The following is a 133,929-nucleotide window of genomic DNA, read 5'->3' on the forward strand; positions in this document are numbered from 1 at the left end:
ACCCTCTGTCCACCTGGCCAGCTCTTGTGTGTATTTCAGAATGGGATCTGACTTCACCTCCCCCTGAGGCCATCCCTGACATACCCAGGCTGACCTGGATGGCATCTTCTCTGCCTCACTGCCTCTGTGCTCACCTCAACCAGACAACATGTCTGTCTACTTCACCAGACTGTGAGCTCCCTGAAAGCAAGGTCTTTGCATCCCCAACATTCACCATAGAGCCTGGCCTGTGGCTGGCTCTGAATGTTTATAGAATGAATGGATTGCGGGGAGGGGGCCAATGTGAGCAGGAGAAACTGCCAAGAGCTTGGAGGGAATCAAGAAGAAAGAATATTGTAGAACAGTGAGATGGGAGTTTGAAGTTAAAGATTAAAGAATACACTTTGGGCACACTTCAGGACCATCTTGTCCTGACCGGCCAGGAAACAGGCCTGGAACGTGTATACCCTTCTCCCTTCTGTGCTTGCCTCCTCTCCTGTTCAGTGTGCTTGGTCCAGCTTAGAATATCTGATTCTTCTTGGCACTGGTGCCCTAATTTCTTTGAAGGGGGCTGGATGGCTCAAGGATGAGTGGAACTCACCAAATTCTAAACTCTACAAAGGGGAAACCAGTCTTAGAAATGTAACTTAGACAAGAAAGAGTATCTCCCCCACTTGAGGTCCAAGTCTCCTGCCTGTTAACAGAGGAGGGAGTCTCCTCTCCCCGCAACCTCAAGGGAAGAGGAAGTCCTCCAAGCCCTGCAGTTCATCTGAGCAGTCCATCTTAGGGGCTACCTTGGCTCCGGAGACTGAGCTGTCATGTCAGAGTTTGAGCTGAGAGGCCCCACAGACCTGCCTGTCCAGAAAAATACCCACCACTCTCACTGCCTTTTGGAGTCTGCCAGGGAAGCCTAAATCCCTACCAATGGCATTAGTCTCTGAGGTGATTCAATTGAGCCAAGAAGAACCCAGTAAATAATGGCTTTAGACAACTATTCAAGGATCCCTCAATTCAGGACAAGTTTCCACCTGGTTTCAAAGCTTACCAGAATTAGGCTCCAACCTCCCTATTCCAGCTGCTCCTCTACAGAGCCCCTGAAGGCCTCTTGTACTTCCCAAACACAGACATGCCTTTCCCACTTTGGGCCACTTGCTGTTTAACTTTGGCATAGTCACTTAGCTTCTCTGGGGCTGTTTCTTCATCTATGAGAATAAAGAAATCAGCACCTCATATAGAGCTCACCCAACCTTAGGGCTATAAACCCCATCTATACCCAGTACTTTAAATGCAGGATTCTAGCTCTTTCTCCTGAGCTGCAGACTTATACCTCCAACTGCCTGCTTGAGGTTTCCTCTTGGATGTTTCAAAGAAGCCCCAAAACAAACTCCTGTGTTCTTCCTCTAGGGTTTCTCACCGAAGTAAATAGCATCGTCATCCAGCCAAGTTCACTCAAGCTAAAAACCTAGGTTCTTTGATTCCTTTCACTCACCTCCACACATCCAGCCCACCACCAAGTCCTGCAGACACTATTTCCAAAACATACTTCAAACTGGTCCACTTCTCTCCATCCTCGCCATGCTCACACGAATCCATGGCTCCATCACGTCTGCCTCCCTCCAGTTTATTTCCACAGAGCAGCCAAATGTTTTAAAAACAAATTAAGTAGGGGAAGTTGTGCAAGTTAGGGAGAGGGTATATGAGAAATCTCTGTACCTTCTGTTCAATTTTATTGTGAACCTAAAACTGCTTTAAAAAACAAAATTTATTTTAAAAAATAAATAAATCAGGACACATGACTCCCTCCTTTATTTATTTATTTATTTATTTATTTATTTATTTATTTATTTTCTTCACTGCTCCTTAAAAAAATGATAATAATAAAAACCCTTTAAAGACTTCCCTTCATTGTTGGAATAAAATCCGGATTCCAAGGCTTTGGTTGATCTGGCCCTGCCTAATTCACCTCCCCCTGTACACTAAACTTTTTCCTCTAATAGGCTCAAGTCTTTTCTGCCTGAGGGCCTTTACACTAGCTGTTTCACGAGCATAGAACTGTCTTCTCTCATCCCTTCATTTGACTGTCTTCTTCTCATCCTTCAGGTCACAGCTTAAGCCGGAAGTGTCTTTCTGACAGCCGAATTCTAGAATAACCCCCTACATCCTCCTCTTCTCTGACATCAATCTGTGCATTTCCTTCATGGCTTTTATTGTATCTGTAACTAGCACGTATATCTGTTTACTTACTTCAACGTCTCCTTTACTAGAATGTGAGTCATGTGAGGGCAGGAATCTTGTATGTTTTATTCACCACTATATCCCCAGCACCTGTTACAGCACCTGGCACACAGTAGGTACTCAATATGTTTGTTGAAGAAATAAATGAACATGCATATTTTATTGCAAACTACTTGAAATAGTTTTAGAAGACAGTGTTGCTAACAGGCACGGTGCTTATCACTATTGTTACTGCTGTATTTGTCTTCATTACTACGTGGTCAGAAAATGGTACTCAATAAATGTCAGTAAAACTAATTCAAATAGGGACTCCATAGACTTTGAGAACAGATGATTTAGTATCATTAAAGTTGAAATGTAAAGAGATAGTTGTGTCTCTGCCTAACAGAACTTTCTTTGATAACAGAAATGTTCCATATCTGTGCTAAAACAGTATCCATTAGCCACATGTGGCCACTGAGCTCTTGAAATGTGGCTAGTGAGACTGAAGAACTGGATTTTTAATTTTAATTAAATTTCAAGGGCCCGCTTGGTGGCTCAGGCAGTTAGAGCTCCATGCTCCTAACTCTGAAGACTGCCGGTTCGATTCCCACATGGGCCAGTGGGCTCTCAACCACAAGGTTGCTGGTTTGATTCCTCGACTCCCGCAAAGGATGGTGGGCTTCGCCTCCTGAAACTAAGATTGAACACGGTACCTTGAGCTGAGCTGCCGCTGAGCTTCCGGATGGCTCAGTTGGTTGGAGCACGTCCTCTAAACCACAAGGTTGCCGGTTGGACTCCCGCAAGGGATGGTGGGCTGTGCCCCCTGCAACTAGCAACGGCAACTGGACCTGGAGCTGAGCTACGCCCTCCACAACTAAGACTGAAAGGACAACAACTTGACTGGGGTGGGGGGAAAAACTTTTCAATAGCCATATGTAGCTAATGGCTACTGTATTAGACAAATCAGACCAGTGTCAGGAAGACCAATCAGGAGGGAGTGCTTGGGGCCTGGATGGGTAGGGACTCAGTAGCAATGGGAAGATAGAAGATAGAAGACTGGATCTTGGGTCTTTAGAGCTGATCTAAGAGTTTTGCAGTTTAGGTATGAGTCTTCAATGGGAAGTCCCTTAAAAGTTTTAAGCAGAGGACAGCTGGTTAGCTCAATTGGTTACCACGCAAGCTCTTAACAAAGATTGCCAGTTCGATTACCACATGGGATGGTGGGCTGCGCCCCCTGCAACTAGATTGAAAACTGTCAACTGAACTTGGAGCTGAGCTGCGCCCTCCACAACTAGATTGAAAGAACGATTTGACTTGCTGCTGATGGATCCTAGAAAAACACACTGTTCCACAATATTCCCCAATTAAAAAAAAGTTTTAAGCAAAATAGAGTATTCCATTAATCATTCAAAAATATGCTTAATTGTTTTATTTTTTAAACTCTTACCCCATTCCTATTCCTTCCCTTCTATAGGCAGTTGTGCTATTATATATCTTTTTGTTTTTCTGTATTCTGAGATGTGATTTGTTGTCTGTGGGAATGATCACTGTACATGACATTCTATTTCTCTAAGCACTCTTTGTCTCTAAGCCCTGTGCTATTGAGATTCATGCATGTTGCTGTAAGTATATCTAACCAGTTGCTTCTAATAGCTGCATAATACTCCATGGGGTACACTCACTACACCTTACCCATGACACTCCCAGCAATGGATGCTGAAGTTGCCTCTAACTTCTCCTTTTCATATTTTCATGCATGTCTCCTTATATACCTGTAAAAAAATCTCTCTGGGTCACGTGCCCAGAAAATGAATTGCTGGGTCATAGGGAATGTGTATATTTAACGTGCCTAAATATTGCTGGAAAAATGCATTTTATAAAGGTCTTTCTGGCTACCTCATTCAGTCAAATATTTACTGGTCACTTGCTAGATGGCAGGTACAATTGTAGGTACTGAGAATAGAGCAGTGAACAAGACAGACAAGATCCCACGCTTACAAATTATAAACAATATCAGGTACTAATAAATACTATAGTGAAAATAAAGTGGTGGTAGGACAAAATGACTGGGAGGCTATTTGCTTATGAGGTACTTGGTGAAAAGGATTGGGGTGGGGGCAACCAAATAGGCAGGAGGCTATTGCAGTGATGTAAGTGAGAGATGCTAATGGTGTGAACCAGGTAGGGGCAGTGGGGTCCATATCTCTACATCCAGATATGGTGGAGCCCTTTACCAAGACAGAGGACCCTGGAGATTTCCAGCTTGCAGTTGGCCATCATGGGTCTGGAGTTCAGGTGGTCTAGGCTGGAGGCAGAGACTGGGGAGTCATCTGTGTTTGGGTTATTTATTGGTTTTCTAGAGCTACCGTAACAAAGTACCATAAACCCGGTGCTTAAAACAACAGAAATTTATTCTCACAATTCTGTAGAAGGCTGAAACCAAAATGTTGGCAGAGCTATCCTCTCTCTGAAGCCTTGAAGAGGATCCTTCCTTGCCTCTTCCAGTTTCTGGCAGCCTCAGGTGTTCCTTGGCTTGCAGCTGTAGCACTTCAGTCTGTGCACTCTCGTCACATGGCATTCTCCCTATGTGTCTGTCTTTACATGGCAGTGTCCTCTTTTAAGGATACCAGTCATATTGGATTAGGGCCCATCCTAATGACCTAACCTTAACTTGATTACATCTGCAAAGATCCTATTTCCAAATAAGGTCACATTCACTGGTAGGTACCAGAGGTTAGGACTTCAACATATATTCTTAGGGGACACAATTCCATCCATAATAGGTCGTATCTGAAGCAGTGGGAGTGGATGAGCTCTCCATAGGAGAGGTTATAGAGTCAGAAGAACAGAAGAACTGGAGATTCTGACCTTTAGGGAGGGGTAAGTAAAAGACTGAGGAGCCATGAAGAAGTCTGAGAAGGAAATGGTCATCCGCTGCATCCACCACATAGACAGAGAAATAAGGGCAAAAAAGTGTCCATTGAACTAAGCAATATGACAGATGTCAGTGTCTTTCCTGAACGCCAGGCCAAGGGAAGGAGCAGCGCCTGGGTAATGCAGACAGTCTTTCAAGAAATTTAGTTTAGAAGGAAAAGCCTGACATATGGAAAAAACTGAAGGGAATGTGAGGTCAAGAGATGGTTGAGGAAGAAGGAAAAGTGTAGCCCCAGCACAGGGGAAGGAGGTTAGTGACTTAGAACTTAAGCTCTGGAGTTAGGCTAATCTACATTTGAATCCCAGTTTAGCGTGTTCCACAGAGGTATGAGTTTAAGCTGGTTGCTTCACTTCTATGACACCTCAGTTTCCTTATCTGAAAAAGGGGGATAATTATCACAGTATCTACTTCCCTGTGTTGTTGTAAGGACTAAATGACTAAGGCATCTAAAGTGCTTAGCATAGTGTGTGACACATAGAAAGTGTTCAATAAATATTACCTCTTACTGCTATTAGGTTAAAAAAACAAGTCAAGGAGGAGGTTTCAAGAAGGAGGTGGTATATAATATTAGGTATGGTAGATAGGACAAGGAGGTAGAGGGTAGAGAAAAGGTCAAGGATTTCAGTCAAGGATTTCCAGGCCAGCAGAGCCTGGAAAGAGGAGAGAACAGAGATACCATCAGCTGATGAGATGATGGGGGCTGTAGGTATGGAATACTCTTTCTGTAGTAGTTGAGAAATAAGAGAGCAGGTAGTAGAAGAGAGAAGAAGTAAACTAATTTGGGCTGCAACAAGAAAGTTGGAGAGAAAAGTTGCTGGGAGTATTTGGTCCTAGAGGACAGAGGACCTTTTAAATCTTTCAAATAGTATCTGTTTGATACTACAAATCTCTACCTTTACTGTGCTAAGCCTGGGCATCCAGAAGAAACTGTTTTACAAATGAGGAATGGGCACTAAAAAATGATCCTTTGTGGGTATGTGGTGACATAACTCCGCAAGGAGTGGGTGGAAGGGAGGGAAAAGAGGAGCTGAGACATGGCTTGTTAAGTTTCAGAAGCCTGAGGAGCAACTGGCTAGAGGGTGCCTGGCTCAGAGTCTGATGGGAAGGACTCAGGGCTGCAGACACAGGTTAAAGAGCCATTAGTAGCAGGTGGTCACCAAAAGCAAGAGAAGGGATAAAATGACCTACTGATAGCAGGTGGCAGGAGAAGATAGTCCAGGCAAGATTGAGGTTGGTGGGGGCGGGAGAGGGAACAAGTTACAAAAGGAGAGGTATGAGGACATGGGGGAAGGTTGGGCAGTGAAAGCTGCTACAGGAACACTTGTCTGGATGGAGCTGAAAGAGAACCAAAAACCATTCACTGAATATTTCAATTAAGAAGCGACTGCAAACCATAGCTGAAGCCATCTCAGTGGAGTGGTGGGGTGGAAACTGGATTTGGGTTGGTGGGGTGTGAAAGAGAGATGAGGAAGTAGAGACAATAAAGATTGCTTTCAGTAAGTTTGCTGTTAAATTGATAGAGATGGTTTGATAGGACAATAGTTAAAGAGGCAGTTTTTGTTTGTTTGTTTTTTAAACAGTGAACAAGACAGGCGAGACAACATCAGGTGAGCAGCAGCAAGTGGAAAGAGTCACAGAAAAAAGGAGGAAGAGTTTTCACTAGAATGCAGGGAGCCCTTGTTACCTATAGCACATACAAATATTAAAATAACCAAAAAATTACATGCATAAACCCTTCAACTGAACAGGAAAATTAACTGCATCTCTCTGTGGCATCTCCGAATTCTTATCCATGGGGATAGAGTTATGTAACTTGTATGTACACGTAAGTGTTGTTTCGTGCTTTGGAGTTGACTTGAGTACTTTTCCCTGCAGCATACTCACCCCTGGTCTCCTGACCAATTTTTAATCTACAAACAGGGCTCACTCTTTCCATGAGCTTAGCTTCCTCTCACCTCACCTGCTAACATTATAGTTAACCAGTCCACACCTGTACCGTCCCTCTGTACCATCCATGCGATTCTTTTTTTGCCAGGGTCACACTGTAAGCTATCTTGCTTGCCTTTCCCCAGCCTTGGTCTCCTGTTTCTGGCATCCCTTGAGCTCAGGACTGGGCACAGGCAAATCAGTCCTTAGCAGTCTAAGGGAGGGTGATCAATACCTGTGTCCCTCATCGCCTCGCTTAGTGATTTAGTTGTTTTCTCATCTCTTCTCTTTTTCTGTCCATTGTGCCTGATGCCCTGGGAAACAGAATCCTCAACTCCGAAACCGTCAGAGGGGTGGGCTGAGAGGGCTAGCCGATTGAAGGATGGCCAGGAGACGGGTGTCTGCGGCCCCCGGGAATCGCCGGGAGAGGGCGCGCGGGCACAGGGATTGGCCTCGGCTGCAGCTGTGGCTGGAGAGCGGAGGCGGGGACTGGCTGAGGACACCAGGACTGGGGAAGCGCACTGGGGGCGGAGCGGCGCGTTGGGGCACGTGCGCTGCCCCGGGTACTCTGTCCTGGCTAAAAATATACGCTGTCCAGCGTCGGCCGAGTCCTCCCGGGGTCGTGGAGGCGGCACTCGTGAGGAGCGACTTGTTGAGCTGCATTTTTCTGGGAGAGAGTTTGCGGCTCTCCGACCGGACCTCCCAGACTCCCGAGAAACCCGAGGCAAGCTTCGCACCGGCCTCAGTCTTTCTCCTCTGTGGAATGCCGGCCATTTATTATTCAAGAAATATGGAGAACCTATATTGTGCCTGGCACTGTTCCAGGCGTCAGGCATAACCACAAGGTTCTTATTGCTGTGGAGTTTACCGTCTAGCGTTGGGGAGGGGAAGCGGGGAGAGAATAAAGAAGCAAATGAACAGGATACTCTCATAGTTTCAAAAATGCCATGAGAAAAATAAAAAATGATGTGATAGGAGTGATACGGAAGCTGGTATTTGAAGAAGTCACCCTGAGAGACACGGAGGACACATTCAGGAAGAGGAAACCACCTGTGCAAAGGCCTTGAGTCCGAAAAGCCTGGCTACTTGGAGAAAATAAAGAAGGCGGAGGGAGCGGCCAGGGAGCTGGAGAGGAAGACCACAGCGCCCAGCACGATGGACCCTGAAACTAATCTAAGGTGGTAGACATCAAAACTGCGATAGTTTGCCAGGAGCCTAGGATTGCTTGCAAGGGGCTCGAGGGAACTTACGAGGAAAGAATACCTTGATTAGGGTATTGACTACCTGGATGAATGAGTCTAATCAAAACTCAGCGAAGAGTTGTGCATTTTGTTATATGTAAATTTTACCTTAAAAACAAAAGTGACAATTCCCAGCTTGTTAAAGCAACCATGAGCTGGGAAAGTCGTTATGCTGCACCTTCCAGCTTGCTCGGTGGGCGGATACCGCAGCCAGGGTTGTGCGGGCATCCTTTGGAGAGGGGGTGGGGGCGGGCTGGGAGAAAGCGTCCACACCCGCTAGCGTGCGGGCCAGGCGGTCTCGAGGGTGGCGGTGAGCGGTGCCGCTCACAGCCAGAACGGAGGCTGCGGGGTCCGGCCCCCCTTGGACTCCGGGTCGTTAGGGGCAACCTTGGAGCTGTGCCTCCCCCGCCCCGCCCTTCGCGCAGAGGCCAGGTGGCGGTTGGGGCGCCACCAACCTGTTTGATTTCCCGCGGCCGGTGGAAAGGGGCGGAGGGGGGAGGGGAAAAAGGCCGTCGGCCAATGGGTAGGGCTGTGGGCTGTCACGTGACAACATCGGGCGGGGCCCAGGTGTACTTACAGGGCTGCGGGAGGGGGCCCAGGCCGCCGCGTGAAATTCGAGAGGCGGGGTCGGCGTGCGGGCCAGGGAGCTGCCCCGCTAGGATTGGCCTGTGGCCAGGAGGCGGGGCCTGCGCGCGCCGCAGCTGCGGGCTGCGATTGGCCTCGGTTCAGCGCCCGCTGCCGGCGTGCGGGCGAGGCTTGGGGCGCGAGGACCGAGCCAGGCGGCGGGTTCTCGAGCCGGGGGGAGGGGCCGGGGCGGTGGCGGCGGAGGAGGTGGCGGCGGGGGCCGGTACTGGACCCGGCGGGATGAGCGAGGCGGAGGCGGCAGCGGTGGCTACAGCGACCCCCGCAGCGACGGTGCCAGCCACGGCGGCAGGGGTGGTAGCGGTGGTGGTACCGGTGCCGGCGGGGGAGCCACAGAAAGCAGGCGGCGGGGCGGGCGGCGGCGGGGTTGGAGCCGCCTTGGGCTCCGCTGCTGGGACTCCCTCGGCGCCGGGCCCCCGCAACTCTGGCAACCCGGCGACGGCGGCCTCAGGGACCCCCGCACTCCCAGCCCGGAGTCAGGCGGAGAAGCCGGTGCTGGGTGAGGGGGTACTCGTGCCAGGGCGGTTCTAAGGGGTCGGCGGGCTGGGGGAGGGGTATCATGGAGCCCGGCGGGGTCCGGAAAGTCAAAGGTGGGTCTGGCCCTGAGGCTTAAAGGACTAACTCGGCTTGGGGCAGTGGACCAAAGTAGGTTCCCCTGGTGGGAAATTCTTCCTGGGCGAGAGGGCGTGGTCGGCAGGTTCAACTAGCCCCTCGAGGTGGAGGATAAACCTCAGGGTCTGGCCACGCCCCCGGGGCAGGAGACTTGGCCTAGTTAACTTGGGTTAGTACTAGGTAAATCTCCAAGCCCTGGAAGCAGACGAGGGACCCTTACATTAAGAGGGCTGGAAAAGCCCTCAGGAGGGGCTTTGTGGACCAGGTGAGTATAGGGTTCTAGGTGAAGGGCGTGGATTTGTAGGCTATGAGGAACATACCTTAGAGTTGGAAAGGTTTTAAAAGCCTGAACTTCACTGTCTGGTCACTTCCACTTGAAGTTAAGTTTACTAGGTAATAGGGAGGTAGGTTAGATATTGGAGTGTCTCAAAACTGAGTCCAACTCCATCTCTTCCTCCCCTATCTTACCCGACTGCATCTCTGCCTGACAGCAATCCAAGTCCTGGGCACTGTCAAATGGTTCAACGTCCGGAATGGTTACGGATTCATCAACAGGTATATGAGAAACCCAGGGAGGGGGCGGAAGGGGTGTCTTCCAAACTGACCTGTGGGACTGGACACCTTCCCAACCTCATCTCTACTCCTGCCAAGGCACATGGTTGCAATGTCCAGCTGATGCTGATTGAAAGTCTTGAATCACAGCACATACGTGGGCAAGATGAAGCCTCCTCATCTTCAAGGGCAATGGAGGGTTAACGATCTAGGAAGTTGGCAAACCTGGCTTTGACCCTCCCAGCTCCTGTCTCACCTTCTGGTTTAGTTCACCTCACTTTGGGGGCAGAATGTACCTGCTCTCTACGCCCCAGGGCTTCAGACCTCACTCATTTCCTGTTTCAGAGAGCACATAGCTGCTCTCATAGCACTCTCATAGCTCATCTTAGAGAGCTGTTGGCTCATTTGAACCCTCCACCTGATGGGACTGAGGCCGGTGGGGATTGGGGAAGGGGCCAGCCCAGCCAGAGGCTGCTTGCTCCCTTTCTTCTCTGTGGCAGCCCCACCCACTCCTAGCATTGGGAGGGGCCCTAGTGGCCCATTCGGAGCAGAGCCAGGTCTCCCCCTGTGGGCCCTTTCCCAGCCTGGGCACCCTGCCCAGCCCAGCCCTCCTGGGAGGCCCTCATTCCCTCTTAGCAGGCTGACCTTTGTGCAGATCCAAGTGCTTTAAAGTCAGAACATTTGTTCTAGGGAAGGGCCCCTCTCTTAATTCTGAAAACTGAGGACTCCTGGTAGGTTCTGAAGGAAAACCTCCCCTCCCCCAAACTGGGATCTAGGATAAACTTGGGCAGTAGGCAGGTAGTGATAGAGAGTGATCGAGTATTTTCTATCACCCTTGGTCACTTGATGTGTTGAAAGGGGGCCTGACCCTGCGATTCACCTCCAGGCTGAGGCTGAGAATAAAGTTTGGGTACAAGTTCTTGAAGCCCAGGTTTTACACCAAGGTTTTAGGTATATTTCATACCAGCTTCTGGGGACCCTGTCTACCCCCAAGCAGCCATGGAAGGACTGGAGAAGATGTGCCTACCAATTTTAAGAATGGGCAGCTAGGGAAACCGCAGGGGAGATGAGCTTCTCACCAGTCACTCCCTAATGACCCATCCTGTTCTGCAGGAATGACACCAAGGAGGATGTCTTTGTTCACCAGGTAAGAGCTAGGTTGGCTTTCTGAGGGGAGAACCCTGCCCTCTCTTCGAAGACTTTTGCCATAATCCTTAGCAGCACAGATCATGCTTCTTCAGCTTTTCCCTCACAACAGCATGGCCACCCGGAAATCGTTTCCCTCCCCATCTGCATCGGGTGCCTGAATTAACTGCCATTGGCCCCAGGTGTTGGGTTGTCTCTAAGAAATACATGTGCTGCCCTCTGGACGTGGCATGCTCACTACCTACTGGGACCTGTTAACACCACAGGAATGAATCACAGGCAATGTTCACAGGCTAGAGATACTTGGGTGCAGTGGTTCTCAAAGTGTGGTCCCTGCACCAGCAGCAGCAGCAGCAGCAGCAGCAGCAGCAGCATCACCTGACATCCAATTTGAAGGCCCCCACCCCAGACCTACTGAATCAATCAGACTTGGGGGAGGGGCCAACAATCTTTTAACAAGCTCTCCAGGTGATTCTGATGCACACCACAGTTTGAGAACCACTGGTTTGGTGGAAAGCGCTCAGTGGGATTGAGGTAAGCACAGTACATTTTACCCACTTTGCAACTTAAGACTGTCTCTGCTTTTTGTTTTGCTTCTGAATTCATGTTTCTTCCCTTTCTGAAATCCCTGCGGGGTACAGGGAGGGGGGAGTGTGTCCTTGGGACAGTGAAATGCATTGTCGTTCTGGAGGCCCCTAGTGTATGGCTTTTCCCCTACTAAACTCTGACTACCTTCTCTTTGCCTCACCCTCCAGCCCCAGCCCACAAGCCCACAAAATGGTGAAAAGAATGAAATTGGGTGGTGGGCCCAGCAGGGATGAGAGAGACTCGGCTTGTTCATCTCACCTTTCTCATGGCCTTTCCCCTAACCAGACAGCTATTAAAAGAAACAACCCCAGGAAGTTTCTGCGCAGCGTTGGAGATGGGGAGACTGTGGAGTTTGATGTCGTGGAAGGAGAGAAGGTTTGGGGGCCCACGGTGGGATATAGAGTTGACCAGGCGGGTAGGATGGTGGCCTGAAGGTCATCCCAGGCTTTGGCCCTTCTGACGCCAGCTTTTCTGGCCCTTTAGGCAAGACTCTATTTTCACCCAGGCTTTGTCATCTGTAACATTCTGGCTGCTCTAAGGAAGGTCCTAAAGACTGTATTCCTGTCATCACTCAATAGTACCTGAACTACAAGTACCTTGTAGTTCACCAAGCACTTCTATGTCTCTTCTCCCCATGGCGCCCTCTCCCCAGGCTCTCTTTGAATCAGCTTTCTGTGTAGTAAGATGGACAATTGCTGCCAGACCTTTCTCTATCCATACTTTCTCCTCCAGTGTTGAACTCGGGGGGTTCAATAGTAGCTATTTCAAGAGGACAGGTTGCAGAGGTGGCCCCTCCCAGAAGGGTCCAAACATACCATTGCCCCCCTGGGGGAGAGTGGAAAGGAGTAGAAGTTAGAGGAGCTGAAGGAAAGCTGGAGAGGGGATTGAGCTGGAAGAAGGGGGAGACTAATGATTTGAGCCATTTTGGGCATATTGTACGTTGGTTGTTGGAGCAAGTTCTCCCTACCTCCTTTCCAGGGTGCAGAAGCTGCTAATGTAACTGGGCCCGGGGGTGTGCCAGTAAAGGGCAGCCGCTATGCCCCCAATCGACGTAGGTTCCGCCGATTCATCCCCCGCCCTCGCCCAGCTGCCCCACCACCCATGGTGGCAGAGGTTCCATCAGGTGGGACAGAACCAGGCAGTGAAGGGGAGCGAGCTGAAGACCCTGGGCAGAGGCCCAGACGACGGCGCCCACCACCCTTCTTTTATCGCCGTCGCTTTGTGCGAGGCCCAAGGCCCCCCAACCAGCAACAGCCTATAGAGGTGAGGGGAACTGGAAATGTGGAACCAACTACCCAACTGGGAGTTGGTGAGGAGAGCAGTCCCCAGAGGAAGTGGAACCGAGGGTTGGGAAGAGCTGTGGACATCTGGGTCTGGGGCAGCTGCTGTTTCCCCAGCTCACCAGGGCCTCTGTATGTTCCCAGGGCACTGACGGGGTGGAACCTAAAGAGACAGCCCCATTGGAGGGGGACCAACAGCAGGGAGATGAGCGGGTGCCCCCACCCAGATTCCGGCCTAGGTACCGAAGGTAAGACTCCCTTTCCAGGGCCTTATCTTCCCCTTTACCATCCAGTATTGGGTAGGGGGGATGAGAAGGGGAAGAGCTAAGCTCTTAGACAAGCCTGAAGCTAGTGGTGAGGGGGGCTGGGTAGCTGAGAGATTACTGCATAGGTGCCTTGGGGAAGCAGGTACCCCTGTGGCTGGAAGCCTGGCTCCTGGGGATGGGGAAGCTGACCGGTCCACCTCTGCTAGGGGCGTCCTGGGAGGGAGGGAAGAAGGGAGGGAAAGAGGGACGGAGGGAGGGAAGTGGTCTACACTGGACTACCTTCAGGGTCCCCACTGCTCTCCCCAGGCCTTTCCGCCCCAGGCCACCCCAGCAGCCTACCACAGAAGGTGGGGATGGCGAGACCAAGCCCAGCCAAGGTCCTACTGATGGTTCCCGGCCTGAGCCCCAGCGCCCACGAAACCGCCCCTACTTCCAGCGGCGAAGGCAGCAGCCCCCTGGACCCAGGCAGCCCACAGCCCAGGAAGTAAGGACCTTGGACTGTCTGTCTACCATGAGGCCAACGTCCCCCTCTCCCTTCTTCCCCCTCTCCTTTCTATCTTTTCCCCTTCCTTTCCCTCTCTAACTGTTTCCCCTTCTCCTGGCCCTGCCCCCTTCCCACCCCCTTTCATGCAGCCTGACACCAAAGAACCAGTATACTGCTGGGTCCACCTCTGGCAGGTACCCCCACCCGTAGGAAACCCCAGCAGAGGCAATCAAGCCTGTGTCACTCCATGCAGACTCCCCTCTTAGCTCTGCTTGGAGCCACAGCACTAGCTGTGAATGTAAATTGAGGGAGGAATAGGAAGGGGCTATGGAAGTGGGAAGAGAAAAGGTGGGAGAAGGGTGAAGTTGGGGGGCCCTAAAGAACCAGGAGGGTATCAACTGATCACCCCTGTTCTCTCTAGACCTCAGCCCCCATCAATAGTGGGGACCCCACCACCACCATACTGGAGTGATTCCAACTCAAAGGACACCCAGAGTTACCATCTGGTGAGTGGCTGCTCCTGGGGTGGGTCGGGGGTGGGATGGGGGGATCCAAGAGGGTGGGGAACTGGGTCCTGATAAGTCGATAGTCATGACTTGTCTATTTCTTTTCTCTCTCAGGTAATCTGCCAGTTTTTCCAACTGACCTATACCCTACCCAGTACCCCCCACCCCCTTTTCCCGTAATTCATGACATCAGAACACCGGCTTTTCTCCCTTTTCCTTGAGACTCAGGAGGGCTAAAGCAACAGCCTTTTGCTTTTTTTTTTTTCTCTCTCCCCTACCAAGGGTTGAAGGAAGAGATCCATCCTTTTTGTTCAGAGGCACCAACTCCCTCCCCTAAATCAAGCTGAGAAGGAACTAGCCAGCTGTTATCTCCTCCTGGTTGTTTTTCTTTCCCATCCCAGTTTATTTTTTGTTTCCCCTCTACCTCCGACCTCTGAAGCCATTTTATGAACTGTCATGTGCCACCTGAGCCTCCAGTAAAAACAAAAACAGACTTTCCTGTTGTCTTGGTCTCTGCCTCTTTTCTGTTCTGAGAATTGTGGGTAACTTGCTGGTGAAGGTGGGGAGGAGGAGGATGTGGGGTAGTGGGCAGGGCCTGGTCTTGAATCCTTGCTCCCGTGTTTCTAGCTGTGCAGCTCTGAACAAGTGCTTTCATCCCTGTGAGAATCATTTTTCCCATCTGTAAAATGGGGATATTTCCCTTGCAGAATGAATGTTTTGTAAAGTGCCAAGAGCAGTCTGGCACTTGCAGCTACTTATTAGCATTTACTATTAAAAGCAATGACTAAAAATATAAGTGAGGGCATGAGTGACAGCATCCAGAGGATTCTTCAGCCTCAAGCTGAAGCAGGATAGAGGGAGGTAGAGGGGGGAGGGGAAGTTATGGTGCCTGTCTGAGCCTGTCCTTGAATGCCTCCACGACAGGACGCTTGTCTCATACGGTGACTTTATATATGTATCTATATATTTACATTTAGTACAACAGATTTTCGGTTTCTTCTCCCTAACCCTTCTTTTTTAAACATATACAAAAATATCTGAAGGCTCCTCCCAGCCCAGTGTTTACAGGCAGCCTTTCAAATCCCTCTTTCCCTTAGTTGGTCAAAAGCCTGCGGGTACAACACCCTTCCAGGATGGGAGAGCATGAAAGAGCTGGGGCCCCCGCTTGGCAGCCTTGGGAAGCAGTTGGGGTAGGGCCTGGAGCCCTAAGTCTAGAGGCGGGAGCTTGCTGTCCCTTCCTCTCATCACATATGGGCACATGTTCCCTCTTGCCTGGAAGGTTGAATGAGAAGACTGAGCCTCCTGTGAGAGAGGTGAGGTTAGACCTTGGGAGGGTGCGTCCTTTGCCATGGAGGGGTGAAAACAGAACCCTCTTCACCCACATTCTATGAGGCAAGAATTCAGAGGAAGTGCCAGAGAGTGAGAGGAGTCCAAAGTGGCAGGAAACTTCTCCAGTCCTGCTCTGTTCCTGTTCTGTACTTCTGTTAACCCCCACTAAAGTCAGTCCTAGAGTCCTTCCTCCCTCTAATACCCCGTCTCTCCAGAGAGTGAAAAGTATTCTGGAGCTTAGGCGGGGTGGGGGTGGGGATGGGGATGGTGTGGGCTATGGAGGAAGGAGGAAGGGGATGAGAGGGGAGACTGGCCCACCCTGGTGGCCACAGCATAACCACAACACATAAATAATCCAAGAGAGTCACATGAGAGGAATGAGGGGCTGCTCAGACCACCTCTCCCTCTAGCTTCCCAATTCCACCAGGCTGCAGGGGCTTTCTCTACCCTGGAAGTGATGGGGAAGAGAGGGTTAAAGTGCTGCAGAGGAAAGGAGGGGTCTCTGGGGACATAGAACTGGCTCTCCCACCCTTGCCTGGCCCCTCAGTCATTCTCATCTGGCCCTAAGTACTCAAGTTCGGTGCTGGACTTCACCTCCTGCTCTAAAAGAGAGGGTGTCCGGTGGAAGGCGGCTGAGATCTGGTCAAAGGTCCGGCCTCGGGTTTCAGGCACTTTTAAGAAGGTGAAGATGAAGAAGCCAAGCAGGAGGACCGCAAATAGAAGGAAGACGTAGGGACCCATAGCATCCTGGGACAGGCAGAGAAAGAGGTGTTGATAGAGGTAAGGGGAGAGGAGGGGTGATTTCAGGCAAGCCAGGAGCTAAACTCCCTCATAAGGAGCTGGGATACTGCAGAAAGCAGGTGGCTCCTTTGCAGGGCAATGGAAATTACCAGGAATGAAAATTTAGTGAAAAAAGGATTCTCTGAACCCCAACTCTCCTCTAGTTTTTCGCCCTCTTACCATCCTGAGTTACTGCACTCAGAGTGGATTCCCAACTGTTTGCAATATTAATATGAAGTTTATAATTAATTTTTATTCCTAGTCTAAATAAGTTATACCACTAGTTTGTTTTGAAGACACCTGTGTTGCTATGCAATCTAGTTCAGCTCCCTTCTTTCCTTTGATTCTAGTGGAGCAGGTAGTCTTCAGGGCTCATGTGGTCCAACAAAGTGATCCCCAGCCCAGTAGTTTGTGGACTGGGGGAGTACCTGACTGGAAAGCCAGTGGGCTAGCTGTGAGTTGTTCCCTTCTGGCCTATGGTATGGGAGATTGGGACAGGGGCAGGCCACCTACCGCAACATACTGGAAACCCATGCCAATGAGGAAGTTGCATGTCCAGTTGGAGAAACCAGCCACAGCCATGGCTGCTGGGCGGGGACCCTGGCTGAAGAGCTCGGCCACGATGAACCAGGGGATGGGGCCAGGGCCAATCTCAAAGAATGCCACAAAGCCGAAGATGGCCACGATGGAGACATAGCTCATGGCTGGAACCCGCTCCTGGGGGCCAAGCAGGGAGGGTGGGAATTCAGGTCAGATCTTTCTGAATTTTCCTTTGCCTTTAACCCAGAGAACTGAAATCTACCCTTTCCAGTAGCTCATGGCAGGGAGGGCGGGGTCTGCCACCCTAGGTTAGAACAGGCCCTTGAACATTTCTGAGCACTGACATTCAGCTGGCTGCCCTATGCTGATTCAAGGCAGAAGGAATGTTACGGACTTTCAGCTATTAAAATGGTCAATTCCCCCTTGGTTCTAAAGCTGGGTCTTTAGGAATGTTTGTTCCTGGGGCTGGAGAGTGCCTCTCCTTCCTGGTTGCCAGAGTTGTGCTCCAGTTTCTTTCCAGAGTGGGAGGAAGTACAGCCTGGGTCCCTCGGGAGCACAGACCATGGTCCTGGCACATGAGCTGGTCCCAGGATCAAAGGCACGTATGCCGAGGCATGGTCCTGGCTGGCCACAGAGCCTCTTGGAGTAGTCCCCATGGGTTGGGCTTGTTGGTCCCCTTCCCATTTCCCAGGCCTCACCAGCAGAAGCAGAGCCACAGTCATCAAGATGGCGCAGCCACACATTCCCGCCAGGCCCAGCAGATGGAGTGTCCGGCGCCCAGCCCGTTCCACCAAGAACACCTATGGGGAGAGTCAGGGCTTGGTGGGGCGGAGGGGCTTCGGGAACAGGATTTGGGACGGGTTGGGTAGGTGGAGACAACCAAGGGAGGTGAAGCCAATGGTGGAGGCCATTCCAGAGACCAGCAGTTACCGAGACCAAGGTGAAAACTGTGTTGACTACACCGGCTCCTATGGTGGCATAGGCTGGCTGCCCTACCCCTGCCGTCTCGAAGATGCTGGTTGAATAATAGAAAACCTAGAAGTGGGGGAGAAGAAAAGGGGATGACAGGGCTGTTCCTTCCTCCCTGCAGCCACACCAAACTGGACTGACTCTGAGTTTTAAGGGATGGGGCTTGTCCCCTTCTCCCCTCCTCTTGGGCTATTCCCTAACCCTGTCCTTCCCGGAGGCTGCTGCATACGTACAGCGTTGATGCCTGAGAGCTGCTGACTCAGCTGTAGCACAACTGCAATGATTAGGGGCTGCCGGTGGGTACGGCTGCCCAAGAGCTGCAGCAGGGACAGCGGCCGCTCGCGCTCCAGCTTCCGCTTCTCCTCCTTCAGCTCAGCCAGTGCTCCAGACACATCAGCCCAGCCTGTCAGGCGCTTCAGACCTGGAGGTAAAAAGGGTCAGGCCTGAGAGGGCAAGGAGAAGGTCTGGGAGGGGAACAGGCACTAGCAAAATGGGGTGGAAGCTTACTTTTTTTGGCCGGCCCCTCCAGGTTCCGGATGATGTAGAGGTAGCGGGGGCTTTCTGGGCAGAAGGGCAGCAGGACGAGCTGCAGGAGGGCAGGCAGCACTGTGATGCTCAGGAGTAGTGGCCATAGGGTGGCAGTGCCCAGCATGGACTCCAAGCCCAGCACCTGTGGGAGAAGGAAAGTAGGCTCTTCAGCCTGTTCTCCGGAGCCCCACCCCAATCCCCTGCCTATCCTCCCATGAGGCCACGCCCAGTCACCTGGGCGATCAGAATGCCAATGACGATGGCCAGTTGGTTGAGCGTCCCCAAGGCACCCCGCAAGTGAGTGGGGGCGATCTCCCCCACGTACATGGGCACAAGCCCTGATGTCAGCCCTGGGCAGAGGGAAGAAGACAGGGCTGAGGCAGCTGCCCCCTCCCCCCCTGCCCTGCAAACCCAGGAATGGTGAAGGAGAGCCGGGCACTGGGCAGGGCCATGTGCCTGTGGGTACCTGAGTAGGCGCCAATGAGGAACCGTCCAAGAATGAGCATCTCATAGGAGGCAGCAGCATTGGCCAGGCCCATGAGGGCACCTCCTAGCACTGCCAAGGTGTTGTTGATCAGCATTGCCCTCTTCCTGGCAGGCAGATAGTGGAGCTATGAGAGTTAGGGTGCCTGTGCTATAGCTCCCTTCCTGTTCCCAGCCCTTGCCCTCCAGCCCCATACCTTCCCAGCCACTGAGAGATGACACCGACGAGAAAGGAGGAGATCATGCCGCCCACAGAAAAGATGGCCACCGAGAGAGACCAGAGGGTGGTGAGGGTGCCTGGGGGGATGGAGCTTGGTCCATCAGGCCCCTGCCTCCCCAGCCATGTCTCATTGTAGCTCTGTTCAATCACCTGGGGGGACAGCAGAGGAGTAAGTCACTGCAGACCCTTCCCTCTCTGCTCACCTCTGCTGTACCCTGCCCTCCCTGTTTGGGCAGCCCCACTGTGCCAGCTGCAGGCCCCTCACCTTCTGAGGGGCATTGATGACCCCAATGTTGTAGCCAAACTGCAGAGAGCCAAGCACAGCAGAGAATACAGCAAGGACCAGGATCCCAGTGACTTGTTGCTGAGGGGGTTCCCCTTCCTGGGAAGGCCGAACAGAGAGGAGGCATGTCACATAGTATCGTGGTTTCTTTCCTTCCTCCAGGGGCCAGGGCCAGGGCCCAGCCAGAACTTATGATACTAGGTTCCATCCAACATGTTGGGTGAGGGAAAGTGGGTAGTATTAGGACCTGCCAAAAGATCTCAGTGTAAACAGGAGCAGGAAGAACCCCACAGCAACCAGGGCATGGTGGAGAAACTGGATGTTTGAGTTCAGCCAGCAGAGAAATGTTTGAGGACCTAGGTCTCACAATTCCTCTGTGACCTTGGGACAGGCTTGGCCTTAAAAGACCCAAATTCAGATTTGTGTGACCTTGGGCAAGTCACTTCCCCACTCTGAACCTAGGTTTCCTTTAGGCTACTTAGGGAAAATAGAGGGGATGTTGCCTGCTTTGCCTACCTGTCAGCGAAAGCATGACAGTCAAATGTTAACGGTATCTCTGCTAGTGCTGGTTTTATACAAAACTGACAAGTGCCTTATCATTATCAGCTGCTGTCTTCTTCCCTCCCCTCTGGGGGTTTTCTCAACTGGCTTCTGGAGGCCCCCAACAGGTTCAAGAAGAGCAATTCCAAAAAGGACATCGCGGTCATTCCTCCCGGCCTATGGCCCTTGCGGTGGCCTTCTCAGTCTCCGCCCTGGCCTTCCCTCCCCCTCTAAGCCCCGATGAAGGGCGGGGGGCCGTGCCCGGCTTTTGCTGGGGAGAGCGGTGCCCAAGGGATGGGGGCGGGAAGGTGGTGTGAGGGGCGGTGGCGGGCGCTAGCCAGCAGCACAGACAGTCTCCAAGCGGAAATCTGAGCTGGGGGTGGGGGTGGGGGGGATGCCACTCCTCTGCCCCTCCACCAACCATGGGGCCAAGGGAAAGTTCATCGTCCTGAAGAACGGCCAGGAGTGGGGGTGGGGGCCAACAGAGAGCCTCTGGTCCTCGAAAAAGTTCCCGCGAGTCGGGACAGACGGACTGCTCCTGGAGGCCAAGACCCGCCCATCCTTTCTCAAGCTGGATGGAGGACAGGGTGTCCCTGATCCCGACGCAACTTGCGCTGTACTAGAGAAGGGGGCGAACCCTGGTCTCTCAAAATCCAACTGTGGCCCGTGCTCCTGAACGGTCCCCCAGACCTACTCAGCCATTTGTAGAGACTGGAATCCGACAGTCACGGGTTGTCCAGCGGAGTGTAAATAGCCAGGCCCCCACTTCCACCCCCTGCGCCTGCGCAGGGACTGCCCCCTAGCTGACCCCAACTGCGACCCCAGCCCGAGAAAAGTGGGACCCGTGACCCCGTTCCGCCACCGCATGCTGAACCCTACTTCTGAGCCGATTTGTTGGAAGCCCGACGGCATCTCGTCTCAGGAGCTGGAGGCACAGGAGCTGCAGAAGAGGGAGGACACTGGGGGGTCTGCTGTCCGGCTTGGCGAGCAGAGGGCGCGGGCGCGACAGGGATCCCGGTGTGAAGTGCGGAGGGAGGGTTTAGCGGACCCACAGCAACAAGTCAAGGAGTCGGAGAGCGGCAGGGCTTCGGGAGATGTGGCAGAGCCGGGCTGGGGGGAAAAGACCCGAGGAGCCCCCGCATCCCTCACGGGCCACGCCCTTCACAACACCCATTGGCCAGGAGCCCGCACACCCCAGCAGACCACGCCCACTTTCTAAGCCTGAGGTTTAGAATTTGGCCCCAGTTAGTTATTGGGTGGACCAGCGAGGCCACGCCCCTCGTGTTCCCGCCAGCCTCCCGCTGGGAAGTTTTGAGAAAATTTTCTTGGAGTATGGAAGGCCTCGTCCCCTCCGTGTGAAGACTCTGCCCACCAGCCAAAGTTTGGGGCTGAAGAGGCGACTTAAAAATCCTGCGCTGCAGGTCGGGAAAGCGAGGTCCGAGAGGAGGGTATACTCGCCAGGGAGAGAACTCTCGCGGCCTGAGACTCCATACGAGCCGGCGCGCTGGGTGCGTGAGGAGCAATGGCCTAAAGTAACCCACGGCGGTTATTTTTAGCTCCCACGTTGGGAGACGCCAAATGTCAGGTCCCAGGTGTCCCGGCCTGTCCCGGGTGGGGGAGGGCCGGGAGATGGATCCTTAAAGGGTCCGTGACACATTTCCCATGAGGGGGTGGCCGTGGGGGACAGGAAATTCCGTTCCTAGCGGGTCGGGTGTCACGGCTTGTTGGCCCTCTTTCCATGCATCCTTCCTTCCTCTGGGTACAACCTATCTGGGCCTTTCCCTATCCCAGTTCCCCACGTTGGTTCTTGGAGGCGGCCCGAGGGACAGTGGTCACACCAACCACGCCACCAGCCCTGAGGTCCTAAGCCGCCACGCATGTACTGGCCTCATGGACGGTTTGGACACGCTTTCTGGAGACCGCTCAGGGTTTGAATCCCCAGCTAAATCCAGCATGTCCAGAGAGAAGCGGAACGCTTCGAGCACGTGCGACTCAGAACTCAGGGCTCAGAAGCGCGGGGCTCTAGTGCCACCTGGAGGGAGAGCGAGGACCCGCTTGCGGATGGGACCAAGATAGTCTCTGGCCCACTGGCCCAGCCATTCTACCTCTCTTGAGGCTTCCATTACATCCAACCCCTGACTCTTTCTGGAGCTTCAGATCAGAGTGTTGGGCTCCCGCCTGGATGGAGCAGCTCACAAGATCAGAATGTCCAAACCTGCTCCTCCTAACTTTGTCATCCAGTGAATGGTCTCCCTCTGTCACTCCTATCAGAATCCTGGAAGTCGTGCTTGATTCTTCCTCTCCTGCAGCCCCCTTTATCCAGTTAGTTACCAACGTTGGTGTTTTTACCTCCTAAACTCCCATTCATCTGATTTTCTTCACCTGTCCTGCTGCCATTTTGGTCCAGACCACCATAATCCTGACTGGTCTTCCTGCTTCTCCTCTTCCCTTATACAGAGGGAAGAGTACAATACAAAAAACTCAACCTCATCACTCCTGCCCCAGAAGTCACTGGCTCTTTGTTGCCCCCACTGTCAATTTCAAACCCTTTTCAAATGAACAAAAACTCCTGCCTTTCATCTCCTGCCTCTTCCTCATTTTCTAATTTCTCCATTCAAGTTTTAGTCAATACCTAACTACTCTTGTGCCCAGAACATGCAGTGCTATTTCATCCCTTGGTGTCTTTGTCATACTAATTCCTCAGTCTGGAATACCAGAGGATTCCTGTTCATCCTTCAAAAAGGCTGAACCCCTCTGTGAAAACTTCCTTAGCTTTCCTTTAGAAATCCATGTGTCCCCAATGTCATATATTGTCATCATGTCTTCTCTGTACTTTAACCTTGAGGGTAGAAGTTCACCTTGTTTTCCTCTGTATCTCCAGCCAGCCTAGGGGCAGGCACTCAGTCAATGTTTGTTGAATGAATGAAATGAGGGTCTTCTCCTGATAGCCGAAAACACAGATTGGGGAGCAATCACAAAGGAGAGAACCAGTTGATAAGTGGCTCCACGTATCTGACTGACAGGTTGATGAAGAACTAAGGTCTGAACATTGAGGAGAACCAATCATTTATGAGCAGAAAGGAACAGAAGCAATTGATGGAAGCAGAGAGAAAATGATCAGGAAAGTAAAAGGAGAACCAGGGATGCTGGAGTACCACAAAGGGAGGAGGGCAGGGAGAGGGGGAAAGCAGAGAAAGGTGCTGAGGAGAAAAAAGGAATTAGGAGGGAGGCACAGGTTGGGGACAGATGAAAAGTCAGTGTAGGTGAAGTGCAGGGCTGGGGTCCAGCACACTCAGATCTGTCCTGCCATTCAGGGCAAGGCACATTCTTGCTCTTATTCAGATGCTTTGTTTCTGATGCTTCTCAAGGACCCTTCTGGGAGTTTAAACCCCAGGGAAAGCAGGATCAAGGAAAGCAAGTCAGCTAGATATTAGGAGATAGAGTAGTTTAAAGAGTGTGGAGAAGTGATGGAGAAGTAGAAGAGGAGACAAAAGAAAAATAAGGAGAGACAAAAGAAAAATTGGGAGGGAGAAAGATGTTGATTGATAGAGGATTGAAAAGGAAGAATGAGAAACATGACACAGTGGAAACTGCATTGGAACATGTGTGTGTGTGTGTGTGTGTGTGTGTGTGTGTGTGTGTTGATTTTGCATAGTCATCTTTGGCCCTTGTGATCTCAGAACAAATTATAGCCCTTCCTAAACTCTGTCCTATATCATGGGGAGCTAAACCCTACAGGCTTTTGTTTTCCAAGCTCCTGTGTTCATTGCCTTCTGGCTGGATTCAGCCCATGGTAGGTAAGAGATTGGAGGGCAGGAGAAAGCCAGGATATCCCCTCACATCCACCTACCACCCACCCCTGCCCCCAGCTCCTACTCTTCAGGCTCTCTTTGCTTCCAGATTCTGCAGGGAAACCTTGACTCCTGAGCTCCAGCAATGTTATCTTTTCCCTCTCACTGTATTTTGTCTATATATTAGGGTCTCAGGTGTGAAGGATGAATTAATGACACAGTTGTTGATGTCTTCATTAATCTATGTCTTATTTGTATCTTTAAAACTGTTCTCTCTTATTTCCATACCCATTTCTCATTTGTCCTCTCCTCCCTCAAAAGGCAACCATTCCAATGTCTTTAATGCTCATTTTCTGTTTGTGATCTTGCAAAATATGAATTGTTTGTGTACAAACATTTTAAATTGACGTAAATGCATCTTGTTATGTCTTTCATTCTGATCGTACTTATTTTCAGTAAGCACTGTTTTAAAAATTCATTCACGTTCTGTGATTATCAGATTTATTGTTGCACAGTACTCCACAGTATTAGTCACACCACATTGTACTTGCTCAGAATCCCACTGATGAGTACCCATGTCACCTCCAGCTCCCTACCACAGCAAATAATGTGGCAATGAACATTTTCGTACAAGGTTCATTATGCACTCCTGTGAAAACTTCTTTGAGAGATATATCTCTGCCTCTGCCTGTGCCTATGTCTTTATTTATATCTATCTCCACAAGTGGAATTGCTGAGTCATAGGGTATACTTATACCTAATATGACTAAATACTACGAGCCTGCTGTTAAGGACTGTCCCAGTCTCCACTTCCTTTAGCAGTGTGGAAGGGTTCTGCTACCACCATACCTTCTTCAGTCATCATCCACCCGGAGGCAGCGCAGTGAAGAGTATGGACCCTGGGCCCAAGCTGCCTGAGTTTGAGCCCCAGCTTTGTGACACTAACTTTGTGCCCTTGGGAAAGTTACCTAAGCTCTTTCTGATTTATTTGCCTCATCTGTAAAATGAGAAGGGAGATAATAATAGTATCTACATCTTAGGGTTTTAATGACAGTCTATAATGCAATACTCATATGTGCTTAGAATAGGTTGAACTTAATAAAGTTTTTTGTTTTTTTTTCCCTGCTAGGAACAGTGCAACCAGTAGAGTTTGAAATAGCTTTATTTTTATAAAGTAGGCACTGAAGAATAAGGTTTTTTGTTTCAATTTTTAAAAACAGCTTTATTGAGGCATAATTGCCAAACAATAAACTGCACAATTCAAAGTGTACAATTTCAGTTTTGACATATGTATACACCTGTGAAACCCTACCAGTAATCAAGATAATGAATATATCCATCATTCCCCAAAGTTTCCTTGTACCTCTCTGTAATACCTCCCTTCAGCCCTTTCCCCATCCCCTAGGTAACCACTGATCTGCTTTCTCTTACAGACTAGTTTGCATTTTCTAGAATTTTATGTAAACGGAATCGTACAGAATGTACTCTTTTTGTCTGGCTTCTTTCACTTAACATAATTATTTTGAGATCATCTATGTTGCGTGTATCTAGAGTTCATTCCTTTTTTATTATTGAATACTATTGATTTGATTATCAAAAGTAATCAGTCTGCTTATCCATTCACCTGTTGGTGGACAGTTGGGTTATTTCCAACATTAGGCTGTTACAAATAAAGCTTCTAGGAATATTCAGGTGCAAGTCTTTGTATGGCTCTATGCTTTCATTTCTCTTGGAAAATACCTAGGAGTAGAATGCCTGGATTGTATGTAGGTGTATGTGTCACTTTTCGTGAAACTGCCAAACTGTTTTCCAAAGTGATTGTACCACTTTACATTCCCATCGGCCGCGAATGAGAGTTCTAATTCCTCCACACCCTCACCAACATTTAAGATGGTCAATTTTTTTTAATTTTTAAAACAATTTTAAATTAAGTTTATTGGGGTAACATTGGTTAATAACATTATATAAATTTCAGGTGTACAACTTTATGATGCGACATCTGTATACTCCATTGTATGCTTACCACCTGCAGTGTAGTCTCCTTCCATCACCATATATCTGACCCCCTTTACCCTGAGCCCTCTCCCCACCCCTCTTTCCCTCGGGTAACCACCATTCTGTTATTTGTACCTGTGAGTTTGTTTGTTTGTTTTATTTGTTGCTTTTTGTTTTCTGTCCCACGTATGAGTGAAATCATGTGGTTCTTGTCCTTTTCCATCTGACTTATTTCACTGAGCATGATATTCTCAGGATCCATCCATGTTGTCACTATGGCAATATTTCAAGATGGTCAGTCTTTTAAAATCCAGAGTGGATAATGAGATTTTAATTAAATATATAAGAATTGGTTTGGATTTCTAATATTTGTCAGTTCGATGTGTGAAAGGTGATATCTTACTGCAGTTTTGTCTGATTCCTCATGGTTTGGAGCATCCCTTTAAATACTTGTTAGCACTTTGGCTTTATTATTATTATTTTTTTAACTTTTATGTATTTAACTGTGGGTTTCCAAGACCCATTAGCTACAAGTCAACTCGTTGTTTCAATCTAGTTGTGGAGGACGAAGCTCACAGTGGCCCATGTGGGGATCGACCAGGCAACCTTGTTGTCAGGAGGACCGGCGCTCTAACCAACTGAGCTAATTGGTTGCCCCCAGGCTTTATTCTTTTGTAAATTCCCTCCTTATAGTCTGCCTGTTTTCTCTTGGAGTATTCTTCTTGTTGACTGGCAACATTTAAAAACTTATATCAATTCTTTGTCAGATTTGGACATCGCAAATATTTTCTCTCATTCTATCATCTCCCTATTAAATTTTCCTTGGTGAGCTCTATTGAATAGAAATCTTTAATTTTGGTGTAATCAAAATGAAAATTTTTTTCTTTTATGGGTTGTGATTTTGAAACTCTGTGTATGTTCTTTTGTATCTTTTGTAAAAATATATTGTTTTATAGTTTCTTCTAATAACTTTATAGTTTTACTCTTCACATTTAGGTCTTTTTAATCCATCTGGAAGTGCTTGCTTCGGCATCACATATACTAATCCATCTGGAGTACATCCTTGTTTTGGGTGTTAAGGATCCATTGTTTTCTCTTATGGAGCCACATTTACCACATATCAAATTCCGATATATACAAATATCTGTCTCTGAGCTCATATTCTGTTCCATTGGTGTATCTGTGTGTTCTTGTACTAATACTGCTCTGTTATTACAACTACAACTAATACTACAAGTTGCTGTTTTTCATGACGCTTCGTAACAAGTTTAAACTTCTGGAAGAGCAAGACCCCTCTTGTTACTCTTCCTTTTCAATGTCAACTTACCATTTGTGTTCTTTTACTGCCCCATACAAATTTGGAGGTAAACTTATCAAGATCTTTTAAAAATGCATTTTTATTGATAATATTTAAAATTATAAAATTTTCTGGGCACAACTGATGTCCTTCTAATGTTAAGTCATCCCATTTAAGAGCATGGCCTATTTATTTAGTCAGGTCATCTTCTATATCCTTTATTAGAATTAAAAATTTTTTCCATTGAGGTATTATGAATACTTAGTTAATTCCTAGATGCTTGTCACTGATGAATATTGAATGATGTTTTTTATTACATTTTCTAGTTATTACTGGCATAGTCATATACGAGTGAACTTTTTTCTTTCTTTTCTTTTTTTTGTGGGTTGATCTTGTATACAGCAACCTTGCTGAACATCCTTGCAGGTTCTAACAGTGTCTTTGTTGATTCTGTTCGCTTTTCCAAATAGATGATTATATCATCGGCAAATCAGTTTACGCGTACGTTATCCCTTCAATCTTTGCACTACTTATTTCTTGTACTTTCTTGTAGTATTGATCATGACCTCCAGGACTTTGCCAAGCAAAAGGGGTAACAGTGAACATCTTTGTACTTTCCCCCATCATAAAAGAGATGAGTCTAAAATTTTTTCATTAAACATAAGAATTTCCTTTCTAATCTTTGTTTGCTAGAAGTTCTTATCATAAGTCAGTGTTTAACCTTATCGAATGCTTTTTAAAATTACTGATTGAGGTAACCATATAATTTTTTTCTTTAGTCTATTAATGTGGTAAATTACATTGATGAATTTTCTAATATCGGAACACTTGCATCCCTGGGATAAACTCCTTGTTTGTGATGTAGTACTCTTTAAATACACTTTTACTTTTGGTTAAGTAATACTCTACTAAGAATTTTTGTATGTATACATATTTATAGATGAAATTGTCCTCTAATATTTTTCTCGTACTATCTTTAACTGTTTTCAGAGGTAAGATTACCCTAGCTTCATAAAATGAGCTGGTCGCTTTCCCACTCCTTCTCCAGATCTGTATCTCAAATATGCACTCCAGGCTGAACCATAGGTGATCATCTGGCCTTCCTGTCTTCCTAAGCAGGCAAAATATTATCACTCGTATTTTACAGATGAGACAAGTGAGGCCCAAGAATAAATTTCTATATGAGGTGGAATTAGAACTTGGGATATTTTATTTGCTTTGAGGCTGTAACTTTTTGGTCTGACCAGTAAAATAATAACCAGTGATCAGTATAATAATAGTTTTTGAGTAATATTGCACAATTAAAATAATATTGCAAGTTTCCAAAGTTCATTTATTTGTTTATCACACTTTCCCATAGAAACAAACAAGTTGGTTGGGTTCCCATACCAAGTTGATTACATCATTATATTGCCTGTCATCTCCATGCTATGGTGTATATCCCCTAATCTGACCCAATCTTCCACCCAGACTTGATCTTTCAAATTCTTCCCCTATGACCTTTGGACTCAATGTCTGTCATCATCCTTAAAGGCACAGACTCTTCTCTGAATGTTTTCTTCCTAGAATTTAACTGAAACCTGGCTGTCTTGGAGAACACACTTCCCTGGCAGCCCTCATAACAGAGGATTACTGCAAGTCTCATTTTCTTTTCTTTTTTAAAAAAATCCCAGTTCTTTCTTTTTTCTTTTTAACTTTTATTTATTTAAGTGTGTTTTTCCAGGACCCATCAGCTCCAAATCATGTAGTTGTTTCAATCTAGTTGAGGAGGGCGCAGCTCACAGTGGCCCATGTGGGGATCGAACCGCAACCTTGGTGTTATTAGCACTACACTCTAACCAACTGAGCTAACTGGCCACCCCCAGCTCTCATTTCTTATACCTCAGAGTCTGGAGCTGGGAGTATTGCTCCCCAATTGTATTGCTGCTTCTAGATCATTATTTTCCTTCATACTTCAAAATTCTCTGCTCCTTTGCAATTCACGTCTAGAAGTGTATCACTCACCACCTCTAATTGTTACCAGGGTCTTCCAGCCTATTCATTCACTGGTAACATCCAGCCCACATTCACTGATAACATTAGCACCTGGCTCATCCTCTTCTTCTTTACACCTATGTGCCTGTCATCATGGTTGTCAACTTCAAAATCCATCAGGGTACTCCATCTAATTGTAGCCTCAGCCCTCAATCTCATCTCCAGTGATGTTTCTCTACAGCCCATCTCTAGGCTTTGTCATCTCCAAAAACAGTTGCTTCCAATGTATTGAACTCAAGCCTCCCACGTCTGATGATCACCTCCTAATCTTCTAGCTCATTCACTCATGTATTCCTTTCATTTCATGGAGACCTCTAAACCATTGACCTTATCAGTTTTTCACTATCCACCAACATTTTTTTATGTTTACTCTCCTTATCCAATTTATATCCATGATTTGACACATATAACACTCTTAAGCAGATACCTTAAGTCCCTTCTCTTTCTTTTTAGTAACCAACTCTGGTTAATTCCAACCATCCATCTGCTTGCTTCTTGCACTCAACTGTTTTTTGTTTTTTTTTGATTGTCACACTGGGGTTCAGGGGAAGGTTCTAGGGAGTGTTCTACTGGTAGCCAATCAGTAAAAGTCAAGGATGCTAAATATCCTATAATGCACAGGACCATCACCCATATGAAAGAATTATCTGGCCCCAAATTCAATAGTGTGAGGTTAAGAGATCCTGCTTTAAATTAATACTACAAGTTTCAAAGGAACAATTGACACAGGGTCTTAGCACTTGCTGTTTCCTCTGGCTATAACATTGTTCTTTCACTATTTAATAGTCGCTTCCTAGAAAGGTCTCCCTGACTTCACTCTAAAATGGGCCCAACCTCATCACATTACCCTGTTTTATTGCATTCAAAACATGCACCATTTCATTTATGTCTTTATTATCTGCTTCCTCTTTCTAGAATCTGTTACATGAGTCCAGTGTCTTTATCTGTCTTGTTTACAGCTGTATCCCCAGTGACAAACTACTACATTATATAGGTACTCAGAAAATATTTGTTGAACAAGTAAATGAAAACATTGTTAATTTGCAAATTCATTCATTCATTCATCAAATATTTATTTGTGATTAAAACCCAGACACATTTCTGCCCTCTTGGAACTTATAGGGCAGTGGGAGACCGATATTGAATAAATAACCACACAAAGTAAACAGTTTCAAACTACGATAAGGGCTTTGAAAGTAAAGTAGCGGTGAGAGCATTCAGCAGGTGATCTGACTCAGTCAGTCTGGGGTGGGGTAGTCAGGCCAGGCTTTCTAAGAGAAGTGATAGTTGAGCTGATAGCTGAAGGATGAGTCAGCTGGGTAGAGGAAGGTGGGCAGAGGGTAAATGGAGAGCATCCAGGCATAGAAAACAGAGTGTGCAAAGACACTTTGGTGGGAAGTAATGTAGTTCGTTTCAGAAACAGAGAACGCCGGTGTGGCTGAAGTACAGAGTATAGTAACCCATGGTATGGCATTTGCCAAATCTAGTGGAGCAAGAGAAGGAAAAGAGTGCCATTGGAAAATATTAAGGATTTTCATAGGAAATGACAAGATCTGTTTGTTTAAAAAAAAGTCCGTTATCAGAAACTGAATATTAGAAGGACAAGCAGGGAAGCTGGGGGATTGGTTTGGAGGTAGTTGCAGTGTCTAGGCAAGAGGTGTTGTTGGCTTGGCCTGAGGCGGTGGCAGTGAGCTTGGAGAAAAATTAGATATACTTAAGTAATGAGAAACATGGAATTTTAGAGCTGGAAAATACCTTTAAAAAGCACCATTAATCAAAAAGTAGAAAAATAAAAATGAATAAAAGACATTAAAGTCTGCATTTTATAGAAAAGCAGACTAATTAGCTTGGTATGAGGGGCTCTTTAATATGTTTATTAACTAAAAGAGGGAAAGATCTACAAAGAAATATTTGAGAGGGAGGAACGAAGATGGGAAATGCAAGAGATGAGGTAAAAGAAACAGAGAGGAATGAAATGAGAGAGACAAAGTAATAAAGGTGTGCCAGTCCGAGAGTTGTGAGGTGAGAGAGGAGTTAGACTGGGAGACATCTGGGCAGGGAGATGCAAAGAAAGACTAACTGGTGGTGCTGGACTCCAGGAGGGCTGCGGATAGGGTACAAAGGTTGACTAAAAGAAAGGGGAGTGAAATAGGAAGTGGAAAAGGCAGGAAGGGGGCCATGATAAAAGATGAGGGAGGAATGAGTGAATGGGGATGTTGGGAAGAGATATCCAGAGGAAAGATGGGGCAATAGTTTGGGAAGAACGAGAGAAGAAACCTAAGGGTGAGCTGGGAGCTGAATCTGAGGGCTGAATCAAAGGTCACATTAGAACCACATATTGGTTCTAATGTGGCAGAACGGGAGAGGATGGAAGAGCTCACACAAATAGGCAGGTCGTGGCTCAGAATGAAAGAAAGAAATGCTAGCATGGATGGGGGGGAGCGGAGAAGAGGGGAAGGTGAAGGACAAATTTGGAAAGGCTCCAGGGAGGGAGTGAGGCGTGTGGCCAAGACTCAGACGGAGGTGTTACCCTTCTCCCCACTCTCAGCTGGCGTCTGGTCATGGTGGTTTTTCCCTTGTTACAATGACCCTTGATGCGGGAGGGGTTAGTGACCACCGGGAAGTGGGGTGCAAAGAGTCCAGGCATTGTCATGTCTGGGATTAGAATGCGGGGCCAAGAAGATGGGGCCCATGCATGGAAGCCGGGTGTCTGTTGGAGAGCAGGGTAGAAGAGCGAAGGACAGCGGCCAGGGGCGGGGGCATGCTGGAGAGGTGCCTCTGGGAGTTCTGAGGGCTTGGAGCCAGGGCCCCTGAAGGTGGGATCCACTAGGATCCGAGACTGAAGGAAAAGGAGAAGAAAGAGCAGAAGGTGGGGGAAAAGTAGGGCGGAACAAAGAGCGCCTGGAGTAGAAGCCTAGGGTCCCTTCGGGGAGGAAAGGCAGAGCAAAGACTGGCCGGGGTCGTCCTCTACACTCTGGCTCCGCAGCGTCGCTGGCGCATCTGTTGGGGAGTGGGGAAGGGGCATCCTGGTGCCCGAGCGAAGTCCGGTTCAGAGGAGCCGACTTTGAGCGTGGGACTTCCAAGAAGCTTCCGCCTCCTCCCCACCTGCGGTCAAAGCCGGGCAAGTGAAGGGGCGTGACCCTGGTGCTCAGGTTTCTTCCTCATTACCTGGGCAAGGAGGGGTGGGGGCCGGGACTTCCGGCCTAGGTAAGTGTCCCTTCGGTGACGTCAGGTCACTCTCGGCAGCCCCTCCGGTCCCGCCCCCCCCCCGCGCTCCGGGTGCCCGCGGGGACGCGCCCCCGACGCCCTACATATACTCAGGTGCGCCGCACCTGTCCGCTCGCACCTGCCGGCTCACGGCTGAGGTTTCTGGCACAACCTCTCCCTCGCACCGCCTCTCTCACACAGCAGCCTCCGGCCGACAGCCCCGGGTACTTTGGAGACTTCCAGCACCCAGGACCGCGCCTGTACGGCCCCTCCACCTTTTGTTTGGGTAGGGTCGCGGAGAGCACCAGTAGGAAACACCTGGCCTTCGCAGATCGCCTTTGTTGACCAGCAGTTCTCCGGTCGTAACCTGTTCCCTCTACTGAGACCTTTGCACCGCCAGAGGGGCGATTTGTGTTTACTTCGGGTGATCAGATATTTGCAGTCACTGGATCAAAATTTTTTTGACTTTTCGGGCGACTTATAACTCCAACTTGTCTTTTGTGGGGTTGCCCTTCAAGGTTTGTTTGTTTTACTGCAGAGGCGCCCGCCCGGCGCCCCCGGTCTTTTCTGAGGGCGGAAATGGCCAATTCGGGCCTGCAACTGCTGGGCTTTTCCATGGCCCTGATGGGCTGGGTGGGCCTGGTGGCGTGCACAGCCATCCCGCAGTGGCAGATGAGCTCGTACGCGGGCGACAACATCATCACGGCCCAGGCCATGTACAAGGGTCTGTGGATGGACTGCGTCACGCAGAGCACCGGCATGATGAGCTGCAAGATGTACGACTCGGTGCTCGCCCTGCCGGGTAAGACCGCGGGACCGACGGGGCGGACGCGCCCAGGGCCGAGGTCAAGGGGTGGGGTGTCGGTCAGGCCCCGCTGACCGACGCCCTTGGTTGCCTGGGAGTCGCTGGAGAGAGGAGGGAGCGGAAGCCGTGGGGATGGGGCCGTGGTGCCGGCCAGAGCGGACTGGGGTTCCGGCGGCTGCACGTGGGCCCGCCACCCCCCCACCCCCCCGGTCGGGTGCCCCTCTTCCGCCCCAACTTCTCTCGTAGAGGCCAGGTCCTGGGCCGGGGTCCTCCCTCCCTCACCGCCCTGGGCAGGCAACGGCCTCCGCCGCTCCCGCCCTTTTCTCTCCGACAAAGGGTGGCGCAGGGCCGAGGCCGCAGGGTCGGGCCGAGGGCGGAAGAGCCGTACGCTCCGTCAGACTTGGGCCGCCGCCTGCGGCCTCTAATCTTATCGGCCGATTAGCCGAAGCCACAAAACCAATGGCCTCGATAGTGGGGTCAGAACTAGGACGCGGGCCGTCATCTTTGGTCCGCGCGAGGTCTCCGGAGAGGCCGTTGCCTCCGGTCCTATTAGCTGTCCCCTTTCACCCTTCCCCCTACTCGGGGCAGTTTCATCGAAACCTGGGCGCCCCGGGCGGGTACTAGAGAAGAGAGGGCGGGGCGGAGCTGGAAGGCCGCGGCGTCGGGAGGGTACGGGATCCACTCTACTTCCGCCCGGGACTTGGACACCGAGAGGCCCCCAGGCTGGCGACGGGGTCCAGCGGCCATTGGTTAGTGGGCACTGTGGGCGGTTCGAAGGCTCGAACGGTCCGAGAGCCGCCTGCACTCCTAGCGATGACGGCGTCCTTGCCCCTTCCCTGCAGCGGCCATTCAGGCCACTCGAGCTCTAATGGTGGTATCCCTGGTGCTCGGCTTCCTGGCCATGTTCGTGGCCACGATAGGCATGAAGTGTACACGCTGTGGAGGAGACGACAAAGTGAAGAAGGCCCGTATAGCCATGACTGGAGGCATCATTTTCATCGTGGCAGGTAAGTCACAGGTCCAAGATGGGCTCAAGGGCTCTCCTGTCTCCCATCCTGGAGGAATGATGGTGGGCAAGGTGCTGGTTTGGGGGCTCATAATATCTGAATCCTCATTCTCTCTCCAGGTCTGGCTGCCTTGATAGCTTGCTCCTGGTATGGCCACAAGATCGTCACAGACTTTTATAACCCTTTGGTCCCCATGAACATTAAGTGAGTATGGGAGCCCTGCCTCCTAAGGGGTCCTGGGGCTGGGAGAGGCAGGCCAGGGTTTCTGACCCCAATCCCCTCTCTCCACAGGTATGAGTTTGGTCCTGCCATTTTCATTGGCTGGGCAGGGTCTGCTCTGGCCCTCCTGGGAGGTGCACTACTCTCTTGCTCCTGTCCTGGGAACGACAGTAAAGCTGGGTACCGTGCACCCCGCTCCTACCCTAAGCCCAACTCTGCCAAGGAGTATGTGTGAGCTGAGATCCCCTTGCCCCTGCCTGGTAGCCCATGGGTGTGCCCCAACACCTGAAGGGCCCTGGGGCAGAGCCCAGCCTGTGGGCAGGGTGCGGAGCAGAAGCCTTTGGTCACTCCAGTCCTGCACACCATGTACAGTTCCCTGGGGGGTTGGGTGAGGGAGACAAAAAGGGGTGGGTGTGCTTTTTGTACAGTAATAAAAAGTATGTTTTGGAAAAAAGGCTTTTTTTTCTCCTTCAGGGCCTCTCCTTTCTCCCTACCCAGATCCTACAAGAAGCCTGGAGCCTAAAGTATGCCTATTTCAGCTATCCCTGTTCCACCATTTCATTGTCATTCAGGTCCCAACACTTTGACTATTGACTCTAAAAGACTCAGGTGTTTGGTTTCCTCCAGTCCCTTCCACTCCCAATTCTTGCTTAAATGGCTACCAGAGTTTCTTTTTTAATAATAATAAAAAAAGACTTTATTAGGCTTGGAGGAGGGGTTTCCTAGTCTCTCATCTTCCCCTCTGCCCCCACCCCACTTTCTGTCATGAATGGATCTACTCCCTGACTCATGGGTCATAGGGCAGGGCTTCCATAGACACACGGAACAAAGGTGGGGGAGGCACAGGGTAAGACTAGAGGGAATAATGGAAGGATGGTTATGGGCCCAAGGCCTACACACTCCCCCTCCAATTACAGGCTGGTCAAATCTCATGGCCAGTCAAATATCTAGGTCATCATCTGGGTCCTCTTGGTCCGGGTCATCATAGGCATCTGGCTCATAGAAGATGTGGCTGGTTGCCTGGCCTGAACCAGGGCACAGTAGAGCCTGCTGTCTGAGGAGAGAGAGGGGAGAATTGGTGCTGGTGAGGGTGGGTAACGGGTCCTATCTGGATATGTTCTACCTGGTGACTGACTCCTCTTTGTCCTCCATGTTTTCTTGGTCTAAGTCCCTTTCTCTGAACTCCTTTAGTTAGTACTGAAGCACTATGTGGCACTGAAATAGATACTCTTATACTGCTCTCCTAATAATACTCTAAGTTCTTAGTAGCTTGAGGGCAAGGATCCTGCCATAGTCTTGCTTCATCCACCCACACACTAGGCACAGAACAGGCTTCTACTAAGCCCTTATTAACCTGCCTTTGCCCTCCCCATCTAGCTTCCTGTTCTAGCACCATTGCCTGGAGACAGGGCCACTTCCCCAGGGTCTGGGCTGCCTCAGCCGAGGCCCAGATTGCTCTGGAACAACCCTGGAGCTGGGACCCATGGAGAGAAAAAAGACAAAAGCCTTTTGCCATTGTTGTGGTATGGGTGGGTAGAGAACCACTCCCCAGACTTGGCTCTAGAGATGGACTTCAGCCCCTATAAAGTCTAAGAGGTTAATCAATAACCTGCTGTCACCCCACCTCTCAGGCCCAGATGCTGGGCTCTATTCAGGAACCTGAGCATACAGGCCCCAACCTTACTTTTCAGAGCTGAACTGGAAGGGCAGGGTCAGGCTATCTTTGGCTTCTTTCTCTTTCTTGGACAGGTGAAGGTTAAAGGTCAAATGAGTCGTGGGATCAACCTGTAAGTACAAAGGATGCTGCCACTCTCCCCCATCCCTGACCCCACCCCTAACCTCTGCAGTTTTTATTCTTTTTGCCAGACCCCCAACTCTACTCCCTTGTTCCAGCTCTGGCACTCTTAGATACCAGGGGTGTGTCAGGATGTGGGTGGGGCTGGGACTCTAGGGGGGGCCCCCCTTGGAGATCCACGCTGAAGTCAGGCAAGATGGAGAACCACTGAATCTGGGGAAAAGAAAGAAGAGCATTTGAAAGATTTCCATCTTACCAAACAAACCAGAGACAACTAAAGGCCTAACACCCCCCAACCCCCAATCAGCTATATAACTTAATTGGCTGCTTTCAGGTCTTGATCTCCACCTTTAAACCTCTCCATATGAGCTTGTTCCTTATCCCCCCTAGTAACCACTCCCAGTCTTTTCTTCTTTTCGATTTCCTGGAAGGCACTGTCTTTCAATGGTTAAGCTGACAGGATCCAAATTTCCCAGGTTGCAAAATGGGGATAATAAAACAAATTTATCTCACAGGGTAGCTGTGAAGATTAAATGAGGGAAATAATGAAATGATGAAAGCACAGAGAAGTGTTCTATCACATCAGCTTTTTATTGTTCTTCCCTTCTGACCCGAACCCCTAGTCCTCCTGTGCTGCTTCTGACCTTATGTGTTGGGCGCTGTCGCGGCCTCCGATAGAGGATGTGAGCCGAGGTCTGGCTTGCTGTACCACTCAGAGTCACCTCAGTCTGAGCAAGGCTGCTCAATGCTCCCATGGGGCCTGGGCCGTGAAGCTCTTCATGGAGCAGGCCTAGCACACACACCCGCGCTACTGGGGAGGTGTCACCTGGACAGGGACAAGAAAGGGCACAAAGGGCAGCAGGAAGCATTCAGGGTGGAAACCTGGGATCGAATAGGAGGAAAAAAGGAAAGAGAGGCCCACATTTCCATCACAGCTCTACCACAATCCTGAGTGACTGGCCACTTTCACGGCCCTGCTTTGAGCCTCTTTCAGCCTCACCTTGAATGTGCTTTCTTATTCCAATGTAAATCTGATCAAGGCAGCACTCTGACTACAATCCTCAGGAGCGCCTGATGGCCTTCAGGATGGAATTAACTTGCATCATCTGGTCCCTGCTTGATCTCGTACATATTGAAGTACTTGCAGTTTTTGGACCTTGCCTAGATCCTAGTTAGTGCCTTTGATTCCCTCCCTTTTTGGGAGCATTTACAGAGAGTGTCAGGCATTGCACCAAACACTTCAATCCTTACAAAGGTCAGCATTTTTGGGTTGAACCATATGAGATTGCTCATATTTGACATTTGAGCATATGTGAACTACAAAAATGGCAATTCCACACTTTTACAAAGGAAACTGAAGCACTGTACCTTAACCACAAAACTGAGATCAAGTACCTTAACACAAAGTTGGGTATCTGACTCTAAAGCCCATGCCAGTACCCACAGTATACTTCTGGGCTAGTCCCAGTGCTGCTGGCCTGGCCCAATTTGCCTGGCTGACTCTTTGTCAAGACAGTTCATTCCTTTAAGGTATTCTGGGCATGTTTATCATCATGGCCCGTATCAGAATATCTTGTAACTGCTTGTTTACTTGTCTGTATCCTTTGTGGGGCTTTGAGCTCCTGTAAGATAAGGAACTGACTGCAGTTAGTCTTTATTTTCCCATTATCTAGAATTGTATCTGACACTGTACACTGTATATATTTAATGTTTGTTGAATGAATAAATGAGTGAAATGGATGAGTAAAAAAGAACTTGGAAGAGAAAACAGTGACTGGTAGGTGGCATTATACAGAAGTCAAGAACTAGTATAAAGGTTAAAGAGATGAAAGAAGGTCCACTTGGAGATCCCTGACATGTTTTTTAGTAGGGTAGAGGAAAGGGGTAGGTTCCTTGGCAGGTGGAAATGTGTGAGGGGAAGTAATGAAGGAGGGGTCTCACCAGAGCAGGTGTCTTGATGGCTCAGAGTATGTAGGGTCTGGCAGAGTGTGGTGCAGGGAAGGTGAAGCAGCAGCCAGCTAAGCGAATCAAGAGCAATGATGACAGGACCAGGATCTGGCCTTCTGTACATGGCTTTCAAGGCTCCCAGGGCACCCCCTGGAAGGGCTTCCCCAGTCTTTGACCAGTTGAGAGGGTCTCTGAAGAGATCATGGTAAACCAGTCTGCAAAGAGAAAATAAGAGACAACATAATACTGCCCCATCCTCCCAGTCCTGAAATTCATCCTGTGATCTTTGTGGCTCTGTTTTCTCCATTTTCACTAAAATCTTAAATACTAGTGAAAGGTTAATTACGGAGAAGTAGAATATAGTGATTGAGAAAACAGACTTTGCCATCAAACAGCACTGAGCTCCAAGCTTGACTCTGTTACTTGCCCAAGGTCACCTAAATGATAAATTAGTTAATCTTTCTAAGACTCAGTTTCTTCATTTGTAAAGTAGGGATACCAACTTGACTTTTAGCACAGACATACTAAATACTTAATAAATGTTAATCATCACTATCAAATATTTCCTGAGTGGTGGCTAAAATGTATCATTCTCTGGATGGATAAAGAGAAAGGAAGAATGAGACATGGTTCCAGCCTGCAGAACAGCTTAGAGGTCAAGAATTAAATCATGTGGTACTAACTACAGAAAAAAAATAGCAATTCAGGAAAGGGAGACTGGTGTGGAGTAGAAATCCTGGAATAGTTTCACGGTGGCACAACTTGTTCCCAGACACCTCCTTTCTATCTTCTGATTTCTATCATTTCTATCATTCCCTTGTGAATGCCATCTTAACATATAGGATCACCTCTATCACAATGGGTGACACAAAATTAGGGCTCAACAGAGGTAAACTACTGTTATTATCCATGGAGCTACCGAGACCAGGTAGTAGTCTTTCTTTTTGTTTAGTTTTTTAAAATTAGTTTTAGGTGTACAGAACAATGTAATAGTTATTTAAACCCCTCATAGTGATAACCCACCCCCCAAGCTTCTACCCCTGACCATCTTATATAGCTGTTACAAAACCATCAACTACCTTCCCTATGTTGTACTCCACATCCCATGACAATACATACCTATATATTTAGTTATAGTTGACATTCAATATTATTCTACTTCAGCTTCAGGTGTGTAGAACATGGTCAGGCATCTACATAGTCTATGACATGATCCCCCTGATATGTCCAGAGCCCATTTGGCACCTTACATGATCTTTACAACATTGTTGGTTATATGCCCCATACTGTATTAACTACCACTTTGTATTTCCTAATACCTTCCTGACCCTTTTTCACCTTTTTCACCCTGCCCCCAACCCTATTCCCATCTATCACCCAGATAAATCTAGTACCTATTTGGCACCATACCTAGTTATTACACTATCATTGACTGTATTCCTTATGCTATACCCTACATCCCCATGACTACTGAATAACAACCAATTTGTACTTCTTAATCCCTTCCCCTTTCGCCCATCCTTAACCCCACTCCCATCTTAAAGAAGTCCCTCTAAGACTCCTTTTAATACTGGTTTGGTGATGAACTCCTTCAGCTTTCTTGTCCAGGAAGGAAGCTCCTTATCTGTCCTTCAATTCTAAATGATAGCCTTGCTGGGCAAAGCAATCTTGGTTATCTGTCGTTGCTTTTTCATCACTTGGAATATTTCCTGTCACTTCATTCTTGCCTGCAAAGTTTATGTTGAGAAGTCAGCTGAGTCTTATGGGGGCTCCTCTGTAGGTTAACTAACTGCTTTTCTCTTGCTGCTTTTAAGATTCTCTCTTTGTATTTAACCTTTGGCATTTTAATTATGTGTATTGGTGTGGGCCTCTTTGGGTTCATCTTGTTTGGGATGCTGTGCTTCCTGGGCTTGTATGTCTATTTCCTTCACTAGGTTAGGGAAGTTTTCTGTCATTATTCTTCAAATAGGTTTTCAATTCCTTGCTCTCTCTCTTCTCCTTCTGGTACCCCTATAATGTGAATGTTGGTATGCTTGATATTGTCCCAGAGGCCCCTTAAATTCTCAATTTTTTGGATTCTTTTTACTGTTCTTGTTGGGTGTTTTCTGCTACCTTATGTTCTACATCTCTGGTTGGATCCTCTGTTTCATCTAATCTATTGTTGATTCCCCATAATATATTCATTTCTGTTATTGTATCCTTTATTTCTGACTGGTTCTTTTTTATGGTTTTCATCTCCATTTTTATGCTTCCTATCTCTCTGTTGAAGTTCTCCCTGAGATCATTGAGCATTCTTATAAGCAGTGTTTGGAACTCTACATCTGATTGCTTACTCCATTTTGCTTAGTTCTTTTTCTGGAGCTTTGTTCTATTCTTTTATTTGGGACATATTTATTTGTCTCCCCATTTTGGCTGCCTCCATGTGTTTGTTTCTACGTGTTAGGTAGGGCTATGTCTTCCGGTCTTAGTAGAGAGGCTTTATGTAGTAGGTGTGCTGTGGGGTTCAGTGGCAGTCTTTCTGGTCATCTAAGCCACATGCTCCAGGTATGTCCCTTGTGTGGGTTGTGTGTGCCCTCCTCTTGTAGTTGAGCCTTGGTTGATAACTGCACATCAGTGGGAGGGACTGACCCTTGGGCTCACTGGTTGTGAGGACTGGCTTTGACTACAGTGGAAGAGTTGTTGTGTAGGGGCTGACCCTACGGAGCAGGATCTTCCTCAGCAGGACTCTGGTGTCTGCCTAATCCGCCCCTTGGGGATTAGGGTTGCCAGCTGTCCAGCTGTCCAGTTGTTGCCAGCTGGGTGATGCTCCAGCTTGTTTTGAAGCTGGCCACTTCTTGTTTTGAAGCTGGCACCAGCCCCAGGACCACCTTGGAGGGGATCTGCTGTAGGTCTGCTTCAGCCACAGCCCGTACCCCACTTAGGGCCACCTAGCAGGAGCCAGAAAGAAATCCACAGATGGCTTCTGCTCATGCTGTACTTGGAAACACCTTGAGAGGCCAAGCCATAAACCAAGGCCAGCTGTTGCTAGTGCCAGCTAAGGGCTGCTCAACCAGAGGTACAGGACACACTCAAGCAGATGCTGTTGTCTGGGTTCCGCAAACCTAGGGAAGTCTGCAGCTTGAGCAAAAGCAGGCAGTGTGCATGAAAAAGCCACTGAAAGCAGCCTGGGTGGGGCAGGGTCTCCAATCACCTGGGCGTAGCAAATGAACAGCAGAGACTCAGATATGGCGGCCACCTGCGACTGCAGGTGGGGAATGGGGAGGGCTCAGCACAGAAACAATGGCCTCTGCCAGCTCTCCCGTCCAGGAGAAAGCCACTTCTCAAATCCCTGTCCCACGCCAGACAACTCAATTGCCCATCATATGTCCCTGCTGCCTTTCCAGCTATTGCCCGAGTGCCGGACCTTAGAGCCAGTGATTCCACTGGTGGGTAAGTCCGCATATGGTCCCTTTAAGAGGAGTGGCTTGGGGCCAGCCCAGTGGCTCAGGTGGTTAGAGCTCCATGCTCCTAACTCCGAAGGCTGCTGGTTCGATTCCCACATGGACCAGCGGGCTCTCAACCACAAGGTTGCCGGTTCAACTCCTCGAGTCCCGCAAGGGATGGTGGGCAGCGCCTCCTGCAACTAAGATTGAATACGGCACCTTGAGCTGAGGTGCCGCTGAGCTCCTGGATGGCTCAGTTGATTGGAGCGCGTCCTCTCAACCACAAAGTTGCTGGTTCGACTCCCACAAAGGATGGTGGGCTGCACCCCTGCAACTAGCAATGGCAACTGGACCTGGAGCTGAGCTGCGCCCTCCACAATTAAGACTGAAAGGACAACAACTTGAAGCTGAACAGCACCCTCCACAACTAAGATTGAAAGGACAACTTGACTTGGAAAAAAGTCCTGGAAGTACACAGTTCCCCAATAAAGTCCTGTTCCCCTTCCCCAATAAAATCTTTAAAAAAATAAAAAAAGAGGAGTGGCTAGGAGTGCAGCTGCACTGTCTCACTCAGTCACAATCTCCACTGGTTTTCACAATCAAAAATTATGGGGACTTCTCTCCCTGGCACTGGAACACTGGGCTGGGATCTCTCACTCCTCTAAGGGATGGGGGGACTCCCACAGCTGAAATAGCCCTCCCGATCTTTAATGGTCACATGTAGGTATGGGTCACACGTAGGTAATGGTCACACGTAGGAAGCCCATTGTCTCCAACCTTCCTACCAGTCTGGAGGTGGCTTCTTCTACATGTCTTTAGTTGAAAGGCTTCAGTTCAGCTTGATTTTAGGCAATTCTCAATAATGGTTGTTTTGTAGATTAGTTGTAATTTTGATGTGGTTGTGAGAGAAGGTATACAACATTTACCTACCGCACTATCTTGGTTCGAGCCAAAAGTAGTCTTTCTTAACCAGGCAACATAGATGGGTTCAGGGACCTCCCAATCTGGATGCTACCCCACATCAGTCTATAAGTCCTGGAAGTCTACTTGCCAAAGTTCTTTTACATTTGTCCTAAACTCTTCATCACTACTGCCACTCCCCTAAGCCAGGCCTCTGTCACTTCCTACCATTATTCTCTAAGATTCATTAGAACGGGGATCACGTCTACCTCATTCACTACTGTACCGCCAATGCCCAGCACAGCACCTGGTTCACAATTGGTGCTCAGTACATAGCCACATGAGTGAACCAGGATTACTGCAATAGCATTCCCACCTGGTCTCCCTAGCTCCAGGCTGCCCCTTGCCAACCCATTCTCCACACTGTGGTCACTGAATCTTTCTAACAGGAATGATGTTATCACTCCCCTCCCGAATTTTCAAATGACTCTCCACTGCCTTTACAATAACATCTAAACTCCTTTTTATACTCTGTAAGACCTGTCACTATCAGATATCTTTTTATGTGTCTGACCTCAGGAAGCTCTTCCACCTTCCATGAACAGGTATGCCTTCCCATACCTCCCTAACTTTGCATATATGGTAACAAGTTCCTTAGTAGCTTGCAGTTAAGTGGTGATGCAATTTGGAATCCATGTCTGGATTAAGTATCATGAGATTCTGAATAACTCAAAAAGCAGAACATGTTTACTCTTCTCCCCAGTACAGCCTCTAGTGCTAAACTGTACTGTGGGCCTTTTATAACCCTCTATTTCTCTCTCAATTTCCGCAGTCTCTGCTTTAGATTCTCCAGATATTCACCACTCCTTAGCCTTCCTCTTACTAATTCTCGCCTCCTGAAAGACCCATATCCATTCATTCAATGAATAAGTAGCTGCTACTACTGTGTTTCCCCAAAAATAAGACCTAGCTGGATCATCAGCTCTAATGTGTCTTTTGGAGCCAAAATTAATATAAGACTCGGTCTTATTTTAATATAAGACAGAATATAATATAGTACCGGGCCTTATGTTAATTTTTGCTCCAAAAGACACATTAGAGCTGATGGTCCAGCTAGGTCTTACTTTGGGGGAAACATGGTACATACCAGGTTCTGCACTTGTGACTGCAAGAGAAGTTCCTTAGCAATAGAGATCCCACATCCAGTTAACTCTCTCTTAATTTGTACTTACTGGCTGTTGATACTGACGTCAAAACCTTCACGAAACTCTTCCTCGCTCACTTCACAGCCCAGGATGTGGACTTGCTCCCCACTGAGGCACATATGAGGCAGTGTCAAAGGGTGAGGCCCAGGCTTCCTTTCCCAGGAGGATGGAGAGACGCTGCGGAATACTCACCACAGTACAGATTTCTTGATAAGCGCCTTCAAGAGACTGCGCCCCTCCCATTCCACGGAGTCTGAGGAGAGTGAGACGCATAAACAGCATGACAATACTGAGTTTTACACTTTCACGAACCCGTCGCAACCTCTGCCCCTACCATGTGACCCATGATCCTTCCTTTCCACTTCCTTCCCTTGAGCCCACTTCTGAAGCCCGTGCCTGCGACCCCTCACCCCGAAGCAGCACCAGCCCGCCAGAAGCCAATATAGATTCCAACATCTCCAAGACGCGTCTCGTCCCTTCTCCGACGCGCTCTGATGGCGTCACGACTCGCTGCTCCGCCCCGTCCAGCTGAAGGGGCGGGGCATCCATGATCCCTCCCACCACTAAGATCTGGCAGAGTCGGAGATAGGAGGTGGTATGTTCAATTTTCCCACAGGGGCTCACGCAGAGGGGCCCATCCTAAGGCCTGGAGCACAGACGTACGGACGACACCCCTGTCTACATTTTTACCATGAATAGGGCAGGAAGAGTGGTGGGGACAGTTGTCTATAGAAAGGGCAGGTGGCCTCACAAGCTCGTCCGGCGGCCTGAACTCGGGGACAAGTGACGTCTGTGCCCCGTTTACCCGGTTCGAGGCGGGGCCCCAGACCCCGCCCCATCGACACCCTCCGCGCGTGCGCGGTACTGCGGCCTTGTTCGGGACACATTCCACTTTCATTTTCCCCACCCCCACAGGCCGAGTAGGGGTAACATTAGTCCCGGTGAAGCGAATACACGTCACCACCGGAAGTAATGTCAGAGGGGAAGAGGAGGGGGGAAGAAGGGAGGAGGGAGCCCTTTGGGCGGTAAAATGGCGCCTGTCAGAGTGGGAAATCCTGCTGCAGAGACTGCAGCCCCGCTCCTCAGCGGCTAAGGCGCCCCAGACCTCGGGGAGGGGGAGGCCGCTCCGGGTCAGCCATCCGCGCCTTTCGGCTCCCCCTCCCCCTCCTTCCCCGCTCCTTCGCTCAACCGGCCGGTTCACGGCCGCGGCCCTTCGCGCACCCCTGCCCCCGCCCGCCCCTTTCCCCCGGGCAGCCCCCTAGCGCGCCTGCGCAGCGGGCCACCCTCCTCTTCCCCCTCTTCCCCTCCCCCTTCTCCCTCCCTCCCTTATCCCTAGCCCCCTCCCCCACAACCCCCTCCCCCAATTCTTCATCCCCTTCCCTGCTGGTCTCTGAGGACCCCGTCCTATCCCAACCTATTTCGGCCCGCAACCTCCGCGAAGCCGTCGGTGCCAGTCCCTGCCCATGTGGGCCCCTGCGGGCTGCCCACGCCTGTACCCCAGCTCCCCGTTTCTCTGGGCTTCCCCCTCGCTGGGGGTGGCTTTCTGAGCCTTCCTCTCCGTGCCCCTCTCTGCGGCCTCTCCTGCCACTCGGGGCCCCCGTTCCCCCTCCCGGCAGCGGGGGGCTGCCCCCGGGGGGCTGGCGGAGCTGGGCCGCGGGGGCCCCAGGGCCGGCGGTGCCGGGGTCATCGGGATGATGCGGACGCAGTGTCTGCTGGGGCTGCGCACGTTCGTGGCCTTCGCCGCCAAGCTGTGGAGCTTCTTCATTTACCTTTTGCGGAGGCAGATCCGCACGGTGAGCCTCGGTGGGCGCCGGTGGTGGTGGGGACCTCTGTCAGTGGTGCTCACGGGTTTTCAGAAAGCGTCGGGCCTCTGGGCCTAGGAACGGAGTCCTAGCGGCAGCTTCTCCCGTTAGAGATTTAGGGCACCTTTAGCTGGGCGTGGGGTGGGATGGGGAGGAGGGAGACCCTTGTATTAGAACTGAGAACCGGGGGCCTAGACGGGGACCGGATTTTGCAACTATTGGGGTCTAGGGTGGTGGGTGGGGCGCCCTTAAGAAAGCTGGAGTTGTTGCTGAAGAAACAGAGGCGGGGAACACCTGTTTGATGGCAGCATATCTGTTGATGTGGACTTGTGAAAGACCCTCCTTGTGTGTTTGGTCTTATAACAAGGGAGTGACTGGCTTGTGTGTCAAGGGTGGGGGTGGCTGGGAGGGCATATGTGATGAGGATGGAAACTTGGGAAAAGCCCTGGGTGTGAAGGAGAAACCCCTGCCGCTTGCATTAAGGGAACTCCTCCAAAAAGGCCCTGAAAAACTTACCTCATAGTGTGAGTATGTTGATTTATTGAGACCCTGGGACTAAAAGATGCTTTTATGTTGGGCTGCTTTAGTTGTGGAAGGGAGCATATAAAAGTTGGGGTGTCCCTATTAGAAGACGGCATTTGTCAGTTGTAGGCTTGACTCTGAAGGCACACTTGTTTCTCCCGGAGACCCTAGCATTCCTTGTTGAGGGATACTGTGGGTAGTGGAGACTGTGCATGTGCTCAGATGTCTCTGGGTTTCCTTCGCTATAGCTTTTCCCCAAGGTCAAAGCTCCTTAGGCTAACATCATTTAATGAATGGTCTCTTGTGTTCTCATCACCACTGGGGAGAATCTTCTGAAGGAGTCTGGGGAGATTCAGTGAGCTTGGGTGCAGAGGTTCTCTGGTCTGTACTCTTTGGCATACTTCAGTAAAACTTGAAACAATAAAAACGGGTAGGGCCTGCCTAGGTCAAGAAAGCCCTAGGAGGTAGGGGTGGTGACTTGGGGGAATGGGTCTGGCCTGGGCTTCAGTGTCTCCTTTACTATTCTACTGTTTCCACATCCTGATATAGGGTGAGGATTGTTCTCGGCGGTCATGGTTGTAGGTAGGGCTATTTACCTGAGACAAGAGTTAGGATCCAAGAAGCATCTGGGGTCATAGATGCTGAGATGTGTGTAGGGCTAGCTCCTGGGATTTTCTTTACATGTTAGCTACCATCCTCTCTTCCTGGCCTTGCTGTGAGCTTCCCATTTTCTCTCCCTAACACCACAATTTTCTGTTCTGGTTGCAGGGAATAGTGCTCCAGCCCATCCAGAGGTTAGTGGCTCTCCTCTGGGTGGCACTGACCCACAGCCCTTTGTCTTCTCTTCCCTTCCAGTCTGGTTTCCACCCCCCACCCCCTTCTGGCAGACGCTTGGAGCATTCCCTACATGCCCCGCATGTGCAACCCGAGCTAGCAGGGCAGGACACTCGAGCTGTTGCGGCCCTCATCACCACCCAGGGAGAAAAGAAGGGCAGATGCCTTGGGATTAGGGGGAGAGGGCCCTTTCCTTTGCAAGGGGAAGCCTGATTCTGGGGAAGGCTCTAGGGATGGACTGAAAAGCATTGGTGCCTTCAAAGGAAAGAGCAGAGGAGGGAATTACCAGGGTTTGCATGGGGGAGATCCGAATATTAGAAATAGGAGCCTCTAGAGAAGGCTTGGAGAAGCTGGAAGGCTGAGGGGTGATGTCCTTGTCCTTTCACTTCTCACTCACAGCCCTTACTTCACTGTGGCCTTCTCCACACACCCTGTCAGTCAGCTTGGCAGATGGGGCTTTCCAGCGTTCTCTGCCTTGCCCTAGGTACCAGGAAAAGGAGGCTGTTGAAAGGGCTGAGGTTCTTTGCAACTTGTGACTTGGCTCTTAGAGACAGAAATGGACAGGTGGCTGGTTAAAATAGGCCTGGTGGCCCCCAGCCAGAGGAACTTAGCTGACCTGACAACCCCTGGATTGCTTCAACCTCTCTTCCCCTTAGGGACCCAAGGACCTCCCCTCTTGACTCCTGTTCCTACTACACTAAGGAAGCTCAGTTTCTAGCGGGAGGTGATGGGAGTTGTCATGAAGAATCCTTAGGGGGGAGGTGGGGAGGGCTGTGCATTTCTTTGTTCAGTATAGCAGGATAATACGGTTAAGAGGGCGAGCTCTTATGTCAGACTGCGTGGATACAATCCTGGCTGCACCACTTCATAGATTCTAAGATGAACTGACCACCCCTGCTACAGTGTTCTAGGAATTCAGCCATGATAGAGACAAAAATCCATGCTCTCGTGGAGTTTGCATTCTAACTGTGGGGACAGACAACTAAATAAGATAATTTCTAGCTGTGTGGCCTTAGGCAAGGTATTTAACCTCTCTAAGCCTCAGTTTATCGTTAAAACAGAGATGATATTATTGTTGTTGTTTTGAGAAATAAATGAAATAATCCTGAATCATGTACACGGTACCCAACATATAGTAAATATTCAACATGTGCTACCTATTGTTACTAGGGAAGATTTCCTTGTCAAGGGTTCTAATTCTCTCTCTTGTTCTTAGGTAATTCAGTACCAAACTGTTCGATATGATATCCTTCCCTTATCTCCTGTGTCCCGGAATCGGCTAGGTATGTGTGCTGGCTGAGAAGACTCCTCTAATGTGAGGTAGGAGTCAAGGTCTGGGCTGGAGGTTGGTTGATGTTTTCCCTTCCTGTTGTGGTTCAGGCCAGGTGAAGAGGAAGATCCTGGTGCTGGATCTGGATGAGACACTTATTCACTCCCATCATGATGGGGTCCTGAGGCCCACAGTCCGGCCTGGAACACCTCCTGATTTCATCCTTAAGGTGTGTGGGGATGGAATGGAATGGTTATGGCTGTTATTCGTCTTAGGCTGGACTCCCTTTCCCAATCCCAGAATGTCTCATCTCCATCCCCATCCTCTGGCACCAGTGTCAGCCTGAAGGAGGGAAGCAGGCAATGGGAGGGTGTCCTTTAGGCCATGTCCTGGTGCTCAGTACTTCCCCTAGCCCTTCCCTATTCCTCTACAGGTGGTAATAGACAAACATCCTGTCCGGTTTTTTGTACATAAGAGGCCCCATGTGGATTTCTTCTTAGAAGTGGTGAGTTTGCGAAAGCCAAAGGGAGCTCTGTTATGAAGGAATGGTTTTAGGGTTCTGGGAATTTAGAGAATTTGGAGGAAGTAAGGGGTGAGGAGAAATGGATAAGGGCAATTTTGAAGAGGGGAGGCTGTGGGATGGTTGGAGAATGGCTTTCACTAGTTCGGGTTCATTTGTTTTGCTGATGTAATTCTTTTCTTCCACAGGCTTCCTGTTCTTTTGTTCTTGCATCTCTGAATCTTAAGGGTGTATGGTGCCTAAGACTTGAGTTTGGGGGCGTTCACAATTTTGTGTCCTTAGAGATAATTTGATATTGCTGAAAGTCCTGAAGGACAAGGCTGCAGTCCTGGTGAATGGGAACTGTGTATCTAAAGGATGATCACCTCTTCTGACACCTCCCTTTCCCCTGTCTATTTCAGGTGAGCCAGTGGTACGAGCTGGTAGTATTCACAGCAAGCATGGAGATTTATGGCTCTGCTGTGGCAGATAAACTGGACAATAGCAGAAGCATTCTCAAGAGGAGATACTACAGACAGGTAAGGGGCTAGAATCCAGGTCTAAGAGTGAAGCTCCAGAGGCAGACCACCAGGGAGTGATTTGAGTTGGAAGCAATTGCCCTGAAATGGGACCTTCTAGTCGTATGTGTGTGGGCGGTGGTATACTGCATGATCCCCTTTGTGGGAATTGGCTGCCCAAGGCGTTGTTGGGATGGGGGGGAGGACAGTCACAGAGAGCGAGTTTCCTTTTGATGCCCAGCTTACCCTGCCTTCCAGCACTGCACTTTGGAATTGGGCAGCTACATCAAGGACCTCTCTGTGGTCCACAGTGACCTCTCCAGCATTGTGATCCTGGATAACTCCCCGGGGGCTTACAGGAGCCATCCAGGTATGGGGGAAGGTGGTGAGTCTGGCAGGACCAGGAAGTGGTTCTGAGGAGGTATTTTGAATACGTGGAGTTGTGATGCCTGGTTTACTGTAGGTCAGGATGCAAGTTGTTTCTCTTCTAAGTGAGACGTTCCCCTCTCTCCCACATGATCATTTCATAAATCAGATTTCTTAAAAGCAGGTGAGACACAATGACAATAAGTTTGACCAGAGGCCTCACACTAGTATGATATGTGGTGATCGAAATTTAATTTTATTTTGGAGGATAAATCAAGAAGGTTTTTACTTAGATTATTGAGTTTGGGTGGAAGGTATATATTTGAAAGTAATGATCCTTACTCCCAAATAAAAGAAAAAAACACCCTGTCTCTTTTGAATCCTTTGTTCTCATGTGCATTTTTCACTCAACTTAGACAATGCCATCCCCATCAAATCCTGGTTCAGTGACCCCAGCGACACCGCCCTTCTCAACCTGCTTCCAATGCTGGATGCCCTCAGGTAAGGGAAGCTAGACACTTAGATTTCTGAGGAAAGGAGGAGGTGGGGGAATCCCAAGAGGAAAAAAAAAAGTTTGACCTGTTTTACTTACTTATCTCTCTTCCCTAAGAATTTAGCATTTGAGCCCAGGTCTTAGACTAAAGCTCATCACTTTTAGCCGTTGGGTTTTGGGCAAACTGAACATCATCTGAAAATGGTGATCATTTCTGCCCCACATCTCCAGTGAGGCTGCCTCACACTAGTGTTGTGGGGATATTAACTATAAGGACTCTACCAATGCAAGTTATTGTCATCCCAGGTTCACCGCTGATGTTCGTTCTGTGCTGAGCCGAAACCTTCACCAACATAGGCTCTGGTGACAGCTGCTCCCCCTCCACCTGAGTTGGGGTGGGGGGGAAAGGGAGGGTGAGCCCTCAGGATGCCGTCTGATGCCCTGTCCAATGGTGAGGACTGCCTGGGCAGGGTCTGCCCCTCCCTCCCCTCTCTGCCCTGGGAGCCCTGCACTCTGTATGGAGTCTGGATGGACACATGGGCTAGATTCTGAAGCAGCCTCACTCTAACTTCGTGTTCAAACTCCTTGGAAACCCCAGACTGGGACATAAGCAGAGGCCTAGGAGAGCCGAAACTGTGTCTGTGGTGGAGAGACAGGACTGGCCAGAGTGAGAGACAGACATTCGGTAATCCAGGAGGCTCAGAGAGAAGCCAAGCCAGCTTTGTTGTGATTTGATTTTTTTAAAACTCTTGTATAAAACTGATCTAATTCTTTACTCCAAGGGCTGGGCTGTGGGTGGGAAACTGGGATTTGGGCCACTGGATTTTCCCCAAACTTGTCCTCCCTTTACTTTTCCCTCTGTTTTCCCTTTTTCCTAGATTTCCTCAGACCTGTAACCAGTTTTTTTTTTTTTTTTTTTTTCTCTTTTTTTCTTTCCTCTCTTTTAAACCATGCATTATAACTTGGAAACCAAAGCTGCCCTAGGTCCTTCTCTGGGGTTTGGGTAAATGAAGGGGAGGGGTCTTTGTTCACATCCATCCTGCCCTCTAGGCAGAGGGGAGAGACTGCTGTTGGGCCCAAGGGGTAAGGGGAAAATGTGGTGTTGGGTTGTCTGATGAAGTAGTGAACATTGACATCAGATGATTTGGCGGGAAGTGAAGGGTCAGCGCCCTGGCTGGGAGCGAAAAGTACAGCTATATGTCTGGAGAAGACTCGAGCTCCAGAGCAAGACACAGAAATATGAAAGGAGAAGCCTGAATGCCAGAAAAGGCATATAGCTGGAGAGAGGCTGGGCTGGGGGGACTGACGTAGACAAGCTAAGTGGGCGCCGCCCGCAGGTAGCTTGTGCCACAGGCCGTCCACTCCCCGGTCAGGTTAACCTCCCTCCCGCCTCCGGCTCCCCGCGCCCTCCTCCCCGAAGCCGGCTCTACTTCCTTGTAGCTGCCACGTGATGCTCCGCCCTTCTCTGAGATCACATGATTTCGTTGATACAAATACTAGTGGTGTTCTTCCGCGCTGACGTAGTCCCAAACGTTTCGGACCTTTACATTCCCTCTTGGTCCACTCATTCCTGGTACTTATGCTTTCTGTGCATCTCTCTAAACATATATTTCGTTTCTGCGCTCCTGTATTTCCGAAGGCCACCTCCTCCATTTGGGTACTATTTTGTTTTGGTGTCAACGGCCGTCTTTAGCGTACCAGCACATTTCTTGAATAGCTATCCTTGTAATTCTCTGCTTTTTCCTTTACGTTATGTCCGAAAAGAATTTTTGATGAATAAGTCTCAAGTTATGATTACTATCTCCTAGCTTCTTTTCACCCCTAGCTTCGTGGGGGAAGGTCGGGAAACGGGTTTTCAGTTATTTTTGACGGTAGCAAAAGCCAACCACCTTTGCTACGTCGCCTGCGTAACCCACAAGTTGATTCCGAAGCTATTACGCTGACGGCGTGGCGGGGGCAGGGGGGTGGTCAGTAGGTGGTGCTAAGTTAGCGGCGTCAGGGCTGCTGCGCTAGTGGCGTAATGTAGCAGGCAGGGCGGCCCCTGATGGGCGGGGGCGGGGTTGGTGAATAGGGAAGTGGCGCAAGTCCTGGGATCGCTCCGCTGAATCCGCCCGCGCGTCGCCGCCGTCGCCGCCTCCCCCAGTCCCGGCCCCCCCGGGTTCCCTCAGCCCAGCCTTGTCCAGCCCGGTTCCCGGGAGGATGAAGTTCGTGTATAAAGAGGAGCATCCGTTCGAGAAGCGCCGCTCTGAGGGCGAGAAGATCCGAAAGAAATACCCGGACCGGGTCCCGGTGAGGACCGTAGCCAGGGCCGAGGGCGCGGGGCGCTGGCGCTGGTGCTGGCGCTGACGCCACAGCCTGGGCTTGGGTCGGGGACGGGCAGTTTGGGTATCAAGCTTCCTGCTGTGGCAGGGTTGGGAACGAACCTGAAACTGCTGTCTCTGGGACCGGAGGTGAAAGGAGTGGGGTAGCGGTGGTAGCTGGGGGTGAGGGGGTGTAGATGGGAGAGATAGACCTTGAGATTCGTGTGGGAGGCTGTAGGGAGTTTGACAGTCTGAATGTCACATGGTCATTCCCCCGAGTTCTTGAGATTGAAGCTGTAGTCGCCCCAGACAAGTCATTCCCGTCTAATGAAGGTAATTATTTATTATGACAGGGACCTGGATGATTAGGTGAGTTGAGTCAGTGGGGTTAGAATCTCTACTCAGGTCTGCACCGCGTGTTCATAGACAAAGAATTGAGTCTGGGGTAGGTCTGCGTGCTAGAAATACTGTTGCTTGAGTTCCTGACAGGTGGAGCTGTGGGACGCTATACCTACTGTCTCCTAATTTTCATCTTCCCTTTATCAGGTGATAGTAGAAAAGGCTCCCAAAGCTCGGATAGGAGACCTTGACAAAAAGAAATACCTGGTGCCTTCTGATCTCACAGGTGGGAACCTGACCCAATACTCAAGTTTGCTTCCTGTGGGTGTGAGTGCAATCTCTGTGGGAGGAGGCTCCACATAGCAGCTGTTCTTTTGAGGGCTTTTGTGCTATCTGTGACTTTATCACACCTTGTATCTTTGGCAGTTGGTCAGTTCTACTTCTTGATCCGGAAGCGAATTCATCTCCGAGCTGAGGATGCCTTGTTTTTCTTTGTCAACAATGTCATTCCACCCACCAGTGCCACGATGGGTCAGCTATACCAGGTACGGGGACTGGGACGTAATGGAGGCTTTGGAGAGGAGGTGGAAGAGCGTGAGAGGAAGCAAGTTTTACGTCGGTAGTTCTTGGACTAGCTGGCTTGCTGAGCTCTCAATTTTATCTTTGGCCTGAAACTTTGTGGATAGTCCTGAGTTGGGGGTTTGGGCAGGCAGTGGGAGTAGAGAGAAGGGAGAGAACAGTGAGCTGGAGCAAGTATTCTAATTCTGACTCTCCCTAGTCCCTCCCCACAGCAGCAGAGAACAGTTGAAGATCTTTTTTGCCCAGGGCTGCTTCTAGGGATAATCCGACTAGACTACTAGGGCTTGGAGCAAGTGATGAAGAGAATCAAGGCACTGGTTTTGGGAGTTTTCAAAAAGAATGGTTTTTAAAGCATGTGTTTGGGTGGCAGGTGGTTTAGGTAACTAAAGCTCAGATGTCTGAGCAGCATCATTTTCTGTTTTCACTCCAGGAACACCATGAAGAAGACTTCTTTCTATACATTGCGTACAGTGACGAAAGTGTCTATGGTCTGTGAAACTGCTGCCCCTGCAGTGGGGGGGTCCCATTCTACAAAGAGAGAGGTGGCCCCCCTTCCTTGACCACCTCCTCCTTCAGGCTCAAACACCACCTCCCTTCAGGACCTGCACTTCCTAATGTTTGAGGCTCTTTTCCCAGACCCTCTTAGCAGGAGGGTTAATGGGTGGAGATGGCCTCTAGTACCTCTCCTTCCTCCTTTCTTCCCCTTTCTATACCACTTTCCCACTCTGCTTTAGACTTCTTGATTGTCAATCTCTGTCACATCCAGTGATTGTTTTGGTTTCTGTTCCCTTTCTAACTGCTCAAGGGGCTCAGAACCCCAACAATCCTTTCCTTTCACTACCTTTTTTTGGGGTAGATGGAAGGGACTGAAATTGTGGGGGGAAGGTAGGAGGCACATTAATAAAGAGGAAACCAAGCTGAACTGGATTTTGCTTTGTATTCCTTCCCTCCCCCTTTTGTTTTTTAGTCATCGGTGGTGGGAAAGAGGTTGGAGGGATGGTCATATATTTCAGTTTATTCTGTTGATGTTGGGGTAGCTTTTCCTTGTGCATAAAAAGGGTGCTTTTATTGTGATGGATGAGATACTCTGAGTTGTTTCTTGAAACTTTAGCTTTATCTACATGTGTATTGGGTCCTTATGGAAAGAATAACTTTTTTATTGTGGGTTCCTGTGGAGAAAGTTTGATAGTACCTGCTTTAGATATACACATCCAAGTTTATTACAACCTTTTGGATTAAGGAAGTTTTCGCGTGTGGAGGCTGCTAAAAGGACTCTGTCTTCAGATGTATGTCACCTGGCCAGACTTTGTGCCAGAATATGGGATCCAGTGGAGGGGAATCCAAGGGAGGGAGAAGACTGGGACGAGGGAACCATTATCACCAGGAAAACTTCATCTTCCAGCAACCACTTCTCCGTTTGGCCGGAAGTGGGGCGGTCCCCCGGAGGGGAGAAAGAAGCTGCAGAATGAGGCAGTATGGTGGCCGAGAGTTCTAATGCCGGCTTTCCCTTCTTTCTTAGTCCCGCTCAGCCTACATTTCCCAGGAGCCTGCGCGCGCTCTTCCGTTCTACCCTCTGCTCCCAATCTCCCCGCCACTCCCCGGGGGAAGGGAGCGGTTTAGTGCGCCTGCGCCAGTCCGTGGCTTGATGGGGACTGAAGTTCCCAAGGTTTATGCAGTCCCCTTTCCGCTGTCCCCTGACGGACTACAAGTCCCTTGATGCATTGCGCATCGGCGCCCGCGTAGGGAGGGGGGAGGAGATGAGGGAGGGAGGAGAGAGGAGGAGGAGGGAGCAGGCGGCCGGCGGCGCGGGGGGAGGGGGCCCGGTCCGGGAGTGCGGGAGGCAGTGGTAGAGGGAGGTGGCGGCAGCGGCTAGCGGACTCGAGTCACCACCGGGCCGAGGCAGACACCTCTGTGGAACGAGGCAGTAGGAGTACCGAGCACCGGAGGCGGCACCGGGAGCCCGGGTTAGGGGAGGGGGGCGCCGGACCAAGAGGAGGGGAGGGGGCGATGCTGGAAGCCATGGCGGAGCCCAGTCCCGAAGGTGAGCTCTCGACCGGCACGGAACGCTGAGCCGGCGGGGGGCGGGTGAGGAATCAATTGGCAAACTTGGAGGTCGAGCCCCGGAGGGAGCGCGGGGAGGGGGTCGGGGGCCTGCCCCTGGTGGTGGGAGAACGACGAGTTGTGAGACCTTGGAGAAAGAGGAGTGGGAGACTAGGCTGAGGGTAGCTGGAGATTAGACGCTGTGTGTGGGGGGGTGGGAGCTAGAAACCGGGAGCTTGGGGGTTAGGGGCCGAAAGGGCCTCCGGCAGGTTGGGGCCCTGAAGCTAGAAGGCTGGGAGGATCTGGGGGCCGGAGAGTTGTTGAGGAGGGAGGAGGTAGAAGAGGACTGAGTGAGGAGCCCGGTAGTTCGCCGAGGTGGGGGAGTTTGTGGCGGTGGTGCCGGAGCTCCCGGTAGTTGCCGCCGGAGATAGCCTGGTGAATGTTGGAGGGGTGGGCAGATAGTTGTGGGAGAAGAGGGTGTCTGGGTATTGTCTGCGGTAGAGGAACCTGTACCGGGGGGTAGTTGTGGGGAGAGAGCCTGGAAGCGAGGAGAGCTGGGTAGTTGTAGGGGCGGTGGGGCGGGGTGGGGGTTAAGACCGGCGAGTTGCGGGGTGGGGGGGAGTTGATCGGCGAGGTTTAGAGCTTGGGAGTTGCGGAGCGGCGGTAGCAGCGGGGGTTGCCGTGGAGGAGTAGAGTAGCTGGTGGGGGGGGCTAGAGTTTAGGGGTCTATAGCCTAAGTGACTTAATGGTGAGTACGGGGGCCGTGGGGGGGGTCGGCGTCCGGAGAGAGCTCCGAAGAGGGCCTGGGGGCCCGGCCGGGAGCCCTAGAAGCTCGAGACGGGGAGGGGCCAAAGCCCCGGATGGGGGCGGAGGGACGGCGAAATTGTGGGGAGCGCGGTATGGGGGGGGCAGGTGGGGCCGCGTCCGGGTGAGAGCTCTCGGGTATGTCCCGGACGCGAACTGGCGTTGGATGTGTGATTCTGTGTGTGTTTAGGGTGGGGGTGAGGGGCGCGCCGGGCCTCGTGCTCGAGTAGAAGGGGCTGGAGGGCGGGGAGCGGTTCAGCGTGGTCATCCTGGACCCTGGGGGCCGGCGGGCGGCGTGTGCAGTCTCGGAGGGCCCGGGGCAGTAGAGCGCGGCCCGGCAGAAACTCGGGGCCCTGGGCGCATGTGAAGGACAGGGTCAGGCGGCAGCCCGGGCTCGGCCCCGGGAGCGGTATGGCGGGGTGGGGCGCTAAGAGATCGGAGTAGACGAGTCTAGAGAAACCGTGAGGGGGGGCGGGGCGCCAGGCCTCCGGTGGGGGGAAGGGGAGCGCTATAGCGAGGCCTGAGAGCGCGCCGCGCCCAGGCTCCGCCCCTCACGGGGCGGGAGGGGGAGCAGGGGCGGTTCCAGCACAGCTGGGGGCCTGCTGGCCCGGCTGAGGGACTTGGGAGAGCAGGGGATTTGCTTGGCATCTCCAAGGTTTAGAGGTGGGATTTTATACAGACTCTTCTAGTGCCTTGACTCAGCTTTTATTGCTTTCACAGATCCACCTCCGACCCTTAAACCAGAGACTCAGGTGAAGTTTCCCTTTACCTTGCAGCCTAGTATTACCGACCGTCCCCTTCCTCTCTCCCTCTCCCTCCTACCTTTTCCAGATTCCTCACTCCTGGGACTACCCTTTGGGAATGCCCCTCTTAAACTCCATGTGATACATATTTTCTTCCTTTCAGCCACCAGAGAAACGTCGAAGAACAATTGAAGATTTCAACAAATTCTGTAGTTTTGTCTTGGCCTATGCTGGTTACATCCCTCCTAGCAAAGAGGTAGGGACAGGAGGTCAACTGACTTGAGGGTGGTGGCCTAGGACTAGAGAGGGACTGTTGAGCAAATGGGACTGTATTTATAGGAGAAGGCTACCAGAAATTATATATGTAAGACTAGAGCAGTTAGAAACCCTGGTAGGAAAACTAGTATCTGGGGTGAAGGTGGACTTAATAGCGATAGATGGATTGAGTAGCAGTGAACAGTCTTGGGGTGGTGTTAATGGAAGATGCTTTTGGGTAAATTTTAGGAAGCTGAAAATGGTGACAAATGAGGCTACACAGAAAGGAAACTAAAGAAATACGTCTCTTGTTGGGGGATACAGCATTACAAAGGCAGTGGGAATTGGAGAGATGGATAGAATTTAAGGGCAGAAGTAGCATGGAGGTGCTCAAGAGGTGATAAGAATTGGGGTGGGGATAAATTGTCTGAGTACAGTGAGAATTGGTGATTTTGGCAGGATATTTGGGAGTAGATTGGTCCCTGGTTTTCAAGCTGGGTTTATAGAGGAACTGAGATGACACTGGGCCCCCTGCTGACCATGGTCTTGTCCGCCTTTTAAGGAAAGTGACTGGCCAGCCTCCGGCTCCAGCTCTCCATTGCGAGGTGAGAGTGCGGCAGACAGTGATGGCTGGGACTCTGCCCCCTCAGATCTCCGAACCATCCAGACCTTTGTTAAGAAAGCAAAGTCATCCAAGAGACGGGCGGCTCAAGCAGGTCCCACTCAGCCAGGACCTCCAAGGTCCACTTTCTCTCGTCTGCAGGCCCCTGACAGTGCTACACTGCTTGAGAAGATGAAGCTCAAGGACTCTCTATTTGATCTAGATGGGCCCAAAATGGCATCTCCACTGTCCCCCACATCCCTGACACATGCGTCCCGGCCCCCTGCTGCTCTCACCCCAGTGCCCCTTTCCCAGGGGGATCTCTCCCAGCCTCCTCGAAAGAAGGACCGAAAGAACCGAAAGTTGGGGCCCGGAGGGGGGGCTGGCTTTGGGGTGCTTCGGAGGCCTCGGCCAGCCCCTGGGGATGGGGAAAAGAGGTCTCGAATCAAGAAGAGCAAGAAGCGGAAGTTGAAAAAAGCAGAGCGGGGGGATCGACTCCCACCTCCTGGGCCTCCCCGGGCACCCCCCAGTGATACAGACTCTGAAGAGGAGGAGGAGGAGGAAGAAGAGGAAGAGGAGGAAGAGATTGCAGCAATGGTAGGGGGTGAAGCCCCAGCCCCTGTGCTCCCAACACCCCCTGAGGCTCCTAGGCCCCCTGCCACAGTGCACCCTGAAGGAGCCCCTCCCACTGACAGTGAAAGCAAGGAGGTGGGCAGCACTGAAACAAGCCAAGATGGAGATGCCAGCTCCAGTGAAGGTGAGATGCGGGTCATGGATGAAGACATCATGGTAGAATCAGGTGAGAAGTTTGGGGCTGAATAGGGGCAGCTGGGATGATGGGTATGGAGCTGTTGTGGATGCAAGAGCTCAGGCAGAACACCAAACAAACCTTCTTTTCCCCAGGTGATGACTCATGGGACCTGATCACATGTTACTGTCGAAAGCCCTTTGCAGGGCGGCCCATGATTGAGTGCAGCCTGTGTGGAACATGGATCCACCTTTCCTGTGCTAAGATTAAGAAGACCAATGTCCCTGACTTCTTTTACTGCCAGAAGTGCAAGGAACTGCGGCCAGAGGCCCGGCGATTAGGGGGTCCGCCTCCCAAATCTGGAGAGCCCTGACATTTCTAGGCTGGAACTTCCAAATGACAACATGACTTGGGAACTGAGCCTCAGGGTCCTCAGCCTATCCCCTGAAGCTTGGATATTGTCCCACTTCAAGGCAGGAGTTCCCAAGGGAGACTGGCTTGGACATGAGTTCCTTCCCTATCCTTTCCCACCTTGTGGACTTTATAACTCGGACGGACCCATTACATGTAGGGGTGGGAGGCTGCCTTGGTCCCTAGACACTTAATCTCTGTCCCTTGGACCTGCCACCCCTCACTTTCTGGGCCAGGATGGGAACTGGGATGGAATGGGACAGTTGTCTATAAAACTCTAGTGTAAATATAGCACTCCCCTCCCTCATCTTGTCTCACTCCCCATTCTACACAGGTTGTATTTTTAATTTTGGAATTCCGCTTTTGGGCATGGCAACTCAGAGGTGGAGTACCAACCAGAGTCTGGCCGAGGGAGGGAGGAAGACAAAGGTTCTTTCACTTCTTTTGTTTTTAATAATACTGGCCAGCTGTTTGTACAGGTAGCCTGCGTGTTGTAAATAAAGCAGAGTGGGCTCTTTTGTGTTTATAGCCCTCACTGACTGTCCTGCTTGGGAGGGAGACTTCAGAGAAGCTGGCAGGAGAGGGCTGGAGGAGGGCCTGAAACCCATCTTGAAAGTCCGAGCTGAAGGAGGACAGGGCTCTCTACCTCTCCCATCGACCCTATGGCTTCGGTTGGCTTTGCCGCGTCTTTGGAAGCTCACAACCCCACCTTGACTCTCCACACACGCTTCAGTGGATGAGGGTTGCTTGGAGTTCCCCACTTGAGTGGTCTTAAGCGGGGTGGGAGTCGGTTGCCTGCCCGGTGAGGGCAGAGGCCAGTTGAGCCAGGGTATTCGGAGGACGCAGGTGGGGACACATTTGGGGGCGGGGCCATTGAGGGTTAGGAAACCGTTGCCCAAAGCAGCGATCACGTGGCGGGGGCTCTGGGAGGGGCCGGTTCTGTCACGTGATCAGAAGGTCACGTGGCGGCTACGAGGATGGGGTGGGACGGCTTGGGTCACGTGGCATGGAGGTGGGCGGGGCACTGAAAGGTGTTCACGGCGGCGGCCGAGTACGCGGCTTTGGGTCGCGCCCCGCGGCCCGCCACCCTGCTGACCCCCCGCCTTTCTCCTAAATCTCTCTCGCACTGGGGCGGTCCCGTCCGCGCTCGCTCGTCGGTTTGCGGGTGTGCGCAGGCGCGGCGGGGGAGATTAGCTCTGTTGGGTGGGCGGCGGAGCCCGAGAGCGCGCGGGCGAGACCATGGCGGGCAGCGGCGCGGGGGGCGGTAGTGTCGGGGAGACGAAGGTGATTTACCACCTGGATGAAGAAGAGACTCCCTACCTGGTGAAGATCCCCGTCCCCGCCGAGCGCATCACCCTCGGCGATTTTAAAAGCGTACTGCAGCGGCCCGCGGGTGCTAAATACTTTTTCAAGTCTATGGATCAGGATTTCGGGTGAGCGCGAGGCCTAGACTGGGGCTGATGGGGTCTGTGCTGGAGTTGATTGGGCAATATTGAAGGGCACAGGCCTAGTCTGGTCCATACTGGGATTTTTTGGGCTATAGTGGATCAGATTGTACTAGGCTGGGGTAGATTGGATATCCCAGGACGGACAAGGTTATTATGCTTGCACAGATTGAGGCTCACGGAGCTGTAGGACAGACTGGGCTATACTAAACCAGAGTAGAGAAGATTAGGCTATACTGTAATAGAGTGGGGCGCACTGGTTTATTTTGGGATATTTTAGACTGCAGAGGTAGATTAATCTATTGTCTGATAGTTGAGTACATTCTGAGCAGTCCTGTAATACACAGGGATATTGTGGGATACTGTGGAATCTTAGATTGAGCTATATTAGTCAACTTGGGACGTTCTGGCCTATACTAGGGCAGCCAGGATTGTTTTGGGACATTCTAGTCTGTATTAACGCAGAGAGTGCTGTATTGGGATGTTCTAGAGTAGATTAGGCTATCCTGGAGAAACTTGGGCCATTCTGGTCTCTATTGGGTTTTATTGGTTGAACTTAGTTTGTACTAGGGCCTAATTTTTGTTGGGACACTCAGGAGAGGATAGACAGAGCTGTTGGGGTCTATGCTAGTACAGACAGCCGTTTGGGGATAGTCTAGTTTATATTAGTGCAGATAGCTAGCTCCATGTGGTGACATTCTAGGCTGTGCTAGAATAGATTGGGTTATCCTGGTATAATTTGGGACATTCTGGGCTAAACTGGGACTTTAAATGATGCACAGTAAGCCCTTTTGTTTTATAGCCTCTGGGACTGAACTGTCTGGGTTCTCAACCTCAGCTCTTGAAGGCAGGCTGAATTAGGCTGGGGTAGCCTGGGTTCTAGGAGAGCTGAATAGACTGGGCTTTGTCTAGAAAGATTGTTTATCTTGGGAAAGTGGTACTGGTTTGGGAGTTACCTTGGATTTAAATCAAGGTTCTTCTATTTGTTAGCAGTGTAATTGGGCAATTCTTAAAACTTCTGTGCTTTGATCTCATCTGTGAAACAGAGATAATCAGAGTAAAATGCTTAGTACAGGTGCATGGCACACAGTTAAGTCTTGGTTAGTGGTAATTGTCAGTACTGAGTCTGACTAGTCCATAAACTAGGTTATAGTAATACAGAATGGAGTAACTTGGCAGGCTGGGCTATGCTGAGACTGGATTATGTTGTGAAGAATACAACATATGCTGAGACAGATTGGTAGTGACTGGGCTGTGTTGTCACAACTGAAAGCAAATGGGATTAAGTTAGCATATATCCAGGCTTCTAGAACCATATCAGGCTAAATAAAGGGTTAATTAGACAGGATGGCCTAATTTGAGGGTGAGGATGTGTATATGTGAGAGCTTCTGTCCAGGGCAGAGAGCCTTGTAGTTCATATGTATGTTCCTTTAGTCAACTAGTGTTCAATAGTATTTACCAAGCATCGGGTACTTTGCTGTGTGGCCAAGACATGGTATTGAATAGAATAGGCATTAATGATTTCATGTGGTGGTAGAGAAGAAGAGGCAAGTCCAGTCCATCACAAGGAACCCATGGGACAGGTGGCCCCAGGGCTAGGCTTTGGGGTTTGTCAGGAAGACCAGATTGCATGGTGCAGAGTTTTGTGCCAGGTGAGGCATGGGAATGGAAAGCTGGTCCTCACCTCCCCTTGGGAGCTCTCAGCCTAGTGAGAAAGTACCATTCTTTGGTCTAATGGGTATTTTTAAGCAAAAACAGCACACTTAGCTCTCTGGAAGCGAGTTAGAGAAAACTAAGAAAAGCATAAGAGTAGAGACTTAGATGAGAACCAAAGACTTGTTTGGGTAAGGTGTGTGAGGAACAGGGTTGAAGTTTGGGGGAGGCTGCCAGCAAGGCTCCTCACATTTGACAGATATTTTGGGCACCTGGGGTAACCTTAGGAGATGGACTTTGAAGTTGGACTGAGAGGTTTGAATCACACTTGAGATCTTTGGAGCAGCATTGAGCCACTGAGGATGAGCTGGGGAGAGAAGGAGAAATAAGGAAAGGGAATTGAGTTTGGAGATGTCTTAGGTATAAGAGCAAAGTGTTTTAGTATGAGAAGAGGACTTGGACAGGGTAGGAGAACATAAGCATCCTTGAGCTGGATAAAGATTGGGAGAAACTTTGGGGATGCAAGTGGGGGGAGCTAGTCCAGTCTCACTTTCATCCTGTCTCTCGACAGGGTGGTGAAGGAAGAAATTTCAGATGACAATGCTCGCCTTCCCTGCTTCAATGGAAGGGTGGTCTCCTGGGTAAGGGGCCCTGGCTCTGAGGGCCCAGTCCCTCCTGCATCACTAAGCTCCTCCAAGCTTCTGTCTGGCCTTGTAGCCCAACTGTTGTTGTTTAGTTGTTGGAGGCCCTGGCTCTTTGCTTCCCTACCTATTTGGAGAGAGCCAGCTGGAGCCCCTTAGCCTTCTTTCTCCTCCTGGAGCCTCTAATGCTTGCTACTGCTTTTCTGTGCTTTTCTCCAGGCTCTCTCAGACCCTGTCTCCTTTTCTAGTCCTTTCCGTCACTCCGATCTCATATGCCTCACTTCCCAATTGAACCAGTTTTGTTTTGTTTTTTTTAATCATTTACACCCTTCTAGCTTGTGTCATCAGATAACACCCAACCTGAGATGACTCCCCCAGCCCAGGAGCCTCGGACAGAACTGGCACCTCCACCCCCACCATTACCCCCTTTGCCACCGGAAAGGACCAGTGGCATTGGGGACTCCAGGCCTCCATCCTTCCAGTGAGTCTTTGGGATTCTTGAGTCCAGGGAAGGGAGGTGAAGAGGGAATCCAAGCCCCTTGGGTGGGGAAGCCAAGGATTTAGAGCCCTGTCCCACTGGCTCAGGTTAGCAACCATCTCTGCCCATCTAGCCCTAATGTGTCCAGCAGCCGGGAAAATCTTGAGCCTGAGACGGAAACAGAGTCAGTAGTGTCTCTGAGGCGGGAGCGGCCTCGCAGGAGAGACAGCAGTGAGCATGGCGGTGAGGGGGGCTGGGCCCTCCCAGGTTGACTGGAGTTGGGAAGGGGTTGGGTCAGACCCAAGCCTTGATGAGGGTAAGGAGCATGAGGCCTGGTTCCTGAAGTTCCTGTTCATACTCAGCTGGGGGCCACAGACCCAGCGGCCCCTCCAGGCTGGAGCGCCACCTGGCTGGGTACGAGAGCTCCTCAACCCTCATGACCAGTGAGCTGGAGAGCACCAGCCTGGGGGACTCAGATGAGGATGACACCATGAGCAGGTATGACTCCACAGATCTCTCCCCAGGGCACCAGCCCCTGCAGCCAATCCTTTCATCTTTCTCTTGGCCCCATGACCACCTCCACCTGCAAGTGCCCCCTTCCCAACCTCCTGACAGGTTCAGCAGCTCCACAGAGCAGAGCAGTGCCTCTCGCCTCCTCAAACGCCACCGGCGGCGGAGGAAACAGCGGCCACCCCGTCTGGAGAGGGTGAGGGGGTGTCATGGGACCTTGGAGAAGTTGGGGGACTGGGCTTTGGTTTAGGGGGTACAAGGGCACAGACAGAATCCCAGGGCTTGTCCCCAGGTTGTTGAAGACAGTCTAGCTTCTTTCCCTTTTCCCACCATAGACCTCGTCCTTCAGCAGCGTCACCGACTCCACCATGTCTCTCAACATCATCACAGTTACACTCAACATGGGTATGGAGGGAGCCTGGGGTTGGGGGGCTGATCTCCAGAGCTTGGGGGTCATGTGGCTTGGGCTTCCCCTCATCACATGGACTCCCTCCACAGAGAAGTACAACTTCCTGGGCATCTCCATTGTGGGCCAAAGCAATGAGCGGGGAGACGGGGGCATCTACATCGGCTCCATCATGAAGGGTGGGGCCGTGGCAGCCGACGGGCGCATCGAGCCAGGGGACATGCTTTTGCAGGTGTGCTGGGGCAGGGCCACCAGCGCCAACTCGGGCAGGGGCTCTCAGCCTCTCCCGCCCTACCTCTGACCCACTTCCTCTCACTTCCAGGTGAATGACATGAACTTTGAGAACATGAGCAACGACGATGCGGTCCGGGTGCTGAGAGACATTGTGCACAAGCCAGGGTGAGCCTTTGAGCCGCTCTCAGGTCCTCAGTCCTCTCGTCCTTGCCTTTTCACCTTTTGTTTTATAGTTTTAAAAAGTAGTGAAACAACACGCAACTAGAAAGTACATAAAACAGAAAACATGTGACGTAATGAGTAATTCTAGAGTGAATGAGTTCCGCTGTCACCACTGCCTAGATCATGAAATAGAAGATTGCTGATACCCTAAAAGTTTCCCCCAGTGTTCCTTTCGACTCCCACCCTCCTCACTGTCCGTAGGGGTAATCACTGTCCGGATTCTTTGGTCATCACTGTGATAAAATCTGAGCTTCATTTGGTAGTTTTACCACCCATGCACGTATCCTTGAACAACAGTTTACTTTTACCTGTTTTGGGGCTTTCTCTGAAGGGAACTGTACAGCGTGTGCTTTCTTCTCTGACTCAGCAGTATGTTTTTAAGAGTTAGCCATGTTGGTGAGTCACTCCCATTGTGGAGCCTTCCAGCCTCACCTCCTCGGGCCCAGCCATGTCTGCTCTTTTCCTCTCTCCCTTTCTGTCCCTCAAGCCATTCTCATTCCAGGCCTCCGCTCTCCTGAGGGCGCACTCTTCACCCCTGCTTGACTGACCTTCTCCTCTTCCCCACAGCCCCATCGTGCTGACTGTGGCCAAGTGCTGGGATCCCTCTCCCCAGGCCTATTTCACTCTCCCCCGAAGTGAGTGGTGCTCGGGAGGGCCTGCCGCGGAGAGCATGGGAGAGCTGGGATCTGAGGCTGGGCCCCTTGGCTATGGGGAATGGATGGAGGAAGGTCAAATCGGAGTCAGGGAGGGACAGGGTGGCTCTCTGGGACTGGGAAGTGATCATCTCGGTGGTTTTCTCTGTCTCAGATGAGCCCATCCAGCCAATTGACCCCGCTGCCTGGGTCTCCCACTCCGCTGCCCTGACTGGCACCTTCCCAGCCTATCCAGGTTCCTCTTCCATGAGCACCATTACATCTGGGTCCTCTTTGCCTGATGGTGAGCCCCCAGGCCCCCCTAATTCTACTCCCTCCAGAGAGTCCCCCAGCAGTGTTATAATCCCATCTTTCTTTGGTGCTAGGCCCGGCCTTGCCTCTGATTCCCTACTTCTCTTGTCAGGCTGTGAGGGCCGGGGTCTCTCCATCCATACAGACATGGCATCTGTGACCAAGGCCATGGCAGCTCCAGAGTCTGGACTAGAAGTTCGGGACCGCATGTGGCTCAAGATCACCATCCCTAATGCCTTCCTGGGTATAGCTGGGCCCTGGGCAGGTGGCATGGGAAGGAGAGGAGGCCAAAGCTGGGAATGGCTCAGGCAGGAGTGAGGCAGGAGTCAGGGAATAGAACTTGAGACCATTTTCTGCTCTGGGTGATCCCAGGATCGGACGTGGTAGACTGGCTCTACCATCACGTGGAGGGCTTTCCTGAGCGGCGGGAGGCCCGCAAGTATGCCAGCGGACTGCTCAAGGCGGGCCTTATCCGACACACCGTAAACAAGATCACCTTCTCTGAACAGTGTTATTATGTCTTTGGAGACCTCAGTGGCGGCTGTGAGAGTTGTGAGTGCCCCTCTCCAACCCTAGACTTTGCCCAGAAACCAGCCAGGGCCACTGTGGACTGTTGAGCAGTATGTGTCCTGCACTAGACCCTAGCACTGGCCAATGACACATGTTCTGCTGGACAGGCTGTGCGCCAGGTACAGGGCTATGTCTGCTGCGGGGAGGGGGCGTCTCTACCTGAGTCTCATAAAAGCATTGGTACTTGTGGCCCTGGCTGACTTTTTGCCTTGATAGCGGTGACAAGTGGGGAATTTCCTGTTGGAGGTCTTCATTGTAACCCCTGTTATGGATTGTTCTGGGGAAACAGTTCCCAATTCATCTTCATTCAATGTCTTGGTGTCCTGGCCTCTCGAAGCAGTGATTCTTAGTCTCTTCTCTTATTTTCCAGACCTAGTCAACCTGTCTCTGAATGATAATGATGGCTCCAGTGGGGCTTCGGATCAGGACACCTTGGCTCCTCTGCCTGGGGCCACCCCTTGGCCTCTGCTTCCCACCTTCTCCTACCAGTACCCAGCCCCGCATCCATACAGCCCCCAGCCCCCACCCTACCATGAGCTCTCGTCCTACACCTATGGTGGAGGCAGTGCCAGCAGCCAGCACAGTGAAGGTAAGTAACTGCCAGATAGAGGGGTGGGGAGCTAGGGGAAACCAGGGAGGAGAGGCAGAAGCAGGGGCTAGGGAGGCTGAGGGACCCTGGGCTAGGACTCAGTTGTTCCCTCCTCTCCCCCAACAGGGAGCCGGAGCAGTGGGTCCACGCGAAGCGATGGGGGGGCAGGGCGCACAGGGAGGCCTGAGGAGCGGGCCCCTGAGTCCAAGTCCGGCAGTGGCAGTGAGTCTGAGCCCTCCAGCCGGGGGGGCAGCCTTCGGCGGGGTGGGGAATCTGGTGGCACTGGTGATGGGGGCCCTCCCCCCTCCAGGAGCTCCTCAGGCGGTGCTCCCAATCTCCGAGCCCACCCAGGGCTCCATCCCTATGGACCACCCCCTGGTATGGCCCTCCCGTATAACCCCATGATGGTGGTCATGATGCCCCCACCTCCCCCACCAGTCCCTCCAGCAGTGCAGCCCCCAGGGGCTCCTCCAGTCAGAGACCTGGGCTCAGTGCCCCCAGAGCTGACAGCCAGCCGCCAAAGCTTCCACATGGCCATGGGCAACCCCAGTGAGTTCTTTGTGGATGTTATGTAGAGCCCACTGGGGCCATGCTGGGTCTCTACCCTGGGCCTGTCCAGTCAATGCTTGGTGCTCCTGTCCTGTGATTGGGTGTTTTGTCACTCACATGCTTATTACTCCTCCAGTGGTGCCTGGGCTCAGCCTGTCCTGTGGGCTGCTGCCTGCTGTGAGATTGTTGCCACTGTGACACTTACCAGCAGTGCCTGGTTCCTCCCCCTCCCCTCGGGGGTGTACAAGGGACCTTTGGTTATTTTTAGCTTTATTGTTTTTTGTAAGCCTTTTGGGGGGGTTAAAATAGACTTTCCTACATTTTTTGGACTATTTTTTTAGTAGGCATTTCCTCTTTTATATGAAGAATCCCCGTGTCCTGGGCCCTTCTCTTAACCCCAAAATGTGACCTCCTACTCCATTCACCCAGTCAGCTCTGTCTGCTACCCTGGGAGGAGGGGGGTTGGTCACCCTTGACAGCAGTCAATGCTGGGGTATTTGGTATTTGGGGGCCGTGTAGCTGCTTTTGTTACTCTATTTATTTTAGTCACTTATATAAAACACCAAATAAAGCAATAGGGGCAAACTCCCGTTCCTCTGGCTCCTTTCTTTGGGAGGGAGGCAGGCACTGAGGGAAAGGACTGAGTGAGACACCGTAGCAAAGCATGACTCGTTAGACTTTATTTGTGAGACAGTGAGTATTCCCAGACAGCAGGCACAGTCCTGGGGCGAGGCCCCTTTAAGGCAGAACTGGGGCCCACAGGAAAGAGGCCGGGGCTTTGGCTTGAGAGAAGGCACATTCCTGGCCAGGCCCTGGCTGGGAGTATTCAGAAGCCAAGGGGGTTGCTGGTGACCACGCCACCGCGCTCCACCAAGGCCTTGGAGATGCTTTTGAAGTTACGGAAGAGCTCCTGCTGCTGGGGGTCAGACTGCAGAGCAACCATGCTCTCCCGGATCCGGGCTGCAGCCTGAGGAGAGGGAAGGAGGGGTTCAGGCCTATGCCTTGAGCCCCCCACCTGCCCTTGGCAACTCCGAATCTCACCTCAATACACCAGCTGTCACAGAGCATTTTCTCATGCTGGGCTGTGGGGTGGCCCTCACTCAGGGACCTTGAGGCCCTGGTGGGAAACAGGAGGAAGAAATAAATTTGGGCTGTGACCCTAGCCCAGGACCCCCCTGCAGCTCAGTCCTCCTACACTGCCTCCTCACCTGGAAAGAACCACCACCATGGCATAGAGGTCAATGGCACTGTCTGCCAGACGCTGCAGCACAAACTGTTCATCTGTCAGGTAGATGGGATAGGGGGTGGTGGGTGTTAGTCAGAGGGAGAGGAAAAGGAGGGGGTGGGCATGGTGTGGGGCTTACTCACTGACGATCTCCTTCTTGTGTTTTATCAGCTTGGTCTCCACCACAGTGGCAAACTGCTCCAGAGCCTGCACTGCCTGAGGAGATGAGGAAGGCGCCCTGGGCTCGATGGGGGCCCAGCCCCGTCAGCTCTTGACATAGGCTGTCCCCCCCCGAGCCTCGACTACTTACCAGTTCACCACTCCGACTCAACTCTGGGTGGATGATGCCACTGAGACTCAGGCCACTGCCCAGCCCTGCCCGCCTTAGAGGAAGGGGGAGGGACTGGTTAGTTGCCATATATCACCTTGCCCTGGCCTGGCCTGGCCTCGCCCCAAGCTTACCGCCTCAGCTGTTTGCCTGCCTCTCCTAGCAGGAGGCCAGCATTCCCAAAAGGATTCTTTAGAGCATTGCCAAGCCCAGAGAGTTCCTTTCCTTTGTCCTGTCGGGGTGGAAGGTCAACAGTCAGGACTCCCTGTCCTTGCCACCTCCCCCTGCAATTCTTCTCCCTCTTACCATACAGCCTTGCAAAGCCACAAACAGCCGGAGAATGTCATTCGTCCCCTCAAAGATCCGGAAGATACGAAGATCTCGGAGTACGCGTTCTACCCCAGGTTCCTAGCACAGGGGAAGACAGATCACGTGCCCCTGCTGAGCTATGCCTGCCTACTTCTCCCAGCCCAATTGTGGCTGCCCCTGGCAGAGAACCATCCTGTACCTTCATGAAGCCCATGCCCCCCATGATTTGGATGCATTCATCTGTCACCTTCCAGGCTGCCTCCTAGGGAAAAAGAACCACATTGGATTGGTTTCGGAGCCGAGCTCCCGAACTGTGCCCTCCCTCCCTGCAGTCCTGGGACCTCACCGAGCCAAAGATTTTGCTGATGGCGGCTTCTAGTTGGAAGTCTGTGGATCCCTGGTCCATGTTGGCACTCACCATGTAAGCCATGGACTGAGGTTGCGTGGTTGGGACATGGGAAGGAAAATAGCTGCATCAACTCTACCTGATCAGCCAAATCTCCAAGACCAGATCTGCCCCAGCTCCCTGTGGTCCTTGCCTTCACCTTCTAACTCCACATCAGGCATGTTGAAATATTTGGTCCCCTAAGCCAGTTCATCAGGGCTTCCAGACATTTGACTTCTTAAAAGGGGTGAAGCGGTAATGGTCGGTGGGGGGGTAGAATAAATTTCAGGTACCTCTGGAAGCACCTCAGCAGAACAGCATAGCTCCGCCCCTTCAGCAGCTGAGCTGACTATGCCTCCCCGCATCCCCTAGGGCATTGGTGTAAAGCTGGAGACCCACTGCCCCAGGTGCTGCTGGGGGTTGTAGTCCGACCCGACTGGGAAGAAGGCCACAGGGCTCTGGGGAGAAGATCGTGGGAGGACCCTCACCTCTGTCACATACTGGAGCATAGCCATCCGGGCCAGCTTCTCCTGGATCACCCCAAAGTTGTGAATTTTCTCCCCAAACTGGGTACGATTAGCAGCATGATCCACCTGGAAGAGGACACCTGTTTCCCACTGTGGTTCTCTAGCCTACCCAGAAGAGGGGCTGGGCTGGGCTTGGAGGGCTGGGCTTTGGCCACAGCCAGGAAGAGTTCAGTCTAGGCTGGATGGAGGATCTAAGCTATTAGGTCTGGCGCTGCTGGTGGGGGAAGGGTCTCTGGTGGCGGGAGTGCCTGCAAGGCAATGGACACATGGGAAAGGAGACAGGGTAACTTAGATTCAGGCTAGCTACAGACTCAAGCAGGGCACTCACCGCCTTAGCAATGATGCCCTTCATGGTGCCTGCAAGGGCTGCAGCCATGCCAAACCTTCCATTGTTGAGAATGTGCATGGCGACCTTGAAGCCGCCCCCCACCTCGCCCAGCACATTCTCTGATGGCACTCGTACTCCATCAAAGTACACCTCTGCCGTGTTGGAGGCCTTGATGCCCATCTTCTTCTCAGGGGGTCCACTGAGACAGGGCAGAGCAGAGAAGCAGAGGTATGTTCAACAAGTTGCAGGGAAAACTGCCCCTTCGTTCTTTATGAACCAGGGAGGAACTATAATTCCCAGCCTAGCCTGTAAGAGGGTACATGCCCAGAGGGCTGAGGAGGCCTGACTGTTCTACTGCCATGTGTTGGGCTCATTGGTTGCTGGAACCAAAGCTTTAGATCAGTTTCATACATAAGTCCCAAAGGGAACATGCTGTCCAGCTGCTTTGGCTTTTGCACAAATCTCCAGGGTGACCTCTAACAGCCGTCTGCCCTGGAGTTCAGTACTGACCCCTCCCTGGCTCAATCTCTTCTTCCCCAGGCTCACTCACTGGGTAACACCTCCAAAGGCCCTCTCCACCACAAAAGCTGTGATCTTCTCCTTCACAGCCCCTGTGGCTGCATCTGTAACTGGTGTCTTGGCAAAGACTGTGAAGATCTCAGCCAGGCCCCCATTACTGTGGAAAAAAAAGGGTTATCAGGGCATGCAGGACAGCAGTGGGGCCTAGAATTGGGCAGAGATGGAGAGGAGGGGAGAAATGGAAGATTACCTGATCCAAATCTTGCTTCCATTGAGAGTGTAATATTTTCCACAGGGGCTGGGCACAGCCGAGGTTCGGATGGAGGCTGCATCTGACCCACTTGAGGGCTCGGTTAAACAGAAAGCCGCTAAAGTCTCCCCTGTTGTGCAGAGAGCGCCTTTATGCTGTGCCCACTGCTGGGTCCTGATGGGCTTTGAAGGCCCCTCAGTGCCCCCGCCCCGATACCCATAACACCTCTGGTAGTATTCAGTTTCTTCCCATGTCCATGCCAGCACCCTGTGATGCCTTCCCAGAACAACCCCCAACCCACACGCCCAACTATGTGGTGGCTAAGTAGCACCAGCCTAATTGGTATCGAGCCCAGGACACCCCCCAGGTGGCTCGTAGGCCTGTCTCACCTGATGCCAGTTTGGGGAGGTATTTTTCTCTCTGTTTCTTCGTGCCAAAGAGCAGGATACCTTTGAAACCGATGCTTTGATGGGCCCCCAGGGTGATGCCCACACCAAGGTCATGCATGCCCACGATCTCCACCAAGCGGGCATACTGGAGGAAAAGAGGGCATCTGGGGCTGTAACTGGCTGCATGCAGACCTACCCTTAGCAGGAAAAGTGGGCAATAGGGCACGCCCTGATCTGGGCATCCCCACACAGTGCGTAGAGAGGAGGACCGTGGCAGAGAAGGACATTGGCTAGCTGGTGTCCGTACTACCCTTACGTTAAGGCAGTACCCACCTTAGAGATTCATTAGGATTTGGGAACCCGGGTGAGGTCCATGGCCCTAGTGGGCCTGCATGTAGTTTGGTGTGTGTGGAGCAGGAGGGTATACACATTGGGAGAGTCAGCATCCCATAGACCGCCAGATGCTTGGCAGAGACCTTAGCCCCAGGGTTGAGGGAGGAGCTGAATCTGGGATACTGGGAAGTGACTGAGGGGCTGGCTCCCTCACCTGGGTGTTGCAGAGGCCCACGCCACCCAGTTCACTGGGCACTTGCAGACCAAAGGCCCCCAGCTCCTTGAGGCCCTGCATGGTGGGCTCCTCCACCTGCTCCAGCACGTCATTCTTGGCAGGATCGTTCACCTCCTGGGGAAGTCACAAGATCCCACATCCAGGCTCCTTTTGAACTTCTTAATCTCTTCCAACCCATAGAGGACCATGCCCTCTTTCCCAGCCCCAGTAATTCCTCACCTCGAAAAAACGGGACACAGGCCCCACCAGTTCTTTGAGAAACTGCATCTGCTCCTCGTTGAGCACTGCAGGGCAGCAGGTATGGGCAGGTCATGCCAGGCAGGTCAGGGGAACCCACCTGCCCCCACCTATCTCTGACTAACTCTTACCAGACGGGTATGGGAACACCTGATCCGTGGTGAGCTGGCCCTTGAACATCCCCACAGCAAAGGACTTAGATTCCTGCGCCAGGAGAAGGGGGTTTCAGGGGGCTGGCTGAGGTGGGTCCACACCTCGCTTAGCTCCTCCAGGCTTTGGGTCACATACCGCCTTGGCCCGTTTCTCCTTGGTCGAAGCCTCAGAAGAGAGAGAATCTGACTTGTCCAGAACCGCCTGGGGAAAGCGACAGTTAGCGCGGCCGGGAAAGGGCTACCCAAGTAAGTGCCCGGGAGAGCTAGGTGCCGGGGAAGGGCGGATCCGATGACCTTTCCCCTAGTTTCGTCCCCAGGCACCCTGGCCTGCCCTTTCCCCTACTTTTTGTGCCAAGCCAGTCGGCAGATGACTGGCATTAAGAGGGAGACCCTTATCCACGTCAGGGAGGTGGGAGACGCGTCGGACGCCCACCCCGAGCATCCCTCTTCCACCGTCCCAAAGCCGCCGTCACCTACCTGAGTGGCCGCATTGGCATAAGGTCGTCGGGCAGGGCATGGCTGGGGCTGCCCCAGGAGAGAACAGGGCCGCGAGCTGTGGGGAGTTGGGGGTTCAGTCCTGGCCGGGTCCCCAGGCCCGCTGCCCCCATCCCTCCCGGCGTATACACACCTCCCGCACCCCAACCTCAGCAGCTGTCGCCCCACTCTCGGAGCCGTCCTCGCCGCCTGCATCTCTGAACCGCTCCGGCTGTCGCTGCTTTGAGCTCTGACCTAACGCTCTACTCCCGTCAGCCAAGGTCTGAGTCCCCCCCACCTCTGACTCATCCCCCACAATGCCCCGGGAGGCGGGCGGAGCTTTCCGGCCGCCAGGGCATGCTGGGAGCTGTAGTTCCGAGTGCTCCTGAGTCCTGCATTCTGGTTGACCTAGGGTGATCTCCAAACGTCCCTTGTCTTCCCAAAACTCCTTCCTCCCGTCTGTCCGAGCTAGAGAGTAGTCTTCAGAAGGCGTGATGGGATACGCTGGGACTGAAGAAGTTTGCAGCCAGAGGGATGTAGGGTAGACTGAAAGGAGAACTTCCCAAGAAGAGTTAGAAAGGAGAGGTGGGAAGAGAGAAGTATAAATAGAAGCAGTGGCATAGAAAGACGACTCTGGGATCTCTCCAAGTCCATCTCCACAAAAGGGAGAGGAATGGCGGGGTGGGGGACTCGAACTGGGGTGTGACTGTCCTAAGCATATTCTCCTGAGACCTAGGAAGTATCACTAACTCTGGAAACACCTAAATTTTCACAGTAGCAAGGACCTCCTCTTCCCTCCTGGAGTTCACTGCCTCCCATGTAGGGCCACTGAGACCTTCCTCAACATCTGTCTCTCTCTCTGCAACCCCTTCCTTCCTGAGACCATGTGCTCAGGCTAGACCTCTGGGTAGATGGAGTCTTCCCAGGCCTGGGAAGAACTATAGGAATTCTCATGTTTCCACACTTCTCTACTCCTGGGCAACATGTCCCAGGTAATTTATGCCCATCTTTCTGCCATTCTCACTGGGGACAGGCACTGGAGGAGAGAGAGCTGAGCTCAGTTTCCTTTATTTTTGAGCTATTGGGGCCTCCTTGGGGGTGACCCTCGTTCTCAGTCCCTTAGGAAAGTGTAGCTAAATTGTGCCTGGCTTTGGGGAGAGGGGCCCAGGGTATGTGGAACAAGGTGGTGGTGGAGGTGCCTGGGGACCTAGGGAAGAATGGGACATCACTGGGTTTGTTCTGAGAACGCTTATTTGACCTAAGAGCTAGAATTGGGTGGGGAGAAGGCAGCTCAGCTCTAATCCTGGGGGATTAGGGAGATTAAAGTGAGAGAAGAGAGAGATGTCAGAGAGACCAAGAGGTGAAAAATAGAAGTCCTTGTGAAGCAGAGGCCTGGGGGTGGAGTGTGGGGCTGAGACTCAGGATCCTTCTCCCTGACCTTTCCATAGAGTCTGGGGTGAAAGGGCAAAGGCTGGGAAAGATGAGGTGAGTGAGGGCATTGGTCCTCACTTCCTTGTTCTAATTCGCCCACCCTCACTTGCATTTCACCAGCTCCCAGGTCAGCCCTCTGGCTCCTGGCTCCCCCACTATTGCGATGGGCACCCCCTCTCCTCACAGTGCTGCACAGTGACCTCTTCCAGGCTTTGCTGGGTGAGTAGTCCCAATTTTCTGAGGGGCAATGGTGGAATGGTCTGGCCTAAGCTTGTGAGGGCAATTACTGAATTTGGGGGCTGGTTGGGAGCCTGGAGATTATTTGGTCCAAGCAGGAGTTTCATGCAGGGGTCTGGCTAACAGTGTCCCTCCCTGAGGGACTATCCACTAGCCTTGGCTGGAGGAGCTCCTCCCTTACCAGAAAGAAGGAAGCGAAGTGATGGCAGGGGTGGCCAGGGAGGCAGGGGTGGGGGAGGGTAACTCAGTGCTGTTCCTGTGACAGACATCCTGGACTATTATGAGGCTTCCATCTCAGAGAGTCAGGTAAGGGGGTGAGGGTGGGGGCCTGACTTCCTGAGGGAGGAGGCAGGGTTGAAGGGGTAAGCAAAGTACTCCTGATATTGAACTGAGACTTTGGGATCCTGGGGACAAAATCCTGAGTTAGGGGCACAAAGAATGCACTCTCCTGTCCTTTAGCCCCTTCTCCCTCTGGCTTCCTCCTTTCCTTTGCCTGCCCCCATTTCTGGCACTAAAGAGTACAGGATATAATTACTTTGCGGGTTTCCTTCTGTGAATCCTGAGGGAGAACTAAGCCTGGGATTCCCTCCTGCCAGCCCCTCCCTCAGCCCTGCCATGGCCTGTCCAGTATTTAAACAAACATGGGTGCTCCCAGCCCAACTATGGGTGCTTTCTCCTCTAATAAATGAAATCCACCCTCGTCATGTCTGCTGTCCTTGCTGGTGGTTGGCCAGGTCTCCATGTTTGCCTCAGGGCCTCTCCGCTTCTGCTTCCATATCCTTTCCCATTATCCGGGTTCCTGCCAGCACTGAAGGAGTTAACTCTGCCAAGGCACCCCCCCATTCTGGCTCCTCGCTCCCTCCCTCCCTCCCCCTGCTTCCTCTCTCCTCCTCTCTCCCCTTCCCTCCTCAGCTTCACCGCTCCCTCGGCCGCTGCCGCCTCCAAGCCCCCCCCCCTCCCCTGCAAAGGCCCCTAGCCTCTGGCCAGTAGGCAAGACACCCCCCCCACCCCGGGGCTCCCCGAAATCCAGTTTCCCTCCCCCACCTCAGCTCATGCCCCAGCCCCCGAGCCCCGGGGCTGCCAGCCCCCGGTGCCCCCGCCCCTCCTGAGAACCGGGGTGTGCTCCCCAAGCCCCCTCCCCTCCATAGGGGACCCCCTTTTAGGGCCCCCTTCCCCTCCCTCCCACGCTCCCCTACCCTTCCCTTCTCCAACACCCTCTTTCCCCTCTCACCCCTCCCCCCATCCTGGCTCCCCCTGCAAAAGTGGGGTGCGGAGGGGGGAGGGGTGAGAACCCACGGAGGGGAGGAACAAAACTCCGATGAAGTCAGAGCCCCTAACCCGCCACCGCGGCCAGGCCCCCCAACATGGACTGTCTCTGTATAGTGACAACCAAGGTAAGCCTGATGGGGGGACTCTAAACTGGGGGGAGGGTATGAGTTTGTGGGGAGGGGTTAGACAGGTCTAACCTGGGGCTGGGGAGCATCAGAAGATGTATTTGGGGTCCTAATTTAGTTTTGGGGTTTCCATTTGAGAAAACGCTGGGTTTGGCCACAGGTGCCCCCTGGAGTGATCTCTTTGGTAGAAGTGGAAAATTTGGGGTGTTCTGTGGTTTGGGGGTCTGGTGGTTTTGGGGGTTCACCAACAATGTTTGAGGGAGACTTATTTGAGGAGAAGCCTGGCTCACATGGGAGTCCTGCTTGTGTATGTTAGAAGGTTGACTATGTGGGGGGGTCGTCTTTCCTCCTGGTGAACAAGCTGGCTTCCAGGTGCCTTGTCCAATTTCAGGGGTGTTCTGGTATGGCATGGGGGTAGGAAGTTATTGGTTGTGAGTGCCTGACTGGTCTGGGGGTATCAGACTGTGGGAAGGGGCTTGCTTTCTTTCTATAGAACCAGCATCTCCTGGTAGATACATTTGGGGGTGCTCTCAATTTGAGGAAACTGTTAATTTAGGGTGCAGTCACATGGAATGGGGAGAGCTGGGAGTTGTCGGAGAGCTGGGGCCTGACATTCACCTGAGGGAATGGACCAGGTGAGGTTAGGATCTGGGGCACTCCCATGGGAGGCAGAGGGTTGCAGCAGCTGAGGTTGCCAGCTCCTGAGGTTTTGGAAGAGAGGGTATTTGAAGAGGGGAACCAGGTGGGTGGTGCAAAATTTGGGGGTGGCCTAAGTAGGTGCCCAATACCCCCATCTCCTCCCACACTCTATCTACCCTTGGTTGAGAAAGAGGGAGAAGAGCAGATGGAGGGGAATGTTCCTGTTACCCCTGACACTTGGGATCATAGTCGGGGAGGACACCTGGATTTAAGGTGACTGGAGTGAAAAGAAATAGGACGGCTGGGCTGGCAGCAGTGAGGATCTGTACTAGGGTGTCCCTGTGGTTGGAGCCTGGAAAGGGAAGAAGAGCTTGGATGGGGAGCACAAGCAAGCTCCTGGTGGATGCAGAATACCTAGGTCTTGGCTGTGAGACTCTCGGACTGGAAATCTGGATGCTTGGTGTGTGCAGGGTGGCTTGGGCGGGTGGCAGGCAGCTGGGGGTTGGGGGGTGGGACAGGAAGTGGGGGCCGGGGAGGCGGGGTCTGGGTGAGTCACTGGCTGGGGAGGGGGTTATATTTAGTGGGAACTGCAGCTTCTCAGAGGAGGGAGTTGAGGACACACATGTTCCCTGCCACAAACTCACACATGTGTGTACACATGCGTCGTGTGCGTGTGAACATGGATGGAAGAGGTTGGGGGCTGAGGACCTTTAGGTCTGGAGCCCCCACCCTATCTCCAGGGCTACTTGCTGGTCTCCTTTTCTGTGAGCTTTCTCCTACGCTGCTTCTTTTTCCCAACCCTTGTAGTGTCAGTAGATTTTGGGGGCTTCAGTTTCTCTGGCCTGCTCTCCTTTAATGTCCTCTGGTTCTCTGCTCCTCCTGCCTCCAGCCCTTAGCCTTCCCCTTAGCCTTAGGCTCCCTGGCTGTGGTCCCGTGTGCAGGTGTACACAGAAAGCCAGTTGGAATGTGTGGGCTCTGCTTCCAACACGTGAACACATATGTGAGCGAGGGTGAGGGGCTTGCCTGCACTGACATTCTGGGAAAGGGGGCTTATCCATATCTCTTCCAGACTCTTACTTCTTCGATAGAGCCCAACGTTGAGCATCCATTAAGTAAGGAGCCTTGCGCAGAGAGGATCATACATTTGGGATCCTACAGAGGCATGGAGATCCAGGGTTGCCACATTCCTTGGCCGGAAAACTTGTCAGTCTTGGGATGGCGGGGACTCCAACTCCCATAAGGCCTTGAGGCACAAAATCCCTCAGTGTTAGGGGATTGCTGCCCGTGGGGCTGTTGGGAGTTGTGGTTCAGCTTTATCCAGGGCAGTGGAGGGTAGCCCTGGAAGAGCCAGGAGGGGACACATGGCTCTTGACCCCCCAAAATAGGGGGTGCTTAGGCTTTGCGGTCGTTGAGCTTCCCAGCTCCATCTGAGAGTCCTCCATCTTTCATTGCCTATATTTAGACTCCTGCCGCAGTAATTTAAGGAATACTTATTGAAAGCCTACCTTGTGCCAGGCCCTGTGCTTTGTGCTAACTCTGCCTTTACAGCTAACACTTATTCTTACGCTGTGTGTCTCTCTCTGCCGGTGTCTCTCGATCTCTGAGCATCTCTTTCTCCCACTCCGCCCCCATCCCTCCCTCTTCTCCCCGCGCTGCTGCCGCCGTTGCCATGGTAACCGGCGACGACTGAGGTTGCGTGGTGGACTTGAGGGCCGGGCGAGGGTGGCGAAGGGCGGAGCAGAACTAGTGGGGGAGGGGGCGAAGTGGGGAAAGACCCGGGGTATTTGGCCAGAGCCCAGGAGGCGAAGCGGTTAAACCCTCCGGGTGGTCCTTATTGGGCAAAGCTAAAATGACGGGGGCGGGGCAGTTTGGCCAACAGCCTCATTCATTGGCCGACAGGGGCGTGGCGAAGGGACAGTGTGGGCGAGGCCGGGGTGGGTGGGGGGGAAGAGCAAATGGGCGGGAAGTGGACGGAGGCGTGGTCTCCTGGAGGCGGGTGGGCGGGGTCTGGCTTACTCTCAAGGGAGGCGGGCAACAGCCCTTGGAACGGGGCGGGGCCTTAGGGCTGGGTAACCTGAAAGTGAGGGCAGGTCTGGCCTGGCAGGGGCGTGACGTGGTCCCTTGTGTCGAAAGAAGACAGGGTTTGAGGGGCTTGTTGCCTAAGTCACTGCGAGGCGCGGGGGTCTTTGGAAGGGAGAATCCGGGGGTTGGGCGGTCTGACGTCTCAATTTTCTTAAGATGGAGGCCTGTTCAGATTTCATCAGAGCACAACCTCCTACCTCAGCTCTATGTTCCTGGGAGACGGTTGCTAGGCGACAGCCAAGGCCTTGATTGCTGCGTTGCCAGGCAACGGGGAAACGGAAAATGGAGGGAAAAAGGAAATGGGGGATGGGGGAGGGTCTTAATGGGTCATGGCGCCCACTGGTGGAGAACTGTGCACTTGCTATTCTAGGAGTAATTTCGAGTTCAGACCCTTACTCACTGGCTCTGAGGATCCAAGCAGTCTATCTAGATATGAAACTAGGACATGGGGGGTCATCTTGGGGCGCATCATCTAACAGTCTCCGGTTAATAGTAAAGAGGGGGCAGAGGCGAGATTCTAGGAAAGTCCGTCCCCTCTGCCATGTGTGGGCATTTTACAGAAGCCAGAGAATCAGATTTGAAGAGACTGCTCACTGGGCTTTTAAGAGTTGGAAAGGTGAGCATTCGGTGGGAGGTTATTTAGAAGAGATACTTTCAGGTCCAGTTGTTTGGGAGAAAGTGGAAGCCTCTGAAGCGACCTGAGGCAGTCTATTTGGGGTGTTCTGGAAGATTTGTGGGTCACTGCAAATTGACGGCCAGATCTTCCTTTGGTGAATATTTTTTAAGGCTCGAGTATGGGGCAGATAGATATATTTGGGAGCAATCTTCTAACAGAATTCAGAATCATGGAGGGGATGTTGAGATACAGGGAGAGCAGCCAGAAAAGGGAGTAATGTATGAAATTAAGGAGTAAAGGAATAGGGAAGTATCTCGTAAGGGTTTGGGAATAAATTGAAGAGGTTGCAATTTAATTTGGAAGGTCAGCTTTAAGATACATTAAGTATTCCCTGAAATTGGGGTCTGGTGGTATTGAGGACTAGTATATTAGAAAGTCATGAGTATTTCATGAGATACAGGGATTTGGACAGGAGACCCCAAACAAATTTGAGGACTGCTTATTTGGATGTTTACGTTAGAGCAAGAGTAATATTTGCACTGATTTCAAGGTCTCTTAGTGGATAGGGGGGTAGATAAGATTGTAAAAGGGATAATTTAAGGGATAGATTAATTTGAGGGCTTGACCACGATCTGTTGTCCTTAAACTCTTGAATACCCTTGTCTGACTATCAGGTGGGGCTGGACTGCTGGTTAGAATAGGAGATGTCTTGGCATCAGAGGGGATGTTGTCCACATTAACCATTAACAGCCTTTGGGGAGGTGGGGGAAGGGCATGTGGGAGACAGTTTTGGGGGGCCCTTCTAAAATGAGAGGGAAGTGCTGAGTCCTTTCCTGCACCTTGGGAGTCCAGCAGTAATGAGAGGTCAGGTGAAGTTCGGAATAGTTAGGGGCCTGGTGATTTCAGGTGTGGCAGATTAGGTGGAATAAGGGGGTGCCTGAGAACCACAGCAATAAATTGGTAAATTTTAGGAGTGTCTCTACTTGTAAATGGGTCGGGATAGAAGTAGACTGTGGAAGGTGAAGCCCACAGAGAAAAAGCTGGAACCAGGGAAGTTGAAGGCTAAGAGGGTCTTCCCCTCACCCCCTCTCTCCCATCGTGACGCTCTCCCGCACTGCGCAGGCGCTTCCCCCCCCCCACCCCCCGCCGCAGCCTCCAGTCGCCACGGCCGCAGCAGCCCCCGCCCCTCTGCCCCTCCCCCCAACCCCGGGACCCTTGCTCTCCCACCCAACCCCTCCCCTCAGCCCCCCTCCCCTTCTCCATGTCGGCTCGGAACAGATTCGCCTCCATGTGTCTCTGCGTGGTACGTGCCGCGGTACGGGCTTTGGCCCCGCTCCCTTCTTTCCGGACGCCCCAAATCTCAGGGTGCAAGCTTCAAGAGCTGTCGCTGTTCCTTCTGCTTGGTGCGGGGTCTCTGGGTTGCAGTGTCTCGCGGACAGCGCAGTGGGTGTCCCCTCTTTTCATCATCCACTTTCACTCGCACCCCTCTATTTTGGGGTGCAAGCCTCGGTTCCAGGTCATTCTGTGCAACTGGGTCTCCAGTGAGGAGGGGGCCAAGGGGGAAGGAACAACAGCGACCCCCAGGCCTTTTACTTGTCTTATGCCCAAATCTATTGGTGGTTCAGACTTGCACCCCATAGCATCCGAATTGTCGCAGGTCTGGGCCCTGAGTCCCAGTAGGGTAAAAGAAGGGATCCTCCTTTCCTGCCTGTTCTGTTTTAGGTGTCATGTATTCTGGGACTGAGAGGTGCTGATCCCATCCCCACCTCCCAGTCTGCAGTTTCAGAATTACTCTCCCCCACCCCTACCCCACCAGACGGCTTTCCTTTATTTTTCCCCCCTTACTACATGTATTTCGAAAATTTCCAAATGCTGAACATAGGCCCTAAGCTCCTTCAACCACAATCTGGGAACTTTGTATTCCTTCCTTGTTCCCCAGTTCTGTCACATTGTCTCGGAATCTGGAGGAGCCTTGTCCTCAGTTCTGGACAACCCTCCCCCCCCCCTTGGGAGGGGTACAGGGAGAGATGTCTGCAGTCTCACTGTGGTAAAAAAAAAAAAAAATTACCTTCATTTCTTCTCTAGAATAAACGATGAAATGTCCCTTTCCATGCTTCCATTTTCTTTATGTGCACCCTGACATTTCATCATCAGATTCAGGAATTTTCTGTGAGGTGGGGTGAAGATGGAGGGGCATTGGGCTCAAACCCTCTCCAGAACTCCAAAACTTGAAGCTGGAACCCTTCGGCCCACTTTGTTGATCATGCAGGGAATTGTGAAGTGAGAGAGGAGGGCTACCTCTTCCCTTTCTCCCTGGACCCTCCAGTTCTGAGGCACTGCCCTCAGCTCTTGCACTGTCCAAGCTGACGACCACCTTTTCAGGGTGTGGAACGAACAACCTTTCTCAGTTCATCTAATTCTGTTATCCAAGATGGCCCCGCCTTTGAGGAGGACTATGTAGCTTATACTCCCCCCTCCATTTCCTTCTCTGCTTTTTGTGTCCATGGTATTAAAATGAGTTTAGGATTCTCTCTCCAAGACTGTGGTCCAGAAAGGGAGTGTGTCTTCACATGCCCCTGTTTTCCTTCTTTAAGGCTCTTCAAATGCATCAAGGTATTTCTTGATGCTAGTTGTCTCTGTGTCCTGGGTCTGTCTTCATGTTGCCAGTACTATTTCCCTCCTCCCGGTCCCTGACTGCACCCTCAGCTATAGGCGAAGTTGGGTTACATCCTTAGCCTTGGTTCATCATCTTCAGAAATTTCAGAATCATATTCTAGTATCAGGAATTGACCTTGATAAGGTTCTTCCAGTTGGACTTTGCAACTGTTGACCACCAAATGTTGGGGTACTCTCAGCTTCTCAGACACTTTTTTGAGAGGGAAATTCTGCCTTCTCTTTTTACCCATGTGTCCTGGGGAGTGTATTCTGTCTTCCCCAGTCCCTGAGGGAGCCCTGCATATGATACCCTTCTCTTCCTTCCTTGATCCTGGAGTTTGGGAGGGTGTGCTTCAGGGGGGGCTGGCTCCTGAGGAGGGGAGCAGCATGAGGGCAGAGGCAGATGTGGGAGGACCCAGGCAGGGTTGCTGCCCTTCAGTGCTGTCTGCAGCTGCCCTTTTCCTCTCTTTCTGGCCCCCAGTTAATCTTCTTTACTGGTGTTCCTATTAAGCTAGCACAGTAGGCCCTTGAGATGGCAGGTGGTTAGTTGCGAAAGGAGTCAGGGGGTCATGTTGGGTCTTTCACTCCAAAAGACCTGAGGGAGACCAGGATTTTACCCTGAAGATCAGCACTCTACCCTCTTCCCAAGTCAGGGAACCTGGAACCTGGTACCCACTCCTGGCCCCCTCCTGAGCCCTACTGCCTCTGTCCTCCCCTTTCCTCCTCCATCCCCTTGTAGTACATCTGATTACCTGGCTGGGCTGTGGGCATTGGTAAAGGTGGGGCTGGACTCTTGGCCCCTCTGTTGACTACTTGGGAAGGGGGGCTTTTAGAGGAAGAACTGGCCAGGTTTAGCTTTGTCCTGCCTGGGGTGCTGGTGCCAAGTACCTGCTAGTTAAAGAGCCTGATTGTGGTCCCTGCCTTGGGCATGCAAGGTGCTGGAAAACCAGTCTCACGGGGTAGAGGCTGCAGTGGGGAGACTGAGGCAATGAGGGTAGGGTGGCAGTAGGACAGAATGGAGAGCAGGAGCAGCAACTATAGTTTGGAAGAGGGAGGTCATAACATGGATAGTGGGATTAAATAGGTAGTGAGGGAAGTGGGATGAGGATTGATAGAAAAGCAAAGAATTTGGGGATATATGTAGAGAATGTGGGTACCACTGTCAGAAGGGCTAGAGCTCTGAAAGGATGGAGGGACTTAGGGATGAAGGCCTGGGAAAGGGATGAAGAGCCCAGAGGAGACAGTACGCTGAGTAGAAGGCTGGGGTCCTAGGATGTGAGGAGGAGTTGGGGGATGGGACTGGGATTTGGGAGGGGCTGAGAGGTGCCGAAACCTGGCAGAAGAGGGGGCTGTGGGGGGAGGGTGGAGAGAGGGGAACCAATGGGCTGGAGGAGCGGGAGGGGGAGGAGCTGGTCAGGCCCCAGGGCCTTCCGCACTGCTCTGGCTGGGCGAAGAGGAGGTGGCGGGCGGGCAGCCTGGCGCCCCAGGCACTGGTCGGCCCCAGTGACACTTCCTCCGCATTCCCAGAAATACCGCTACCAAGATGAAGACACACCCCCTCTGGAGCACAGCCCGGCCCACCTCCCCAACCAGGTAAACGCCCCCGAGCTGGCGCACGTGGCGGAGAGGAACTTTTCCCACCTCGAGGCCCCGTCGGTGGGGTCGTGGGCCACGCCCACCTCTCCCCCCGCAAGGTAGGAGACTCGGGCGGCCCCCTCCCCAGTGCAGCCCTTGGAACCTCGGAGTTACGACCACCCCCAAGGGCCGGTAGGGTGACAGCCGGTAGGGCTATGCCGTAGGTGGGAGGAGGCTGGGTCAGGGGGACTGGGGCTTGGGTTCTTGGGGGTTGGGGAGGGGACGTTTGGGGAGCTAGAGACACCTTGTTCCCACAAAGAAGAAACAGGACAGGCAAGTGGGAGTTGATGTAGAGCTTAAAACCAGGGTGTGTGTGTGTGTGTGTGTGTGTGTGTGTCCGCGTGTGTCCGCGTGCGCATGCGTTTCTGTGTCTGTATCCCTTTGAGTGTCTGCATGTCTGTGTGCAAATGTGTTGCGATGTGTGCATCCCCCAGGATGCTCACCAAGCCTAGGCCCTTTTCATTCCTTCACACTCCCCACCTCTGTTTTCGTGTCCAACGTTGGTTCAGAGCTCCTGCTGTCCTCATTTGCTCTTGTCCCATCCCTGTCTCCCCACCCCCTCCACTTCCAGCCCCTGGACCTGGCTCTCCCTGTCCCCCTAGTCGCCAGCCTTTTCCTTCTGTCTGGCCTGAGACTTCTAGTTGTAGGGCCATTCTGCCTCTGTCCCCTACCCCTGCCTTTGGTCTGCTCCTGTGCTCCCTCCCCTCCTCACTGCCTTTCCCTCCCTGCTGGCTGGCTGGTTCTTGATGTTGTCTCTCTCTTCCTCCCACGCACTCTCCTCCCTCTCCCTGATCGGAGCTCAGGCCCTTTGTGGCCTGATCAGTCCTATTCCTCAGTTAGCCAGCTTACCCCCTCCCCCACTTACCCCCTTTGCTGTTTATCACTTCCCTCTTCCCATGCTTCCCCTCTCGTTTCCTCTTGGATTCTCACCTCCACCCAGATATTTTTTCTGTGTCTTGTCTGTCCCCCCCATTATTATTTACCACCACTTGTTTCCCCTTCTACTCCTCGGATTTTCCTTCTTCAGTCCTGGAGAGGCCTTGTTTCTTAGACCTTCCATCCTTCAGTCCACTTTCCATCTTCTTCCCCTTCAGTTTCCCCTTGGGGGAACATGATGTGGGTACAGGATGAGGAGGAATGGAGAACACCAGGCCAGCTGTGAGACTGAAGGGAACACTGTGCGGTCAGGCCTGGGATTCCAGGATCTCGTGAGATGCCCTGGGAAGGGCGATGCAGTTAACCAAGTAGATGGGGAGCATGTTTCTGAGCCTAGGGATGAGGAGTCAGGTTGTGGGCAGCAGCAGGTTCCGGGGTGAGAAGGAGGTGGCTGGCAGAAGAGTTGGAGAGAGAGAGAGAGAGAGAGAGAAAGACAGAAAGAGACCATTTTCTGGCTTGTAGCAAAACGGAGAGACAACATAAAGGTAAGAGGTCCCAGGGCAGGGGACAGAACGGGATGAGACTGAAATCAGAGCAGCAGGTTGAGCTGATTGAGAAGAAGGAAAGTAAGGCCCTGGAGATGGGGACATAGTGCAGAGTATTCCTCAGAAACTCTGAGGGCTGCAAGGAGTGGAGGAAAGAAGACTAGAGATGAGGCCATTAACTCTCTGAGGAGGGGGAAGATGAGGGAAGGGGGGCTTCAGAGGTGACAGTTAGTGCAGTGCTAGAGACTGTTGGAGTCAGAGCTCAGGTAGCAGAGTGAAGTAGAAGGATGAAGTGCTGGGGGCCTAAGCGTGGGAGGGAGGTCTCAGGACAAGGCCTGAGCTGGTGGACAGGAGAAACCCCAATTTTCAGAGGAGATGGGGAATGGGTTGAGAATGAAGGATTGTGATTTGGGGACAGAATCTTGAGGGTCTGAAGATGAGGTAAGGGGAGTGGTGCTGATTTCTCCAGGGAATCCGAAATTAGGATGGAGGATAAGGACAGGAGAATAAAAAGGGATAGGGCTAGAAGGTGGGATAGGTACAGGGAAGCAGATGGAGAATGGAGGCTGGGTTTCAAAGATGGAAACTGAAGGATGGGACAGGGATGTAGATGGAGGATGTGGGGTGCGGTAGAGAGGGATCAGAAGCAGGTGATGGTAGTCCCGGATAAAGGATAAGGTCTGAGGAAGGAGGTCCTCGGATGGCGTTGGGGATGGAAGGTAGACTGCTGGATGGGGGATGGACATGTGGATACGATTTTGGTGTTAGTGGCTGTTGGTTGGACAACAGCACTTGCTGAGATTTGAAGGTTGCAGGATGGTGTTAATAGATTTATGGGTATGAAATCTATTATAGGTCTTGAAAATGATAATGTGTAGTATTGAGAAACAGCAGTAGGAGAGAGGAGAGACCCCTTTAGAGGGGGAAAAGAGGAGTCTGGGGAATCGTGAAGCGTGCCTCCCGCTTGCTTGATAGGCTCCAAATAAATATTTGTTTAAGGAGGCGGTAGGTTGGGGACCCAGGAAGGAGGCTCTTGGCCACCTCCCCCCATTGCCATGGAGACGTGGCTTCCGTTGCCCTGGCAATTGGGGAAGCCCCTAGGACGGGCCTAAAGCTGGTCCCGCCCCGGAGTCTAGAGACCTTGCTGCTTGGAGGTGACTGACGTCAGAGGCCTGTGAACGCCCCACTTTAACCCTTTCCTGAATGAAGTGGGGCGGAGGAGGAATAGATGAGAAGATAGTACCCGGATGTCTTTCACCACTCCTCCTGACGCCTTTTGCACTGCGTAGGGTGAGGGGCGTAGGGGAGGGAGGAAGGGAGGTTATTCATGATGCGCAGGGCCCACAAACCTCTTCAGCGTGTATTTCTCGGCCCGCTAAGGGGGGGCGGGGCCCAGGGCAGGAGAGGCGGGGCTACCGGATCCCTTCTGAGTGGGGGAATCTGGTCGTGCCTAGGCCACGCCTCATCCCTCCCGTTGTCCTGACAACAGGACCTCCAGGAGGTGGGTCTCCCCAGGCCTGGGCTGGGCTTAGATACTGTTGCTAGGCAACAGGGTCCCTAGAGGAAGGGGTGGATTGGATGGTGGGTGGGCGAGAAGGAGGGAGGGCCCTGCATGTGGGGGAACCCCGGATTCCCAGGGCCCAGGGCTCAGGGTACATATGTGTGAAGGTGAGGGGTAAATCTGAGGGAGGGTTATGAAGGTATCAGGGTCTATGTGGGTGGATAGGGACAGGGATAAGGGCAGCAAGGGGGCCAGGACCCAGTGGACATAATCCCTGGGGTGTATGTGTGTAGTACATAAGGCATGTAACACCCTGTGGTGTTACATCCGGTGAGAGGCTCCCCCCCTTACCATCTGCTGCTTCTCCCCCCTGCCCCCCCCAACCCGTCTGGCTGTCTCCTTTCCTGCTTCTCAGATACCTCCTTACACATGCAGGGGGTCTGGGCTGGGCAGTTAGGTCCACACACGTGTGCATGTATGTATATGTAACATGGATTGAGGCTGGGTCCTTGAGGGACTCTTAAGGGTAGCAGAGAGGCTTGGTTAAGAGGCTTAAAGGGCAGCCCGGCTGCTAGGACTCTTGGTTACGGACTGCCTCTGGAGACAAGGCTCAGGCAGTTTTTCATCTTCTTTTTTTCCCTCACAGGCCAATTCTCCCCCTGTGATTGTCAACACAGACACCCTAGAAGCCCCAGGATATGTGAGTTGTTTAGATTTTGGAGCCATTGCAGAAGGAAGGAGGGAGAGAGGGAGAGCCTGGGTCCCAGCAGCAGGGGAGGGACAGGCTCTCAGGTAGGAATGTCTGTCTCACTGTTTCTGTGTTTCTGGTCCATGTTGGAGTTGCAGGTGAACGGGACCGAGGGGGAAATGGAATACGAGGAGATCACATTGGAAAGGGTGAGCAGGCTCCTTCACCCGAGGTCCCCTTGCTCCCTTTCTGTGCTTCTCTCTGTGCCCATGTTTTCCAGGTGGTCAGCCTCTTAACCCTGTCCCTTCCTGCTCTGGTCACAGCTCCCAAATCCGTTCTCCTCCCCACTTGCCTTATCAAGAGTGGGTAGTGAGGGGAGCTGACCCTCTTCTTCTCCTTCTGCCCAGGGTAACTCGGGTCTGGGCTTCAGCATCGCAGGTGGCACTGACAACCCACACATCGGTGACGACCCATCCATTTTCATCACCAAGATCATTCCCGGCGGGGCTGCAGCCCAGGATGGCCGCCTCAGGTGGGGAGAGGAAACAGGGGTTAGGATGCTGATTCCCTTGAAAGGAAGGGCCAGGGCGGCAGGAAGCTCCTGGCTCAGGCCCACCTTGCTGCCCTCAGGGTCAACGATAGCATCTTGTTTGTAAATGAAGTGGATGTGCGGGAGGTGACTCACTCAGCTGCGGTGGAGGCCCTCAAGGAGGCAGGCTCCATAGTTCGCCTCTACGTCATGCGCCGGAAGCCCCCAGCTGAGAAGCTCATGGAGATCAAGCTCATCAAGGGGCCTAAAGGTAGTAACCCATTATGTTGCCACCCCCATGTCTCCTGTCCCCTGTCAAGGCCTGCTTCCCAGGCACCGGGGCACCCATCTCTATCCTCCGCTCCATGCAGGTCTTGGCTTCAGCATCGCAGGGGGTGTGGGGAACCAGCACATCCCTGGAGATAATAGCATCTATGTAACCAAGATTATCGAAGGGGGTGCTGCCCACAAGGACGGAAGGTTGCAGATTGGAGACAAGATTCTGGCGGTGAGGACCCCCATCATTTTTCTAGCCCACACTTGGGTCTTGCCTACTGGCCCTGAGCGGGCCCAGGCTTCCTTATCAGCTCACTGGCGGTGTCTCTATCTTGAGGCTGTCGCTGGCTCCTGTCTGAGCTCTGCTTCCCTTGACCCCAGGTCAACAGTGTGGGGCTGGAGGACGTCATGCATGAGGATGCTGTGGCAGCCCTGAAGAACACGTATGATGTTGTCTACCTAAAGGTGGCCAAGCCCAGCAATGCCTACTTGAGTGACAGCTATGCTCCCCCAGACATCACAACCTGTGAGAGCCCTCCAAACCCCAAAGCTCCCCATGACTGATCCCAGCTAGCCTTATGACATCCCCGGTGACCGTTCCTCTTCAGATGCTCCCTGTGAAATGGGTACAACCTCTGCCACTGCCTGTATTCGGAGAATAGGTGGAAAATCGGTCACCATAGAAGAAGTAGAATATATTGTCAACAGCCTCTCCCCTAGAAGGCACAAGGCCCAGATGGTTTTATGGCTAATTTTATCAAATCCTCAAGGAATAGATTATTCTTTTGCTTTCTCTGAGTATAGGAAAAGATAAAAAAGTTTCACATTTTATTTTATAAGGGCAGTTCAAATGGTCACAAAGATAGTGTAAAAGAAAGTATAGGCCAATTTTGCTTTTGAATAGAGATGAAAATGTTTATAATAACATAGTAGCAAACCAGACACAGTAGCATATTAAGAGAATAACATTGTCACAAAATAGGGTTTGTTTCAGAAAACTAAAGGTGGTTTCATATTAGAAAACCTCTTAATTTGATTCATTGTATTAAAAAGTTAAGGGAGAAAAACTTTAAGTTCATTTCAAATAGATGTGGGAAAGACATTTGATGAAATTCAGCATCTATTTTGGGATATGAAAACTTAGTAAACTAGGAACAGAGGAATTTTCCTTAATGTGATGAAGAGTAGCTTTCAGAAACCAACAATAAACATTTCCTAGTGATAAAATCCTAGCAGCATGTCCATTCAGTTAGGAACTAAGCAAGGATGCCTCTTATTGCTGCTGTTATGCTACATTGTTTTAGAGCAACATTTCTCAATGTTGATATTGTTGTTTTTGGACTCGATTGTAGGGGGTTGTTGTGTACATTGTACGATGCTTAACAGCCTCTCTGGCCTCTGTCTATCAGAGGACAATGGTACCTCTCCCAGTCAGAACAACCAAAAATGTCTTTTGACATTGCCAAAGAGTCCCTGGGAGGCAAAGTTACCCTGCTTGAGAATCACTGTTTTAGAGATTTTAGGCAGTGTAGTGAGGCCAGAAGAATAAACAGATGTTACGTTTGAAAAAGAAGAAATGAACTTGTTCTTATTTATAAATCATATTATTGTCCATCTAGATTAAAATCTAAGTGAATTAACTGAAAAACTTAGAAATAATATGGTTAAGAATGAGGCCATATATAAGAAAAATTACAAGAATTAGTAACTTCCCAACAATAAGAAAAAGGAATGGGTAAAAAGATCCCTTTTGCCATAGAAAACAATTCTATAAAATTTTTGCAAATGTGAACTTGACAAGAAGTACGTAAGATTTATGTGAAGGAAATGAAGAAACTTTACTGAAGGACATAAAATAAAACTGGAAGAAATGGAGAGTCACACCATGCTTCCAGATGGAAAAACTTAATATGCTGAAGATCTCAACCCTGTCCAATTAATCTATGCATTTTATGCAATCCTAATCATAATTTTAATGTCCCTGCCCGCCTCCACCTTCCCTGGAAACTTCACAGGTTGATTCTAAATTTCAGCTAGAAAAATACATTTGGGAGAATAGCTAAGAAGTTTTTAGAAAAGAATAATGAGGCATGACTGCCTCTACCAAATATGAAATCATATTGTAAAACTGTATTACAATCGTATAGTAGTGTTTCTAAATGCCATAACTTACCAGAAGGAACCTTGGCTCCTTGACTCCAAATCCTGGGCAAGAAATGTACAAGATGAGCTCAGAACATCAATGGTCAAGGAAGATAGCGAAGACTGCTAGGGTTATGTCAAAGACACAGGACCAAATTGAAGGGGCTTCTACTGGCCCTTCAACCAAAACTCATTAAATGCGTTAAAATCTATGAGATCACAATGGTACTTCAAAATAATGGGTACCTTTGGAGGATGCTAGGGAACTCACTCATTCTAAAAACTGGCAAATAAAGGGAACTAGTTAAGCATTTATTCTCCCTTTCCTGTACAAACTGCACTTTAGAGTAACCTACCAGCTGGTGGATACGGGAAAGTTCTTTATAATAGAAGAATTCCCATTAATAAGTATTCCCACCCTCAAAAAAGAAAACAAAAATGTAGAACATCACTATTTTGCTCTCCCTAGGGAAATATCCAAACCAGGCCGTGGTCATCAGTGTCTGCTAAAATTCTTAGGTGAAAGGATGACAATACCTGAGCCTGGTCAATTAGTCTTACTAACAAAAGGACATTGTTGCATCCTGATGTGATGCAGTAGAAAGTACATAGCACCATATGAAGTATTGCCAAAAATTTGAACTTGAATCTGACTAAGTCTCTAGTATGAATTACCAGTTTACCGGAGAAACAGGGCAGGGGCACATGTTAACACCACAGGGATGCGAGCGGTGATTTCCCATATTAGAATTTACCTAATGGAATATGGGAAATTCTATTACACAAAGGGCTTTATTGTTTCAAATGAATGGCTAAGATCAAACAAACAAACAAACAAAAACAACCAAAAGAAAATGCCAAAACCTTGGTATTAATATTTGCCTTGACTTCATCATCCTGGCATACCTAGGGCAGGTAACTTCGAATCCATTATCCCCTAGGGGAATTGATCCCTGACGTCACCTGTTAATTCCTGCCTCTGATATTGCTGTGATCTGATGTCCCCCTTTACCACCCATCCTAGTATCTCTGGCAGAATAACTTCCCCTTCACCTGAGTCTGGTTCTCCTGGTTCCCTAGGGAGAAGGTGGGATGGTGGGTGCTCTTTCCCTCCATCCATTTCCATGTCATTCTTTCTCCCATGTCTTCCCTCAGCTTATTCCCAGCACCTGGACAATGAGATAAGTCATAGCAGCTACCTGGGCACCGACTACCCCACAGCCATGACCCCCACTTCCCCTCGGCGCTACTCTCCAGTAGCCAAGGACCTGCTGGGGGAAGAAGACATTCCCCGAGAACCAAGGAGGATTGTCATCCACCGAGGCTCCACGGGCCTGGGCTTCAACATTGTTGGGGGCGAGGATGGTGAAGGCATCTTCATCTCCTTTATCCTGGCTGGGGGCCCTGCGGACCTCAGTGGGGAGCTGCGGAAGGGGGACCAGATCCTCTCGGTGAGGGAAGGCCAGCCCCTGCCCACACCTTCCCCTCCCCTCAGGGCAGGGCCCAGGGCTCTTGGGCCGGGCTTGGGTAGGCTGGAGCCCGGTGTTCATCTCCAGTGACTCAGCCTCTCCTCCTCCCTCTAGGTCAACGGTGTTGACCTCCGCAATGCCAGCCATGAGCAGGCTGCCATTGCCCTGAAAAATGCAGGTCAGACTGTCACGATCATCGCTCAGTATAAACCAGAAGGTATCAGGCCTGAAGCTCCCTCTCTTGTGGGCTAAGCTGGGCCTCGGAACTCTGTCTCCTCAGCTCTGGCTTCAGTGGGGGTAGGGAGAGAGGGGCAGTGGAATGGGGCCAGAGCTCAGGAACCTTGTCTTTCCTCAGAGTATAGCCGATTCGAAGCCAAGATCCACGACCTTCGGGAACAGCTCATGAATAGCAGCCTGGGCTCAGGGACTGCCTCCCTGCGGAGCAACCCCAAAAGGGGTTTCTACATCAGGTCAGATGCTTCCTGGGCTGACTCTCTCTCATTGTGTGACCCCCGACCCCCAGCCAGCTTTTCCCCGAAACCCTGCCTGGTTCCTCCTCCCCGCCTAGGCCTGACACTCAGCTGGTGTTCATGGGCTCAGCTGCACAGGTTAGCATTTTGAAATACTCCATAGCAATTGGAAAACAGCCTTTGCCTTAAGTATCCTTACTGCCTTCTAGCCCCTGGTCACCCTGGCACTTCCCCTAGGACCTCCCAGCGGCCCCACAATTTGGTAACTCAGAGGTTAATCCCTGACAGAGCAGGGGGTCTCTAAGCTATTCAGAATATTGCCTCAGCCTGCACATCCCTCCGGATGACAGTCCAGGAAAGGTGGACCGAAACTCACTCTCATTCGTTCTCTCTTTAGTGGCATTTTGATTCCTTCTTAGGGTTCCTTCTCCCATTGGCTCCTCTTTCTTGTCCTCCCCAGGGGTAGGCACTGTGTCTTGCAGATCTTCTCGTTTCTTCCTCTGGGCTTCAGTCCCCTCAAACGACCTCCTCTGTTGCTCCACTCTGCGGCTGTCTTTCAGAGCTGTCGGCTCTGGCCTGACCTCTTCCTGGAGGTCCAGACCTGCAGTTCTGGCCATCTGCTTTCTGGACACGTCCACTGGGATGTCCCACAGGCATCTCACATTCAACATGTCCGAAACCGAGCTCATCTCTTTCTCCAGTGCACGCACTTGTGCTCTCTCCTTTGCCAAATCAGTGTTTTCTCTCTTGCTGAATGGCACTACCACCCACCCAGACGCCTGGCTCAAACTGGCACCTTGCTCGGCCCTTCCCTCCCTGCTGGGGTCCAGTTTGCTCCCAGGGTTGGTCCTTTCTGAGTCCCAGATGATGCTGGATGACCCTGGCATTTCTTCCCTTCTTCCTGTCTCACTGTCCTGTTCTTTGTCCTGGCTCTCTCGGTGGTCATTCCTCCCCTTGTCCTGACCCCGGGGGTTAGGGCTTATTGACAGGAGTTTGATACTAATAATGGTAACCAGAGTCTGCAAAGAGTAATTTTTTTTTCCTTAAGAATTTGAGCAGTGGGGGCGGCCGGATGGCTAAGTTGGTTAGAGCGCGGTGCTCTTAACAACAAGGTTGCTGATTCGATCCCCACATGGGCCACTGTGAGCTGCACCCTCCACAACTAGATTGAAACAACTACTTGACTTGGAGCTGATGGGTCCTGGAAAAGCTCATTTAAAATACATAAAAAGTTAAAAAAAAAAAAAAAGAATTTGAGCAGATTCCAAGTTATCCCTGTGACTGTGATGGGCATGCATATTGCAGACTGCTTTCTCTGGAGGATGGTGTTCTAGATCTTCAGAAATTGCACTGAATCCAGAAGCTGGTCTGATGGCTGACACAGCGTTGACTGAATGATAGTTAATAGTTGTGGTGATTATGAGTAATAGTAGAGCTTTTGGTCCTCACACAGTTCTTGGGTTCCTGAGAATCCACGGCACCTGTGGAAGCGCCGTCGGCGGCTACACTTTGCTATAGACCCCTGGCCCTGAACCTCTGGGCTGGGTCTCAGGGTAGCTGGAGTGCTCGGCCAGGTTCTGACCAATGGCCGCCTGCCCTCCAGGGCCCTGTTTGACTACGACAAGACCAAGGACTGCGGCTTCCTGAGCCAGGCCCTGAGCTTCCGCTTTGGGGATGTGCTGCATGTAATCGACGCCAGTGATGAGGAGTGGTGGCAGGCGCGGCGGGTACACTCTGACAGCGAGACTGATGACATCGGCTTTATTCCCAGCAAACGGCGGTGAGGCTCCCAGGGCCCTTAGCCTTCCTGCCACAGGCACCAAAGCCCCCAAGGTCCCCAGGATGGGCAGCCAATAGGGCATGGGTCTGTCCTCTGACTTCTTGGGAATCCGTCCTCTGGACCTCCTGGGCACGATGACTCCCAGGAGCCTTGGGGGCAGACATCTCATTTAGGAGCACAAGGGGCCCAGGGACTGCTGGGAGATGGGGTTATCAGCTGGTTTCCTGGGTGGGAGCTGTAGGGTCCCTCACTGGGCATTTCCCTATCTCCCTCCCATCATGTTTCCCACAGGGTTGAGCGACGGGAGTGGTCAAGGTTAAAGGCCAAGGTAGGTAGAGGAAGGGGTGAGCATGGGTGGAAGAGTGGAGAACTCAGGGGGTGAACTCTTAAGCAACCACATGGCCTGCTCTTTCTTTCTAGGATTGGGGCTCCAGCTCTGGATCACAGGGTAGGTAGGGTCAGTTTGGGAAGACCTGAGGTGAGAGGAGCCCTGAGCTTCTCTTGATATCCTCAGGAAGGCAACGTGGGGCCTCGAGTCCCCTGTCTCAGAGCCCCTTGCAGACGCCCTACCTCTCACTAGGTCGGGAAGACTCGGTTCTGAGCTACGAGACAGTGACGCAGATGGAAGGTGAGCCCTGCCCCCTGCCTTGGCCTCAGCCTTTCCTTCTCCCTGGCTCTGTTATCCGCTTGAGCTGCCTCTCTTTCCTCAGTGCACTATGCTCGCCCCATCATCATCCTCGGGCCCACCAAGGACCGTGCCAATGATGACCTTCTCTCTGAGTTCCCCGACAAGTTTGGATCCTGTGTTCCCCGTGAGTGCCAGGGCCTGGGATGGAGGTGGGATGTAGGGCTGGGGCACATGAAGGCCATAGGCAGAGTCTCTTTTGGGCATTGGGATTCTCGGAGAAAGGGTGCTTCTTAGCCATTCTCACGTTCCACGGTCGCCATTCAAGGCCAGAGACTAGGAGGACCCAGAGGGTGCTGGGAGGGTGGTCCTGTCCCTCTCAGTCTTGGTCTCCCCAGTAGCCCCTTCCACTGAAGGACCAGCTGAGCACTCTGGGGGCTGACGTAGGCAGCTTTTGAGCTAGAGGGATGGTGGTTAGATCTTTGGGGGGGGTGGGGTGACTTCCTGGCAGATACGACACGGCCCAAGCGAGAGTATGAGATAGATGGCCGGGATTACCACTTTGTGTCGTCCCGGGAGAAAATGGAGAAGGACATTCAGGCGCACAAGTTCATTGAGGCCGGCCAGTACAACAGCCACCTATATGGAACCAGCGTCCAGTCTGTACGAGAGGTGGCAGAACAGGTAGGGCTCAGCAGGCACCCTGTCCTCTTCCTCCTCCCCTCTCCCCACCCCATGGCCTTCCTCCAGCTCTCTCTAACTCTCTTTCTCTCTGTGTCTTTCCCTGCTGGGTCTCGACTCCGCTCCTCCACCTCCTTCTCCTCCTCTTGGGCAACTCTGTCTGACCGCCTGCTCTCTTGTGCCCTGCTCCTGCTGCCTGCCTCCCTCCCTTGCTTCCTGACCCCGTACTCTGCATGGCCATCTGGCCCCTGTCTATTCCCCTTCCCTCCTCCTTGCCCCATTTCTCCTCTCTTCCTATGGTCTTGCTCTTGGTGGCTTGGCCTCCCCTACCTCGGTCCCTCCCATCTGCCTTTCTCGCCTTTGGCCCTATCCTCTCCCCTCGCTTGTTTCTGGGGTCTCCACTCCCCTCTTCCACTCCTCTGCTATCTCCTTTTCCCTGCTGCCCCCCATCCTGCCCTCTCTCCCTCCACTGCTCCTTTCTCCATCTGCCCCTCCTCCCTCCCATCTGTCTCTCCTTGTTCCTTCCATCTGTCTGTCCTCTGTCTATCCTCCCCTCCCTCCTCCCTCTATCCTACTTCCTTTCTCCTTTTTCTTTGCTTTTTGCCCCATCTGTCCGGGCCCACCTTCCACACCCCCACCCTGCTCTGCCCCTCTTGCCTTGCTTTGCTATGCCCCTTCTTTTGGGTCCCCTCCCTGCCTGTTCCTCACCCCCTATCCATCTGTCTAATCCCCAACTTCTGTACTGGCCCCTTCCCTTGCTCTCTGTCTGACCCTTCCCTTTTTCTCTCTGTCTTTCACTCGGTCTGTCCGTATCCCCTTCCCACCTTGACTCTCTCTGTTCACATGTCTTTTGACATCCATGTCACTTCCCTTTTGGCCAACCTTCTGTGCCCTGCCTTTCCATGTACTGTGTCCTGTCCTGGCACCTCTGTCTGTCCTTTCCCGCCACCTGCTGGTCCCCCTCCGCCCACCCTGCCTGCCCCCAGGGGAAGCACTGCATCCTCGATGTCTCAGCCAATGCCGTGCGGCGGCTGCAGGCGGCCCACCTGCACCCTATCGCCATCTTCATCCGCCCCCGCTCCCTGGAGAATGTGCTGTGAGTATGGTCCCAGGGGGCCTCCCTTCCGCTCCCCTACAACTGTGGCCCTGGGCCTCAGAAGGCTCTGTGTTGAACTCTCCCGCTCAGAATCCTGGACAGTGACTCCAGCAGCCCTTCAGGGGGAGCTGCACAGAGAGCCGGAACCCAGAGGATACAGGGAATCTCAGGCCTCTCCCCTCTTCTTCCTTGGGCTAGGCAGGACTACGACTCCCAGCAGCCCCTGGGGCACACACGTGCTGGGGCAAGCCAAGGCCTCCGGGGCTGTTGGGAGTTAGAGTCTGAATCCCTTCACTGGGGCTGAAAGCTGGGAGAATGAGGCTCTGGAGAGGTCCCTGGAGTGGCCATACCTGGCTGGGGTGGGTTGCAGGTGTGTGTGTGTGTGTGTGTGTGTGTGTGGGAGGGATCATCTGTGGCTCCAGAGGATATTGGGTATTGTATTTTTTGTTTCGTGCTCCAAATAAAAATACTGGTTGCAATTTAACATCCTTGGATGGAGGAGGTAAAAGGCAGGGCAGTACCCACTCACCCTCAGGTCTGTATGTCTCTCACTCTCTACAGAGAGATTAATAAGAGGATCACAGAGGAGCAAGCCCGCAAAGCCTTCGACAGAGCCACCAAACTGGAGCAGGAATTCACAGAGTGCTTCTCAGGTGAGGCTACAGCCAACCCCTTGCCAGCACATGATGAGCCTTTGCTCAGATTCAAAAACGGAAAAGGAGGTAGCAAAGAAGTAGAGATCACTGGGTGGATGGTTTAGAAAGAGGTGCCCCCTTTGGGTGGGTGCAGTTCCATGGATCATGGCTTGGACAGTTAGAAAAAGGTGCCCCTTTTCTCTGAGCTGGTGACACCCCTCTGGCTGGGCGTCTGGCCTCACTCCTTGCTCCACCCACCCCCCCAGCCATCGTGGAGGGCGACAGCTTTGAGGAGATCTACCACAAGGTGAAGCGTGTCATCGAGGACCTCTCAGGCCCCTACATCTGGGTCCCAGCCCGAGAGAGACTCTGATTCCTGCCCTGGCTTGGCCTGGACTCACCCTGCCTCCATCACCCGGGCCCTTGGTCTGGACTGAATTGCCCAAGCCCTTCGCACCCCCTAGCCTCCCTCCCACCCCTTCTTATTTATTTCCTTTCTAACTGGATCCAGCCCATTGGAGGGGGGACACTCCTCTGCATGTATCCCTGCACCCCAGAACTGGGCTCCTGAACCCCAGGAACCTGGGGTCTGGGGGGAGCCAGGCTCCTGGTCCCCAGCCCTTGCTCCTTAGGACCCCTTGTCCTTGCCCGCCCCCAACGCACACATGAACCCACTGGGGGCCACCCCTCCCCCATGTTCTCCCACACACATTCCAGAAGTCAGGGCCCCCCCCAAGGAGCACCCCGCTGCAGGGATGCAGGGCCACAGGCCTCCGCTCTCTCCTGAGGCAGGGTCTGGGGTCACCCTTGCTCACATCATAACTCCCATGTCCCTTGATTTCTCATTTATTTTTTCCATTTTTTTCTTCTCAAAGGTGGTTTTTGGGGGGATAAGTAGGGGACTACACTGTGGGTCCCCTGCCTTCCACATGCCCCCACCTTTTTTCTTTGCTGGTTTGCATGAGTGGAAGGTCTAACTGTGGCTTTTTTTTTCCCCTGGGAATTTTTTTTGGGAAAAGGGGAGGGATGGGTCTAGGGAGTGGGAATGTGGGAGGGAGGGTGGGGGGCAGGGGTTGGGGGTTGGGTGTCCAGGGGAAGACTGGAAATGCTGCCGCCTTCTGCAATTTATTTTTTTTCTTTTGAGAGAGTGAAAGGAAGAGACAGATACTTGAAACCTGGTGTGTGGCCTGATTATTTGGGACCTGGGTGAGGAGGGAGGCGGGGTGGGAGCATAGGGATGGGTCTGGTAAAGTCAGACCCTTCTTCACCCTGCCTCCCCCAGAGGATAGAGGGGACTGAAGGGGCCTTGGAAAGAACCTGCAAATGAAGAATGCAGTCAGTAGTGAGGAATGGGCCTGGAGGGACTGGAGCTCTGTCCAAGGTCACTGACAGACCCAGAAAGAGGAGGACAGACTTGGCATAGGTCCCTGCAAACTTAGCTCAGTCCTGAGCACTCCCCTGGCTGTCTTGGTCCTGTTGGGCAGCACGATGGTCTCTAAAGGAAAATATAGAAGGAACTTTCTTCATTCATGTTCATGGAGTTGTGGACAGAGCTGGGCTCTGGCAATGACCTTTACAGTAGTTTGCTGACACCGTGTTTCCCCAAAAAGAAGACCTAGCTGGACAATCAGCTCTAATGTGTCTTTTGGAGCAAAAATTAATATAAGAATATATAATATAATATTGTTATTGTATTAAAGACCCGGTCTTATTTTACTGTAAGACCGGGTCTTTAATATAACAATAATATAATACAATATAATTAATATAATATAATACAATTAATATAATACCAGGTCTTATTAATTTTTGCTCCAAAAGACGCATTAGAGCTGATTGTCCGGCTAGGTCTTATTTTCGGGGAAACACGGTAAGAAGTGCTGTGTAAATATTTACTCACTGGATTTCTTTATGCTCCATCTCTATAGGAAAGATTTGAAGCAGTTTTGCAAATAATAAGGATAGGAAAATAGAACTCAATACCAAAGATAAAAATAGGAGAAACAGTTGCTATAGGGTAAAGATGATCTCTGAGCTTCCTCAGATAGGACAAAAAAGGAAATGGTCCATTACCTAGTTTGTGTGTGTGTGTGTGTGTACACACACACTTATACATATATACATTTATGTAACATATATAAAGACAAAATTTTAGTCCTTTTAGGGAGTCAGATTTTCCTGGCCCTCAGTCCTAACTGAAGCCCCTCAGACGTTGCTGTGTAGGATAGTGGTTCTCAGCTTTCCTCCTGCCACTGTTTGTGGGCTTGACAGGCTCCATGAAGGCCTCAGCTGGCACCTGCTGTGATTCCACCCCTTTCTCCCTCTGATTCAGGGGCCCCAAGAGGGAAGGCTGAGGTGGAGGGTACTAAGAATTGTGAGTTATGGTTAAGTCCTCAACAGTGGAAAAGGGCAGTTTTTAGAGTTACCCCTGACAGAATTTGAGAGTTGGGTGCAAAGACCACCCCCAGGGGCAGTGATTCTGGGGAGGGCATGGCTGCCTCAACCTCAACTGATCCAGTGATAAAGGCAGAGATCCCTGGAAGTGTGTCAACCTAAACCAGTGGTCCCCTCTGGATTGCCCGGCATGGTTTTCTGTGCAGAACTGTATCCAGTAAACCCAAGCCTGGGGCTTGGACTCAGAGGTCTGCATTTCAGGAAACTTCCCAGGTGACTCTGATATCTTGCTGGGTGGAGAAGCACTGCTTCCCAGAATGTTCTTCAAATAATCTTAGCTTGGTTCTGCGTAGGAACAGATGGTTTGAGGCTGTGCTGATGTTCTCTACCCTCAGCTGAAGGGAGAAATCTGAGCTATGGAAGGTGTGTGCAGGTAACATATCTGACTCGAAGGGGTTAAGGAGACTTCACTGAGAAGGGGGTGAAATCACCTAGTTCTGCATGCATTATTTTTTAGATTACAAAAGTAATGTAGCTTACAAAATTCAAATAAATATAGAAATATATATGGCTAAAAGAAAGGTCCCTCCCCATTTCATTCCACATAGTTCTCAGAGGGAAGCATGTTAGCAGTTTGGGATGTATTATTAAAAATCTATAAAGCTCATCTCTGGCTGTTCAGAGACCTCATATGGATAGGTGCACGAGGTACCCAAACAGATGGGTTCAAATCCTGACTCCTCCATCCCCCTCTATTTGTTTCCACAAATACTTATTTGGATCTTCTTTGGTGCCAGGTAGTGTTTGAAAGGCCAGGAATGCAATGTCAGGGAACTTGAGATTTATACAGTGGGGACAACAGACAGTAGGAAGTAAAGGAATGCTGAGAATTTAATGATGGTGATACTAAGCAAAGTATGGGTATGTGTCCTTGCTAGGTTAGATAGGGAGGCCTCTGGGAGCAACATTTGAGTTGCAACTTGATGAGAAAACCTGGGGTGGGGGTGTGTACTAGGTAGAGAGAGGAACAGCAAGGTAAGAGGAAGTTTGGAATGCCAGAGAAAACAGGTGCAGCAGGATGGGGGCAGGGAGATAAATAGGAGCTGGGTCAGAGAAGTAAGCAAGGCCTGAGGATTTTATGTGGATTTTTTTTTTTTTAAGTGCCATAAAAAGCTCTGTTGTAAGCTGTTTAAGAAGGGTGCAACTGGGCCCTGCCCCTTACCACCCCGGTCCCGCCCCGTGCTGGTGGAGAAGGTGCGGTAGGGGGCAGTGGTGAGGTTAGGATGAGAAATGTGGCCTCACTGTAACTGGGCAAAGAGCCTAACTTCTCTGAGCCTCAGTTTTCCCTATATGTAAAATGGGAATAATAACTGCCCACCTTGCTGGATTTCTGTGAGGAATAAAGGAGAGTAATCCATGTAAAGCCTTTGGCACCCTGCTTGGCACACTTAGAAAAGGGTAGCACATTGCCATTGGCTTCGTGACCTAGTCTCAGTTACTGGGTAAACTTGAAAGTTAAATAAAACCTGGAAACATTTGGAGTTTTAAATTTTTCTAAAGATGTCATCCTCTAAATAAAAGTAGGAAAGAGGAGCAGAGAGGGTCCTGGGTCACAGAATCCTGGCTGTCCCAACACTGCCTGGGATGGAGACAGTGGAGCTGGGGAGAAGAGAGCCAGGAGGGAGGAGGACGCTTCCAGAGACGGATCTCAGGCCCCGCCGGCTACAGGAGCACATATTGAAGCCTTTGGATGGGTTGTTTGGGTTCCCATTTTAAACTTGTGTGCAGTGGTCATTTTCTGCCAGCTCTGGGGAGCCCCCTCTTCCCTTACCGCTGCTCCTGGTGCTTAGCCCTCCAGCCTGAGGGCACCTCCTTTAGCCTCTCCTGTTTCACTGCCACCCAAGCCCTGCTCACCCTCTCCTAGATTTGGGCAACTGGGTCACCCTTTTTTTTTTTTTTTTTTTTTTTTAAAGATTTTATTGGGGAAGGGGAACAGGACTTTATTGGGGAACAGTGTGTACTTCCAGGCCTGTTTTCCAAGTCAAGTTGTTGTCCTTTCAATCTTAGTTGTGGAGGGTGCCGTTCAGCTTCAAGTTGTTGTCCTTTCAGTCTTAGTTGTGTCGGGCGCAGCTCAGCTCCAGGTCCAGTTGCCGTTGCTAGTTGCAGGGGGCACAGCCCACCATCCCTTGCGGGAGTTGAACTGGCAACCTTGTGGTTGAGAGCCCACTGGCCCATGTGGGAATCGAACCGGCAGTCTTCAGAGTTAGGAGCATGGAGCTCTAACTGCCTGAGCCACCGGGTCGGCCCTGGGTCACCCTTTTTGAAAAGTACTGAGCCTCCTCTTTTTCCCTCTGCCCACTTGTTTAGTCACCTCTTCTTGAGGTCTGCTGGATGCCGAGGGGAAGGAGGTGTAGTTCCAACCTTAGTCTGGGGCATGAGTTAGGCAGGCCCATTCCAAACACGTAGTTGAAAGTGCTTTGAGGGGTAGGCAAGAGCTGAGGGAGCTCAGAACCCAGGTCTCTTCCGTACCTCAGACAACACCCCAGTTCTGCCCCAGGGAAGTGCTAACCACCCTCTGGGATTTGGGGAGAGACATCCTCTGCTATCCTGATCCCAACCTTCCTCCCCCGCCACCCTCCCACACATTCAGAGGTTCTGAAGGTCTAACAACTCTTGGCTGTGCTGCTAGTGATGATAAGAATGAAAATAACTAGCACGCGCTGAGCATTTTGTATGTGCCGGTCACTGCCTTAAGTGCTTTTTCACTAATTTTCTCACTTACCCTTGACAGTAACGCTTTGAGATGAGCATTAAGCCCACTTTCTCAATGTGAGCAAGGTGAACTCAGATCTGTCATCAGCCTTCAGGCTCTTTCTGCTGTACTAGTCTTTCACCCCTTAACATCTTTCTGGGGATCTCCCGCTTCCTTCCTTCTCAGCATCCAGGCGTGCCCTCTCTCTACCCGCCCCTTCAATGCTCAGGCATCCCCCTGCCTGAAAAGCCCTTCCCTCTTCCTGACTCACTGATAGGAGGCCCATCCTCTTCTGTCCTTGGCAGTCTTTAACATGGCACTTGGGGTCCCCAGAACTGGCCCTGAAGGTCACTTCCACTTCCCAGCTCATATGATTGGTAGTCCTGGGGCTCTTCCTGGGCTGCTTCCTTCCCACTGTGCCCTCTCACTGGGCAGAGGTTATCACAGGCATTTTGCCACACCTGGGCCCCACCCAAGCCTATGCCATCAGTGTCTCCAGCCCAGAAATCTCTGAGGACTCCAGACCCGTCTCCAGAAGCCTTCTGGGTTCTGGTCAGGTGCTCTGCCATCTTCCCCCTGCTTCATCCTCTCCTCCCTCACTGCACACATTCAGCCGCCACCAGGTCTGCTCCATTCCTCTGCTAAGTTCTGCCCATGTCACATTCCCTCTCTGGCCTCAAGCCTTACTGTTTCTCACTGACACCAACCCAGTAACCTCCTGACTGAGCTCCCTGACTCTTGGCAACCCACCTTTAACCCATCACCTTCCCCAAGGCCAGGCCATTGTTCAGCTGACAGATCTGATCTCACCACTACCCTGCCTACAACTTTTCATGAGCCCTGTAGTCTGTAGTCAGTCTTTAACTTTGTGTTCAGGGGCCCATCAGTAAAATGTTTTTGGGTGTGTGTTCCCCAATATGTATTCTCACACCCAATAATTCTATACATGTTGTCGTAGCCAGCCTTCAAGATGGCCACTGATTATTCTCCCCCGTTGGCATTCACGCTCTTGTGTAGTTCCCTTCTACATTGAGTAGGCTGACTGTGTAATCACCAGCTTCTGAGGTTGTAGAAGAAATTTCACTTCCATCCTGTGCCTTCGAATTATTTGCTCTGGGGGAAGCCAGCTGCTATGTTGTGAGGACACTCAAGCAGCCCTGCAGAAACACCCAGGGGGTGAGGAGCTGAGGCCTCCTGCCAACAGCCAGCATTAACTCGCCAGCCGTGTGAGTATCACCTTGGAAGCTGCTTCTCCAGACTCTGTCAAGTCTTCAAATAAAATAGCACTGACTGACATCCTGAGTGCAACGGCATGAGAGACTCTAAGCCAGAACCAACCGGCTAAGCTGCACCCAGATTCTTGCCCCTCAGAAACTGAGATGATAAATAGCTGTTGTTTAAAGTTGCTAAGTTTTGGAGCGATCATTTTGCAGCAATAGATCACTGACACATGGGCCATTGTAAACATCTATTATGTGCCTTATATATATTCCCAAGTAGAAATCTAAAGAAAAGGGATGAAAATGTATATAAAGGTCTAATGTCTTCTTGCCACACTAATAAATGATCTTGTGACCCTTTTGGGTGCATGTCCCCCACTTTGGAGACCTCTGCACTTCTGAATGACGTTCAAAATGCCTCACCCCGAGATTCAAGGCCCATCTCAGGGTGGTCCAAGCTACCTCTCCGGCCATTTCTCTTCTGCTACTGTTTCCTCTCCCCAGGGTCACTTGCTTATTCCCACTGATAAAATCCTGTTTTCCCAGACCAACATCACAGACCTCCTCTAGGGAGCCTTTGTCTAATGCCAGGAGGTGAGGTTCCCAGGTTTGGAGTCCAGCCTCTCTGTAAATTGCTCTCTACATGTGTTCCGCATTCTACAGGAAAGTGCACTCAGAGGGGACAAGGTCGCTTTGTGTGAAGTGTGGTAGGCAGAGTGGCCCCCAATATTCCCTGGAACCAGTGAATATGATGAGATATCACTCTAACAGTTATGTTATATATAGTTAATCTTACATATGATTATATATACAGCAGGTCCTTGAATAACATTTCATTCAATGTCATTTTGTTACAACATTGATGAGAGGCTGTAGGAAATTAACTCTTGTTTATATAAATCAGCCTATGGTAAAATTGGTTTTGTTATATATCGTTTAAAGTCACAGAACCTATTGACGATGTTAAGGGAGGACCTATTGTATATAAGTGTATAAAAATGTACACACACACACACACACACACGGTATGATCGAAAAATATGGCGAATGTTTAAATAAAAACATTTATTACAGTAAAAGACACATTGCCATTAATCCCCCTCAAAATACTCCCCCTCGCTTCCAACACACTTGTCTCATTGTTCTTGCCACTTTCTGAAGTAGTTCTGGAAGTCCTCTTTCGTGTCTTTACTTCATCCTCCATTCATGACAATTCTCTATGTCATATATTGCTTCTGGCACAGTAATTTCTGTTAAACAAAAACATTACGGTGTGTCCTCATCCACCTTATTCACTCGGTGTGGTACCATGCGACTTCTGGCTCTTCAAAGTCAAAAAGACCACAAAAGGTAAATGTTTAGGACATCGGAGCAGCCATGAGAGTGCAACTAAAGACACTCACGAAAGAGGACTTCCAGAATTGCTTCAGAAAGTGGCAAGAATGATGGGATAAATGTGTTCGAAGCAAGGGGGAGTATTTTGAGGGGGATTAATGGCAATGTATCTTTTACTGTAATAAATTGTAAAAAATTTAAACATTCACCGTATTTTTTCAATCACACTTCATATAATACACAGTTGACTTTAAGACAGGAAGATTATGCAGGTGGACCTAGTCTAATGACATGAGTCCCTTTAAAGGTACAGAGGAAGTCAGAGAGATTTGAAGCACGAGAAAGATTCCACTCACTCTTGCTGACATTGAAGATGGAGGGGCCACATGATGAGGAATGCAGAGGCCTTTAGGGACACAGGGTGGCCCATGGTTGACAGCCAGCAAGGAACTGGGGACTTTAATCCTATAGCTGCAAGGAACTGGATTCTGTCAACAACTTGACTGGACTTGGAAGCAGATTCTTTCCCTTTGCCTCCATCAATGAATAAGTTCTGTCAGCACCTTGACCTCGGCTTTGTGAAACTATGAGCAGAGAATCCAGTTGGACTTCTGCCCTACGGAGCTGTGAGCTAATAAATGAGTGTTGTTTTAAGCCACTAAATTTGTGGTACGTTGTAACTCAATCATAGAAAATGCATACAACGTCTGACAATTAAGTTCATGAACTTGTTGCCACAGTGTTGCTAACCTTTTTTGATATCAGAGAGATTATTCATTATGAATTTGTACCAGCTGGACAGTTAACCAAGTTTACTATTTGGAGGTGCTGAAAAAGCTGCGTGAAATAGTTAGACGACCTAAACTTTTCGCCAACAATTCATGGCTCTCGCATCACGACAATGCACCAGCTCACACGGCACTGTCTGTGAGGGAGTTTTTAGCCAGTAAACAAATAACTGTATTGGAACACCCTCCCTGCTCACCTGATCTGGCCCCCAATAACTTCTTTCTTTACCCGAAGATAAAGGAAATATTGAAAGGAAGACATTTTTATTTTTTTATATTTTTATTATTTTTTTTTAAAGGTCTTTTTTCCTTTTTTTATTGGGGAAGGGGAACAGGACTTTATTGGGGAACAGTGTATAGTTCCAGGACTTTTTTCCAAATCAAGTTGTTGTCCCTTCAATCTTAGTTGTGGAGGGTGCAGCTCAGCTCCAGGTCCAATTGCCGTTTTCTAGTTGCAGGGGGCGCAGCCCACCATCCCTTGCGGGAGTTGAACTAGCAACCTTGTGTTTGAGAGGATATGCTCCAACCACCTGAGCCATCCGGGAGCTCAGCTGCAGCTCAGCTCAAGGTGCCGTGATTAATCTTAGTTGCAGGGGGCGCTGCCCACCATTGCTTGTGGGAGTCGAGGAATTGAACTGGCAACCTTGTGGTTGAGAGCCCACTGGCCCATGTGGGAATCGAACCAGCAGCCTTCGGAGTTAGGAGCATGGAGCTCTAACTGCCTGAGCCACCGGGCCGGCCCCCAAGGAAGACATTTTTATGACATTCCTGACATTAAGGTTAATACGACGACAGCTCTGATGGACATTCCAGAAAAAGATTCGAAAATTGCTTTGAAGTGTGGACTAGGCTCTGGCATCGGTGCATAGCTTCCCAAGGGGAGTACTTCGAAGGTGACCGTAGTGATATTCAGCAGTGAGGTATGCAGCACTTTTTCTAGGTTGAGTTCGCAAACTTAATTGTCAGACCTCGTACATAAGGCTTTGTCCCTAAAGACCTTGCATAATTCAAGGTATATATTCCTCAAGGAATAAATGTAAAGGGTGGACGAATTCTCAGAGTGCATAGATCTACCACCATTGTGGCATAGTTTTGTTTTTAGCTACTTTTTAGTTTCTGAGGATTATCTCCAATGTTTTAAAGAGCGCTTGCTTGTAAATTAGTGACTGGATGTTCCACGTTGTTTGTCTGGCTTTCTTCACAGTGTTTTATCACCTCTGATTCCCATTCTAAAGTTATTGGCTTTGGAGTGTGTTCTTCAGCACTGGTCCAAGCACTGCTTGGGGACTGTGGTTACAGGCACTGCTTTCTGTGTATGTGTACAGCCTTCTGCAGTTTTACAAACTGAGCACGCCTGTGCAACCAGAGTCCAGATCAAGAAGCTGAACATTTCCATCACCCCAGAAGCCCCCCATGCGCCCTTCCAATCACTATTCCTGCAGGGATAGCCACTGTTCTAACCAAAACAGAGTAGGCTTGTTTGTCTGAATAAACCAGATCGTAAGGAACAATATCAGAGAATACTAAAATAACAGCCCAATAGTCACCAAAATTACTGGGCACAGTCCAAGTACATGCAAACAACATGGGCCTTGTTAAGACAAAAGAGGGTGCAGCCAGGGCTTTCATACTTTATGCAATGGACGTGTTTCTGAATGTCTCACATAATGTAAAACTCCAAATGCTAGTTTTCTCATGAAATAACTAACATAGGATTTGCATGATTTCACATTTGGGGCCTAAAGAGAAACTTATGAATATCTTTAATCTTGCCCAATTTCTAATTTAGCATACTTTGAATTCACACAACCCTTCCTAACCCCCCCCTCCCACAGGACGGTGAGGAACCACATTTTAGTATCTCTGGGACCCTAAGACCCAGCCATGGTGACAGCACAAGATGCTAGAGTCAGGCAACCCCAGTTCCAGTCCTTCCTCTGCTGCTTCCTTGTGATATGACCCTGGGTAAGCTCTTACCTTCTGAGCCTCAGTTTCCTTATCTGAGGATGTGCTCTGGGGATAATGAGAGGAGTTAATGAATGAAAAGCCCCAGGCACACAGTAGGAGTCAATGAAGGTTTGTTGGCACCAATCCCGGTTGGGGTGGGGAAAGCCTGCTCTTCTGCTCTCCCCTCATTGCCCCCCATGCTGCTGGGGAACTTTATTCCAGGAGAGTGAATGAAGCTAGTCAGCCGGAGCCGGGGAGTCTGGTGGTGAGCCCCCGAGGAAGCTGGGGCCTAGGTTCAGATGCCAGGGTCACAGGCCCAGGTTGGGCAAGAGCAAAGAACAGTACTTCTGATCCAGGTCAGGGATATTTAGAGACACCAACAATTCTGGGAATTTAGAGGCAGGAAGTGACGGGGGCAGGGGCAGAAGGGAAATGGCACCCCTACCCCCCTGGCCTGGTTCCCCTCCCAAACCATGCAATGAGTGTGGTGACCAGTAAATGGGGGTGTAGGGGACAGACCAGGAGATTCCCCCTCCTCAGGGAAGAAAGCAGAGGCAACACATCCCTGCTAACCCCCCCTTCCCACCCCCCCAGATCCCCTGAGTTTCAAATCCATTTCCACCTCTGTTTACGTCCAAAGTCCCTGGCACTGTTGATGCCAGGTTCAGAGCTCTAGGACACACAGACAAGCAGACACGCAGACGCACAGGGCTCGGGGCCCTCGTGTGGACCCTGCCCCTTCCTCCTCTCCCACTATCCAGGGTTGTCTGCGCACCCCAAATCTCCAGGCTTCAGCTCCCTTCTTAGCCTGGGACCTGCACAGCATTGCGGGGACCCAGGAGTCACTCTCGAGACATTCTGCAAGTAAAAGGGGAAGAAAGGCAGGGGAACTTACTAGGGGTGGGATGGGGGAATGGTGGAGGGGACCTGCTGTCAGGAGGGGAAAGGCAGTGGGAAAATTTCAGAGGATGGATTTTGGGTCAGGCCTGGGAGGGAATGGGGGAAAGAAGAAAGGTCTTTAGGTAGCCACCAATCATTTAGAAAGGGACCGGACTCCACACTCCAACTCTGTTCAGTTCCAATCTCAACCCTAACCCCAGCCAACCCTACCATGACAAAGCAGTATCAAGATCTTCAGCATCTGGACAACGAGGAGAATGATCATCAGCTCAGAGGAGGTGAGCGGACACCTCCCCCATTTCTGAAAGGCATTAGGTGGCTCTGGCTCCCTCACCTCAGCTCCTGCTTCTTTCTGTGATCCCTGACTCAATCACTGGGTCTTCTCCCCTCACGAGAACACAGTATCTGAACCACCTCTTTTAGAGGAGGTTCAGGGTGTAGGGGCTTCTGCATGCCTCTCAACCCTCGACCCTGGGGAGGGAGTGGGCCCAGGGGTGTGGGTGGAACTGGAAGAAGTTAGGCTTCCTCCTCCTTTCCTCTTCCAACACCCCATAAACGTTGTGTGTGTGTGTGTGTGTGTGTGTGTGTGTATGGGGTGTCTAGGACCAGTTTATCAAAGGGTAAGATTTCGGTGAAGAGGCTGAGGGATCTCTGATCTGAGGGAGGATGAGGCCCTCCTACATAAAAAACAGCCTCCCTACCCCCTTTCAGGTCAGAGAGAGATTTTATTTGGGCTTAGCGAGGATACAGTTCTTGGGGGATGGGAGTGCCCTTTGATGGGGGAAGAGGCTAAAGGGGAGGAGAAAATGGAGAGGAAGCCCCACATTCCAGCTCACAGGGACTGAGCTCCCTGGTTGGGAGAAACTGGAAGGACCTGAAGTCTGGCTACTCCGCCTTCTCTTCCTGCACTCAGCCAAAGAGCAGTGGGATTCGTGGGGAGAGAAAGAATCCCCCCTCTCTTGCCCCAGCTGGCGGCTCATTCCACCGGTCTCCCGCTCAACTCGGTCCTCAAGGCTCTGATGAGGTTCATCAGCTGCACTGACACAGTCAGGCCACTAGATGGCAGCAAAGGTCCAGGGCCTGGGCAGGGCTAGGGCAGGTCAAAGCTTTGCATCTATCTATCCATAACCCTCTTCCCTTCCCCACCTCCAGTTGCCTCTGACTCCTCGGGGTCACCCATTGCCCATACTTCTTAATCTATACGGTTCCTCCTAGTCTACTAGAGGAGCGTTAGCCTGCTCTCCTCCTAGGACGCTAGAGATGCCCCAGGCTCCCCTTTGTCCCTGAAACCCTGACGATCTCTTCTCTTGTAGGGCCGCCTCCTCCCCAGCCGCTCGTTCAGCGTCTCTGCTCCGGACCCCGCCTCCTCCTGCTCTCCCTGGGCCTCAGCCTCCTGCTGCTGGTGGTTGTCTGTGTGATTGGATCCCAGAGTAGGTGTCCCCTGTGTGGGCTGGGAAGGGAGCAATGTGGGGGGTTGGTGGAAATGGTGGTGGGTGAATGCCGGCTGCTGTGATGGTGGACGCAACCCTCTCATTTTGTCCTATCCACACCCTCTCCTGCCCAGATTCCAAGCTGCAGGAGGAGCTGCGGTCCTTGAGAGAGACGTTCAGCAATTTCACAGTGAGCACGGAAGCCGAAGTCAAGGAGCTGCGCACTCAGGGTGAGGGGAGCCAGGGCTGGGGCTGAGGGGCTGTGGAACACTAGGGACGTGGGACACTGAGCAAGTTTCTCCCGCAGGAGGAGGTGTGGGCAGAAAGATGAAGTCCCTGGAGTCTCAGCTGGAGAAGCAGCAGCAGGACCTGAGTGAAGGTCAGAGAAGGAGCATGTGTATATAGGATACAGGGGTGTCTCAGTCCAAACCGAGGGGTCTTGTGGCAGGGGCATCTGGGATTGGCCTTTGGTCCTGCATGCAGATGCAGTCCTTTCCCAAGCCGCAGTGCTCATACTGACCTCCTTTCCTTCTCCACTCTCATCTTTCCCTCCCCCTCTGCCCTCTGTCTCCCCAGATCACTCCAGCTTGCTGCTCCATGTCAAATCCTTTGTGTCTGACATTCGAAGCCTAAGCTGTCAGCTGGCCATCCTCCAGGGCAATGGTGAGGGATGCCCAGACATGCTTTTCTGCCCACCTCCCCTTCTGGCAGCACCTCAGCTCCTCCACCCACCCTCTGTGCTACCCCCAGGCTCTGAAAAGAACTGCTGCCCTGTTAACTGGCTGGAGTATGAAGGCAGCTGCTACTGGTTCTCTCGTACTGGGAAGCCCTGGCCTGAAGCTGAGAAGTACTGCCAGCTGGAGAACGGGCACTTGGTTGTGGTTGGCTCCCGGGAGGAGCAGGTGAGGGCTCTGGAGGGCTCACTGGGGAGGCTGGCTGGTCTACAGAGAGGTCACCACCCTCCTTTCTCCCCAGAAATTTGTCCAGCACCATATGGGCCCTGGAAATATGTGGATAGGCCTCACTGACCAAAATGGGCCCTGGAGATGGGTGGACGGAACAGACTATGAGACAGGCTTCAAGTGAGTGTGTGCATGCTGTACTTTGTCCCTCTGGCCTGGGCCTGGGTGTCCCAGCTGAGTGGGTCCCAGGGTGAGAGGGACTCCTTGGGCTCGGCTGAGGGTCTGGCCTTCTGGGGCCCACATTTATCTGGTCTCCTTAGGAACTGGAGACCAGAGCAGCCGGATGACTGGTATGGGCACGGGCTTGGGGGAGGCGAGGACTGTGCCCATTTCACAGATGATGGCCGCTGGAATGATGACGTCTGCCGGAGGCCCTACCGCTGGGCCTGTGAGACAGAGCTGAACAGGGCCAGCTAGGAGCCTCCTCTCCCCTAATTTATTTCCTCAATGCTTTCACTTGCCTAAGGGGCCTGGTTTGGGGATCCTCCTATCTGGAGGCCTCCTGTACCTTCTCAGGGATTTTCATCTAGGTTTTAAGGGAAGGTGAAAGGATAGTGTCTGAGGAATGTAGAATGATGTTTGGAGGGGTGGGGGTATTGAAACCCATGCCACTTTCTGTAGTTTGCTTGTTGTTATTGTCAACTGTTTTTTAGAGTAAAGAGAAGAGAAATATAATAAATCTTCTGAGTTGTCTGGTTATTGGATATTAGGAGTGGGGAGTGGGCTGTGGCACCAGGAAGCCTTGGGTGGGCAGTGGGAATATTGGGAGAACGGTATTGGCCTATTTATAGGCATGTGATTTAGGGCAAGTTACTCTGCTCTCTGAGTCTTGGCTGGAAAATAGTGTTGTTACTGGGACCATCCTACCTCCAGCAACTTCCCAGGAACAGAACCACCCGAATGTATTGAGTGCTTCAAAAGCTTTGAATGAAACTCCTTGATGTTTGTTGCATGCATTACAGTGAACAGAAGCAGCATCCACAGGTAGCAAATACAATGAATCAAAACTGAGCCTCAACTAAGAGTCACCAAACGCATGAGGAAAACCAGTTCCATGGAACGGAAGACCCCAGATAAATAGAATTCACAACCCAGGATGGGAGTTAACAGGACAAACACATTAAGACTTTACAGACACTTATGGGAGTGTCTGGCTGGTCTACAGAGAGGTCACCACCCTCCTCTTTCCCCAGAAATTTTTCCAGCTTCGTATGGATCCTGTGAACACATGGATGGGCCTCACTGACCAAAACGGGCCCAGGAGATGGGTGGATGGGACAGACTATGAGACGGGCTTCAAGTGAGTGTGTTCATGCTGCACTCTGTCCCTCTGGCCTGGGCCCAGCTGCCCCAGCTGGGCAGGTCAACAAAAATCAGCAAAAATTGACTAAGTATTAGCCACAAATAAGACCTCAACTAAACCTAAAAAGGAACAATGGTCTAATCCCAATAAAACACAATTACACATGAACACCAAAGTAGAACCAAAAAAGATCTGTAACATATACATTTCTCATTCTCTAGATAACTTTAAAAGAAAATCAAAGCAAAGTCTCGTGAATTAGAAATGAACAAAGAGAGCACTATATACTGAGGTTATGGGATGGTCTAACGCAGTCCCCTGGAAGAAGCGTACACAGCCTTTTTTATTTAAATGTACACAGCACATTTATTAAAAACAAGAAAGGCAGAGGTGAAATAAGCTAAGTTTTAACTCAAGAAACTTAAAAAAGAATAACAAAATAAACCCCTCAAAATAGAATGATGGAATTTATTTTTAAAAAGCAAAAATTAATGAACTAGAATATAAAATGTAGATATGACCAATAAAAGAAAAATTTGGTTCTTGGAAAACGTGAATAAAATAAACAAATATGAAGAAGAAAGAAACACAGATACATGGCTTTAGAAAGGTTAGAGAAGTACAGATACAGAGGATACAATTATATAACACTTGCAGATTTGAAACAGCAGAGTGAAGACAGTGTTTTCCCCACCATTGTTGTAATTTTTCAGTTAATCCCTTAGAAACAGAGCTTATAACTTCCAACTTGTAAAATGAAAAAAAAATGAATAAAAAATATTAATTTAAAGGAAGACAGGAAAAAAGAGAAAAAAGAACAGGTAGATAAGAAAAGGCACAAAATAAAATTTAGTTATGCATCCAAATATGCTGCTGATTGTAGTAAATGCAAAAGACTAAATTATCTTGTTAAAAGACAAGAACTTCCAGACAACAGAATAAAAAATAAAAGTACAACCATATGCCCAAGAGACATACCTACATCAGAGATGTTGAAAGCAAAAGCATGAAAAAGTTAGTCAAATGCTAAACAAAATAATTATCACATAAAGTATTGTTCATAACAAAAAATATTATTAGAGGGTCATTTCCTAATGATAAAAGGTTTAATTCAACAGGAAGATACATCAGCATTAAATATATGTACACTGAATAACATGGCCATTAAATGTATAAAACAAAAATTTTGGAAGTACAAGAAAAAATATATAAATGTATATTCATAGTAAGAGACTGTAATGCATCTCTCAATAATTAATAGATCAGCAGACAAAAAATATCACTAAGGAAACTGAAGCCCAAGTTGTCCTATTATGATCCAATAGACATATTTAATACACTGCACTCATTAACTACAGAATACACATTCTTTTCAAGTACACTGGGACTTTTTTTTTTTTTTAATTGAGCAAATACTGGGCCATAAAGAAAGTTTTAACTAATATCAAAAAAAAAAATTTTCACTACAATGACTACAAATGTAAAATTCCTATCTAAAATATTAGCTAACCCAACCAAATGGTGTATTAAAAGAAATATATTCAAGTAACAGATATGCCAGGAATTCAAAGATGGTTTAACATCACAAAAGATTTATTAATGAAATAGACTTAGAGTACATAAGACTAGATTAATGGCATATAAAAGCAAAAAATCACCCATCGAAGAAAAAGCACATGGCAAAAATTCAGCACCTATTTATGTTATTAAGTCTCGTGAATTAGAAATGAACAAAGAGACCTCACCTGCTTCTATTTTAGGACCTCATCTGCTTCTATTTTGTCACTCTACTATTCTCAATGTGTGGATTCTTTTTTAATTTTTTAAAAAGATTTTTATTAAAATATAGCTAACGTACAATATTATATTAGTTTCAGGTGTACATCATAGTTATTCAACAGTACCCACCTGGTACTATACATAGTTATTACCATATTATTGATTATACTCCCTGTACTCTACTTTACATCCCCATGATTATTTTGTAGCTACAAATTTGTATTTCTTAATTCCTTCACCTTTTTTACCCTACCCTCAACTCCCTCCCATCTATCACCCCAAAAGATCTGGTACCCATCTGACACCATACATAATTACAATATTATTGAGAATATTGCTTATGCAATACCCTACATCCCCATGACTACTGTGTAACAACCAATTTGTACTTCTTAATCTCTTCCCTTTTTTCCCTTTTTTCATCCACTCCCAAACCCCCTCCCATCTGGCAACCATCAAAATATTCTCTGTATCTATGTATGAGTTTGTTTCTGTTTCATTTATTTGTTTATTTTGTTCTTTAGAGTCTACTTATAAGTGAAATCATATGACATTTGTCTTTCGCTGTCTGACTTACTACACTCAGCACAATACCCTCTAGGGCCATCCATGTTGTTGCAGATGGCAAGATTTCATTCTTTTTTTATATCTGGTAAATGGTAATATTCCATTGTATATATATACCACCTCTTCTTTATTCACTTTTCCAGGGGCACCCAGGTTGCCTTCGTATCTTAGCTATTGTAAATAATGCTGCAATGAACATATAGATGAGCATGTCCCTTGAAGTAGTATTTTGGGTTTCTTCGGATAAATAGCCAGAAGTGGGATTACTGGGTCCTTCTTTTCTCTTGTTATAGTCTTTGTTTTCAAGTCTATTTTGTATGGTATAAGTATTGCTACTCCAGTTTTTTTGTTTGTTTTGTTTCCATTTTCATGAAATAACTTTTTTCAATCCCTTTAGTTTCTGTCTCTGTGTGTCTTTCGATCTGAAATGAGTCTCTTGTAGGCAGCATACAAGTATGTAAAGGTCTTGTTTTCTTATCCATTCAGCCCCCCTATCTTTTGATTGGAGCATTTAATCTATTTACATTGACAGTAATTGTTGATAGGTATGTAGCTATCACCATTTTATTATTAGTATTCCTGATTTTTTTTTCCATCTTAGTCCTTTTAAGTTTCCTTGTAATACTGGTTTGGTGGTGAAAAACTTCTTTAGTTTTTCTTGTCTGGGAAGCCCTCTATCTGTTCTTTGATTCTAAATGATAGCTTTGCTGGGTAGATTACTCTTGGTTGTAGATCCTTTCTTTTCATCACTTTGGATATTTTCTGCCAATCCCCTTTGTCCTGCAAAGTTTCTGTTAAGAAATCAATTGATAGTCTTATGGAAGCTCCCTTGCAGCTAACTAAGTGCTTTTCTCTTGCTGCTTTTTAAGATTCTTTCTTTGTCTTTAACTTTGGCATTTTAATCATGATGTGTCTTTGTGTGGACCTCTTCGGGTTCATCTTGTTTGGGATTCTCTGTGCTTCCTCAACTTGTATATCTATTTTCTTTACCAGGATAGGGAAGTTTTATGTCATAAGTTCTTTAAGTAGATTTTAAATTCCGTGCTCTCTCTCTTCTCCTTCTGGTACTTCTATAATGCAAATGTTGGTATGCTTGCACTTGATGTTGTCCCAGAGGCCCCTTACACTCGCATTTTTTTGGATTCTGTTTTTTTTTTTTTGCTGTTCTGATTGGGTGTTTTCTGCTATCTTATCTTCTAAATCACTGATTCAATCCTCTGCTTCATCTACTGTACTGTTGATTCCCTCTAATGTATTCTTCATTTCAGTTATTGTATTATTTATTTCTGACTGGTTCTTTTTTATGGTTTCTATATCGTTTTTTTTATGCTTGCTATCTCTTTGTTGAAGTTCTCACGAAGTTCCTTGAGCATTCTTATAACCATTGTTTTGAACTCTGTCTCTAGTAGGTTGCTTGCCTCCATTTCATTTAAATTTTTTTTTTTCTGGATTTTTCTTCTGTTCTTTCATTTGGGATGCACTTTTTTGTTTCCTCATTTTGGCTGCCTCTTTGCGTTTGTTTCTATGAGTGCTGCCAGAAGCAGTACCAGTTTGAAGGGATAAAACACAGAGGAAGTGAACAATCCATCAAACTTCAGAGTTTCCAGGCCCCTTCCCATTTACAGGTGGGCAAACTGAGGCAGCAGCAATAGCATCCTGAACACAACATGGGGTCAGGATGGGTGGGCACCAGGGGGGCTTCTGAAGTGTGATGACACTCTATTTCCTGATACACGGCTCTTTGCTTTGTGATCATTTATCGAGGGGTACGATTTCTGTTCCAATTAAAAAATTAAACTGAAAACTTAAATCAGGACCTATTTCACGGAGGATGCTCAACTGTCCAAGGAGAAGGGACAGATGTCTTTAAAAGTCAGAGAAATGGATTGACTAGATGAGCACTGTCTTGGGAGCTAGAGCCAAGCTGGCAAGTTAACTTTCTTGTCTGAGCCTCATTCATTAAAGCAAGCAGGCAAGCAAGCAAATGCCAACAACAAAAACCTCTTTATAGTATCCCCAGATAGATAGATAGATAGATAGATAGATAGATAGATAATAGATAGATGATAAGAAAAAAAAATGATAGATAGGTAGATAGGCAGATTACATGCAAAGTTCTCCTACTATGTGTCAGGCACTGAGCCAGGCCCAGGGGATGAAGCAGGTAAGGCAGGCACGGCTCCTAAAGGACAGAAGACGTAAACAAGTCATCACTAGTCAGTGTGATGACACTGACAACCCTGCACGCCCCAGGCAGCTCAGCTCAGTGGCTGGAGAACTGGTGGGAGGACAGGGAGACTTCTCACTATTCCTCGTGGTTGCTGTCAGATTGGAACCATGTGAATGCAGTACTTACCCCCTCAAAATAAATAAAATGAAAAATACAATAAACACAAAGTGTGTGTGAGCAGTGTTAACAAAGGGTAAGTCCAGAGTGCTTACGGAACACTGCAGGGGTGTGGGTGCCGACTGGCCCAGGGGAAGTGAGAGACGCCCCCCAGAGCAGTGACAACCTTGCTTAATGTATGGTAGCCACTGCTATTAGTCTTCCCCAATTATGGGTGCGCCTTTGGCAGGGGTTAGGGAGAAGGGCACCCTCAAGCTGCCACTGACTCTGTGATATGTTCCCAGGCCTCTGGGAGTCCCTTGGTAGGAACTCCCTGCCCTGCTGCAGCATTTTATAGTGTACATTTCATCTCATGTCACAGACCAAGAAACATGCCCAGGCCTGGAAGAGAGAGAATCCCTCCCAGCCACAGGCCCCAGGCTGTGGACGGCACAGCGATGAAAACCAGTGCTGTGAGCACGAATGACGCCCCAGCTCCTCATCCTCACAACCGCCCCTCTAGGAGCGAGGACCTGGAATCACCACCTCTGTTTACAGGTGAGGAAGCTGAGGTGTGCAAAGGTGAAGTGACCTTCATGAGGTCATTTCATGAGGTCACATGGTCAGGCTTTGACCCAAGGTGGCCTCTTAGCCACCAACTGGCCCTAAAGCAGAGCTTCCTTGTCTCAAACTTTCACTGCTTGCCTGCTCAGCCCTTCCCTACAACAGGAAGACAGCCATTTCCTTTGACTCAGCAGCACACTAAGCGCCACAAAACCTTATTTGTGTTCTAGGCTTAGAACCCATGGTGACATCAATTCAATTTTGGAACTCTGATTTCCAGGGAGGCCGGATGGTCACAGGTTGACTCTATCTAGATGCAGGATGGGGTGGGGGGTGCAGAGCTCACTTAGAGGTGTTCCCTTTGGAATCAGGCCATCTGGGATGTGACAGCCTTAGCCCAATGGGAAGTGCTTCCCTCCTGATGGGACTTGGAAGGTCTCCCACGTGGGTCGCCAGGGCCAGAGAGGAGGAGCCCTGACCGTGGGAGAGCGGTGGGCTAGTCAGCCAAGGGAAGCAGTATGGTAACCATGTCCCCTGTCTTCCTCTTGAAAGAAAGCAGGAGTCACATCTTAAGGTTAAGCTTCATCACGGCCTGGGCAGGATCCCAGCCAACTCTCAGCGGTCATGGCCTCCAGACCCTGGTTGGCTAAAATGACCTTTGACCTCTGACTCCTAAAGGCTAATCAAGACCTCTGACCTTTGTGTTCCTGGCTCCCCTTCTCCTTGGCACTCACTTGGCCCCCATCAGCCCTGCCTGAGTGGTGGTTTTAAGCTCATGGCCTTGCTCACCTTTCAGGTCCTAGAGGCAGGGGCTCCACGCGGCCCTTCTTTATCCTGAACTTGGTAGTTGTACCTCATTGTCTCCTGAGTGAGGCCTTTGACTTCTGACCTTTAGAGAGCAGAAGGCCTCTGAGAGCAGTGGATGCCAGCCTTGCAACCGGGATCAGTATTCATTATTGATGGACCTCTCTGTGCTGTAATTTCTACATCTTCTGTAAAATGAGGATAGTTGTACTAACACCTACACCGTGAGAATTACATTCGTTAATACGAGAGCTCAGAACAGTGCCTGGCACATTGCAAACCAGCATTAGCTGCTCTTATTATTGTTTTTGCTGCTGTAGTTGTGAGACTCTGTCTCTCACCCCCCACCTGGGCACCTGGGCAGCCCCTCTCATACCACCGCTCGGGCCCTGCCTCACTGCTGTGTCTGCTCTGTCTAGTCCTCTGTTCCTTCTCTTCCTCTCTCTCCTTCCCTCCTTGCTATCCTGCTGCTCCTGGGGCTCTTTGCTGGCTAACCATTCTGCTGTCACTTCAGATTAGAGCACATTGTGTTCCTTCATCTCAGCTGAACATTTTTGTGGTTTCCCAGCTCTGCCCAAAGTGCTCCACGAGGGGCCAGGGCTGCCCAGCTGAAGGAAGCTTCCGGAGGAGGAGGAATGTGGGACTGTAAGGTCCCAGGTGAGCTTTCCTGGTTTCCTGCCTCTCAGAGATGGGGCTGAGGTGGGGTGTGGGGGGACCGGGGGGAGCAGCCCCTTCACAGACTATGCTCAAGAGACCAGGGAGCTGGCGTCTTGGAACCTCCACCCTGGACTCCCAGCCCAGTGTCCTGTGACTAAGGAAGCCACACCTGGGACTGTGTCTTAGGGACTCAGGCTGAGAGGCGCCCCAGAGTTGTAGAATTCTGCAACTGGGAAGCTCGTGGCCCTTGAGCAGAGGTCCAGGGCCATTGGCCACAGGTGTGGTCTCTTCTAGATGACTTGTCCATGGTAGCCCTTCTCAGGCCTCGGCACAAGCCTACCTCCCTTAGGCGTAATCTCCAGGGATCTCGCCATACACAAGGAGGGGTGGGGTCCCTCAGGAACCCTGAGTGAGGCTCACTAGAAGAGACAAAAATGGGAGCAGGGAAGTGCTGGGGGCTAGAGTGCAAGGAGGGGAGGAAGACAGACAAACAACCACTTTGATGAGCATATTCCGTGGACTGGCCGTGGGCCAGGACTTTGCAGGCCTCTTCTTACTTCATTTCCAGAACAGCCCTTTGAGGTAGGCACTGCTATGATTGCTGTATAGGTAAGGAAACTGAGGCCCTGAGCAGTGAGGTGACTTGTCCAGGTCACACAGCTGGGAAGGGAAAAAGCTAGGAAGGGATTTGAAATCAGGTTGGCCTGTCTCTCTTGCAGAACATCTGACGAGGAGAGGAGCCCCAGCAGAGTTTCAGGGGCTCTCTCTGTCTCTCTCTACACAGATCTGGGTGTAGGACCCGGACATTCAGTGTCTGGGTCCTCCCTGCTCTGTGACTAGGTAATAACGTGGTGTTCATAATCACATGTAATTTTTGTATAGGGCCTTCCTGTATACGAAGTGTCTTCCGTGGTGATCATCCTTCACTGAGCCTTGCAGTAGCCCACAGTGTAGGCAGGGCATGATTTATCATCCTCTTTTGCAGATGAGGAAACTGAGGCTCAAAGAGGGAAGACCCTTGCCAAGGTCACAGGGGGAAGATTACTGAGCAAGAACTCAAAGAAGGTCTTCCAGTCCCAGATGAGCAGAGTGGGGACACTGGACTCTGATTTCTCTAATGGACAAGGATTGTCACTTCCCCCACCCTCTGTAGCGTTCCCAGATGGGCTGGGCTGCACCAAGAGCTGAGAGGCTTCTGGTGGGTACCCAAGACGGGTAATCTCATCTGGGCCCCTCAAACCTTCCCCTGTCCATCTGTCTGTGCAGTTAGGAGGATGTCAGTTTCTGTGGAGAGAACACTAGGGAGAGAAATGCCATGAAATGTCTCCCATTCCACCTGGTCCAACAGCCTTCTGTTCTCCTGGGCAAGGACAGATCCTCAGAAGAGCCGAGCGGGCCAGTAGGACTGCAGGTCGCTAGTGGGGCCAGAGAGTGGACATGATGTTTCCGAGGTCTCTGTGGGGGTGGAGATGTCCTGATGGACATCTTTGTCAAGACAAACACAATGAACACTAGCACAGCTGGATTGGCACAGCTGGATTGGCACAGCTGGCCGCCTTGTCACCACCTGCCTACATTCAGTCTGCCTGGGGCACTCAGCAACCCAGTCCCCACCACGCCTTGGTTTGTCCTGGTAACTCAAGGCCATGATGTTCACCTACATCTATTATTTACGGCCCATGAATTCGCTCCCAAGATTTGGAGATGCTCCATGTGATCACCACGCCCTCTTGGGTGCTACCCGTCGTCATCCACGCAACAAATAAACGACACTCATCGAGCACCCAGTGTATCCAAAATCCTGTTGGGTTGCAATAATGGAGTCACCCGGGCCTTGATTATCTAAGCTAATCACCCAGTTTCTTTAACCTCAATACTGCAGGAATAAAGACGAGAATAGAAGATGCAGCCCGCATCCTCAAGGGACTTACAACCTCACGGGACTAACCACACAGCAGTGTGATTGACTGAGTCCCTTTCCTTCCCTGGGCCTCAGGCTCCTGCTCTGTAATAACAAGGAGGATCAGATCCCTGACCTTGAGTCTTTGCCAGGCCTCCTATAATTGCATTGTAGGTTCCACATAAGGTCACTGGGTGGTGTGCAGGAATCATTTAATTCCCCCTAAGACAGGTGCCAGGAAACCTACCAATTGGATAATTAGGCCAGCCCCGACCGCTCATCCCTTGAGGGAGCAGAATGGACCTTCACTGCCCTCCCTACAGTGGCAGGCGGAAGTGCTGGGCGCCACAGGGGTCGCCTGGTGGAATGCAGCCATGGTGGGCACTGGGACAGAGGGCTCGGCTGACAGATCTAAGGCTGCCGCCTGCCACCAGGTCTCCACAGAGTGGCCTGCTGGCCTCCCTCCTGTGGAATGAGGAGCCCTGTTCCCTCCCACCTGGCGTTTAATCTTTAATGCAGCCCTGGCTGCCCTCAGGCAGGACCCATCAACCCACCCGCTCTGATAAAAGTAATAATTAGCTCTTATTCAACTTTTCACTTCTCCCCCTCCACTCTGATGTGTGAGCATTGGGAGAATCAGGCTAATGGGCCTGCCCTCCGCCAATTCCTGCCAATGCAGGCCGGAATGCATTGTGGGGTCATTAGCCGGACCTCCGGGCGGGGGCCAGTGCTCAGGATGTGCTCTTCTGCCCCTGGTGGGTGCCCCAGCCACCCGGGAGGGGGCCCGGCCTCGGCAGAGCAGACCTGCCCAGACCGCTGGGTCCCACCTTCCTCAGCAACGACCCCTTTCTGTACCTCAGCAGCGCCCACTGGGACGTGGCCTTAGGCTGTCAGTGGTCAGGGTGACAGGACTCAGGGCCATCTGTCCCCAGGCATCACTCTGCTTCCAGGGCAGGGGGCCCAATGGGTTCAGCCACTGGTTAGTGCGGAGGCTGCTGGCTGGGTCCCCCAGCCCTGCCCCCCAGTGACTTATAGTCACTAACGCGTGCACGGTGCCTGTCCCTACCAAGTGCTTCCAGAGAGTTCAGCTCAGAGGTCACAGCAGCCCAGGGCTTAACCACGCAGACTCGGGAGCTGCACTTCAGGAGCGTGGGGCAATTCCGGCTTAGCTCCTCTTCCCTTCTTCTCTGACCGGCTCCAGCCAACACCCACAGATTTGTTGGTCACTGCGTGCCAGAGACTGCCAGCACCTAGAACCATGGGGCCTCCATCACTAATGTCACAGGGTCACCAGCCAGGGCCACCTTCACGTAGAAACCCAGGGACACCTTCACCTGGTGCCGTTGACACCTGGAACCACTTAGACCCATAGGACACAGGTACCAAGAACCTCAGAAGAGCCCATCGAAGGCTGCCATGAACTAGAAGTCTAGGGTCACCTGAACCAGGAAGTGGAGCCAGAGTCACTGATGTCTAGTCCGTCCATAAACTTGTACTGGATTGAGGAACGTTGTCATAAGGACACGCTGGCATTAATGAAGGGTTTTCCTCGTATGGGCTCTGATATGCTTTCCTTCATTGACTGCTTGGGAATGAAATGTCACGGAGACTCTTAGGTCACTTCTTCCACTGCCTGAACCAAAGGACTTCTCACCCTCTGGGTCCTAGATTCTCACTGTGAACTTTCTTTCTTTCTTTCCTTCCACAGTGGCCTGCCACAGCTCGAGTCAATTCATGGATGTATACTGAGCCCTCCAGTAAGCCAGATCCTCAAAGTGTCACTGCCCCAGGGGCTCACCTGGCCGGGAAAGGCACCCTCCTCTGACACGTGGATGGAGACTCCGGAGAACGTCCCCTTAAGCCTACTGCCCTTCCGGTCTCGATTAGTTGACCAGATTCAGTGAAGGACATTAGCAGGGCTTCGTCCTCAAGAAGCTTATGATCTAACATGGAGACAGGTCATACGAGGAAAACCAACAGTCCCAGGACGTGAATCCTGAGGCCCAGACAGTGACAAGACAAGAGGGCGGAGAGGCTGCGACAGGATGGTGGTCAGGAAGCCCGCAGGAGGGGAGCTTGGGGTCTGAGCCAGCTTGGAAGAGGGGACAGATCCCTCCGAGGAGCCAGTGCAGGCCCACAGGTATGAGGACACGCAGTGTGTTTGGACAACCCAAGTAGGATCGTGACTCATTAGGATCGTTGCCCACAGCTGGGCAACAAGCAGAGGCTGCGGGTGTGGGAGTGGGAGGTGGGCCAGTCCAGGAAAGGTGAATTCCAGGCTGAGAAAGCAGTAGAAAGGCTGATGGTTCCTGAGCAGGAGATATGCATGAGGTGGTATTTTAGGCAGGTGAATCTGAAGGCAATATGCCTAGAGAGGCAGGTGGGCCAGGTGGCAAAAACTGGAGCAAGAAACTGACTCAGGAGTTCCCACGACAATCACTGTGACAATAGCTAACACTCAAATCCTGTGCAAAGCTCCTGAATCCCCTTCTCATGCGTTCTTCCTTCAACCTGGCGGGTGTTATTGTCCTAACTAACAGATAAAGAAACTGAGGCTCAGAGGAATTAATTGATTTGGCCCAAAGGACCATGTTGGAAAGTCAAACTCAGGCTCTCTGTATCAAAGCCTGAACTCTGTCTACTACCCCATGCCTGTGTTCCAGGAAAAAGGGGGCCCAAAACTAGATCAGAGACGACCAAGGAAGGCTCCCTGGGTGTAAAGCATATTTAGAGGAAAGTAGAACTCACTTGACCAAACATCCCTCAGAAGTTTTCACACTTACTTGCCGATCTGGTGCACCTGGTCCCACTGATGCTGAAATGCCCAGGCTGGGAGTCGGCAAGGCCTGGGTTCCGGTCTCAGCTGGCCACTTACCCACTGTGTTACTTGAGGCGTTTTACTTAACCTCTCCGAGCCTCCACTTTCTCATCTATAAATTAAGATACCTGCACACAGGGCCTGGTAAGGAATGAATGAGTTCACTAAATTCAAGATGTTTATTTGTATACATATCTTATTTCCTATCCTAGACCACGACCTCTCTGAAGGCAGGAGGAACCTGGTCCCTCTGCTCACCCCTTCCACGCCCAGCACACATGAGAAATACTAATCATTCATTTAATGTAGATTTATTGATGGATAAATGGGGTGTGGTGGGGAGTAGTGGGTGGTCGGCAAGTAAGCAGTCAAATTTCAGATGGGAGAAGCTTGTTCCAGAGACTCTAGTGAAGGACGAAACCTCCAGAACCACAAATAAGCAGTTTATGAGAAGGTAAGTAGGAATTCTCGCAGTCGTCCCACAGCCGAATAGAGCCGGCATCGGCCCATTCGCCTCCATCCTTGCTCTGAGGACCTCACGTCAGTACTCTGCGACTGCCCTCGCGAGTGCCTGATGCAATACTGGAGACAAACCCTCGCCAAAACCTGTATTTCTTCTCCTCCGCCTGAGCTCGAACCCCTGACAACACTTATCCTCCTTCTGCCGGTCTCTTTTCTCGTTCCCCTTCCTTTTCCCGTAACCACCACCAGCCAGGCGAGTGTCGGGGCAGCTCTAGCCGCTGGGGATGGAGGGTCCTGCGACCGGAAGCCGGAAAGAGGGCTGTGAGGCCGTGTTTCGGCGAAGCTAGAGCCGGACCCAGTGTGGCCGGCGATATGGAGCCGCTGTACCAGCAAACGCACAAGTGAGAGCCGAGTCGGGGCACGGGCGGGGTAAAGCCAGGCTGGGTGAGGCCCGTCTCCCGGGCTATAGCTTTAGGCATCGCCAGTGTGGAGGCCGAGTTTCGGCCGGGGCGCAGCCGGGGGCAGCTGGGAATTGCTCGGAGGGAGGGTCAGGCCTGGGTCCTGAGACGTTGGGCGGATGGCTGCTGTGATCGTGGGCCCGACTGCCTGTTGGGTAGAGTAGGTGAAGGGAAAGTCGCACCTACAGGACGTAATACTTTGTCTCGCACCTACCAAATCAGTGCTCCGGGTTGGTAGAGCTCGTGGGGAGAGAGGGCCCCTGCACATAGGAGTTTACTGTTTAGTTGAGAAAATCAGAGAACGTCCCCCAAAAAGAGCTAACGTGTGGCAGGATGAAATGGAGGGTGAAATGAGCAGTACAATCAGGATCAGCTTAAGAAACTTAGAAGGGTCCATCACTGGGCTAATGTCAGAAAAAGTTTCATTATAGCTCGCAGCTCCTAAATGGAATCAGTCTCTACTTTTGGTTGACTGTAATCTTGTGGCTGCCATATTTCGATTTTTTTCTTTTGTTCTTATTTGGTTTATACTAAAGACCAAATTTTCTGGTGCGAAGAAATTGCTGTATGAGTAGCACTAAGTGTTATTACTTGTTATTCATATCAAGTTCCAGATTACCTCTAAGGACGTTGAATTTTGACTTAGCTACTCGTAACTTAAATTCCTTGGTAGTGTCCTTTATTCGTATTGCCCTGCATTTTTGGAACTTGCAAAGATAGGTATTACGTAGTTGAGTTTGGTAACAGGGACTATGCCTTACCCTGTTATTTTGGAAAAAAATTTATGATTTATTTCATTTTTTTCTTGTACAATATACATAACAAAATTTACCATTTTAACCATTTCTAAGTGTACAGTTCAGTGACATTAAGTACATTCACAATATTGTGTAACCATCACACAAGCCATCCATATCCAGAACTTTTTTATCAGCCCAAACCGAAACTCACGTACCCACTGAGCTTCACCTCCCCATTCCTCCCTCCCAAGCCCCTGGTAACCTCTGTTCTACGCTGTGTCTCTGAATTTACCTACTCCAGATGTCATGTAAGTGGAATCATACCATGTATGCCCTTTTGTGTCTGGCTTATTTCACTTAGCATGTTTTCAGGGTTCATCTGTGTTGTAGCAGCATGTATCAGAATATCATCTCTTTATGGTTAAATAACCGTGTGTGTGTGTGTGTGTGTGTGTGTGTGTGTGTGAGTGACAATGTGTTATCCATTCATCTGCTGACGTGCACTTGGGTTATTAACACCTTTTGGCTGTTACGAATACTGCTACTACGAACGTTGGTGTAAATCTGTTTGAGTCTTTGTTTTCAATTTTTTGGAGGACATATCTATACCTATCCTGTTCTAACAACTTTCAGTTTTATGCTGTAGTTTTGTTCTCATGAAAATGAAATAAAATAGGGCCCATCTCCCTAATGAATTCACAACAAAAGAAATGCTTTGGAGCATTAGGAATAAGAGGATGATGATCCTCTTACTCTTTCATTTTCTAAGTTTGGGGATTTCTTTTTACTTTAGTGATGAAGTATTTGCTTTGGGTGGGTGAAAATATAGACCCTACTTTGTAAAGGTATTACAATTACGGAATTTGATCTTACGCTCGATAGCCCTCATCCCATATAAAAATTACAGAAAGGAACTTAAAAAATTAGACCTGTGAGTCAGTTGAAAAAGGAATGAATCACAAAATTATGTTCATGTTACTAAGAAAGGGTAGATCTTTTATAATACCGTGTTTCCCCGAAAATAAGATCTAGCCAGACCATCCGCTTTAATGCATCTTTTAGAGCAAAAATTAATATAATATAAAAATTAATATTGTATAACACCTGGTCTTATATTAAAATAAGACCAGGTATTATATTATATAGACCTGGTCTTGTATTAAAATAAGACCGGGTCTTACATTAATTTTTGCTCCCAGGGCTCCATGGGAGCAAATAAGGCGGGGTGGGCCGAGTGTGCCTAAAAGGTTATACAGCCTCATCTGGTTAGTTGATTTGGTTAAAGTATGTTGCTGGGGAAGCCGTGACCAGTTTATTCTCAAGAATAATTTTACTTAGAGAATCTCAGACTATACTTGTTATCAGTGCAGCGGGTAGCTGATCGCAGAGAAATCTCAGTAGCTCAATTTTGTGTAAACTTCCGCAGAAGAGGAATACTAAATAGTGTCCCAAACAAGATTTGTAGAGTATCGATGAACTACTTGCCTTTGCAGGCCTCCAACAAACAACCTACCCTTGGACTCCATAGCAGAGCTCACCGCCTTTTTCTGTCAAGGGCCACGTGATAGATACTGTAGGCTCTGCAGGCCAAACAGTCTCTGTGGCAGCTAGTCAACTGTGCTGGTCTGGCACGAGGGCAGCCATAGACAATATGTAAGCAAATGGATCTGAGTGTATTCCAATAAAACTTTATTTACAAAAACAGGCAGTGGGCCAAATTTGGGCTGTCACTTTTAGGCCCTCTATTATGCAGTGACTGATTCATTCAGCGAATATGGAGTACCTATTATGTGCCAGGCACCGTTCTCAGTGCTGGTAGTACAGCCCTCCCGTCAAGGAGTTGACCTTCTTTCATGCTGCAGTGTATTCTGATCTGCCTTTCTCCTCAAATACTAAACCAGTGGGAGTTCCTGCTCTAGACCTCTTCGCCTTGTTTTCTTTATCTGTAAAATGATTGTTTGGGGCTGGTTAAGCTGTAAGGCTCCTGTCAGCTCCATGATACGACTGATTGAGTGTCTTTCAAAGGAAACGCGTGGAGCCCTGGGAGCATCAGAAATGCACTTCTGCCTTCTCAGAAATCAATGAGTGCAGCTGAATTGACACAACAGTAACTGAACATATTAATTTTACTGGAACTTTGACCCCAATTTGTGATTATCTCTTGCTGTGTCCCTGAAGGTACATTGCAATTAGATAAACATTTTAACGTTAGGTATCTTAAAAACTCCGGAACTGCCTGAAGAATGAATGGGAAAAAAATAAGCCGAATACACATTTTACACTTAATGCATTAGGGTGAACTTTATAGAGGAGCCAATAGCCAGGCTTCTATTTTGAGAAGTGGTTGTAACCTGTGGTTGTAAAGGTGCCCCATTTGCCCCCTCTGTCGTCCTGAAGTTGTGATTCAGTAGGTGTGGAACACAAGAAGCTCTATTTTGTAACAAACTCTGCAGGTGATTTTGATGAGCAGGTGGGTTTGAGAACTGTTACCTTATGTCATGACTAGTTTTTCCTTTTTTTCCCTACTGATGAGCGCCTAGAGACTGGATAGTAGAGGCCAGGTGGGTGAGGTGACAATGACCAGATGGTTTCACTGCTGTAAACTTAAATAAAAACAACACATTTGTCCAGGATGTATAGTTTACACAGCATTCTTATATTGGATTTGGATCTGCCACCTTTTAAATAATTGTGATTATTAATAGCTCTACTTTACAGTTGAGGAAACTGAGGCACAAAGGAATTAAATAATTTGTTGTGTTCCTCAGCTGGTAAATAGTGGAACCAGAATTTCAACCCAGATCTTTTAACTCCAAAACTTTGTTTCCTGCTTATGGTGGTCAGAGGCAGCATGGATGGACTTTTAAAAGCAATTCTATTTTAAAATTCTTCCTAGATATTCTACAGACCCTTTTTTAAAACTCAGCAACAGTGACCCTTGCTTACTTGCCGCTAGGTCTCTGCTTGGTTATGTCATCTCCCAAGCCCATCAAGGACCCCACGCTGGATGGGGCTAGGACGTCTGATTTCTAGTGTCCACACACCCGAGCCATGCATACTTGTGTATCATCTGTTCCTTACTGGCTTCGAGTGTGTTCGAATTCCCAGTTCAGTTTAAAACAGATTTTTCACTTGGCATGTAGGAGCTCCCACCATGCCATGCGTACTTGCGTTGTCGTTTTGCATATGTTTCCTCTCAGGCATGAAATGTAGAGATCAGAATCACTTTATTGGCTATTATCTTTTCTAGTTCATTCGAAGCAAACAGATTGGATGGGGAAAGTCAGTACTGTTTCCCTGCAATTTCTTAAAGTTTATTATTTTGGGCTTAGAAAATAGTAGAAACTAGCTGAGTGTTTCTGGGGTTTTGTGAGTGTTGGCCTCATCTCTGGCACCTTTCTCGTAGAATTTAGGAAGTGAAAGGCACGGGCAAGACCTTCCATTCCAACTCACTTTGGTCAGGAAGAGCCTCTATAACACCCAGGGCAGGCCTTGTACACCGTTTAAACATACAGGAGCTCTTCTGTGTTTTCCTTTTCTTGAACAGATAGTTCATAATTGTTCTTGTTGGTTTTTTTTTTTCCTTGTATCGAGCTGAAATCTGTCATCTTGAAATTTATTTGTACCTTTTAGTCCTGGATCTCCCTTAAGGAGCAGCAACAGAGAGCAAGCCACTTCGTCTTCCTGTAGGTCAACTCTAGATAAAACGAAGAGCACCAGCTGCCCGTTTTACTTTTGTTTTCCTTTTCTTTTCCAAGAGGCTTAGTATCACTAGCACTTTTGACCGTTCCTCTTTATGATTTGACTTCTAAACTCTTCCTCAGTCATCCTGTTCATCTCCCGTTGGGGGAAACCTTTCATTGATAGGGTCCCTTTAACAGATTGCTCCCAGAATTGGATGCCATTCTGAAGTGTGCATTTGACTTTTTTTAAAATCTAAAGTCAAATACTTTTCATCCCTGACAAATTTTATCCTGCTGTTTTAGCCTAAATGGAAAATGTTAATGTTTGTTTTGTTGTACAGGATGCCTCATTATAGCACAGAATCGTGCACATTTCACAAACATAAGTTAATTTTTAAAACTACTGAACAAAACATGGAGCCCAAGGCAGGGCTGTGGTGGCACACTGGAAACCACTCCCTCAGTCTGTAGTATCGTCACTATATTTATATTTATCAGAAGGTATCATGGCAAACTATCAAATGCCTCTTGAAATCAGTATAAACTTACTGTGCTCTCCTCAGGGTGTCGCTCCTTTCCCACTATGGACACACCTGTGGATTTATTTCCCTCTTGCCCTTGTGGACTGTTGTGATTGTATATCTCACATTTTTGTTGAATGAAAAAATGAGTGAATGGCTTAGTGAGTAAATAAATGAATGATAATACTTGTTAAACCATTGACTCTGCATCTGAAAAATTATTATGATTAGTTATTTTATGTATGAAATATTTCAAACATATAAAAATAGAGAATAATATAAGCCATGTGTTAGGGCTCATTTAGTACACATGCTTCAGGTCATTGATTTAAAGACACCAGTAGAATTAAAAGCTCCCACAGCCATTCTCTTCCCTGTTGAGTGCATGCATGTTCCTAGAAATGGAATGCTGGGTCGTAGCATGTACATATATTTGACTTTCAGTTACTGTCAGAAATCTATTAAAAGTGTTGTTTCTACCAGTTTATAATCCTACCATGTGTGAGAGATCTTGATTCTCCCCGTCCTTATCAATGTGTGTTATCAAACTTTAAAATATTTGTCAATCTAATGGAAGAAATGTGTTTTCTCATTGTTTTTAATTTGCATCTGCCTGATGACTAGTAAAGTTGAGTATCTCTTCATATATTTATTGACCGTTTGTGTTTCCTATTCTGTCAGTTGCCCTTTGCCCATTAAAAAAAATTCTTTGTTTGATGTTTCCTTTTTGTATCAGTTCGTTATGTATTCTGGACATTAGTTTTTGTTATCTGCTGCAAGTATCTTCCAGTCTTTGCCTGTCTTTTTATTTGTGGTGCCTTTGGTGTAAAAAAGGTTTTTGTTTCAATTCAGTGAGATGTATCAGTCTTCTGTGGTTTGTGGTGGTTTGGGAGGGTAGTTTTGTTTTTTCTTTTATGAAATGCATCTTTTACCTAAGTTGTAATATACATATCTATATTTTCTTCAGAAAGTTTGAAAGCCTTCCTTTTTACATTTAGGTTGTAAACCATCTTGAGTTTATTTTTGTATATTACGTGAGGTATCATTTTTCCCTGTGGGTAACAAACTGAGCCGTCAGCGTTTATCGAAGTCCATTGTTTTCTTACGGATTTATGTCATCAAATCCCCAAATGTGTAGGCCTGTTTCTGGCCTATATTCTTTCCTCTTGAGTCAGGGTTAGGGGTGAGAGTTTGCATATCTTTGTCTCTCGCTGCATACTACTAGATCGTCTTAATTAAGTCTGTGATAGTCTTAATAGCAGGTAGGACAAGTCATCCCTTTCATACCTGTTCAGAGTGTCTTGGCTAGTCTTCGCCCCTCCTCTTTTTTTAGGACGTTCCTGTTCCTACCAATAATGTCACCAATTTTCAGATTTCCTCTGGTAAGCTACCTCTGAAAATTACCCTCACCGCCTACCTCCAGGCCTCCAGTAAAGCCCTAATGTCCTTTCTGTCAGTGTTACCGTCCAGTCCTCTATAGCTGTTTCTATGGGTACCCTGATCCCAATGTTGGTTACCTCGAGTTGCAGGCCTGCATCTGCCTCCTGTCTCCACGTGCCCCGTTCTCAAATGTCCGGACTTGCCTTCCTGAAGTACAGTCTGGTCTCGCAGACTCTAGTGGTGACCTCTAGTTACCCCTCGGGGCCACGGGTCTTGCCCAGGAGCACTGTGGGAGTCATTCGAGGGCTGGCCTTGCTTCTGGCGCCATGGGTCATGGTTAGAGGCTGCAGTAAAGCCCTGGAAAAGACTAGAGGCTAGTTGAAACCAAATTTGGGCTCCTGGCTCGTGTCTGTGCATTTGGGGTCCCAGTCTGTGGTGCTCGTGGTGGAGGATGGGTGCTGGCCTTTCCTCGGGGTTGGGGATCCTGTAAGAACTCAGCAGGCCCCCTTCATGTGGCTCTAACACCGAGAGATGGTAAGCACCAGGAGGTGGTGGTTGGGAGTAGCGTAAGAATATTGCAAGGATTCATCCCAGGGACCCCTAGGAAGCGTTCTGAGGGTGACCTTGGCCAAGCCCTGGGGAGCCTCCGGAGAGTGCTCGGGGCCTGATGTCTCGGAGCACGCCAGAGGGCCAGGGTACAGTGTTGCTTTTCCAAATGAGATGGCAGCTGCCTCATTGGCAGGGAAAGATGTTTCCCAGACAGGAGATCCCTGTCTTTGAGGACCTTCCTCTGACGGTTTCCTCCAACCAATCGCCTCATCCCCTCTCCCTCTGACCCCGACCCTCTTCCTGGCAGGCCAGCCTGCTCATAACCCCCATGACGTGCCTTGTATGCCTTTTTGCATACCATCTTCATATCTTCCGTCACCAAATTGGGTCTCCCTTCAAAATGATGCTGAGAACTCCCTTCACCCACAAAACTCCCTCCAGCTTCCTCTTTCTCGGCCCAGCCTGTTCCATAACTCGCCTTGGCACCACTGCGCTGAGCTCTTCAGCTTTCTGCTTGTTACGCTCGTATGTGTGAGTGTTCTCTTAAGTCTTCTCGGGACTTTTCTTGTCTCTCTGGCCTGTGTTCCTAATCACATCGTTCTCAAGGACAAGGATTATATCTCTCTTGCCCTTTGACTCCCCCTAGTACAGACCAGTGCTCAGCACATTGGGTCAAACAACAGAGTGGGATTGGCTGGGTCCAGATCGAGGTTTATCATTTGCTTTGCAACCTTGAACAAGTTACATAGCCTTTCTGGATTTCAGTCTTATTTATAAAATGAGAACGATAATATACTTTCCTCATAGGCTATTGACTTTGCAGAATGTCTCAGAGGTGGTAAGCACTCAGTAAATGGCGCCAGTCGGTAGTATTAATACTAATGTTACCATAGTACAAACCATGCCAAAATGGGTGGCCTGAGTGCCACGTACACATTGTACAGTTCAGTGATGCTGGCCGTTTCAGTCACTTACATGTTGGCGTCGGAAAAGTCTTTCCTGACTGAAGCGCTATGATCACTCCTGTCTCACTCGTTTCCTCCCTCTTCCTTTGACAGGCAGGTCCATGAGATCCAGTCTCACATGGGACGCCTGGAGACGGCAGACACGCAGTCTGTGCACTGTGAGTACTTAGCTGTGGAGACCACAGTCCTTTCTCTGATGACGCGGTGCTAAAGGGCTGGGTTTCCTGACTGCATTTCTGCCTCGGAGGCTTAATGATTCAGCGTGGAATGAGTTCTGTTGTTAGGCTACAGAAAATCCTATGGCACAGTCACCGATTTCCCTGCTTGTGCTTTGGAATCCCCCAAGTCTCACCCCATTGCCCCTCCACTCAACTTGACATGGCCCCGTGGGAGTGGAAGTCCTTCCCCCCCATTTGTCTTAATCTGATTACCTAGTCCTTAGAGGAATGTGCTCCACAAAAAGTCAGAGATGTGTGACTGGAATTGGTCATTTCTTCTGAGCTGAGAACTGTGGCTTTTTAGGACAGTTATTCAGAAATGAATGGCAATATTAATTAGTTTTGGAAAACACCATGGTTTCTCTGGAGAAGAGAGCTGCTTTGTCTTTTTTAGTTTCTTTTCTATAAGAAAAGGTCCTTTTCCTGAGTTGGCCATGCAGACACTCCTGCTGACCCACACACTGCAGAAACTGTTTCGTCACTTCACTGCTTGGCTGTCACCATGCCCATTTCTTCTGTTTCCTCCTGTCTCCTTTCTACAGCCTCAAAAGTACCTCTTGTTTTGCTTCCGTGCCCCCCCCCCCTTATTCTAGCTGACCTAGGAAAGTGACATTGCTGTCATTTCTTTCTGGAGCAAGAAGCAGTCTGGGTGCCTTCTTTTGGGCACAGTCTAGTTTATGTCCATCGACTTTGTTTGCCTTCCCAACAATCTAATTGTTACATGATTAGGAATGGAAAAGAGGTCATTTTGACTCTTGATCACAGGGATAAGGAAAATGACTGTATTTATCATATCTTTACCTCTGTGGCTTCTTTCCTGGGCCTTTCCTAATGATATTGGTCTATTTTGGGGGCTCCAACATCAGCCCACACGTTCTTATGGAAAGCCTTAAGGGAACTCTTCTCTATGTTCAATTACTAATCCTCCCTTTGTGCTTTCTTTTAATCTCTCCCTTGTGCTTCCTATGATTGGAGGGAATTCAATTGTCAGTCTTTCTACTAGATAGTTACAGTCCATATTGGAGAATAATCGCAAAGGAAAAGAGACCTCTTTCTGTATCAGAAAATACTGCATTTTGCTTCAAAACTTTATTTGTACAACCTTTAAATGTTCGTTTTATTTTCAAAAGGCGAGAAATTTATTTCTGCAGATTTACCCCAGCTTGTTAAAAAATTGGCATTGTTATGGCATTAAATGCTATTTATATTTGAAACAACATTTACAGAGTCTCTTAATATAACTTAAATTTTTTCCCGTTATTCATTAGTGTATGCATGTTTCTCCTTTTGAAACATGTATTTCTGAGTCTGTTGGGTATGGAAAAAAGATTATGTTTGATTTATCACTCTAAGTTCACTGTCTCTTTTCCAACGATTCTTATTTTTTTCTTTTTGTATAGTAGCAGAAAACGAAATCCAAGCAAGCATAGACCAGATATTGAGCCATCTAGAACATCTGGAGATTTTGTCCAGCAAGGAGCCCCCCTAACAAAAGACAGAATGCCAAACTGTGAGTTCTGTGACACCCCAGGCCCCCAACACAGGCCTTTCTCCCGGTGGGGGGGAAGGGGGCCATCAAATAGTACGAATCTCCATTTACACATTGAAAAATTGAGAGTGTGCAAAGATCAAGTCCCCATAAAGCACACAGTTCTGTTTGAGTGATACTCTCTCAAAATAAAACGTCTGTGAGGTTAGTGGCTCAGAAGTCTTGTGTCTCCTCACCTATCTGTGTCACTTTGAAATTCTGCCTCCGGTGCTGTTTTTCTGACCAGACC

At 50.2% G+C, this 133,929-nt stretch overlaps 12 protein-coding genes across 35 annotated transcripts in view; 9 read left to right on the top strand and 3 right to left on the bottom strand.

Moving 5' to 3' along the window:
- Positions 1 to 4,688: 4,688 nt before the first annotated feature.
- Positions 4,689 to 14,981, top strand: YBX2 (Y-box binding protein 2). Of its 2 annotated transcripts, none has more exons than XM_033090776.1 (9): positions 4,689 to 9,439; positions 10,044 to 10,107; positions 11,218 to 11,251; positions 12,124 to 12,213; positions 12,817 to 13,101; positions 13,263 to 13,366; positions 13,691 to 13,868; positions 14,290 to 14,374; positions 14,489 to 14,981. In XM_033090776.1, the coding sequence occupies exons 1-8, from the start codon at positions 8,350 to 8,352 to the stop codon at positions 14,338 to 14,340; spliced, it is 1,896 nt and encodes a 631-aa protein (XP_032946667.1). In that variant the 5' UTR covers positions 4,689 to 8,349; the 3' UTR covers positions 14,341 to 14,374; positions 14,489 to 14,981. The 2 variants fall into 2 exon arrangements, with proteins under 2 accessions (XP_032946667.1, XP_032946668.1); XM_033090777.1 differs by having other exon boundaries at positions 14,657 to 14,981.
- A 190-nt stretch (positions 14,982 to 15,171) lies between these two features.
- On the bottom strand, positions 15,172 to 21,391 carry SLC2A4 (solute carrier family 2 member 4). Its single transcript, XM_033090779.1, has 11 exons — positions 20,926 to 21,391; positions 19,489 to 19,605; positions 19,201 to 19,373; positions 18,987 to 19,111; positions 18,755 to 18,870; positions 18,500 to 18,662; positions 18,226 to 18,413; positions 17,954 to 18,058; positions 17,722 to 17,823; positions 16,997 to 17,200; positions 15,172 to 16,450 (listed from the first exon to the last, which is right to left on the bottom strand). The coding sequence occupies exons 1-11, from the start codon at positions 20,956 to 20,958 to the stop codon at positions 16,247 to 16,249; spliced, it is 1,530 nt and encodes a 509-aa protein (XP_032946670.1). The 5' UTR covers positions 20,959 to 21,391; the 3' UTR covers positions 15,172 to 16,246.
- Positions 21,392 to 32,465: 11,074 nt separating this feature from the next.
- Positions 32,466 to 34,840, top strand: CLDN7 (claudin 7). Of its 2 annotated transcripts, none has more exons than XM_033089356.1 (4): positions 32,466 to 33,172; positions 34,096 to 34,182; positions 34,302 to 34,386; positions 34,474 to 34,840. In XM_033089356.1, exons 1-4 carry the CDS (start codon positions 32,950 to 32,952, stop codon positions 34,634 to 34,636), a joined length of 558 nt encoding a protein of 185 aa, XP_032945247.1. In that variant the 5' UTR covers positions 32,466 to 32,949; the 3' UTR covers positions 34,637 to 34,840. The 2 variants fall into 2 exon arrangements, with proteins under 2 accessions (XP_032945247.1, XP_032945246.1); XM_033089355.1 differs by having other exon boundaries at positions 32,471 to 33,172; positions 34,018 to 34,182; positions 34,474 to 34,833.
- Positions 34,841 to 35,058: 218 nt separating this feature from the next.
- ELP5 (elongator acetyltransferase complex subunit 5) lies at positions 35,059 to 44,234 on the bottom strand. Its single transcript, XM_033089352.1, has 8 exons — positions 44,081 to 44,234; positions 43,863 to 43,923; positions 43,698 to 43,778; positions 38,138 to 38,358; positions 36,841 to 37,022; positions 36,314 to 36,409; positions 36,086 to 36,186; positions 35,059 to 35,455 (listed from the first exon to the last, which is right to left on the bottom strand). The coding sequence occupies exons 1-8, from the start codon at positions 44,217 to 44,219 to the stop codon at positions 35,341 to 35,343; spliced, it is 996 nt and encodes a 331-aa protein (XP_032945243.1). The 5' UTR covers positions 44,220 to 44,234; the 3' UTR covers positions 35,059 to 35,340.
- Positions 44,235 to 44,665: 431 nt separating this feature from the next.
- Positions 44,666 to 51,892, top strand: CTDNEP1 (CTD nuclear envelope phosphatase 1). Its single transcript, XM_033089354.1, has 8 exons — positions 44,666 to 45,463; positions 48,045 to 48,111; positions 48,209 to 48,327; positions 48,532 to 48,603; positions 49,020 to 49,136; positions 49,374 to 49,485; positions 49,898 to 49,982; positions 50,281 to 51,892. Exons 1-8 carry the CDS (start codon positions 45,362 to 45,364, stop codon positions 50,339 to 50,341), a joined length of 735 nt encoding a protein of 244 aa, XP_032945245.1. The 5' UTR covers positions 44,666 to 45,361; the 3' UTR covers positions 50,342 to 51,892.
- A 144-nt stretch (positions 51,893 to 52,036) lies between these two features.
- Positions 52,037 to 54,114, top strand: GABARAP (GABA type A receptor-associated protein). 2 transcript variants are annotated; one of them, XM_033089358.1, is made up of 5 exons: positions 52,037 to 52,263; positions 52,821 to 52,899; positions 53,040 to 53,158; positions 53,623 to 53,699; positions 53,744 to 54,114. In XM_033089358.1, the coding sequence occupies exons 1-4, from the start codon at positions 52,174 to 52,176 to the stop codon at positions 53,686 to 53,688; spliced, it is 354 nt and encodes a 117-aa protein (XP_032945249.1). In that variant the 5' UTR covers positions 52,037 to 52,173; the 3' UTR covers positions 53,689 to 53,699; positions 53,744 to 54,114. The 2 variants fall into 2 exon arrangements, with proteins under 2 accessions (XP_032945249.1, XP_032945248.1); XM_033089357.1 differs by having other exon boundaries at positions 52,041 to 52,263; positions 53,623 to 54,114.
- A 922-nt stretch (positions 54,115 to 55,036) lies between these two features.
- PHF23 (PHD finger protein 23) lies at positions 55,037 to 59,322 on the top strand. The gene is made up of 5 exons (XM_033091682.1): positions 55,037 to 55,233; positions 56,757 to 56,788; positions 56,943 to 57,035; positions 57,597 to 58,434; positions 58,539 to 59,322. The coding sequence occupies exons 1-5, from the start codon at positions 55,200 to 55,202 to the stop codon at positions 58,754 to 58,756; spliced, it is 1,215 nt and encodes a 404-aa protein (XP_032947573.1). The 5' UTR covers positions 55,037 to 55,199; the 3' UTR covers positions 58,757 to 59,322.
- A 468-nt stretch (positions 59,323 to 59,790) lies between these two features.
- Positions 59,791 to 67,624, top strand: DVL2 (dishevelled segment polarity protein 2). Of its 2 annotated transcripts, none has more exons than XM_033089309.1 (15): positions 59,791 to 60,227; positions 62,465 to 62,534; positions 62,870 to 63,015; positions 63,146 to 63,255; positions 63,375 to 63,510; positions 63,628 to 63,718; positions 63,858 to 63,927; positions 64,021 to 64,160; positions 64,251 to 64,327; positions 64,952 to 65,019; positions 65,192 to 65,320; positions 65,441 to 65,572; positions 65,701 to 65,880; positions 66,269 to 66,487; positions 66,614 to 67,624. In XM_033089309.1, the coding sequence occupies exons 1-15, from the start codon at positions 60,034 to 60,036 to the stop codon at positions 67,060 to 67,062; spliced, it is 2,211 nt and encodes a 736-aa protein (XP_032945200.1). In that variant the 5' UTR covers positions 59,791 to 60,033; the 3' UTR covers positions 67,063 to 67,624. The 2 variants fall into 2 exon arrangements, with proteins under 2 accessions (XP_032945200.1, XP_032945201.1); XM_033089310.1 differs by having other exon boundaries at positions 59,820 to 60,227; positions 63,146 to 63,243; positions 66,614 to 67,623.
- A 71-nt stretch (positions 67,625 to 67,695) lies between these two features.
- On the bottom strand, positions 67,696 to 73,047 carry ACADVL (acyl-CoA dehydrogenase very long chain). 3 transcript variants are annotated; one of them, XM_033089322.1, is made up of 20 exons: positions 72,882 to 73,040; positions 72,731 to 72,806; positions 72,390 to 72,455; positions 72,233 to 72,305; positions 72,084 to 72,148; positions 71,844 to 71,978; positions 71,297 to 71,441; positions 70,968 to 71,037; positions 70,689 to 70,748; positions 70,139 to 70,337; positions 69,772 to 69,876; positions 69,245 to 69,331; positions 69,098 to 69,160; positions 68,896 to 68,997; positions 68,724 to 68,821; positions 68,572 to 68,644; positions 68,405 to 68,477; positions 68,245 to 68,317; positions 68,078 to 68,153; positions 67,696 to 68,003 (listed from the first exon to the last, which is right to left on the bottom strand). In XM_033089322.1, the coding sequence occupies exons 1-20, from the start codon at positions 72,941 to 72,943 to the stop codon at positions 67,863 to 67,865; spliced, it is 1,842 nt and encodes a 613-aa protein (XP_032945213.1). In that variant the 5' UTR covers positions 72,944 to 73,040; the 3' UTR covers positions 67,696 to 67,862. The 3 variants fall into 3 exon arrangements, with proteins under 3 accessions (XP_032945213.1, XP_032945211.1, XP_032945212.1); XM_033089320.1 differs by having other exon boundaries at positions 70,689 to 70,814; positions 70,908 to 71,037; XM_033089321.1 differs by having other exon boundaries at positions 67,701 to 68,003; positions 70,689 to 70,814; positions 70,908 to 71,037; positions 72,897 to 73,047.
- A 1,236-nt stretch (positions 73,048 to 74,283) lies between these two features.
- DLG4 (discs large MAGUK scaffold protein 4) lies at positions 74,284 to 97,908 on the top strand. 8 transcript variants are annotated; one of them, XM_033089316.1, is made up of 21 exons: positions 74,284 to 74,377; positions 74,661 to 74,701; positions 83,309 to 83,374; positions 86,985 to 87,038; positions 87,185 to 87,235; positions 87,434 to 87,558; positions 87,657 to 87,826; positions 87,927 to 88,063; positions 88,213 to 88,357; positions 91,129 to 91,424; positions 91,557 to 91,659; positions 91,798 to 91,912; positions 93,516 to 93,692; positions 93,984 to 94,020; positions 94,113 to 94,140; positions 94,273 to 94,320; positions 94,403 to 94,504; positions 94,829 to 95,001; positions 95,985 to 96,094; positions 96,656 to 96,747; positions 96,996 to 97,908. In XM_033089316.1, the coding sequence occupies exons 5-21, from the start codon at positions 87,206 to 87,208 to the stop codon at positions 97,100 to 97,102; spliced, it is 1,995 nt and encodes a 664-aa protein (XP_032945207.1). In that variant the 5' UTR covers positions 74,284 to 74,377; positions 74,661 to 74,701; positions 83,309 to 83,374; positions 86,985 to 87,038; positions 87,185 to 87,205; the 3' UTR covers positions 97,103 to 97,908. The 8 variants fall into 8 exon arrangements, with proteins under 8 accessions (XP_032945207.1, XP_032945210.1, XP_032945206.1 ...); XM_033089319.1 differs by lacking the exon at positions 74,284 to 74,377 and having other exon boundaries at positions 74,678 to 74,701; positions 87,176 to 87,235; XM_033089315.1 differs by lacking the exons at positions 74,284 to 74,377; positions 74,661 to 74,701 and adding an exon at positions 75,305 to 75,789.
- A 9,913-nt stretch (positions 97,909 to 107,821) lies between these two features.
- Positions 107,822 to 111,136, top strand: ASGR1 (asialoglycoprotein receptor 1). 2 transcript variants are annotated; one of them, XM_033089119.1, is made up of 9 exons: positions 107,822 to 108,029; positions 108,266 to 108,343; positions 109,379 to 109,495; positions 109,630 to 109,725; positions 109,803 to 109,874; positions 110,072 to 110,158; positions 110,246 to 110,397; positions 110,471 to 110,577; positions 110,718 to 111,136. In XM_033089119.1, the coding sequence occupies exons 2-9, from the start codon at positions 108,277 to 108,279 to the stop codon at positions 110,872 to 110,874; spliced, it is 855 nt and encodes a 284-aa protein (XP_032945010.1). In that variant the 5' UTR covers positions 107,822 to 108,029; positions 108,266 to 108,276; the 3' UTR covers positions 110,875 to 111,136. The 2 variants fall into 2 exon arrangements, with proteins under 2 accessions (XP_032945010.1, XP_032945011.1); XM_033089120.1 differs by having other exon boundaries at positions 107,822 to 108,025.
- A 12,662-nt stretch (positions 111,137 to 123,798) lies between these two features.
- Positions 123,799 to 133,929, top strand: part of LOC117014013 (lysozyme-like protein 6) — a 12,838-nt gene continuing 2,707 nt past the window's right edge. For 2 of the 10 annotated variants that reach the window (XM_033091691.1, XM_033091690.1), the window contains exons 1-3: positions 123,807 to 124,038; positions 132,027 to 132,091; positions 133,552 to 133,661. The gene's annotated coding sequence lies outside the window, so the exon portion shown is untranslated. Of the gene's footprint in view, positions 124,082 to 125,136; positions 125,144 to 132,026; positions 132,092 to 133,551; positions 133,662 to 133,929 lie in introns of all 10 variants that reach the window. The other 8 variants (XM_033091695.1, XM_033091693.1, XM_033091694.1 and 5 more) reach the window with 8 other exon arrangements.

The sequence above is a fragment of the Rhinolophus ferrumequinum genome, chromosome 21 (assembly GCF_004115265.2).
Source record: "Rhinolophus ferrumequinum isolate MPI-CBG mRhiFer1 chromosome 21, mRhiFer1_v1.p, whole genome shotgun sequence".
NCBI lineage: Eukaryota > Metazoa > Chordata > Mammalia > Chiroptera > Rhinolophidae > Rhinolophus > Rhinolophus ferrumequinum.

Excerpts from the sequence above, each read along its gene's own strand:
- YBX2 (XM_033090776.1), top strand. The coding sequence starts at position 8,350 with ATGAGTCTAATCAAAACTCAGCGAAGAGTTGTGCATTTTGTTATATGT. Across the intron at positions 9,440-10,043 it reads GGCGGAGAAGCCGGTGCTGG|CAATCCAAGTCCTGGGCACT; the intron begins GTGAGGGGGTAC and ends TCTGCCTGACAG. Across the intron at positions 10,108-11,217 it reads GGTTACGGATTCATCAACAG|GAATGACACCAAGGAGGATG; the intron begins GTATATGAGAAA and ends CCTGTTCTGCAG.
- SLC2A4 (XM_033090779.1), bottom strand. The coding sequence starts at position 20,958 with ATGCCGTCGGGCTTCCAACAAATCGGCTCAGAA. Across the intron at positions 19,374-19,488 it reads TCATCAATGCCCCTCAGAAG|GTGATTGAACAGAGCTACAA; the intron begins GTGAGGGGCCTG and ends CTGTCCCCCCAG. Across the intron at positions 18,663-18,754 it reads TTGGCATTCTGATCGCCCAG|GTGCTGGGCTTGGAGTCCAT; the intron begins GTGACTGGGCGT and ends CTTCTCCCACAG.
- CLDN7 (XM_033089355.1), top strand. The coding sequence starts at position 32,950 with ATGGCCAATTCGGGCCTGCAACTGCTGGGCTTTTCCATGGCCCTGATG. Across the intron at positions 34,183-34,301 it reads CATCATTTTCATCGTGGCAG|GTCTGGCTGCCTTGATAGCT; the intron begins GTAAGTCACAGG and ends TTCTCTCTCCAG. Across the intron at positions 34,387-34,473 it reads TTGGTCCCCATGAACATTAA|GTATGAGTTTGGTCCTGCCA; the intron begins GTGAGTATGGGA and ends CTCTCTCCACAG.
- ELP5 (XM_033089352.1), bottom strand. The coding sequence starts at position 44,219 with ATGGATGCCCCGCCCCTTCAGCTGGACGGGGCGGAGCAGCGAGTCGTG. Across the intron at positions 36,410-36,840 it reads GACAGCGCCCAACACATAAG|ATTCAGTGGTTCTCCATCTT; the intron begins GTCAGAAGCAGC and ends TCTTTTCCCCAG. Across the intron at positions 35,456-36,085 it reads TTCCAGTTCAGCTCTGAAAA|ACAGCAGGCTCTACTGTGCC; the intron begins GTAAGGTTGGGG and ends CTCTCTCCTCAG.
- CTDNEP1 (XM_033089354.1), top strand. The coding sequence starts at position 45,362 with ATGATGCGGACGCAGTGTCTGCTGGGGCTGCGCACGTTCGTGGCCTTC. Across the intron at positions 48,328-48,531 it reads CTCCTGATTTCATCCTTAAG|GTGGTAATAGACAAACATCC; the intron begins GTGTGTGGGGAT and ends ATTCCTCTACAG. Across the intron at positions 49,486-49,897 it reads GGCTTACAGGAGCCATCCAG|ACAATGCCATCCCCATCAAA; the intron begins GTATGGGGGAAG and ends CACTCAACTTAG.
- GABARAP (XM_033089358.1), top strand. The coding sequence starts at position 52,174 with ATGAAGTTCGTGTATAAAGAGGAGCATCCGTTCGAGAAGCGCCGCTCT. Across the intron at positions 52,900-53,039 it reads GGTGCCTTCTGATCTCACAG|TTGGTCAGTTCTACTTCTTG; the intron begins GTGGGAACCTGA and ends TATCTTTGGCAG. Across the intron at positions 53,159-53,622 it reads CGATGGGTCAGCTATACCAG|GAACACCATGAAGAAGACTT; the intron begins GTACGGGGACTG and ends TTTTCACTCCAG.
- PHF23 (XM_033091682.1), top strand. The coding sequence starts at position 55,200 with ATGCTGGAAGCCATGGCGGAGCCCAGTCCCGAAG. Across the intron at positions 55,234-56,756 it reads GGCGGAGCCCAGTCCCGAAG|ATCCACCTCCGACCCTTAAA; the intron begins GTGAGCTCTCGA and ends TTGCTTTCACAG. Across the intron at positions 56,789-56,942 it reads CCCTTAAACCAGAGACTCAG|CCACCAGAGAAACGTCGAAG; the intron begins GTGAAGTTTCCC and ends TCTTCCTTTCAG.
- DVL2 (XM_033089309.1), top strand. The coding sequence starts at position 60,034 with ATGGCGGGCAGCGGCGCGGGGGGCGGTAGTGTCGGGGAGACGAAGGTG. Across the intron at positions 63,256-63,374 it reads AGACAGCAGTGAGCATGGCG|CTGGGGGCCACAGACCCAGC; the intron begins GTGAGGGGGGCT and ends GTTCATACTCAG. Across the intron at positions 64,328-64,951 it reads GACATTGTGCACAAGCCAGG|CCCCATCGTGCTGACTGTGG; the intron begins GTGAGCCTTTGA and ends TCTTCCCCACAG.
- ACADVL (XM_033089320.1), bottom strand. The coding sequence starts at position 72,943 with ATGCAGGCGGCGAGGACGGCTCCGAGAGTGGGGCGACAGCTGCTGAGG. Across the intron at positions 72,306-72,389 it reads AGGAGAAACGGGCCAAGGCG|GAATCTAAGTCCTTTGCTGT; the intron begins GTATGTGACCCA and ends CTCCTGGCGCAG. Across the intron at positions 70,338-70,688 it reads GCCTTTGGAGGTGTTACCCA|TGGACCCCCTGAGAAGAAGA; the intron begins GTGAGTGAGCCT and ends GCCCTGTCTCAG.
- DLG4 (XM_033089314.1), top strand. The coding sequence starts at position 75,760 with ATGGACTGTCTCTGTATAGTGACAACCAAG. Across the intron at positions 83,375-86,984 it reads CGGCCCACCTCCCCAACCAG|GCCAATTCTCCCCCTGTGAT; the intron begins GTAAACGCCCCC and ends TTTCCCTCACAG. Across the intron at positions 94,321-94,402 it reads GACAGTGACGCAGATGGAAG|TGCACTATGCTCGCCCCATC; the intron begins GTGAGCCCTGCC and ends CTCTTTCCTCAG.
- ASGR1 (XM_033089119.1), top strand. The coding sequence starts at position 108,277 with ATGACAAAGCAGTATCAAGATCTTCAGCATCTGGACAACGAGGAGAAT. Across the intron at positions 108,344-109,378 it reads TGATCATCAGCTCAGAGGAG|GGCCGCCTCCTCCCCAGCCG; the intron begins GTGAGCGGACAC and ends CTTCTCTTGTAG. Across the intron at positions 110,398-110,470 it reads TTGGCTCCCGGGAGGAGCAG|AAATTTGTCCAGCACCATAT; the intron begins GTGAGGGCTCTG and ends CTTTCTCCCCAG.